The sequence below is a fragment of the Lissotriton helveticus genome, chromosome 1_2, assembly GCF_964261635.1.
Source record: "Lissotriton helveticus chromosome 1_2, aLisHel1.1, whole genome shotgun sequence".
NCBI classification, from domain to species: Eukaryota; Metazoa; Chordata; class Amphibia; order Caudata; family Salamandridae; genus Lissotriton; species Lissotriton helveticus.
The window spans coordinates 158,652,521-158,796,699 of NC_136058.1; positions in this window are offsets into that span (position 1 = coordinate 158,652,521).

A 144,179-nucleotide genomic window follows, 5' to 3' on the forward strand; every position below is an offset into this window, starting at 1 on the left:
TATAAGCTCCTGACTCATTGTTTATGTTTTCTGGCTGACTCCAGTGCCAAGACAGCCTAGAGCATTCGCAAGCTATATAAAACTATTCAATATCAATATACATGCTGGGGCAAAAGTGAAGGAAAACATCATCATCGAAGGAGAAAATAAGCACACAGAAGCATAGACATAGTGCCTAAAATAAAAATTAGTTCATCAGCCGTGCTTGATGTACCTTTAGGCAATGGTATGCTCACATCAGATCCAGTGGCACTACCAATGAGAGAGTATCCTCTTCTGAGCTGGTTAGGCTCCCACACATCACTTCCAGTATGAGCAAATGCCTCCATTGTCTCCACGGCTCCCTGGCTCCTGGGGCTGCTGTTGTGTAAGGTGAGACCAATCCTGTGTGGCCCGGCTGTAACATCTGCACCTGCGAGGGTCTTCAATTTAGGGTTTGGCGTGGGCGTGGCCCCCAGAGTCATATGTATCCAGCCACTGCCAAGCATTCTTTGTGGTGCCATCACAGGCTGAGAGGATGCTCCCAGCACTGGATGCTTTGATGGGACCCTATGCCCTCTCAGTGTTTAGACAGGTCCTTAGGTGCAACCACCTCCTGCAGCCAGTCCTCCAAATAAGTGATCATGGATGACCCCTCAACCTGTCCATTCAGGCTGACCACTCTAATACTGTTCCATCTGGCCCTGCCCTCCTGGTGCTCGATGGGAAACTCAAGTACCTTGAGGCTTTCAGTTGGAGCTTCCAGCTCCCCGGCATGTGATCTAGGCTTGGGGGCTCAGCTCCATCAGGTCTGTCTCGACTTGGCAGAGACGACCTGTCATTCTTAGAAGGTCGACCCGTAGGAGCTTCATTTCTACAATGTTGCTCTCTATTGCACCTCGAGTACAGCCAATGGCAGACAATACAGCATCCCATTGGTCCTCGGTTAGAGGAGGGGTGCTCTCCCGAGGAGGTTACAATATTTGCAGTGTCTTCCTTAGAGTGCTGGGACCTCCTCATGGTCAAAGCAAAGAGTGACAGCAGTGCAGCAGGCGTCCAGGCACCCCAGCAGTGATGGTCAGCTATAGCACACAGGGTTCCACTCCACCTGAGCAGTCCAAGTTTCGAAGCAGCAGGGGACTCTCTGCCAGTGGCTGCTGGATCAACTGGGGAGAGTGGGAGGTCTCCATCCCAGCAGTATGGTGTTCAATAAGAGCAGTGGAAGGGGAAACCCTGCGATTTACTCACTTTGGGACCCCTCCTATCTTATGAGAGAAGGGAGTCTGAGCCCCGAGGGCCAGGCAACAGGCATGGGGACCAAGTATCCTAGAGTGCCTATTCCTTGGACTCCACCTCAAACTGGAGTTCTCAGTGTAATAGGCGTCATGCAGGAGGGCCAGTCCAGCATGTCAACAGAAGTTAGGTAGGGGCAGGACTAGCTGTGAGCAAGTCGCTGCACTGCCCCCACAGACCCAGGGGGAATCCAGTGCCTGCTGTCACAGGTGGTCTCCAGGTCCTACTTTAGATGTCCCACAGGTGGGCTGGTAGGCCAGCTTTAGCTTGTCGCTTCAAGTCTGTGGCAGTTTCCAATCCCCGCCCATCTAGCCTACAGCCGCCTTCAGCCACGCTTGGTGGCGCAGCAGCACAAAGCGCAAGGGATTGAGGCGCGGCCAGCCGGGTTCCAGTTAAGCTCCAGAGAGTGCTCCAAATTATGTGTTGGTGTCCCTCAATGCAGTATGGTTGCCTGTGCATCCGGATCCATGAGGTTTCCCAGGGCCAGGGAGAGTGTTCCTTCAGCACTACCTGCTCAGCATGGCAGCTAGCCCCGCCCCTATCCCCACGACAAACATGAAGTATTCCCATTATCCAAACAGGAAACATTAGCATACGGTATCAAATGTATTAATAAGCTGTTTAATGTCCATAACCCCATGCATAAAATAGCGATTACCATTGTATGACAGAAATAACAAACCAGATATATTAAATGGCCATGGAAAACCACAGCTCCTCTATGTTATGAAGAACACATAAGCCTTGCAGAAACCTATACGCTACAGTTACAGCAATGATAGAACCATTAAGCATTCATAATTCCCCATTAAGAAAATAGCTAAGGCCATTTTCCTAACAAAACATATTACGTACGTTGCCAAATGTTATGTTATTTCCATTTAACACTCATAATTGGCCATTACAAAAGTTTATATGGGTTGATTGTCATGTAAACTCTAGCATTAGTCTATATTTGTTATCAAAAGAAGTAACATTCAGTGCTAATTACATGTTATTGCAAAACCTCAACCAATAATTCTTCTTACATAAAGTTTGTTATGTGTCTACTACCACTGAAAACAGTCGTCTTGCAGCTCTTTGTGATCCAGCAATGAAGTAGTTAATCTTGCTCATAATTGCCATAAATATACAAAGGAAAAACCATCACATCAATCAAGGTAAAACATTACATTTCATCACATTCATCACACTTCATATATAGGGAAACATATCCTCAAAGGCACACTATGAGACTCTACCAGCAAGGTAATGGCTAATGAAAAGTGTGTTTGTGAGACCATTGGGAGAGGTCATTTCAGCATGTACACCTTTCCTAAGTGTTTTCTTTCTTACATTGGTAAAACAGAATCTTTACTTCATTGTGTGGCGTTGCTACTAGCAATCCAATGGTTCTAAACGTATGTGCTTTTCACACTCTTGTAGTAGAAGAATACAAATATCCTGTTATGTAAAGGATAACAAATGCTAGAAACAGACTGAAATTTCAGAGTGTGCATGCGAGCATTAAACTGCACCGCCATCGATGGACACTGAGGAGAATGTAGACCATTATCCCATGATCTCATCATTCCCAATGATTGTTTTAGCATTTCCCTATTCGACCACTTATCTGCAGTTATTAAGGGTTTCTAGAATTGTCAGCGTTCAGCTTTTCACCTAGTTGCTCGGGTCCATAGTATTCATCTGTAGCCCAACAGCTTCAAATCCCACGAACAAAAAAAGCCACATGGGGAGACAAACGCTTTGTGGTTGCCGCTTCTAAACTGTGGAACCTGCTCCCTCCTTACATTAAACTTAGCCCATCACTGCTAACATTCCGAAAGCATCTTAAAACCTGGCTTTTTAAACAGTAAACTCCCAATAGGAACCCTTTTGCAATCTGTAAGCTCTAGCGCCGAGACACCGGAAGGTATTTGTGCACTATAGAAATGTTTTAAATAAATAAAATAAATAAATAAATAAATATTCAAGGTGCTGTTTATCCCTCGGAGCTCTACAGATACGCAAACAAGAAGTAAACCACAGGTCAGCATGCTTTGATTACTGCATTGATTCAGCCTTACAAATCTGTGTGTAACATTAGAAAACATATTTAAAACCGATTCCCAAAAGTAATTTTATGAATAAGAACGTCTGTATTTACCATCAGTCATGTTTGCTCTTGAATGCTTCTGTTTCAGGTGTCTCTGAAAACGTGGTCTGCTGCTGTGATATTAGAGTCCTGACATAGGAATTTTAGAGATATATCCAGTTTCAAAATCAAAATTGTGCCTCTTTTCTTGTACAGTGCTGTATACCACTGGGCCAATGAACTTTTGCAAATCAATAATATGTTACTGTTGTTAAGAAAGCATGTTTGGCATTGATGCTATAGTATATCAACAGCAAGAAATTAGTCTTAAATTATTTGCTTCTCACTTACAATGTGATATGTAGATTTAAATGTTTTAATGCAAGCTGAAGAACTAGCATTGGCTAATTTTGTATTCCTGCTATGTCCACAACAGATGTGATGTGTAGATGACACGTCAACATGTTACCCTAACATTTTCTTCGAATCCACCCTTGCCTTTCAATCCGCTTTTTTAACTCATCCCTTCCTCACTATGAGAAGGTGTATTGTACTTTGAATTCAATTTCCATAAAGACCAGCCATTACAGTTGTTGGGTACATTCCAACCAGTACTGCAGAGCCAGAAATTCAAGTTTTACTTTCTTATACATGATAAAGAAATGTGAAGAACACTATGGGTCTGATTCACAAAGGTAAACTTACACTTTTGTGTAAGTTTACTCTTTTTCGGTATTCACAAACAAACAATTTATTAGTAACTTTACAACTGCAGAGATTCAACAGACAAGGTTGAAAACTCCACATATAAAAAGATAGGCTTTTCCTATCTTGTAATATAATTTACCATTTACCATTACATTTTGCACACCACCTTTCTGACCAGGCAATGCATGCATCTGCACCTGCATAAGCAAGTCGTGGAGGAAATCCTACTCTTATCAGCAAATATTGTCCCACGTGTACAAGGCCTGCTATCAGGTGCTTTTCACCACACCTACAAGCTTCATCTGGGTAAGGACTCTGGCCCAATGGGCTTTGCTTTCAGAAAAAATATACTCTGTCTCACCTTCTTTCAGCCTTAGCATCCACGAGAACAGATATGAGACATACAACCCCAGACAAGCCAGAAAAAGGCTCAGAAGAACACAAAACATAAGAGGCAATGCATTAGGAAGGAACAAGAAGAGTAACAAGAAAGATGAGCAAGAAATGCAGAAAGGTTCCCACAAGCTGACAATGAAGAAGAAAGCCAGGTTTGATCTCCGTGTGTATCCAAGATTAAGATAGACTACTACGGCAGAAGTTGAAAGCCAAAAAAAGAGTCGCAGCGTGCGATTCAAGCTGTATTTTGCCTCATATCCCAGAAATGTTTCACCAGGTTGCTCTACACAAACATTTATTTTTTCAGAGTTTTTTATTTTTATTGCTAAAAAGTGTTGTCAGGAGTGAATATAAATCAGGCACTAAGTACAGCCCCAGCGATATCAAACTCTGCAACGATGCCTATCTGCGTCTAGCTTATCTGCGTCTAGTTAGCTCTGTGTGTCACAGCTGGAGACACAGAGTTGACTAGACGCGATGCAGGGGGGTTATATTCACTCCTGACGGGTCAGCTTCACAGTTAGATCGTTAAAAGGTAGCGAGTACCCAGTGCTTTATGATAGTTGGATACCTACCATTACTGGAGCTCACTTATGAATATATGACGTTACAACGCATGCAATTACAACACATGCTTTTACAATGCAGTCTTTACATCGCAACTACCATTACATTGCATGATTTTACAACGCATACCATTACAACGTATTTTTAAAAACTACCATTACAACATATTCCATTACAACGCATACCATTACAATGCATTATACTTTTAGGGTAAGTGTTGGATAGTGTAGGGGTAAAAATTACTATTCCGACTCCAGTGAGTTCAAGTGTTGGATAGTATAGGGGTAAAAATTGCTAAGTGTTGGATAGCGTAGAGGTAAAAATTACTACTCCCATGTACCCCAAAACCCATACCCACCGTAATACAAAACAAATATCCATTACTTACCTTATAATGAGTTGTAATAGCATGCGTTGTAATGGTATGCGTTGCAGTGACATGCGTTGTAATGGCATGCATTGTAATGGCATGCGATGTAAAGGCAGTTGCGCTGTAACCGTTGCGTTGCCAAGGTAGGTTGTTGTAATGACTCCGTTTCAATTGATGTTTCCCCTCACTTATACATGGTTACTTAAAATTTTTGGCAGCCTAGTTATTGTTGAAGATTTGGATTTTAGTTCTACTGCCTACCGGCCGGGACGGTGGTACAACCAGCGCAAAGGTTCAGAATGCTTGATAGAGTAAGATGGCCATGAGGAAGTCGTGGATTACTATTCTAGACAACGAAACACGTGTTGGATGGACAACTAACACAAGAAAATAAAGACCAAGAAATAAGACTTGGAACTGTCTTGATGATATGAACGCAATAAGTTGTTGTAATTCATGAGTGTGTGCTCTGGCAGCGTTTTAATACAAGAGTTCCCACCCAAGCGTTTAAGAAATTTGTAAAAGGTGGTATGATATGTACTCCAGGGCAAATAAGAAGGTCATGACTAGGAGGCAGTAGGCTCCTGGCACTCGAGGAGGTCCACTGATGTAGCCGCCATTCACCCTGCTGGAGGAGGCAGTTTAAATCACTCATGCGTCTGAGGCAGTCTCTGGAATAAGTGAAATAGACATCCAATATGTTTACCTAAAAGGAAATTCAACTACTATTGATTGTCATGCATTTACAATTCACTTTTGTACACTTAACAATCATTTTAATGTGTTTACCCCTTGCCCCCTATACAAAGTTTCACAAGTAATTAATGAAAGTGATAATGGAACACTAATGTTGCCAATGACTTAAAGCACTATCCGCAGACACGCTTAGACCATACACATAAATTACAACTATTATACATTTACTTTTACTTAGAAAATGTACCCATGCAGACTGGCAAGCCTAGAGAAGAAGAGAAGCAGATGTTGGAAGAACAGAGTGCACCTGGGTGTGGCGCTACACCGGTCCCTGTTAAAAACAAAACTAATACCCACACAGTAAGACTATGTATTGCAGATATTCATACTTGTATTTGCCATGGACTCACGTGTCAGATATTTTCAGTAACGCCACTCTAAGAGGAGATTATGTTTTCAGGTGGTACATTTACTGCCCTCCATATATGCAGATGACATGTTGCTGTTTGTTCTTGACCAGGTGTGTAATCTCTCACCTTTGAAGCGAGAGGTGGTCTGGTTTGGTGGCTTCTCTGGAATCCTGATTAACTGGAATAAAACAGAGTTTTTCTTTCCCACAGACTTTACAGTGAAGGAGGTTGTGTTGAAATTCCTGATTTAATGGGTGGAAGAATCAGTTGTGACACTACCTCAAGATACGGAGTCCTTGGTGAGGCTCACATATGACCCTGCACTAGAGTGGTTGAAATGCCAGATTAAAGTCTGGCTGTAGGTGCCTCTCTCTGTAGCTGGCCGAGTAGCAATTATAAAGCTGACAGTCTTCCACAAATTCTTTTCATGAACATTCAACATTCAACTCACACTTAATAAATGGTTCTTTCAAACCCCAAAATTGTTGTTGATACAGCTTATCTAGGTCGATAAACAGCCAAAGATACAGTGGGAAATTATGGCGTTCCATTATAAGAGAGGAGGGCTTGAGATGCTCGATCTTGAGCAATATTACTTGGTGGTTCAGTGCCACTATGCTAGACCCTGGTTCCATTCATATAGATGACACCCATACCTCATGCCATACAGGGAGCAGAAAGATGGTACTCCACTTAATTTCTTTCTTCCACATGCACATGCACTACAGAGGCCCAGAAAGAAAATAATCACATTTGTATCTACATGTCCGGCATGGAAACACGGAAACATTAAGCACCTGATCTGGGCTACCTCTGCTATATTGATTAACGCTACTACTGACCCCCAATCTGCCTCTCTCACTCACTATGGAACCTAAGGTGATATAGACTCTGGCTAAAGCAGGGATGACAAATTTTGGACATCTCTATTCTGAAGGGACGTTTCTCACATTAGAGCAATTTAAATGTAAGGGTGATCCTACTCCTTTAGAAATATTCATGTATTTCTGCCTGAGAAACACAGTGTGGGAGAAGATATCTTAATTCCCTGGGGAACTGCCTGGATTCGAGCCCTTAAGCCAACTGATTAAATCTGCTGATCACCTGACCCAGCACAACTGAAGAACTACCGGACCATCTCCCTGCTCTTTTTTACTATGAAGGTTCTCGAAAAGGTAATCAATCAGCAACTCACTGAACACCTGGAATACTACAACCTCTTGGACCCCTCTCTATCCGGATTTCGAGTCAGCCACAGCACCAAGACAGCCCTGAACGACATCATGGCCCACCTGGACTGCGGCAAAACATCTGCTCTCATTATCCTGGACCTGTCAGGTGCCTTCAACACCGTCTTACACCACATCTTTCTCAACAGACTCCACCAAATCAGAATCCAGGGAGACAACCTCAAATGGATTGCCTCATACCTCACTGGAGGTACTCAGAGAATTTGTCTCCCACCATTTACCTCGGAACCCAAGAAGATCATCTGCGATGTCCCACAAGGATAGTCCCTCAGCCCCACTCTCTGCAACACATGAATGACCCCCTGGCCAACATCGTCAGATCGCACAGACTCAACATCATCTCTTATGCCAACGACACCCAGCTCAACCTCTCTCTGTCAGAAGACCCCCTCAACACGCAGAGCCAGCTTCCACAGATGTATGATGAACGTGGCCGACTGGAGGAAGGACAACTGTCTCAAGCTCAACACAGACAAGACCGAAGCCCTCATCTTTGGGAGCAACACCTCGCTGTAGAACAACACTTTGTGGAATGCAGAACTCAGACCTTCCTCCGTCCCGCCAGACAACGCCTGCAACCTCTGCATCATCTTGGACAGCAAGCTATCTTTGTAGAAATATGTAAACAGAGTCTTGTCTGCCTGCTTCCACACCCTATGCATGCTCTGTAAGATTTTCAGGTGGCTAGCAAACAACACTACGGGACCATTCTTTACGTAGGAATCACTGCACGCCCCCTGAAGAGACTACAGACAATACAAAACTCAGCTGCAAGATTAATTCTCGACATCCCCAGATGGACTCACATCACCCAGCACCTCAAGATACTACACTGACTCCCGATCCAAAATAGATGCCAGCTCAAGATGTTGACACAAGCATACAAAGCCCTGCACAACGAAGGGCCAGCATACATCAACAAGTGAATGACCTTCCACTAACCGACCAGACAGCTATGATACACCCCCCTCTTTCTCCTCGCAGACACCCTCCAGATCTGCCGAGCCAACAGGGGAGGACGCTCCTTCTCCCACTTGGCTAATGTACCCAAAACATCTATGTCTACTTTTTCCCACGGTTTGTCAGGCAGATCCGTGCATCCCAAAGGAGGTTGTTTCACAACCTTGGTCTTTTCACTATCAACCGCACACGTAACAATCTCTTAGAACAGCCTCAACAGCATTATCTATTTTGGGCCACCAAAATGACTGCCCAACCCTTCTTTTTGTCACGTTACAACCTGGATGTCCTTTGTGTGCTATCTGGATAGTTGGCTTATGAAGACTCATAGGTGGAATTATCTGACCTCTTCACAACAACTTACCTTCACACAGGCTGAATCCATCTTTTACATAATATGCACATATTTCTGAACTCTGACTCATACTATTGTTTCAGCCCTGCTATACACATTCTACCAACTCCTTAAGCAAAGAATCCTCTTCCATGGCAACTCTCCATGCCCCTTCTTCTCGACCATTTAATACTTTGTCCATATTAAATTCCAGAATCTGTTCCATTTATTTTATAGGCAGCCTTGATAAGCAATCCACCACAACATTCTTTAACCTTGTTACTGAATTCACCTCAAAATTATATTACAGCATCCATCTAGATATTCTACGAGTCACATTTCCTTCTAATCCTTTTCTCCCTTTGAACAAATGTCTCTGTGGTTTGGGATTCATTCTAACCTTGAAGGGAAATCCCCTCACAAAATACTTAAAATGTTTGATACCCCAACAACATGCTAGATCCTTCCTCTCAGTCACTGAATACGAGGCCTATGCCTTTTGAAGACAACTTGACGCAAACTCTACAACACATTCTAGCCCACCTTTTACTTTGCAGCACTGCTCCATCCCCATATTGCTTGCATCTGTTGTTATATATGTTCCAGCAGTCACATCAAAGTGTCCTAGTGTTGGAGCCTGCAATATGCCATCCTACAATCCCCAAAAGCTTTTACATATTCACTATTCCACTCAAAGACGGCATTCTTATTCATTAATACCCTAAGAGATTCCTCAAACCTAGTAAAGGTAGCTACAAATTTTGAAAAATACCCTGCTAGCCCTAGGAATGACTTCAACTGATATTTGTTCTATGGTCTAGGCCCATCTTTCATCGCCATCACACTACTTTTCTTGGGCTTGATGCCTTCCTCTGATATGTCATGCTCCAAATAAATGACTTGCTTCTTCCTCAATTGACATTTCTCCTTTTGTATCATCAAACCATATTTATTCAACTGTTCAGTTACCTTCCTAACTAACTCATCATGCTAAGTTTCATCCTTTACTACAAGAAGAACATAATCTTGAAAGCATAGGGCGTCTGTATGCCCCTCAAAAATGTGCTTCTTCATTCTTTCAGATACTGCTGAAGCTGATGCTAGTCCAAAAGGTATTCACAGATATTGATAAGTCCCCAACGGTATTAGAAGGCCTAGAATCTTCATGCAAATCAATTTGATGATATGCAGCATACATGTCAATTATGCTAAATACAGACACCCCCCATGGCTGTTAACATTTCAGAAATATCTGGTAAGGGTTGCCTATCCACCCATTTGTTTTTGTTCAAATCCCACAAGTCTAAATACAGGCAAATGTTCCCCCCTTCATTTGGTGTCAGCACCACTGGTGCCAACCATTCTGAAGACTCAATTGGCTCAATGATTTTTTGTTTGAGCAGCTTATTCAATTCCTTCTGCAAATGTTCTGATATCCTATATCGATCATTCCAAACCCTGTGAACAACTGGTACAGCATTCTTCTCCAGAACAATTTTATGAGAAAAACCTTTATCTGTGAATACCTCTGTATATTTTTTGATCATCAGTTCTTTATACGACTCTTTGATAGGTGTTTTAATTTCTTCAACTTCAAAAGTCCTATTGACTTTTTGGCATTGAGCATTGAGATTTAAGATTGTCTTTAAGTTCTTCTGATGATCCCAACCTAATAAATCAGAACCATAGCTTGTTATGTAGACTCATCCATATACTGCTTCCTCTTCATATTTAATTGTCATCCATTTGTTCCCCAAAATCTCAATTATTCTTCCTCCATATCCCATAGCCCAAATATCTGTCGCAATCCATTTGCTGTCTTCAACTGCCCACTTCTGGTAGTAAGTAGCTTTGGACAGTAAGGTATAGAGGCTACCAGAATCTGCCAACATTTTTACCAATTGATTGTCAAGACAAACCTTACAGTGAGGTTTCTCCAATTTATCCATGCTCTCTTTTTTATCTCTTTCCTATCAGAGATCAGAGCTATTGTCAGTTTCTCTTCTGAAAGTTCTTTTTCAGTTAATACTAGTCTCTTTATACTTTCACAAAAACCATCAACTTATTTCACGTTAGCTGCCCATTTTTTTGCTCTACAAACTTTGGCAAAATGTTCCCTTTTTCCACAGTTGCGGCATATGAAATTCCTTGCAGAGCACATAGTGCTAGATCCAATGGGACCAGATATACACAATGATAGCAGTTTAGCACCCTACATGCTGTTCTTTTGATTTGCACCTTCTCACTGAAGAATAATCTTCTTAACTTCTTCCACAGGTGGGCTTATTTCTGACACCTTAGACTCTTCGTATACTTTTGCCAATTCACTTACATTGTCTTTACCAGACAAATCCATTTCCTTCAGCCACATTGCCTTATGCCCCATACCTTTGGCAATTTAATAGCCTCCTCAAGTGTAGGATCTTTAGTTAACAGTTTCTCCTCAAGCCTTCTGTTATTTGTACACCTAACAATTTGATCCCTTATGAGAGAATCACACAAGTCCCCAAATAGACACGACAAAGAACACCCTCTTAATGCAGCTACATATGCTGCAATATCTTCATCTAACTTTTGCACACAGTAAAAAAACTTATGACGCTCTAAAACTACTATCACTTTTGTGGTAAAATGTATATCCGACATTTGCGGTGATAGTTCATACACACTGTAAGATTGCCCATGCCCGAGGAAAATTCTGGCAAATCTTCACATAACCTCCTGCCTTCAATCCCTAAATGATGAAGTAGGATTGCCTGTTTTCATACTGGACCATATTTGTCTCCACCAATTGCCAAAATATATGTACAAAATATTTTTCCATTGTTTCCAAGGTATTGACTAGTCACAAGGAGTTGACAGACATGTGGGAGGGGGAGTCATACCTTGGTCAGCCATTCCCTGGACACTAGAATGAAGTCACAACAAATGAACAAAAAATCAAATAACTACAATAAGCTAAAATAATAATAATAATCTTCAAAATGTTAGAGCAATTTGAGGTTTGGTGTCAGCATAGTCCTTCTTCACTGAAGATGAAGCATTACACAGAGCTTTCCTCAAACAACCACACACACAGTCCTTCGATATCGATGGAACGTGGTAGCTAAGGGACTTTCTTCTAGCTTTGAGTGCTCAAAATGGCTGTACAGTAGTTGCACGGCAGCACAGTGGCTGTATATTTGTTAAATGTGTCTTTCCTTCTCCCTCATGCTTGACGGTGTGTGTTCCCCATGCAGGTTGCAGCACAGAGGGAACGCGTGCTCCAAGAGTGTTCTCCCTCATCCTCGCACAGCAGCAGCGGGCAGCACAAGAAAAAATCTATTGACACAGTGCTGGCAGTACAATTAGTCGTTTGAGAGCAATTTTATAAGAACGTGTTAAATATAAGAAACTGCGCTCACCTGTTTATTAATTACAAAAGATGCACAAAGGTTTAGATGGCTGCCGCGCAAGAAGAAAGTTTATGTTTTCTCCTTTAGTAAATATATATATATTTTCTAACCATAATCTCCAACCTTTTTATCCAGTTGAAATAGGCCGAGCACTACAACTTGTTAGTCTTTTCTGTGCAGCAAAGTTAGGATAATATTATCAGGGTGAACTGAGCAGTACATGTGGCCCGCAATGATGCACTCCTGGGCGTCATAAATCTTATATTAATGAGTGTATAAAGCACTTACCATTTCTTATGGGGAGGAATATTGAAGATGCTCATCTTCTTCAAGATTCTTTTCTTCTCCAGAGGTGGAGGAACTCTACACTTACCTAATATGTAACTGTCAACAAATCTCCTCCGGCAAGACAGTTGAAGAATCCAAAGTGGTGTAAAATATAAGAATGGTTGTGTGATAGAGGCACGCATGGCTAAACCACGCATGCCACTACCACGCAGCCCAAACCATGAATGTTTCTTAACCATGCATTCCTTTACCACCTCATTTCATGGTAAAGGCATGAATGTAAAGTGCTATGCTCGGCTAAGGTCATCACTACTTTGACCCCCCTCCTCCCACCTTATACTACAAACACCCTGCCTGCCCACTTCCAGCCCTGAGGCCTAAAACATTCCCACCCTGACCCACTCCTACCCCCCCCGCTGTCCCTAAAATGACCCCAACCCCTTAACTGCCCTTAGGCCTAAAACCCTAAGCCCTAATTTAAAAAAATGACTTGCCCCCCGGCCCTGAAAACTACCCCAACTCCTCAATCCTGAAAAATACCCCCAATCCATACAAACCTTTACCTCACCACATCCTCTGACTCTCTTCCTGGCATCTTCCTGCTTCTGTCAAGCAGCAGCCAGCCGCTAGACCAAGCACTGCCTTACCCACGCATATGCGTGGTTAAGGTAAGCGTCGTAGCGCTTTCGTAGTTGGAACACGCGTGGCTGAGGCTGTGGTGTTCTGACTGTTTCCTATAAAAATCCTGTGCATATCCAGGATATCTAGCCACAAGATCAGAGTTCAGGTTGTGGGAATCCTTGGCAAGATTGCATTAACGCTGTTTCTTCTTGTCCGTACACTTTTCAACTGCCGGCACAGAGCGCTTTACCTAGCAACTGTCACACGCATCTTTATTTATTTATTACTTATGTTTCCGCATGATTGCCGCTTCTGCATGATCTCTGGCAAGTAAACAAGCCAGACCTCCCTTTAAAAAAATGCACTTACTCACACTCGAGCGTGCACGTCTAATTTTGTCTTAAAAGTTGCCTGAATGCGTTATTGATAGTTTACGCAATGCGTCACCCACACCTAAGATTGCAGATGCATTGCAATTGCTGTTTCAGCTTAAGTCAGAGCTGTTCGCTGCATCGCACTACCACAGACCTGTCCCTCACACAAGCAACAGCACACATATCAACTTCTACGTAGTGTTTTTCAAATCTAACACTTATTACAATTCATATGAATGCTACCTCTTCACGTAACTTATTTTACAAATTAAATTAGACCTTTTTAAAAACTTATACTGAAACAATTATAGTGTAATAAAAAAAATATGTTTAAATCAGTATAATAAAACCCCAAACGCATAAATTGGGTTTCAAAATGCATAAAATCTCTATAATTGATAGGTATTATATAATACAAACTATACCAAAGACTTCCAAAATAATATAATATAATAAAATATCCCTTCATGTACAATAAGAATCGGTTCAGAAGCAGCAAACAAAAGAGGAAGAACATGGAGTACAGAGAGATTTATGTGGACCTGAAAGTTACATTGATTTTGAAGTCATTTTGCATTCTGACTCTTGGAACTTTTAAAGGTTGCTGCTCAGAAGAAGTGAATACAAGTTTAATGCATAATGCTCCTGTCTTGTCGCCCTTGACTGGATCCGATCCTTTCTCTCCGGCAGAACCCAGGGGATCCAACTCCCTCCCTTCCTCTCCAAACCCACCGACATCAACTGTGGAGTACCCCAGGGCTCATCACACAGCCCCACGCTCTTCAACGTCTACATGGCCCCCCTCGCCGCCATTGTCAGACAGCATGGGCTGAGCATTGTGTCCAACGCAGACCCCACCCAGCTCATCCTCTCACTCACGAAAGATCCCGACGACACCAGACTCTGCTTCCAGGAGGAAATGAAGAATGTGGCAACCTGGATGAAGGACAGCTGTCTTAAGCTGAACTCAGAGTAGACCGAGGTCCTCATCCTCTGATCCTGCAATTCCGCCTGGGACAACTCCTGGTGGCCCTCCACCCTCAGGAACCCTCCCACTCCTACAGACCACGGATGGAACCTCGGCATCCTCCTCGACTCTTTCTTCTCCATGAAACACCAGGTCAATGCCGTCGCTTCCACTAGCTTCAACTGCCTGTGATCCTCCATCAGACCTTCAAATGGATCCCCTCGACTACAGAAAGACACTAATAACCAGCAGACTGGACTACAGCAACACCCTATATGCTGGAATCAACATGTCTCTCCTTCACAGATTCTAGACCTTCCAGAATGCCGCCGCCAGACTCGTCCTCTGGAATACACACCACAAACACATGACTCAACACCTATGTGACCTCCACTGGCTCCCTGTCGAGAAGAGGGTCACGTTCAAGCTCCTAACTCATGCCTACAAATCCCTCAACAACATTGGACCCAAATACCTCAACACGAGATTATCCTTCCACATACCTAGGAGAAACCTACTCTCCGCCGACCTCGCCCTGGCAGAGGTCCCCCAGATCGGCAAGAACAGAACAGGCGGGAGAGCTTTCTCCTACATCGCAGCAAAGACCTGGAACGAGCTCCCTGTGAACATCAGGCACTCCCAAACCCTGCACACTTTCAGTGAGGACCTTAAGACCTTTCCATGAAATAAATCCTTGCAAACTTAAAGTTTGCTAATATTACTATGCAAGCTTTATGATAACACAACTTAGCAACTTCACATACACAAGCTGTTTCCAAGACTGTTACCTATATTCTATTTTTTTGAAAACTACACACAGATCAGGGAGTTTTATCTCTATGGTGTGCTCCTACTTGCACAGACCTTTAATTCCTCAAATTAAATTCTCATACAAAGCAGATTGCAGTAAATAGGAGGCATTCGAAGCCATGTTGCCCTGATAGATATCCTCCGTTGTAAGCATAGGAGGTGGAAAATGGAGGACATTTGCCCTAGACAACTGTACATGATCTACCCTAAGGGCTATATTCACAAGAACGTGTGACAACTATCGCAAGAGTAGCGTAACGCAACTTTCAACATCGTCGCCTATCACGGGAAAATAACCCTGTGGCAACGTGGAATTCACAATGCGGCGTTAGCATGCGATAGTCTGCCGAAACCACGGACAATGTCCACGATACAATCACCTCGATGGAGACATAAACACAACCACAACACCAAAAAAGCTGCGATGGGCCAAAGCACGATGAGGAAATCAGTGATAAGCAGGGCCAGGCCTGCAACACACACATGGCAGGCGGGTAAAATCACCATAGAAGTAGAAAAAAACACCAAACACAAACTAACCAACACCCAAGCACCATGGAGGCAGCCAGAGCAGGCGCAGTGGACGAGTGCAACCCCACAAGTACCCCGGATGACCAGCCCGGGACCTCGGGGACAGGGAAGGACAAGGACAAAAAGAAGAGGAAGACGAAGTTCAGTCCCTAGACGAACAGCATCATAGTCACGGAGGTGATGGAACACCATCAACAACTGTTCGTCACCTCCAACGTGTCATTGGGCACCAAAAATGGAATCTGGCAGGACCTCGTGGACAAGGTGAATGCCGTCTGGGAGCATAAGAGGACAATGGATGAGGTCAAGAGGCGATGGAATGACATCAAGCCGAGGATCAAGGAGAAACTCTCCGCCAACCAGAAGGCAGCAACACAGACTGGAGTTAGGGGCCCAGTGCCACAGCTCGAGATGGATGACATGGAGGAGCTGGTGTCGACAGTCATCAGTGTGGCGACTGTGGCTGGAGTAGGGGGATCGAACACTGCTCGACAGGACATAAAACAATCGCAACAGGGTGAGTGACCACCAGGTACTGGGGAACGGGTGGAGATGGGCACAATGGCACACATGCACAATCGAGCACAGTGCACACCCACAATGACTCTGGGTCCTCACCCAGATCTACAGACTGTCACAATGTACAATGCATCGCTGTCTGAATGTCAACATGTACCATGTGGCTACATACACATGGACACATTGTAATACACCATCTCCCCTTCACATCGCAGGGGCACCATCAACACCACCTGCAGAGCAGTCCAAGCCACTCTTCACTGATGACGAGGAGGACAACACCAGCATTGACACCCAAACCATCCAAGACATCATTGACCTTATCCGCCACTCACCTCCAGGATCAGGGTAGCCCAGCTACATCGAGGAGACCACACCCACTACCCAAAGCCCAAAGCACCCGGCAGGAGGCACCCGTAGCCCTGGCACTCTCCCAAGACCCCCAGGAACAACACATGGCCTTCCAACGCCATGTGCTGGAGTGCCAGAGGGAGACCACATAACAGGTGCGGTTGGGCTTCGGCATCATGGCAACCAAACTTGATGCCATCCTTGGCTGGAGTCATGACGCGGAGAGAAGAACACCTGTCCGCTCAGAGTGGCTCCAGCGAAACCAGCCCTGAACTGGTACACATGCGGAGGCTCATCGAGGACGTGGTGCGGAAGGAGGTGGAAAGGATGGCAGCCACCGCTGCACATCAGCGGAATGTAGCTGGGATCTACCATGCCCTGCAGATCCTCATCCTGGCATTGCTGCCACAAGTCGTGGCGATGATGAATGCAGCTGCCCCCACACCATCCACTTTTCCGCCCTCTGGTGTGTCTCTGCCTCCCAGTGAGGCAGGCCTATCCACTCCGGCACCTGATGTGTCCGTGGCACACAGTGCCACAGCCGGTACTGCAACACCCCCAGGTGGGGCAGAGCACACATCCGGGGACAAGGACGTGGATGTGCCTGTGATCAGAAGGACTCAGTAGCATTACTTTCCGCCACCTGGCCTGTTTCTGCTTGGGCTGCCACATCCTGTTTCATGACCAATGACACGGCGACCAGACTGCGGACTGCACCCCTCCTCTTACGCAGTACTTGTCATCCCCGGATGGACTCTGGCTGGCCCTCCACACCTCCATATTGTGCAGTGTGTTCGGCATTGCCTTGTACTGCTCCAGCTGCAGACTGCACTGGATGTGCAATGAACATCCAGCCACGCACTGCTGTGTCATGTCTTTCATGGTATTAAGAATAAAATCGGATGGATGCACAGCAATTTGAAGAATAATCACCCTATTTGAGGTGATGTTATGGTAATTTTGTGGTGCTCCGCAAGGTGACGTCGAGTGCCCAACGGCGTCGGTCAATATACGTTTAAGAAGTGAAGCTAGAGGGTCTCTAGTTTCATCCCTTGGCAGGCACACATGTTGTTGTCTTTTCTAGTGATAAAAAGACTTCCACTCAATAAGTTTTCTTTGAATGTCTTTATGTTTCATTACTTTTTTCACTTCAGTATTTCAAAATTCATTCTTATGTCATCAAAATCATTGTAGACAATATTTACTTCAGGCAATGTCTTAAAAACGTGTCCAATGCATTTCGGGCATTAACATCATGCCCTTCATCAGGGAATCGACACTGTGAAACAATAATGTGAATAGCTATTAGTGTGGCTACTATACATGTCAACATATGTGAAAGTAAACAAGCAAACATATTCCTGAACATAATCGTATTCACCCTTATTGCATACTGTGCACATACAGATAAAAATAACGTGATTCAGTGGTGATACTTAATAAATTGGAGCGGTGGGGAGCAAACTAAATGTGAGTATGAGGGCGGCGTGTCACTTACATGCCTGTCTGGGGAAGTTGATCGATTCTGTAAAGAAACGATAGAGACGTGGTCAGCGCCTGATAATTGAGTGCTTCGGTGAGGCGCTCGGGAGATAAATCTGTCAAGTGTCGATGACTAACCTGAAATGTGGTTGAAGAAGTGTTACGGTCCGTTTGTTCGTCTCCAGAAACGCCGGCACAGAGGGTTCTGGCCGCGTTTAGATATTTTGAAATAAGCCGGTCATGTGACACGTCACGTGTCTAACATGGTGAAAAGACTATAGGAGTCTGTCGTGTCATCGAGTGTAATATAGATCGAAGAGGAAGGATAAGATAGCTGGCTAGTCAGTAATGCAGACTGTGTGCAAACTAATAAAATTTAGAAAAATAACGACTAAATGGGATAAACAACGTTGTTGAAATTAAAAGATGTTGTATACATGCGCGGGTCTGGGATCGAACTATGGGTGTGTGGGATGAGAGTGAGTCTGTTGTTGGCGCTGTAGCTAGTGTCGATGGAGTGAAAAAACTGAGTGAAGGATAACGGGTAGGGTGCTGATGGGGAGAGAAAGTGTCAATTGTTAATCAAGGACAAACACAGTGGTCACAAGTTACTGTCGAAAGAGCAAGTATTTACAGGTAACAGGACAGTTCAATTCTTTCATTAATACTTTCATGGTATTAAGACATAATATCGAAGTAAAAATATAGAATGGACATAATATCGTATTAAAAATATAGAATGGACAAAATATCGAATGGACACAATATAATGGTTAAAAATATCGAATTGAAGGTAAGTAATATCGATTGTCAAAATATCGAAGTTTAAAATATCGAAGTTTAAAATATCGAAGTATATAATATAGGCATTAAAATACACCGAATTTTTAATAATATCGAAGTGTTTTGTATGTTAGTATATGTGTGAAAAGTGTATATTATTTTTGTAATGTATGTTTAATTTTTTTTAAGTAATGAATTTTATGTTATTTAATTTTTGCGTAATTTAATTCTGTAGCGGGTTGTGGGTTTATAGGGGAATAGGGTGGGAAGTAATTTAAATATATTAAATTAAATATACATTTTTAACAATTATTAATTATTTTTAATTTAATTTTGCTTTTTAGTTCTGTAGCGGGTTGTGGGTTTATAGGGGAATAGGATGGGAAGTAATTTAATTGTAATTAATTAAATATTTATAATTATTTATTGGTATTTATTTTGAATTTATTGTTATTCACTTTTTAATTGGTAATTAATTTTTATTAATTGGTAATTAATTTTTATTAATTGATTAATTGATAATTATGTCAATTTTATTAATTTGTTTTCCGTAGCGGGTTGTGGGTTTATAGGGGAATAGGGTGGGAAGTAATTTAATTGTAATGAAGTAAATATTTTTTATGTATTTATTGGTATTAATTTTTAATTTAGTGTTAATAAATGTTTAATTGGTTAATTCGTTTTTATTAATTAATTCTTTGATAATTATGATAATTTTATTAATGTATTTTCTGTAGCAGGTTGTTGGTTTATACGGGAATAGGGTGGGAAGTAATGTAATTGTAATTAATTGCATATTAAAAATAATTTTTGTGTATTGATAATTAATTTACTGTTAATTAATTATTACGTGATATTAATAATTAGTTTTTGTCATTAAAATTAATTAGTTGCTAATTCATTATGAATAGGTAATTGATTTTTAATAACTAAAATGTATTTGTATTTCTAATTAACTAATTATTACATAATATTAAATTTGTAATTAATTTTAATTAATGTTTTATTGATATTGATATTTAATTTATTTTTATTAATATATTAAATCATTACTTTCCCTACTGCTAAACTCACTGGAGTGGGAATAGTAATTTTTACTCCTAGGCTATCCAAAACTTTCCCTACTGTTGCACACTCTGGAGTGGGAATAGTAATTTTTACCCTCCCGCTATCCAACGCGTTCCCTACTGTTGCACTCACTGGAGTGGGAATAGTAATTTTTACCCCTATGCTATCCAACACTTTCTCTATTGTTGCAGTCACTGGAGTGGGAATAGTAATTTTTACCCCTACGCTATCCAACGCTTTTCCTACTGTTGCACTCACTGGAGTGGGAATAGTAATTTTTACCCCTACGCTATCCAATGCTTTCCCTACTGTTGCACTCACTGGAGTGGGAATAGTAATTTTTACCCCAACGCTATCAAACACTTTCCCTACTGTTGCACTCTCTGGAGTGGGAATAGTAATTTTTACCCTCCCGCTATCCAACGCTCTTCTTACTGTTGTACTTACTGGAGTGGGAATTGTAATTTTTACCATTACGCTATCCAACGCTTTCCCTACTGTTGTACTCCTTGGAGTGGGAATAGTACATTTTACCCGCCCGCTATCCTACGGTAAAAATATTGTATATTTTTTATTAATATTACGTTCATATATATATAGTATTAAACAATTTAATTGTATGCTTATTTTTTTTAACTTACATTAATTATTTATTAATGTTATGGTTATTTAAGTTTTTTAAGTGTGTTTAAGTTAATTATATTTATTATTTCATTAATTTTCAATTACTTTTAAGACATAAAAAAATTCGATATTTTGACTAACTATATTTTTTCCAACAATATTTTTGATTCGATATTTTTGTACTTACCTGTTTGGAGATAGGAATTCAATAGTTTTGCATTCTATATTTTTTCCTCGATATTTTGGTAGTTCTATATTTGTGTAATCGATATTATGTCAGTTATCCGTCTTTCATCATTCATGTATGTATGTGTGGATGAATGTGTCAGTAATTACACTTGCGTCAGTGATGCTCATCCTGTGTGATGCTAGTCAGAGGGTGCTACATAGCAATTTGTGTTACGGGTCCCTTTGCCACCACAACAGGGACCCACGCAATAACCACTTTCTTGTCCGGACATGGACTGAACCACGCCCAGAGCCCCCGAGTCATTGTTGCAGGCCCTGCGCTGGTACGGAGTACACCTGGCCAGAACACTCCACTTACGCTCTGAGGGGGTCCTCATTGCTACCCGTCGCAGGCGTACTCGCTGGTGTTGTGCATGTCACTGGTCTAGTTGTCAGCATGACACAGCCACTCCCTGAGGGCAGGTTTGCACCCACACCATACCCATCCGGCACAGGCGTCAGAGGCCATGTGATCCCGCAAATATAAGGGGGCGACTGCCGGTGGTGTCTGTATGACAGACCCGAGGCCTTGTGGCCGGCACGGGCCTACCACTACGTGGTGCTGACTGGGGTTGAACAGGCTTTGTGGCACACACTGAATTGCGGACGGAACAGGCACCCCTCCATGGGACGGTGACTGGGGTTGAACAAGGTTTGTAGCAGATGCTGCATTGCGGCCGGCACAGGAACCCCTCCACGGGACGGTGACTGTGGGTGCACTGAGTCATTGGCACCTTAAGCTGCTGAGCGGGTGTGTAGCCTGCGATGATGCCCTGTCCAGGCGGTCCAGACTGCTCAGGATTTGTGTGCCTTGCTGGACTGCAGTGTAGGCTCAGCCAGCGGGCTGCACGGGCCTACCGCCACATGGCCTCGCTTCCGGGATCACAGAGTTAGTGGCACCCATTGGTCTGAGCGGCTGTGCAGGCTGCAATGTTGCCGGGTGCCCTGGTATGTCCTATGCCATGGTGTAATCAAGACCCAGCACCAGACGTGAGACCTGGTGGCCTGCGCAGCTTGGCTGCATGGTGTGGAGGATGCCCTATCTGCGGACCCCAGGCTTGTGGCTTCCAGCGGCACGTGGTGGGACCTGCTGCTACACGCTGGTAGCGGAAGGTGAGCAGTGAGGATCGGGTGTGTATGGGTGGGCATGCTCCGATGGTTGGCAGGAGGGGCTGGGATGCCTCTGCCTGGGTGTGCATGGGTGGACAGACAATGTTGTATTGTGCAAGTGTGTGTACTGTGCCAGTCATGTATCTGGACTCTGTTTCAGATGGCGGCTCTTACTCTGAGCTGTGACCTGGTGTACTGCTATACATACCGGCAAGTGGTTGGAGACACACCGGTGGCAGCAGGTGAGCAGTGTGTCCTGGGTGTGGAGGGGCGGCACTCTCTTTCTCTCTCTCCCCCTCTTGTCTTCTCTCTCTCCCCCTCCCTTCTTCTCTCTCTCACTCTCTCCCTCTCTCCCTCTCTCTTCTTCTCTCTCTCTCACTCTCTCTCCCTCTTCTTCTCTTTCTCCCTCTCACCCCCTCTCTTCTTCTCTCTCTTTCTCCCCCTCTCTTCTTCTCTCTCTCACTCTCTCCCCCTCTTCTTCTCTCTCTCTACCCCTCTCTTCTTCTCTCTCTCTCCCCCTCTCTTCTTCTCTCTCTAACTCTCCCCCTCTCTTCTTCTCTCTCTCCCCCTCTCTTCTTCTCTCTCTCTCTCCCCCTCTCTTCTTCTCTCTCTCTCTCTCTCTCTCTCCCCCTCGCTTCTTCTCTCTCTCACTCTCCCCCTCTCTTCTTCTCTCTCTCACTCTCTCCCCCTCTCTTCTCTCTCTCCCCCTCTCTTCTTCTCTCTCTCTATCCCTCTCGTCTTCTCTCTCTCCCCCTCTCTTCTTCTCTCTTTCTCCCCCTCTCTTCTTCTCTCTCTCCCCCTCTCTTCTTCTCTCCCATACTCTCTCCCCCTCTCTTCTTCTCTCTCTATCTCTCTCCCCCTCTCGTCTTCTCTCTCTCTCCTTCGCTCTCTCTCTGTCCTTTGATGTGCACATGACACACCTGCTCATCATGTTTTTTGTCTTGCAGGCTGTGACCTGCGGATTGTCCCGAGGGGAGCCGCCATGTGTCTTCATTCATTTCTGTGTTAATTTCAATAACGTTTCATAGGTTGCTTCGAAAGTGAATGTGTGATGCTCATTTCTGTGATGACACATGCATGTCACCAATTGTGATTGTACGACAACAGGCAGATTATTACGTACATGTTTAGGTGTAGCTGATGTGGCATGTCTTTGGTCAGGGGGTCTCAGGGAGGGGTGGTCCTGGATGTGGTGTCGGTGGGTGTTGTGGCCCTCTTGGGTGTTTGTGCTGAATGTTCAGTTGCTCCATGGCATCTGTTTGTCTTCAGGTGTGGCTGTGGGCTCAGTTCCCTTTTGTGGTGCAGGCTGGGGTCCGACTTTACACCAGGCCAGAGCAGGTGTTAATTTCCTGCAGCTAACGCGCCTTATCATGTGTTTTGTGTTCATATCGTCGATCTGGCTGGTCGTTGTGAGGGTTGAGCTGTCGTGTTGTCACAGCATTTTGCACGGAAACGCCTACTGTGCATCTCATTAGCAATAGTTGCGATAGTCCTCTGTGGCAATGTTTTTTGCAGCTGCTATCGTGGTAAAACTGGTGCTGTGGGATGTTAGCACCTGCTTGTGTATGGGGGGTACATTTATCACGACTTTGGCTGTGATAAAGTGGCGTTAATTTGGCGATAGCTCCTTGTGAATATGCCCCTAAGTGTTTCTGATTATCAGAACTCTTTTTTTTTAATTAGCTCTGGTCTGATCATGCACACACACAACATATGCATATTTCTGTAAAGGTTTGCCTCGCCCCTCACCCTACGCTACAAAAGGTTAGAGAGACAAGGGCACATACTTTTATTTAAATCTAGTTTTTCTATTGAGAGCCTTTCAGTCTGGGAAACGTGGTATTTCAGTGATGGCTCTCATCAAGAGAAAGACCTCTCATTCTCATAGCTTGGCAAGCAAATTCCTTAAACCAATACAGAATAGTCCATAATAGCCCCCACTAGGACTGGGAGAGCACGCTTAATAATACGAGATTAGCTAGAGAATTAACCAGATGGAAGAGTAGGCACGACATTCAAAGTTATGTATCTGTAATGATTAGGTTCCCATGCAACCTTAAATTCGCCATGGACCTTGCTTAAGACTATGTGCCTCAAAAATAGTCTTGAAAAGAAGAGATACATGTTTTGATTCTTTCTTTTGAAGGCAGATCTAGATTACGTGTGTCTCTTTGCAACTTTCCTTACCTCACTTGCTATAGTATTAATTTACAGATGTTTTCTACGTAGAATGACATTACACACCAGCCAATTCAATTGGAAATTATTCTTAAACAGTAGATGCCATGCATGATTCTAAAATTAGTTTGACTGAAGAATGGGGCAGCTACATTTGCTCCTGCTAGTGTTAATTGTAATGCTTCCTATCACTGTATAGATTAATTGCACTATTAAATCCACAAAGAAAGATATCCCAAGGCAATAGGCCTATACGATAGTTAAACGGAGTTTCTAGCTGAAAACGTGCACGACGTGCCTGGCCGTCAGTGGTTAGTGTGTGACTGGCTCCCTTTGTCACTTGCAATTTATTTCCTGTTGTTTTTCAGTAACTTGCTGTATTGGAAGGTGGTTGCGAAATACAATTCCCAACTCAGGCCGCACACAGAATACTGAGCAAGTTTACTTTAGCATATAAATGAAGTTCTCACCGAGATGGCTGTCGATAGGGAGCAAAGACCAAAACAAGCCATCAATAAGCAGCAGGCAAAGCCACGAACGGAAGTGCTCTAATTCTGCCTCACACTGATAAAATGTGGAAATCTAGAGGCCTTTCATAAGCGGGCACACATCCTTAGACTGAAGGAATGAGAATCAATAGAGCTTTTTCCCTTTTAACGAAATTGTATCAACAGGAAATAACAATGTGCACTTCTAGTTATTTCCTCCTCATTAATATGGACACCCTACTCCAAATACATTCCAAATGAAAGGGTTCTTTCCATCTATCCTTTAGTTCTTCTTTCTACTGGATTGCTTTAAAAAAATGTTTATAATAGAACTATTTTTTTGATTTTTTTGTAAAAAGGGAGCTGGAGATATCCTTGACAGGCTTGACAGGTGAACACGTCATGTCATTATTTTCAGGGTTTTGTTGTCTGTAACTGTGAGCGTTGCTCAGACTTGTACATCACACAGGGGAGTCATTTCACAAGATACCGCTGTACTGATGTAGGGTGCAGCGATGCGTGAAAGGTTTTCCAGCATCGGGACCTGAACGCGTCCATTTCTTGCTGGCACTTTGAAATGTACGGCAGATTTATTTTTATGAATTTGTAGGCAGGGCTTTAGCTATCCAATGTCAAGCCTCTTTAATTTAATTAGATAATGAAAATTGGAAAATCCAAAGGATCTATGCATATCACTCAAAGGACTTATGCAAAATAGTGAGGCTAGATAGAGTATACTCAAGTATGCAGAATGAACGTTGAAGTGTCATCTTCAATAATTGAATCACAATTATCTTGTAATTAAACCACGTGTAAAACTTGAATGATTCACTCGCAATAGTATTGCCATTAAACCAACACGTGTTACACAATATTATCACTTTATCTGGACTATAAAAACATTGCATTTAAAATGAGTTGTTTATCCACCGAAACCTGCCCTCAGGACACCCCCGCGCCGCACGGCCACCAGCTGTAGCGTGTGCGTCCTCCCCGCTGCAGTTCTCAGCCTCGCTGAGCCCGCCCCGACGACCCCGCCCCCCGCCGTAGTATCTAGCGTGTGTTTACTCTTGTGCTTTATTTCGTTTTTTCCTCATTCTGTTCTGTCCCCCATATCGTCTGTTACATTGCCTGTTTGCCATATTGTGTCCCTTATTGTTGTTCTGTGCCGTTCTCTTTGCCCCTGTGCCCCACGCCCCGCTCCCCCGCTTCCCGCCGCCGGCATGCGGCCATGCCCCCTTTCCTTCTGTGCCCTCCCTGCTCCCGCCTCCCAGCTGCTCCTCCCTCCCTCCCACTTCGCCATAAATGGCGACCGTGCGTATGCGCAGCATTGACGTGCAGCGGGCGCGCCGATTGTGCGCCGAAGGCGCGCCAAAGGTAAGCCCGTCTGCGCCTGGACCGCGCCCAGGGCCAGAACCCCTGACCCCTACCGACGCAAGACGACCCGACTGACCTACGACGCCACCGAACTCATCGCACTCAACACCGGCGGAATCCCCGGATGCTACCGTGCCACCCCGAGGCGCACCCACGGACCCTTCAGCTGCCACTCCTGCAAATTCTCCTGCATCTGGACCTGCACCGCACCCGCACCCACCAAGCCTAGAACCAGCAGCAACCACCTGAAGTGCATCCTGCTCAACACCCGGTCCGTCCACAGACACGCCGTAGAGCTCTGGAACCTGCTCGACTCAACATCACCAGACGCCGCCTTCCTCACGGAAACCTGGATGAACCCCTCCTCAGCGCCCGACATCGCCATCGCCATCCCAGACGGCTACAAGATCATCCGAAGGGACCACGGCAACCAGACCGGAGGAGGCATCGCCATCATCCACAGGAACACCATCCGCATCACGAGCAACTCCGACGACACCCTCACAACCGCCGAACACCTGCACTTCCAGATCCACACCGACCCCAAGACCACCCTCAGAGGCACCTCATCTACAGACCCCCGGGACCACAAACACAATTCAGCGAAGACATTGCAGACTTCATCAGCCCGCACGCTCTCCCCTCCGCTGACTACATCCTCCTCGGGGACCTCAACTTCCACCTCGAGAACAACAACGACCACAACACCGCCACCCTGCTGGACAACCTCGCCACCCTCGGTCTCAAGCAGCTGGTGACCACCCCCACCCACTATGCCGGACACACACTCGACCCCGTCTTCTCCTCCAGCAAGGACATCTCCTTCAGCCACGCCACCGGACTCCACTGGACGGACCACAGCTGCGTCCACTTCAGCTACAGAAAGAACACGATACACCACCACCAGCAACAGGTTGCACGCAGAAGATGGAACAAGATCACAGCCGACCAGCTCGCCGCCTCCCTGAGCCAGGACCCCCCCGCCAGCGCAGCGAACCCCAGCCAGGCCGCCAACAACCTCACGAAGTGGATCAGCAACTGCGCAGACGACCTCGCCCCACTAAGGACCCCGCCCAGCAGACCCGGCAGTAAGAAAGCACCATGGTTCACCGACGAACTCAAGAGCTCCAAGAGGAACTGCCGAGCCCTTGAGAGAGCCTGGCGCAGAGACCCAACACCAGACAACATGACCATCCTCAAACTCGCCACTCGAAAACACCACCAACTGATCCACGCCACCAAGAAAACCGCTTTCAAGGAACGACTGGACAACAACGCCCACAACAGCAAGGAACTCTTCAACATCGTCAAAGAGCTCTCCAACCCCAGCGCAGGAAACAACGACATCACCCCATCACAAGACCTCTGCAACTCCCTCGCCTCCTACTTCCACAACAAGATCGCGGACATACACAACAGCTTCAGCACAGAGCCGACGCACCCCACGACAGCACCTGCACCCCCCACCACCACCCTCCGCGCATGGACCCCGATCAACACCGAGGAAACCCTACGCACGATGAACTCCATCCACTCCGGATCTCCAACCGACCCCTGCCCTCACCACGTCTTCAACAAGGCCGACTCCGTCATCGCACCCCACCTGCGGGACATCATCAACACCTCCTTCGACACAGCGACCTTCCCGGAGAGCTGGAAGCATGCCGAACTCAGCGCTCTACTGAAGAAACCATCAGCGGACCCCACCGAACTCAAAAACTACCGCCCCATCTCGCTCCTCCCGTTTCCGGCCAAGGTCATCGAGAAGACCGTCAACAAGCAGCTGGCCACCTTCCTTGAGACAAATGGATCCCTCGACCACTCGCAGTCCGGCTTCCGGGCCAACCACAGCACCGAGACCGCCCTCATTGCTGCCACTGATGACATCCGAGCCCTGCTCGACAACGGGGAAACAGCGGCCCTCATCCTCCTGGACCTTTCCGCGGCTTTCAACACTGTCTGCCACCGCACCCTAGAGCAGCGCCTCTGCAACGTCGGAATCCAAGAGAAGGCACTGGAATGGATCATCTCCTTCCTCGCCGGAAGGACTCAGAGAGTCCGCCTCCCCCCGTTCAGATCAGAAGCCACCGAAGTCATCTGCGGCGTGCCCTAAGGCTCCTCGCTCAGCCCCACCCTCTTCAATGTCTACATGAGCCCCCTTGCGGCCATCGCACGCCAACACAACCTCAACATCATCTCTTATGCCGACGACACCCAGCTGATCCTCTCCCTCACCAACGACCCCGCCACCGCCAGAGCCAGCCTACACAAGGGATGAAAGACGTAGCCGCGTGGATGAAGAACAGCCGCTTGAAACTGAACTCAGACAAGACGGAAGTCCTCATCCTGGGATCTGCTCCCTCCGCCTGGGACGACTCCTGGTGGCCCCCCGCCCTGGGCAGCGCACCCAAACCAACAGACCACGCACGCAACCTGGGCTTCATCCTGGACTCCTCCCTCTCCATGACCAGACAAGTCAACGCCGTCTCCTCGTCATGCTTCAACATCCTGGGCATGCTACGTAAGATCTTCCGGTGGATCCCCACTGAGACCAGGAAGACGGTCACCCAGGCCCTCGTCACCAGCCGACTGGACTACGGCAACTCCCTCTACGCCGGAACCACTGCCAGACTTCAGAAGAGACTCCAGCGAATCCAGAACGCCTCAGCAAGACTCATCCTGGACATCCCCCGACACAGCCACATCTCCGGACACCTGAGAGACCTGCACTGGCTCCCGGTCAACAAGAGAATCACGTTCCGACTCCTCACCCACGCACACAAAGCCCTACACAACCAAGGCCCAAGATACCTCACCAGCCGCATCAACTTCTACACTCCCACACGCCAGCTTCGTTCAACCAACCACGCCCTCGCCGCCGTCCCCCGCATCCGAAGAGCCACCACAGGAGGAAGATCCTTCTCCTACCTCGCTGCCAAGACGTGGAACTCCCTCCCGACCCACCTCCGCCTGACCCTAAACCACCTCGCCTTCAGGAAGCAGCTCAAGACCTGGCTGTTCGAGCAGTAGCGGACCCCCCTCCCCAAGCGCCTTGAGACCCTCCGGGTGAGTAGCGCGCTATATAAATGCTGTGATTGATTGATTGATTGAAACGTCTCAATTGTGCAAATCCATTACTTGTGTTAATAATTTGAGAGCTGATGTACAAATGTTTTGTGATGTAGTAATTAGTTGAAAACTGATTAACAATCGCAAAATGTGAGTTGCAATGTCTGAAATAAGGAATCCAGCCTTTTGTTATAAATTTGCACAGTGCACCATGGGCATGATGTACAAAGCATTTTTCTGCGATTCGGTATTAGGAAGGGTTGCATTTAGGGTATACCTTCCTATTACCGAATAGCACTGGTATGTAGGGATATTTCGTGACCAGATTGTAGCCATTCACAATGGGTCACAAATTGCGACCTGCCTCATGAATATTGATGAGGCAGGTCCATTTATAACCCACTGAGAATCGCTAACAGTGTCAAACACACTGTTGAACGTCGTGGTTGGTGATTTCCTAAAGCGAATCACTAAAATTCGCTATTAGGAAATAGCAAAAATGCGATTTCATACATTTGGCCCCAAATGTATCATGACTCATATTAGACCTTTCAGGTTTATGGGGTCTTCCCCCAAACCTTTTGCCTGCCTCCCTCCGTTTTGCTAAAATGCGATTTTGTTAGCTTTAGGACCCTATACACTTTAGCACTGCTGGCCAGTGCTAAAGTGCTTGTGCTCACTCCTAAAAACATGGTAAAATTGACCTACACCTGATTATTACATTTAACTTACTTACGAGTTCCTAGTAATGTGGTACAGCATCCACAAAGAGCCAGTAATTTAAATTTTGCTAATGGGCCTGCAGTACTTATTGTCCCACCCACTTAAGTAGCCTTTTAAAACATGTCTCAGGCCTGGCATTGAAGTTTTAAATGGCCAATTCGACCTGGCAAAATAAACCTCTTGCCTGGCCTAAACCTCCCCTTTTAATAAATACAAGTCACTCCCATGGTATGCCCTAAACAGCCTATAGAGCAGGCTGCATTGAATTTAAAAGGTTGGACGTGTCCTTTTAAGTTTTACAAGTCCTGGTGGTGTACAACTCCTGAATTCAGATCTACCTCTCCCATAGGATAACATTATGTTACATTGTTATAATTAATAAGTGATAGCATTTATTTGGAATCAGGTAGAAAAGTCATGTTGGTCCCTAGAGAGTTGTAATTTTAAATCCTCTTTAATGGTAAAGTCGTATTTTAAGTCACAATTCTGAAAATGACACTTTTAGAAAGTTACATGAAAGAATTATTCTACTTGTCTGTTTTTGTGCTGTTCTCCACCTAAACAGACTTTGACCAGTTACTCATTTTATTTACCTTTGCATTTATTGACCTTGAGTTTTTTACATTTTAATCAATTACCATTCTCTTTTTTCACCAGAGAAAAGGAGAGAGACCACTATCATTTGTTGCAATATATACATGTACATTTTGTGATGTTCTGATCCAACAACAGTTTAACAAACTAACAATGATAAACAAACTTACGACAAAAAATGAAACAAAGCATAACAATTCATATATCAAATTGGTTGCAGAAATGAAATACAGAAATTGCATGATCTAGAAGCAGTTGCCATAATTTCTTTTAGCAAGGATGGATCCGTTATTCTGCTATTGACTTCTGGGATCTGATATCTTTGTCTATAGGGTTAAGAATTTTTAACCATTCCTCTAGATGTCCCTAATCATGTGCTCATGTGTCCCAAGAGGTCTAAAGATGCCAACGCATTTCATACCCCATTATCATTCATGGGGATCAGGACTATGACTGGGTTTATTCTGCAACTAAAGATGAAAAGGTTATGAATATTTTCTTTGTACTAACCCTCTTAGTTCACTAGAAAGTATAACTACTAAGTAATCAACATGCTCTGTCCTTGTATTCTTATCAGTTATCTAAGTTGTCAAGTAGTTTGTTTCCAGGTTACAGCCCAGTATTTAATCCCTATGTGTCTCGGACTCTTCATATTTCAAATAGACTGTTATGAAAGGAAACAGCAAATGTTTATTTTTATGAAGTTCTACATGATGCTTTGTTGTAGCCTGTTGTGTGAGGGAACATTATGTAGCTCTTTTAGTTAGAAAATGATGTTAATAATCGCAGTTCACGACAGAGTTTCTGTATCGATCGAGAGCAATGTGTGAAGAGGCAGGCGTTCGTGCAGCATACTTTCTGGCAGCGCTGCTCCCGACACTGCTTCTACTAGTCGTCATCTCGACTGGCTGAATCATGAACAACGTCTTTCGATTCACATATATTTTGAGCCTCCCTGATGTCATGTGATCCCTTGCATTCTGTGGCTTGTAGTGCCTGCCAAACAGGACTTGCTCAGCTTGAAAAATATTTTGCGATTAGAATCTGCCTATTTCAGACATCTCCTTCAACCCGCATATCATGCTGTTGAATTTGAGGATTAAATATGCTTCTCTTTGTATAAGGGCTGCCTCTACGTCACCTCCTCTCAGATGAGGCTTAATGACACTTTGTACAGTCCATTTCAACTCTTTTTCTCTGTGGTTCCTTTCCATTTCGTGACTCACCATAGGTGCAGCTGCAATTTTTGTTTTGATTCGTGAATGATGTTGAACTATGCGTTGCTTTACCTCTTGCTTGGTTTTGCCAATATATAATTTTTGGAATTGGTACACAATGGCATACACAACATTTTCTTTTAAAATTTGAAAAATTCTTTATGTTTCCATTGAACATTTTTGTGCAAGAATTCAGAACCTTCAATCGTTAAGTTGCAGACGGAACAAATTCCCACACTTATGGGGTTCTTCTATCGGTTGAAGATTCCGTTGAGATCTTAGATTGGTGGATTTATTAGCAAGGGTATATCGGCCCATACTATTTGTTGACCAATGCTTGCATTTTTCTTTAGTGCAAATAACGGTGCTTCTAAAGGACATTCTGAGTTCTTTATAAGGCGCCAGTTTCTTCGAATGATTTGCAGGAACTTGTGTGTATGTGGGCCATAGGTGGACACACACACCAGTGTATCCATCGGTTGTTTTTCTTTTTTGTTAGAAGATGTTCTCTAGGTGTGTACCAGGCCATTTTCATAGAGTATTTCAATATTTTGATAGGGTATCCTGTCTCTTTTAATTTGTCCTGCATTGACATGCAGTTCACAGTCTTCTTTCCGGTAACAATTGCACCTGATTCCTAAAAATTGTCCTTTCAATTTTGGTGGTGAAAACTCTTGTAGTGGAGTATATTTTTCTTGTCTGTTGGCTTTTTATTTAATGTGGTAGCCAGTTCATTTTCAATAGGTCTAACTTCAACATCTAGAAATGTGAGATTAGTTTTGCTTTTTGTTGAACTGAATTGAACGTTGGGGTGTCTATTCTTCAACCAATTGTGAAATGTGGCTAGGTTTTCTTCAGTCCAACTCCATAAACACCAAATGTCATCGATGTAACAATACCACTGTATCAGATGTTCAGCAAATGGGTTGCCGTTATAAATTAATTTGTCTTCAAATCTTGCCATGAAAAGTATCGCCATTTCTGGCGCAAAGGGACATCCATGGCAGTCCCTTTTGTTTGAAAAAAGAATGTACCCTCAAATTTGAAAAAGTTCTTTACCAATGCTATTGAGGCTAGTTGCAAAATGAAATTAGTGGGAACTCGATGAGGGCAAACTCTGGTTTAAAACAAAATAAAGCCTCGGGGAGGTGGTGGTCCCCAGGGCTGCGGGGGGCCCTCACAGGACCCTGCATGTCTATTTCTTATTGCCCCAGGACCTAGCCCACCCGGAGGCCTAAAGTAAATGAAATGCGGGAGTCCACGCAGCATTCATCCCGAGAATGTAAGCGCTTTGTAAACATTTTTGAGACTTAAAGATGTATACTAAGCTACAACATAAATTTAATTACTACGGTTTCGGTACTGGTAATTAGTCATGATATTTTTAACATACCTCATCTGAGTGGCTGTGTGACTATCTTTATCGGTGTGTGAGGGGATGTCTGAGTGGCTGTAAGGGTGTGTTAGTGGGTATATGAGTAGCTGTATGGATGAGTGAGTGGATGTATGAGTGATGTCACTGACCATGTCATGAGTGATGTAATATGTGAATTCATAACCAGTGCAATGAGGGGGTACAAGTTATTATTACCTCAGGTAACTATATAACTAATGAATGTCTATGGTTTTTGTACGAGTAAAATCTGAGCCTAACTATAATATCCCTGTGACCTTTGTTTTTTCCAGTGAATTTCCATGCTTTTTTAAATTATAACATTAACGTCCCTATAAACTTAGGAAATAAAATGAAAAAAACCTTACAAAGTCACTTAAAAATCCAAACTGTACCACTAACCTTTGACACTGAGGGGCGGATTTACAATTACTGGCGCATCCCTGCAAATTAGCAGGGATGCACCAGTAATTGTGCGCTGCACCTCCGCCACCCATGATGCGCCGCATTGTAAATGCGGCGCACCATGGGGCAAAAACGGCACAGATGTGTCACGCATCTGTGCCGTAAAGGCGGCGCATTGCTGGAGTTGCGTCGCAAATGCGACGCAGCTCCAGCAATGCTCTGGGGGGCCTATTCTTCCAATGCTGAGTCAAGCCTTACGCCTGCTTCAAGCAGGCACAGGGTTTTGACGCAGCATTGGCCTAAAAGTGACTGAGGGAAATCTTGTAGGTTTCACTCAGCCACTTTTAGGAGGCGTTCCTGCGCAGGAACACCCCCCTGCGCCAAACACCTCCTTATGGCACAAGGCTTTACAACGTGACACATCAGCGGCGTAAAAGAGGCGAAAGGGGCTTGTAAATCTGCCCCTAGGTGTGCGAGTGAGTTCATGAGTGTCTCAGTGTGTGTATGAGTAGTTTTTTAAGTGGGTGTGAGAGAGTTTGAGTGGGTCTATAAGTGGGTATATGAGTGTTTGTGTGGTTCTGTGAGTGGGTGTGTGAATCTCTGATAGGGGTGGGCAGTAAACTTCGCTCCGCTCCACTGGCAGAAGTTTGCCACTCTATGCTCCCCTTGGAATGCAGAGTTCAGAAAAAACTCCACCAATGTCCAGCAGAGCAGGGCTTGCTGGCACGCTCACCCCCTAGACTTCATCCCCCAACCAGTAGTGCACCAGGAGTCACCTTTGCGGAGTGGTTGAGACGGTGGGCAGTGCCTACGATGAGGTCTGAGCAAACCAGCTGTGGGGGATTTACTTGTGGCAATAATAGGGGCTCTTGGCCCCCAACAACCCTCAGCAGCCAAGGGGACTTCATCCCCCAACCAGTAGTACGCCCGGAGTCCCCTCTGCAGAGGGGTTGAGCAAGGGGATGGGGCCTCCGATGAGGTCTCAGCAACCCCACTGTGGAGACTTACTTGTGGCAACAGTAGGGGTTCTTGGTCCCCAATGATCCATGAGCAGCCACGGGAACTTCATCCTCCAACCAGTAGTGCACCAGGAGGCACCTTTGCGGAGTGGTTGAGAAAGGGTGCAGGCCTCTGACAAGGATTCAGCAATTCCACTGTGAGAGAATTACTTGTGGCAACATTAGGGGTTCTTGGTCACCAATGACCCTCAACAGTCAAGGGGACTTAATCCCTCAACCAGTAGTGTGCCAGGAGTGCCCTGGGACCCCATGACTAGAGCTAAGGGGTCAGAGAATTACTACTACATCCCCTTTTCATTTTTAAAATTTTTTTTGTGGGACTCGGCCGAAGCCAAGTTCCAAGAAGGCTGCCAACACTTCCTGTTTGCAGTGTTGGCAGTCAATCACATTACAGCATGGGGACTGTTGGATCCTCCAAGGATCTACCTCCGTATATATAATTATTTGGTTATTTTTAAATTTCACAAAAACTACTGAATAGATTTTCATCAGATAGCAAAAAAAGGTTCTTTCTGACCAAGAGCTATCTTTCTGCTAAATTTGGTGCAATTCCGTCCAGCGGTTTGGGTTGTAGTCGCAACTAAAATCTTCATGTGAATCAACATGGGAAACACACTTTTTTGAACCCCCTCATTTTCTCTGCCCCCGTCGAAACTTTCCATATATATATTATTATTTTTTCTGACTGAAAAAACCACAGGTTTCAGGAACGTTATAGTTAGTTGGGCATTTCACTGGTGCAAAACCAGAGAAATTCGACTGTTATGATTAGTTCAGCTAACTATAACTCGCCCCCGCAAAGCACTGCTGATGACATCACATATTACATCATTCATGACATGGTCAGTGACATCACTGATGACATCACTGATGACATCATCCAGTGACTGTGTTTTTCTGTAAAGTTTAAATATGTATTATATATATATACCTCAAAAGTAAATATGCAAGGGAATCACGAACACAAACAAGCAAAACAACTTTAAACATTACCCACTGGAGGGAATAAATGTTTTGGAACTGGGACTGCACTACAATAACCAGAATGCCAAAGTAAAGCCTACGAGAGGGCGAACTTTGAAAATGCATCTAATTGTTTTTTGTTTGGTTCCAGCTCCTGTTGAGAATTCTGGCGCACCCTTTGAGAAAGGTCGGAGACAGACCGAAATGCATCAGGGAGAAAAGACAATGCCAGCGCTTTTGAAAATACAATAAACCTGCCGGTTTTATCGTGATTGTGTGCGGCTCATTCCTTCGTTCAGAGGGGTTGTTTCCATGTTTCATGGCGTGGTCCTGCCGGGAGCAACGCACCACTAGTGTCGAAGTGCGCCATCACTGCCTGAAATCGGACCGCAGATGGAGCTTGCGAAAGCAATTAAGGCAGCGGCGCTACCAAGAACTTGAACTTGGTTCTGGCCCCAGCATACCTCAAAAGTAAATATGCAAGGGAATCACAAACACAAACAAGCAAAACAACTTTAAACATTACCCACTGGAGGGAATAAATGTTTTGGAACTGGGACTGCACTACAATAACCAGAATGCCAAAGTAAAGCCTACGAGAGGGCGAACATTGAAAATGCATCTAATTGGTTTTTGTTTGGTTCCAGCTCCTGTTGAGAATTCTGGCGCACTCTTTGAGAAAGGTCGGAGACAGACCGAAATGCATCAGGGAGAAAAGACAATGCCAGCGCTTTTGAAAATACAATAAACCTGCCGGTTTTATCGTGATTGTGTGCGGCTCATTCCTTCGTTCAGAGGGGTTGTTTCCATGTTTCACGGCGTGGTCCTGCCGGGAGCAACACACCACCAGTGTCGAAGTGCGCCATCACTGTCTGAAATCGGACCGCAGATGGAGCTTGCGAAAGCAATTAAGGCAGCGGCGCTACCAAGAACTTGAACTTGGTTCTGGCCCCAGCATACCTCAAAAGTAAATATGCAAGGGAATCACAAACACAAACAAGCAAAACAACTTTAAACATTACCCACTGGAGGGAATAAATGTTTTGGAACTGGGACTGCACTACAATAACCAGAATGCCAAAGTAAACCCTACGAGAGGGCGAACATTGAAAATGCATTTAATTGTTTTTTGTTTGGTTCCAGCTCCTGTTGAGAATTCTGGTGCACCCTTTGAGAAAGGTCGGAGACAGACCAAAATGCATCAGGGAGAAAAGACAATGCCAGCGCTTTTGAAAATACAATAAACCAGCCGGTTTTATCGTGATTGTGTGCGGCTCATTCCTTCGTTCAGAGGGGTTGTTTCCATGTTTCACGGCGTGGTCCTGCCGGGAGCAACGCACCACTAGTGTCGAAGTGCGCCATCACTGCCTGAAATCGGACCGCAGATGGAGCTTGCGAAAGCAATTAAGGCAGCGGCGCTACCAAGAACTTGAACTTGGTTCTGGCCCCAGCATACCTCAAAAGTAAATATGCAAGGGAATCACAAACACAAACAAGCAAAACAACTTTAAACATTACCCACTGGAGGGAATAAATGTTTTGGAACTGGGACTGCACTACAATAACCAGAATGCCAAAGTAAAGCCTACGAGAGGGCGAACATTGAAAATGCATCTAATTGGTTTTTGTTTGGTTCCAGCTCCTGTTGAGAATTCTGGCGCACTCTTTGAGAAAGGTCGGAGACAGACCGAAATGCATCAGGGAGAAAAGACAATGCCAGCGCTTTTGAAAATACAATAAACCTGCCGGTTTTATCGTGATTGTGTGCGGCTCATTCCTTCGTTCAGAGGGGTTGTTTCCATGTTTCACAGCGTGGTCCTGCCGGGAGCAACACACCACCAGTGTCGAAGTGCGCCATGACTGCCTGAAATCAGACCGTAGATGGAGCTTGCGAAAGCAATTAAGGCAGCGGCGCTACCAAGAACTTGAACTTGATTCTGGCCCCAGCATACCTCAAAAGTAAATATGCAAGGGAATCACGAACACAAACAAGCAAAACAACTTTAAACATTACCCACTGGAGGGAATAAATGTTTTGGAACTGGGACTGCACTACAATAACCAGCATGCCAAAGTAAAGCCTACGAGAGGGCGAACATTGAAAATGCATCTAATTGGTTTTTGTTTGGTTCCAGCTCCTGTTGAGAATTCTGGTGCACCCTTTGAGAAAGGTCGGAGACAGACCGAAATGCATCATGGAGAAAAGACAATGCCAGCGCTTTTGAAAATACAATAAACCTGCCGGTTTTATCGTGATTGTGTGCGGCTCATTCCTTCGTTCAGAGGGGTTGTTTATATATATATATATGTATATATATATATATATTTATAAATAGGCAAAGGGGTATTGAAGAATGAGTGGGTGTATAAGTGTCTGAATGGATGATTAGTAGGTGTGTGACTGACTGTATAAGTGAGTGATTAAATGTGTCTCACTGAATGCATGGGTTAGTGACTGATACAGACATTCACTCAGTTTAGTTTGTGAGTTGGTGTGCAAACAGTTGCATGGGTTGGTGAGTAGCTAAATGAGGGTCTATATGGGTTAATGATTGGTTGTCTGAGTGTCTGTATGGGTGCCTGAGTGTCTGTGTGGGTGGGTGGGGGGTGTGACTCTGTGCATAGATGTGTGAGTGGGTGATTCACTGGGTGTATGGGTTTAAGAGTGTATCTGTGAAGGGCTGTATGGGTGGGTGAATGTATGTATGTGTGTGCTGATGAGTGAATAGATGCCTCAGTGGTACATGTCTGAGTAACTGCATATGTGAAAGGCAGTATATGTGAGTGTTGGAGTATATAAATTGATGGTTGACTGCATGTATGAGTGACTGTATGGGTGAATGAGTGGATGTGTGTGTAGACCTAGGAATTAGTGAGTGGGTATGTAGTAACTGGTATTGGTGTGTCTATGGTTTTAAAAATGGTAGTTTGTATTTTTGAGTGGGTGTTTCAAAGGTTATATTAGGGTTTGAGAAGGTGCATCAGATTATCACGTGGATTATGTCATCAGTAATGTCATTTGAGATGTCATCAGCGAATTCATCAGTGATGTCACTGACCATGTCATGAATGATGTAATCTGTGACGTGATCAGCAGTGCATTTTGGGGGCGAGAGGTATAGTTAGCTGAACTAACTATAACGGCCAAATTTCTCCGGTTTTGCATGAGTGAAATGTCCAACTAACTATAACGTCCCTGAAACCTGTGTTTTTTTCTGTGAATTTCAAAGGCTTTTTAAATGTTAATTTCTAACTATGCCTACACAGGTAGGACATGTGCAGAAAGAGGAAGAAAGGCGCAGAAAGAAGCAGGAGAAATGCAGAAAGAGACAACAGAAGTCCAGAAACACAAAGAAAGAATCAGAAAGAAGCAAGAGATATGCACAAACAACCAAAAGAGGAGTAGAAAGAGGCCTTGTTGCAAAGTCATCGGGTGCCCCCAACGTTTTGCTGACGGGTACTGGTGGTTACTGACTCTGACTAACCAGGCCTGCAGCCAGTGCTATGGTGAAAGACACTTAAAATACCGTGAAAACACTTACGTACACTATGGGTTCGGGTAACCCTGTGATTGGCATCACATCCCCTGTATGGCCCTAGTACATAAGAGGGCAGGGGGATTAACCCCTTTGCTGCGGCGGCTATTCCGCCGCAGCGCTAAGGGGGAGGCGGGGCAGCGCGGCACTCCCGTACTCGTGACGGTGAGCTGTGCTTGTGACGGAACGGTTCCGTCACGGCCCCGCCCACTCTTTAGAACGTCAGCGCAGGCGCGTAATTCGCACCGCGCAGGCGCGGCGAGCGGGCTATGAGAGAACCGTTCCGTCACCAGCACAGCCCACCCGAGGCTCGTGACGGAACGGTTCCGTCACGAGCATGGGAGGGGTTAAAAATACCTCTAACTAAGAGGTGCAGAAGGAGGCAAGAAAAGTGCAGAAAGAAGCAACACAGGTGCTGAAAGTAAAGTGCAGAACGAGTCAAGTGAGGTACAGAAAGAAGCAAGAGCAGTGAAGAAAGAACTAACAGAGGTGTCTATAGAGGAAAAAGGCATGCAGAAAGGGGTAGGAGAGGTGCACAAATAGGCAAGAGAGCTACAGAATGAGGCATGAGAATTGCTGAAAGAAGCAACAGAGGTGTAGAAAGAAGCAACAGAAGTGCAGAAAGAGGCAAGTAAGGTACAGATAGAAGAAAGAGCAGTGCAGAAAGAACCAAAAGAGGTGCAGAAAGATGGAAGAGGGGTAGAGAGAGAGGCTAGAGGGGTGCCGAAAAAGGAAGGATGGGTGAACAAAGAGGCAAGAGAGGTACAGAAGGAGGCAGGAGGGGTGCAGAAAGAAGTAAGACAGGTACAGAAAGAAGCATGGAAAGTGCAGAATGAAGCAACAGGGATGCAGAAAGAAGCAAGAGAAGTGCAGAAAAAGGCAAGAAAGGTACAGAAAGAGGCAAAAGAGTTACATAAAGAGACAACAGGGGTTCAGAAAGAAGCAAGACAGGTGCAGAAAGAAGCTCAGAAAGTGCAAAATGAAGCAACAGGTGTGCAGAAAGAGAAAAGAAGTGTAGAAAGGAGCAAGTGAGGTGCAGAAAGAGCCAACAGAGGTGTAAAAAGAGGCAAAAGAGGTGCTGAAACAGGCAAGAGAAGTGCACAAAGATGCAAGAGAATTGCTGAAAGAAGCAACAGAGGTGTAGAAAGAAGCAAGAAAAGTGCAGAAAGAGGCAAGTGAGATGCAAAAACAGGCAGGAAAGTTACAGAAGGAGGGAAGACAAGTACTAAAAGAGATGACAGGAGTGCAGAAATAAGCAAATGAGATGCAGAAAGAGGCAACAGACGTGCAGAAAGAGGGAAGAGAGGTGCAGAAAAAGGCAAAAAAGTGCACAAAGAGGCAAAAGAGGTACATAAGGAGATAACTGGGGTGCAGAAAGAAGCAATACAGGTGCAGAAAAAAGCATGGAAAGTACAGAATTAAGCAACAAGGGTGCAGAAAGGCAAGAGAAGTGTAAAAAAGGAGCAAGTGAGGTGCAGAAAGAGCCAACAGAGGTGCAAAAAGAAGTAAGAGAGGTGCTGAAACAGGCAAGAGAAGTGCACAAAGAGGCAAGAGAATTGCTGAAAGAAGTTACAAAGGTGTAGAAAGAAGCAAGAAAAGTGCAGAAAGAGGGAAGAGAGGTGGTCAAAATTGCAGGAAAGGTACAGAAAGAGGGTAGACGTGTTCAGAAAGAGACATCAGGGGTACAGAAAGAAACGGGATAGGTGCAGAAATAAGCAAATGAGGTGCAGAAAGAGGCAAAAGAGGTACAGAAAGAGACAACAGGGCTACAGAAAGAAACGGGATAGGTGCAGAATGAAGCAACGGGGTGCAGAAAGAGGCAAGAGAAGTGCAGAAACAGGAAAGAGATGTGCAGAAAAAGGCAAGAAAAGTGCAGAAAGGCAAAAGAGGTACATAAAGAGAACAGGGGTGCAGAAAGAAGCAAGACGGGTGCAGAAAGAAGTATGGAAAGTGCAGAATGAAGCAACAGGGGTGCAGAAAGAGACAAGAGAAGTGTAGAAAGAGGAAAGAATGGTGCAGAAAGAAGCCAGGTGAGCGTTGTAGGGCAAGGGAAATCCTTTGAAGAGTGTCCTTTTCTCTCCGGGTTTCCCTTCTGTTTTTGAATTTCAGGAGCAGCAACATCCTTGTGGTGTCACCAGGGCTTTAAGTGGGAGCTTTTTCAATATTGTATACAAGCCATGGTTACTGTTTATTTATCTTCTGCAACTAACTACCATTGACAAAGTCAATAGTCCTGACTTGTTGTAGGTATGATGTTACTTGTTGTATCATATATATGGATTCAATGACAGAAACAGCAAAATATAAGTCAGGGGACACAAAGCTAAGCACAGATTTTTAGCTACATTTCTCCAGGGTTTTGTGAGGTGGAACATAACAAAGTTCGCTGATGGAAGTGCGGAGATGAAGGAGTTCAGGACAAAGGCTGCGAGGTATGTGGAATGCAACTATTTAGCCTGAAAAAGGATGATTGGGAAAGCTGTGAATGGGTTGAGTTATGCCAAGTACTGATGCTCCGGGCCCAAATAGTTAATCAATAGGTGGCAATGGAGTGAAGTCTTTAAATGGGGCATGATTATTCGGTTTTCTGTGGATTGGAGCATGGTTTGTGTACAAAAACAAGAGGGGAGTAATACAGACCCTGACTTGTGCAGCATGTTTTCCGCTATAGGGATCTTTGGCAAAGCTAGTCCATGAGAAGTTTACTGCTTACATGCTAGGACTTCCTACTTGGGTTCAGGCAAGTTTCATATGTGGAAAAAATCTTGGTAAACATTTGCCATAACATAGTGCATTAGATTACATCAGACAAGTTAATCTCAGTAAGGGGTCCTAACCTGGACGGGTGGGGATGCAAAACAGATAGAGCCCCTATCCTGTAGGGGTGCCACTACTGATACCGATAGGAGTCAGAGTAATGGGTTATGGATTACTACTTGTGGGAGTCAGTTTTCATTGGAAGGGTTCTGCAGTGCAGTGTCCAGGACAGTTTATTAGTCCTGCAAAGGCCCTGAGCTGCTGCAAAGGGGGCTGTCATCAGATTTGAAAAATGCAGTTTAGCGGATTTGGCACAACAGGTGGGGCAGGACCATGGCTGACTTCAGCCGATTCAGCATGTCGATACTGGACACATCTTAGGAGGTGATCTGGAAGCAAAGGCGAGCATCTTCCTACAGTAGTGTCCATTTTCAAAATGGGATTGTGTCTGTAGCATTGGGAGATAGGGCTCCCATAGGTCTGAGTCAGCCATGAATAGTTTATGAGTCTACTGGAATCTTGAGTAAATGTATTTTGGTTTGTGTATCTCGTCTTTTTTTTGTACAGTACCATCTGTGTTTGGTCTTCCTTATTTTCTTGCGTTTATATCTGACACTTTATGACTTCCACTTCATTTGCTAATGGTTTTGCTTGAACAAACAGCTACGACATGGTGATACCAGACAATTGGAGTATGTCTCTCACTCATCTTGGGGATGGGATGGTTATGTGGGTAGTTACGTTCTGCGACTTCCACGTTGCACATGGACTAAGAGAGAGGTGAAGCTGGAAGGGAATATAGCAAGGGGGCATGGAAAGGGAAGGAGGACAGGAATAATGGAGAGATGGTTAAATCGAGAAGTCACAAAGAAAGAAAGGGATAATTAGATATGGGGAAGAGAGAACGGATACAAAGGTAACTTTGGAGAGAGATGTGAGAGAATACAGGAACAGAGGAGTTTATCACTGTAATATCCATTCACGCAAAAACTCCTGTTTGTACCTCAATGTGGAGTCTGAGCTTTGTGGTATCTGTCATTACCAAGGCTTTTTCCCCGCAAATTTTCACCAGGTAAAATCAGGAGAAATGCATACAGGCAAAAACCACAACTTTCGAGTTGGTGCACCTCAGAATGGGGTTGTACAGATGGCCCTACTGTGGTTCCATCCTCCCTGAGGCGGCGAACGTGAAATACCACATGGTATACACCATATACCAGTTATCATTCTCCTCGGAGTGAGGTAGAACCGGGAACAAAATGCAAACTCATATTAAGACCTTCGTATGGAAGAGGGGCATCAGTGAAAATAGAATATAGAGAGAAGAGCGAAAAATGTCATTGGCAATGCAGTGAAAATGGGTTGTACTAAAGAGTCGTATGTGTTTACAGATGTGTGTGCCGCCACGTGAATATCGATTCCTTCCAACCGCACGCATTATTTCTAGAGATTTCATTGGCTGCGCCGAAGCATCCCCCTCCAAATGCTTCAATAATCACACATGAAAGGAATCATGGCTGGAGGGAACCTCCCTACTCCCACCTGATTTATATGGTACACATCAGATGAAGAATGACACCAAAATACTCTACCACACAAGCTTCCCTGACAACCTAACAGTATGAGAGAAAAGTAGAAATAGTGCCAACCACACTCCTTAATGTCGAACAGCAGAGAAAGCAGCAATATATGCGTTAATTCGCAATCATTGTCGTGGGTCGGTAACGCACACAGAAATACTTGGAAAAGACACACCCGTTCGGGGTGTCACAGAGACAAAGAATAACGTTCGAAGACTTGTCCCCCTAAATAGCTGTACGTATCCTAGCATAGATGAGACTGTAGAGGTGGATGGGTTTATCCGCCTTTTAGATGCAAAATAAAGGTTTTGGGGCACCCACCCCTCCCCCAAGCCTGCTTACTGACAGACAAAGTCGGGTGGCAAAAGACCTCTGACACAGAAAGACATCTGGAAGAAAGAAAAATCGCTTGTCCGCGGTGCGCACCAATCAAAATTGTGAGAGTCATCCGGACAGAGCACGAGGCAGCCTCCCTGCGACCACATCCAGATTCAATGTCACACCGCATCAGAGCAGACATGTGGAGCGCGATCAGAGCTTCCTTTGTCACAACCCCGCATCGTCATTGTGATCGCTTTTTTCTTCTATTATTTTATATTTGTTCATTATTAGAGAGAGCACACACATACCAGTTCCCATTGCTGCACCCACTGTGCAGGTTTTGTAAAAATGCATGTAACATTGACATACAGAGGAACGGCTGCTACAGCGATATCACCTCTCTTCCTGCAGCCAGCAGGGCCATGACAAGTGCATAATTAGCATAGCCCCGGGAAGGTGGCCTCATTAAAATGAAACGCTTCATTGTTTACATTTTTGGGAGGGATTCACGACCCCAATGTGAATTCCGCCATTTGCTTTATTTAAAAAAATGCATTTTTGGGCCCTGGGGGTCCTTGTGGGACCCCCTGAGCAGGTCTACGGGGTCAGGGTGTTTTAATGTTTTCTTGTGACTCAGTTCTACCGAGTCACAAGATGGCTGCCAACAATTCCTGGTTTGGACTGTTGGCACGAACCCTCCTCGGTGCCCAGATATCGAAACGTTTTCTTTTTCTAATTTCTCTGGAACTACTGAACAGATTTACACCATTTGGAAAAAAGGGCTCTTTCTGAACCAAGACCTACCTTTTTTCCAAATTTGGTGTCATTCTGTTGGGAAAAATGTGTTTTGGGACCTCCCTTTTTTCTCGGCCCCCGCTTGACGACTCACCCCGAAACTTTCAAGACAGGAGCTGACCAGAGCAGGCCGCTAGTTTTGAAAAGTTTGCCAAGATTCATCAACCGGCGCCAAAGTTATTGGGAAAAGAAAAACGCTTTTCCTATGGAAACTAGGTCCTAACTATAACTACCTACTGGTGACCACCAGAAGGTTATATATATATATATATATATATATATATATAAGGGCGGACGCCCGAAACACGTCAAATTTAGCGGCTCCAAAAAATAAAGATCGGGTGCCAGAAGCATTGATTGATTGATTGATTGATTGAATAAAATTTATACCGCGCAGACAATAACCCGAAGGCATCAAGGCGCCTAACAAAACAGATCATAAATGTCATCACTACATAACTACAAATACGCTTGCACAAAGAGATGTGTTTTCAGAGCCCTTCTGAATGCCTGAAGAGTGGGTAGAGATCTTATTTTCAGCGGGAGGGCATTCCACCACTTGGGCGCCAAAGTGGAGAAAGCCCTGCCACCCCATTTCACTCTCCTGAAAGGGGGGCAGATAGAAGAAGTCTGCCAGAGGATCGCAGATCCCTGGAAGGAGTGTAGCGAGACAGGATGGATCCTATACCAGTGGGACTGTTTTTAGCTAAAGCCCTGTATGTCATACATAGGGTCTTAAAGTGAATGCGGTCCTCAACAGGAAGCCAATGCAACAGCTTTCTGGCCGCTGTAGCTGAAGCGCGTTTAGAGAGATCCAGGACAAACCTGGCAGCGGCATTCTGGACTACCTGCAAGCGCTGCAGCAGACTCTTATTCATTCCCGCATACAGCGCATTGCAGTAGTCCAGTCGGGAGCCAATGAGGGCAACAGCAAGCTGTTTCCTTGCTTGTAGGGATAGGTAATGCCTGATCCTCCTCAGGACATGTACAATGCCCCAGCAGGTGGAGATGGTTCTACTGACCTGTTTACCCATGTTAAGGGCAGGATCAATCATGACCCCAAGATTTTTTGCGGAGGAGGTGGGGGTGGGACAGGCTCCCAATGAGTCTGGCCACCAGCTGGATGACCATACGTCATCTTTCCCTCCAAACACCATTACCTCCATCTTCTCTCCATTTAGTTTTAGTGAATTAAGGACCATCCATTGACCGACTGCCTCCATACAAGATCTAAAATTGGAGGCAGTCGGGACGCTAGACTGGGAGAGAGAGACAAGGATCTGGGTGTCATCCGCATAGGACACTATCTCCATCCCAAAAGATCTAATAAGCCTGGCAAGTGGGGTCACATAGATGTTGAATAGGGTCGGGCTAAGAGCCGACCCCTGAGGGACCCCACATTGCACAGGGAGGGATGGAGATAGGTACTCCCCCAACTTCACTCTTTGCACTCGATGATTGAGGAAAGAAGTGAGTAGATCTAGAGCTGCACCCTGCACCCCAATCTCCCTCAGCCGCGATGTTAATACTGAGGGAGAAAGGGTGTCAAAAGCCGCCGTCAGATCCAACAGGATCAGGAGGGTGGTCTGGCCCCCATCAACGCGTGTACGGATATTATCCAACACTATGGTGAGGGCCGACTCAGTACTGTGTTCCCTCCTGAAGCCATGTTGAGAGGAGTCAAGACAGGACGAGCTCTCTACAAAAGCAGCAAGATGCGTGTTAAGATGTACTTCTAACATCTTTGCTGGCGCTGGGAGTAGAGAAATGGGGCGGAAGTTTTTTAAAATCGACGGATCCAGGGAGGTCTTTTTTGAAAGAGGTTTTACAACTGCACTTTTCCATTGGGTGGGGAAAAGGCCGTCTCTCATGGCTCTGTTCATAATATCAACCAGAGGGGGCAGGAGAGTTTCCCTGCATTGTTTAAGGATCCTGAGGGGGCACACATCCAGGGGAGAGCTCGATTTAGTTTTATTAAGGAGGCTGTCCAGATCCTCTAAGGATAGTGGGGGGAAGGAATCTAAAATTCCCAAAGGAATAGTTTCAGCCGGGGCGTGGTCCATATCCCCTAACGCAGGGGGCCCACTCATAAGAGATTTTTGTAGCTCCAAGGCAGAGTGGATATCTAATATTTTTGCCTGGAAGAAAGAGGCAATGTTGTTGCAAAGCTCTTGGGAAGCTACTACAGGGTCTGGGGTTTGGAGGGTTATAAGTGAATCTACAACCCTAAAGAGCTCTGTAGGGGAGGACAATGAAGTTGTCAAGGCCGTGAAATGCTCTTGTTTGGCTTTTATAATTTCAGCCTTATACTTCCTCAACAGGATCTTGTGAGCATCCTTATCTTTCAGATCCCATCCAGAGTGCCAGAGGCGCTCCCGCCTCCTCGGTGAGTGGCCCCTTTTGACCAGCTGGTCAAAGCCACAGGCTGACATGACATCCAACAAGGAGATGGTATCCTTGATGTCGTGCCTCTCTAAATGGAAATTAAAATCTCCTAGAATCATTGGATTCATGTTGTCTTTGTGCTCGCTAGGAAGAAGTGCAGGAGACAGCGTTTGGTGTTTATATATATATATATATTTTTTTTTCACTGAAAAAACCATAGGTTTCAGGCATGTTATAGTTAGAAATGACCATTTAAAAAACCTTAGAAATTCACTGAAAAGCCATAGGTTTTAGGGAAAGTTTACGAAACCAGAGAAATTCCCCCATTATAGTTAGTTCAGCTAACTATAACTCGCGCCCCCGCAACGCACTGCTGATGACGCCACATATCCAATTACCACAGGGGAAACCCATTAAACCAACACGGCATCTGGGAAATACAACTAAATTCAATAGAGTGATGCCTCTGGTATTGTTTTTCAAAATTCCTAATTAAAGACCGATACTACAAATTATCTGTCCACTATTTTTTAATTACTTCTTGACTGAATCTCAATCTTTATTTCTTTTTAATTCATCTAGTAGCTATTTAAACACTTCAGACAAAGAACTGGTTTGCGTAATTTTTTAGTAGTAAAACCAATTGTATTTTTCATAATGGAAAATTAATTTTCTCTTTTTTTCTCTTACTTTTTTCATTTTATACATATATATACACTTTTACCACATTTGGCATGTGTCTTTACACAATATTTACAATATATAAACAAACATAAACGTGAAACTTTCTCCTGAACCATTTTTTTGGTTCAAATGCCCAACATTTTGAATAAGGAAATCTGAGGTACTTTATTATATGACCTTAATTCCTCTATCTGGATCACCACATTCACAAATTCGAAGCCTCGGAAGCTCAAAATCACTTTTTGCCTCTTTTTTCAAGGCTATCATGAAGTCTTTCAAATTCAATTTCAATGTTTTATTATGGTGTCAGATTATATCAACAGTCAACGCGTTTCAGCCTATAACTTATTTTAGGCCTCTTCAGGACTTTGGGCCCCTATAGTTTTGCATTTGATTCTTGATTTATGCTGCAAAATGCGGGTTTTAACTGCCTGAATGGTTTGTCCAATGTAAAATTTCTCACATGGACATTTTATGCAGTAAATAAGATTTTTTGAAATACAATTGGAAAATGATCTTTGTAGGTGAGTTATGCCATTTATATTAATCTCTTTGGAATCCCCAGTAAGGCCACATGCCATACAATTATGGCATTTCAAATGGCGAATAACTGAAGGTAATCCAAGTAGGTTTCTTGTATCTCTTAACGTAACCTTATTTGTGGTGGTTGTAGCTCTTACTAACTGGCTGCATATATTTTGGCCTTTCTTAAACACAAACAGTAGTTTAGGTATCTCAAGTCCATCTAACATTTTACAATTTTTTAAAATTATTTTCTTAACCTTATTTGCACAAAGGTTAACACACATGTAAGTGGAATATTCGATTTGTCCTTCTCTTTCGGTACCAGCAGTGTTTCTCTTGAAGTGTACCAAGCTCCTTTGAGAGCTACTTTGACTAGTTTTTTGGGATAACCTCGTTTCACGAGTTTTTCTTTCAGAATATTTGCATGGGAAAAGTACTGTTCTTTGTTACTACAATTCCTCCTTATTCGGAGGAATTGACCATACGGTAAATTTTCTTTTAATGTCCGAGGGTGGTTACTGGTGAAGTGTAGCAAGGTATTACGGTCTGTAGGTTTTGTATACAGACGTACACACAATTTACCTTCTTCGTGTTCAATATACACATCCAAAAAATGGATTTTATTAGGATCGCTTTAGGATACCGTAAAGTTGAATTCACGTGTTCTACAATTCAACCAACTGTGGAATTCCGTAAGTTGTGCCACATCACCGTTCAAAAAAAATCAAAAAAATATCATCAATGTAGCGACACCAAAACTCCACTTGATGTTTATATGGGTTGGTGTCACTATATATCCATTTTTGTTCAAATTGGGCCATCACAAGATTGTCAATTCCAGGTGAAAAACTACACCCCACAGCTACCCCAGAAATTTGAAGAAACAATGTATCCTTAAAATTAAAAACAATTGTTTTTCAAACATAATTGAGCTAAATTAACAATAGATTCGGTGGGTACTTGATGGGGCGATCTCTTAATTCAAGGTCAAACTTCAGTACACTTAACGCCTCGTCTTGGGGTATGTTTGTGTAAAGTGATTCGATATCGAAGGTAGAGAGTAGCTGTACACCCGGGTCAAAATTTAACCCCTCTACCTTCGATATCAAATCCATGGTGTCGCGTATGTATGCAGGTATTTCCTTAACCAATGGAAGTATAAATACGTCCACATATTGTGCTAGCGGTTCTAAAATAGACCCGCATGCCGCCACAATCGGTCTCCCTGGTGGATTTGAAAGATACTTGTGTACTTTTGGAAGTACATAGATGTTTGGAATTTTTCTTTGGTCACTATTAAGAAAATGAATTCGATTTTCTTAATAGTGACCAAAGAAAAATTCCAAACATCTATGTACTTCCAAGGGGACCGATTGTGGCGGCATGCGGGTCTATTTGATAAGACGTGAGAAACGAACGCTGTAACGCGAGCTTTTACTGTGATTGGTGCCGATAGGAATCTTCTTACTGCGTGATCCTTCTAGTCGTGATTTAAGCATCTACTCAGCACTGACCTGATTTATGCGGAACGTGTAGAGCCCTTTGGAAGAATTTTGATCAACCCGGGACGATTTATATCAGACGGTCCCATTTTCCGGTAAGGGTTGGCGTTATAAAAGAAATGCAGTTTGTTAGCGTTATGGTAGAATTTAGTTCTAATAGGAAGCATAATGCCCCTGTTTGTGTATTAAGTATATTTTAATTATTCTTTACAGAATACCGAGGTTGGGGCTTTGCCCTGTACCGAAAACGCCCATAATTGGGCTGGTGTGGTACCTTTGTTCTACGAATACACTATGAATCAAACTGCAATTATATGTAGGTATTTATTATTCTTTATGGTGCTTTTTGGTGCACTTTGGTAGAGAGGATATATGATTTCTCTCGGACACATTGGGTCTGGAGTTTGATTTATAAACACATAGATTGGTATCACTGTAGAGGGCCGCCTTTTTTTTATGTTTTCACTTTATGTTTTCACTTGAGATCTAGTTCCCTGCACTTTACGTGGTGTCACTTTTATTTAATGTTGCCAATATACCTTTAGGTATCCTTCACCTCTATAGTAGGATGGTCACCCAGGGTTGGGTGTATGTAACCATGACCTGTATAGTCGTTGTTATGTATATAAGTAAATATAATCTTTTTGTGTTCTTTTTTAGGTAATTGTGTATTGTGTTGCCCAAAGTCCTGAAGAGGCCTAAAATAAGTTATAGGCTGAAACGCGTCGACTGTTGATATAATCTGACACCATAATAAAACATTGAAATTGAATTTGAAAGACTTCATTATAGCCTTGAAAAAAGAGGCAAAAAGTGATTTTGAGCTTCCGAGGCTTCGAATTTGTGAATGTGGTGATCCAGATAGAGGAATTAAGGTCATATAATAAAATACCTCAGATTTCCTTATTCAAAATGTTGGGCATTTGAACAAAAAAACGGTTCAGGAGAAAGTTTCACGTTTATGTTTCTTTATATATTGTAAATATTGTGTAAAGATACATGCCAAATGTGGTAAAAGTGTATATATATATATATATATATGTATAAAATGAAAAAAGTAACAGAAAAAAAGTGAAAATTAATTTTCCATTATGAAAAATGCAATTGGTTTTACTACTAAAAAAATTACGCAAACCAGTTCTTTGTCTGTTGTGATTTGTATAAGTGTTTAAATAGCTACTAGATGAATAAAAAAGAAATAAAGATAGAGATTCAGTTAAGAAGTAATTAAAAAATAGTGGACAGATAATTTGTAGTATCGGTCTTTAATTAGGAACTTTGAAAAACAATACCAGCGGCATCACTGTATTGAATTTAGATGATGTCACATACTACATCACTCATAACATGGTCAGTGACATCACTGATGACATCTCAAATGACATCACTGATGACATCACTGATGACATCATCCAGTGACTTTGTGTTTCTGTAAAGTTTAAAGATGTATAAGAGCATAAGAATGTGCTAGTATTTGTATGAGTAATTGAGCTGGTGTGTGTATAACTGTATTGGTGAGTAAATGGCAGTGTGATTAATTATTTGCATGACTGACTAGGTGTGTGAGTGTCTATTTAGGTGTATGAGTGCATATGATAGTCCTGAGTGACCATAAGTATGAGTGACTGAACTGGTGAGTGAGTGGATGTGTGTGTAAACCTAGGAATCAGTGAGTGGATATGTAGTTATTGGTATTGGAGTGTCAATGGTTTTGAGAATGGAAGTCTGTAATTTACAGTGGGTGTATCAAAGGTTATATTAGAGTGTAAGAAGATGAATCAAATTATCACATGGATGATGTCATCAGTGATGTCATTTGAGATGTCATCAGTGATGTCACTGACCATGTCATAAGTGCTGTAATATGTGACGTCATCACCAGTGCATTGCGGGGGCGCAAGTTATAGTTAGCTCAACTAACTCCAACGGGGGAATATCTATGGTTTTGTACGAGTGATATGTCCAACTAACTATAACTTTCCCTAAAACTTATGGTTTTTTCAGTGAATTTCTAAGGTTTTTTAAATGCTCATTTCTAACTATAATGTGCCTGATACCTAGGTTTTTACAGTGAATTTCAAAGGTTGTTTTAAATGCTCATTTCTAACTATAACGTGCCTGAAACATATGTTTTTTAAGTGAATTTCAAAGGTTTTTTAAATGCTAGTATCTAACTATGCCTACAGAGGTAGGACATGTGAAGAAAGAAGAGAAAATGCACGAAAAGTAGCAAAAGAAATGCAGAAAGAAGCAACAGAAGTCCACAAAGACGAAGAAAAGTGCAGGAAGAAGCAAGACATGTGCAGAAAGACCCAACAGAGGAGCAGAAAGAGGCCTTGTTGCAAAATCAACCTGTGCCCACAACTTTTTCAGATGGGTACTGGTGTTAACGGACTCTGACTAACCAGGCCTAGAGCCAGTGCTATGCTAAAAGAAACTTAGAATACAGTGAAAAAACCTACATACACTAGGGAACACTATGCATTGGGGTACCCCTGTGATTAGCATGACCTCCTCTGTAAGGCCCTAGTACATAATAGGGCAGGGGGAGTAACATACCTCTAAGTCAGAGGTGCAGAAATATGCTACTTTAACTAGTAGTCGCATTTGCAGAGTGGTGGAGAAAGGGTGCTGGGCGTCCAACCAACGCTCAGGAATTCCACTGCGTAGGACTTACTGGAGGTACCAGGAGGGATTCTTGGTAGAGAAAGGGGGCCATTGCCTCTGAACATGTTTTAGCAATCCCACAGCGGTAGAGAAAGGGGGGCATGGCCTCCGAAGACGTCTTACCAATATCACTGTGTGGGACTTACTGGAGTTAACAGGAGGGGTAGTTGGTTCCCAAGGACAACCTTGGAGACCAACTACTCCTCCTGTTACCTCCAGTACGTCGCACACAGAAGCATTGGTAAGTTATCAAAGCAGGCCATGCCCCCTTTGCCCACCAGTCTGCAAACGCTCTCCCCGGCGCACCCTTGGCTGGGGAGTGAAGTTTCCTTCGCTGCTGGGGGTCCTTAGGGGCCAACTACCCTACCTGATACCTCCAGTAAGCCCCATATAGTGGGATTGCTGAGAGGTGGACACAGGCCATGCCCCCTTTCTGCACCACTCTGCAAACGCACCTCCAGGCACGCCCTTTGTTGGGGGATGAAGTCCCCTTGCCTCCTGAGGGTCCCTGGGGCCAACTAACCCTCCTGTTATCTGTAGTAAGCCCCACGCAACTGGATTGCTGATAGTGGTCCGAGGCCATGCCCCCTTTTTACACCACTCTGCAAATGCGCCTCCTGGCGCACTCCTGCTCGGGGGATGAAGTCCACTTTAGTCAAGCAGTCCTCAGGATGCAAGAGGACCTCATTGCCCCCAGCAGTGCACCAAGAGGCGCGTTTGCAGAGTGGTGTAAAAAGGGGCGTGGCCTCGGACCACCTCTAAGTAATCCCACTCTGTGGGGCTTACTGGAGGTACCTGGTGGGCTAGTTGGCCCCTAAGGACCTTTAAAATTATAGGGGAATTAATCCCCCAATCCAGAACGTGTCATGAGGTGAGTTTGCAGAGTGGTGCAGGAAGGGGGCGCGGCCTCCGGCATGATGCCGGCTTTTTTTCCATTTTGCTTTGTTAGAAGGGGGGGGCTGTGTGGACCCCCTTACCTTAATATTTTTAGGGTCCCCCAGGGCCTGAACCATTTAAAAAAAATATTAAATTAAACGGTAAGGGGCATGGCCACATATTTTCATTTATATATTTTAAATGATAGGGGGCCCCCCTCCTGGGACCCCATCCACTAGGGCATTGCCTCGTTTTTGTTCTTTTTTTATTCCGGATGGGGGCTGTGTGGCCCCCCTTCCCTTGGCCCCTATTCGGCCTGAGGACCCCATCCCATGGGGATGGCCCTCAGGTTGGGGTCGGCAGAGGGAGCCCCAATGCCCTGGTGGTCCCAGCCGGTTCACCACCTCCTGCGGGAGCCGGAATAGCTCTTGGACAAGAGGAGCTGCTGATATGCAGCTCCCCTTGTCCTAAAGCAATACTGCTTTGCGTCATGGAAGCGAGAGCAGATTTCCTGCTCTCACTTCCACGAAGTAAAGCAGAGTTTGCAATGTCAGGGCAGGAGTCGTGCTCCATCCCTGTCATTGCAAACTACAATGTCCAAGGGAAGAGCACTCTTGAACACTGCTGGAGCCGCGCTGGGGGGTGGCGGTCGCCAGGGCCATAGAGGGCTCCAGGAGAGGAGCCACGCGGTTCCCTCCCTACATGATTTGAGCCCCAGAAAGGTGGTGCTCCCTGGGGCTGTGGGTCCACAACGGACCCCCGTACTTCAATAATTAGTGCCCCGGGGAGGTGGTGGGCTTGAGCCCCCACTCATAGTTTTGTAAAGTAGCCCCGGGGAGGTGGCAGTCCACAGGCTTGAGGGGGCCCGCATGGCCCCCTGCCCATTCATGAAAAAAGTCCCAGGAGATAGTGGTCCCCGGGGCTTTGGGGGGCCCGCGAGGCCCCCGCCCATTAATGAAAACAGCCCAGAGGCGGTGGCGGTGGCGGTTCCCGGGGCTGTGGAGGGCTGCATGCCCCACCGCACATAATGTATAAAGCCCCGGGGAGGTGGCGGGGTCCACCCGGGGGCTCAATCAAACAAAGCACAGGAGCCTGAGCTTCACTTTTAAAAAATATTTCATCACGATTTGTGCACCCGGTGCGAATCTGACTGAAAATATTTTTAAGGTATGTTTTTTTGGCCCTGAGGTCCTTGTGGGACCCTCTGAGCAGGTTAGGGGGTCAGGGTGTTTCTATCATGCCCCCTTTTCTTGTTTTATATCCTTTTTTCACCTTTTTCCTTCTGACTCGGTAATGAGTCACAAGATGGCTGCCAACACTTCTTGATTTGGAGTGTTGGCAGACATTCAAAATGAAGCTCGTGCTCGGGAGGGTTCGCGAATCCCCCTGGGCCACCAGATATCAATTTTTTTAATTTTTTTATTTATATTTCTCAGGAACTGTTGAATGGATTTACACCATTTAAAAAAAAAAAGGTTGCTTTTTGAACCAAGATCTACTTTTTTGCCAAATTTGGTGTGATTCGGTTCAGCAGTTCGGGCTGTAGCTTTGTCTAAAGTTTCCTATGGAAATGAACATGGAGAAAATGCGTTTTGGGACTCCCCCTTTTTTTTCCGGTCCCTGCTCGATGAATCACCTCAAAACTTTCAAGACAAGAGTTGACCTGCGTGAACCATTAATTTTGAAAATTTTGCGAAGATTCGTCATAGGGCGCCAAAGATATTGGCAAAAGAAAAATCGCTTTTTGAATGGAAACGAGGTCCTAACGACAACTACCTACTACAGTAGGTAATGTGTATATATATATCAAGGAATATGTTACTAATTTTGACCGAATTTGCCCACTCTGACAGAGAATTACTGTTAATTGAAATTGAAAAAACGAATGCATTACTGGAGTCATCAGGCGACACTGACCTAATTGCAAATGCCCGGAAGGAAATTGATCTGAGGCTTACAAAGCTGGGGCAAACAATTCAAGAACGGAAAATCAATAAGTTTGCCAGGGACAAAGAGGACTACGAAACAGGTCGCATTTTCACGTTTTCACGAAAATACGATTCTTATAAACGTAAGGCCATGTCCACTGGGCAGCAAACAACCAACACTGCTGATTCTGGGTCAAATATAGACCCTACTTCAACTAATCAAGATAATTTATCAGTAGCGTCCTTTAGTGGCTCTGAAGACAGTCTACCACGATCAGTAGCAAGTTCAATTGACTTAACTAAATTCTCTATAGTTGATGAATTAAATTTTGTCAGCGAGGACCAGAGGTACTCTCTGCGCTCACGGAATATTCCTCCCCAAGCAGACAAAGTGTCAGCCAAAAGCGACGCTGCAGGAAACGTAGCGCCAAAAAGAGGTGGCAGGCGAGGCAAAACTCGCAAGAATTGGAACAACTAACAAGCGAGCATGATAATACGGTGATTAACTTGACTGATTTGACATTGTCTAAAGCGGAGGAAGAACTCCTCTCTCTAGGATTGTCGTACTGTCCATCTAATGACTTTTCTTATGTCCAAGCACGGATTGATGTTTTTAAATTTATTAGGAAGATTAAATTGCAAAAGTATTTTTTGTTACATCCTGATAATGCAATACCACGTGCTATGTCCGATGTGGCGACATCAAATGTCGAGTCTTTTCAAGTGAAACACCTGCATGGTTTACAGTCATTATTGTCTCTTGATCATGAAAACAACACACAGACTGATTTGACAGTAAGCCAAGTTATCAAAGTAAATTGTTCTCCACCCACTACTTTCCGTGGCAAATCTACTTTCCTACCCTTGATGCCTAAAGACGCTATAGATGTCTTTAGTGATAGGATCATAACAGAATTTAAGTCCCTGAACAGAAAGGTGCTGAAAATGAAAAGACTGATTGATTTCAACAACACGCAATACACCAAACTTGTAAAGAGAATACAGGGCAATGACCAAGTTATCGTGAAAAGTTCTGACAAGGGGGGTGACACAGTGTTATGGGCAAAAACAGATTATACTGCTGAAGCAAACAGGCAACTTGGTGATCTTTTATGTTACACTAAATGTACCAAATTTATGATGCTAAAAAGTCATGAAAACACAAGAAAAAAGATCAATCTCTGGTTTAGAAATGGCTTATTAACCAAAGAGGAAACCAAGTTCTTAAATGTTTCACATCCCATTACTCCTTTGTTTTATCTGTTGCCCAAGATTCATAAATGCACCGTTCCTGTCCCAGGCCGTCCTATTATTTCAGCTCAGGGTAGCATGAATGAGAACATCTCCAAATATGTTGATTTTTTTCTGCAATCACATATGTTTTCTCTCCCCTCATTTTTGAAAGACACTACAGATTTTTTGGTTAAGGTCAGTCATATCACTTGGTGCCCTGATTTTTGCTTTCTGGTGATGGATATTGAGGCACTTTATACCAGCATCAACCACGAGCAGGGCCTTGAGGCAGTAAAATATTTTTTGGATGGCCGGGAGGCAGGTTTTAGAAATCACAACCTCATGCTTGAGGAAATGATACGGTTGTGCCTGTTCAACAACTATTTCCAATTTGGTAAAGAATTCTATCATCAGGAACGCGGGGTGGCCATGGGTTCATGCTTCTCCCCCAGCTACTCTTGTCTCCACGTTGGCTGGTGGGAGAGGCATGTTCTCGGGGTCACTCACGCACATTGGCTTCCTCATTTGGTGCATTACTGGCGCTTTATCGATGATATTTTCATCATATGGCGAGGCACTAAAGACCAGGCAGCGTCATTTGTCAGTGACATCAATGTCAATGATAGGAATCTTAAGTTTACGGCCAGCATTTCATCTGATATGGCTGTATTCTTGGATGTCCAGCTTTACATTGACAGGGATACCATACAGACCAAACTTCATAGAAAAAGCACTGCGGGTAATTCCATCTTGCATGCCCGCAGTGCTCATCCACTTCACACCATCAATAGTATACCTTTGGGTGAATTCATCAGGATCAAACGAATCTGCAGTAGCCCTGACAGTTTAGAGCATTGCTTAAATGAATCTAGGATTAGATTCCTTAGCCGGGGTTATAGTAGAGCCATTCTCGATCAGGCTATGTCCAAGGTATGTGCTCGTTCAAGAGAGGACCTTCTCACTCCTAAAAACAAGGAGACCTTGGATCCTACTGAACAGGGCTCTGTTCGGTTTATTACCACTTTTTGTTCTCAGATATCCAAGATCAGTAACATCATCCGATCTGAGTGGCCCATTGTACTAACTGACGTTATTCTAGCTCCATTTCTACCTAAATCACCAGCCATAACTTTTAGGAGGGCCCCTTCTATGAAAGATGCATTAGATAGAACCCAACCGGAATTGCCTCCTAAAACTAATTGGTTAAAAAAATCTGGTTTTTTTCAGATGCACTTCATGCCGTGCTTGCACATTTGCGGTGAATGGAACCCATTATACATCGGCTTTCAATGACAGGTTGATCCCCATAAAAGAACATCTGACATGTCGCAGTGAATATGTAGTATACCAACTTACCTGCACATGTTCTTTGTCATATATTGGGAGCACTAAACTCCCTGCATATCAGCGCATCCTGCAACACATCTGAGCTATTGTTAATTCGGATATGAGTTACCCGGTGGCTCGCCATTTTAAAGCAGTACACAACAAGCAATTAAAAGATTTGAAATATACTTTGTTGTGTTCGGTAGCAAACCCAGGCAGAGGTGGGGATCGTGAGAAATTATTGCGTCAAAAAGAGGCATTTTTCATTTTGTTATGCAATACTCGGGCCCCTAATGGACTTAATGCTTTTGATGAATTACACCATTTTCTATGAGCAATGTATATTCTTTTATCTGACCTTACATTGAATATGCAAACTTTCACTTTTTGGTAGTTTTCCATGAGTTGTAAAGAATTTGTTTGATTATGTTTTTCTCATGTTAATATTTGTAGTTTTCATATCAGCCCTTCCGCAGCCAGTACTATGTATTTCATTGTATCACGCAATGAATTTTAAGCATTTGCACTTTAGCACGTAGGCACTTCTTATCATCACTCAATTGACATGGTATTTATAACAAGGGATTGTCATCAAATTGGTCCAGCAAGAAGATAATCAACACCTTTGTGTCTGAGAATAAATAGAATGTTATGAATGCACTTGCAATTAATTGTTCCAACATACTGATCTTCTGTCATCTTTGAGGTTTCAGTTGCAGTACACACTTTCTTTTTTTCTTTATTGTTCAAGTCCTTAGGCAGACGAGCTGAAATCACAATTGGTTTTGATTCTGTTTGATCATTTGCTATACGGATTTGTACCAATTTTTTACATGATTTTTTGAGCACTATGCTTTTTTTTTGTACTCCCATGTTTCCATTTATGTAAACACATTTTGAGTGATATGATTACTTCAATGATGAATGGTATGCCTATCTGCTTTTTGGATACCCTTGCGTCCTGTTTCTTTAGGCGCTTGGGCTTTTAATTTTAATTTAATGCACGTCCTACTCCTGACGCGTCATGTGATCAAGCTCCGCTTGCGGAGCGAAACGCGTCAGGGAGGGCACTCGCTCTTGCACTTTAACTGCAATTAAAATGGATTGCTGGCACTGACTCTTGTAATGTGGCTTTTGTTTGTGTTTACGATCTAACTAAACACTTTTTGGATTGACAACGAGGTCCGCGCCTGTGGTATCCGTCACGTTTGGCGGTCAGGATTCAGCGTTGAATATATATATATATATATATATATATCCAATACAAGAAAATGAATCGCGGCACACTTCTTGGGTTAACGCAGTTATTTATTCAAAACGTGACACAACACCTCCTACGCGTTTCGAACCGTAGTTCCTGGTCACGGTAGTGATTGTGATTAGTCCCTTTCCGCTTTCCACATTTATTTCATTGCACACCCCTTTGGTTAGCAGGGGCATGATGGTACTTGTAGTTATTCATGTTATCAATATGCATTACATCATGCACACCAAAATGCTGGCCACATCCAACTCCGAGGAATGTTATTGTTACTGCATTAAGAAGCGTGCCTATTTTTAAAGGATCTTTCGCTTCCTAGACGCTCGTGGTGCACACGTGCGTATGAAACCGGCCAACTCGGTACCTGATGGTCGATTAAATGCGTAACTTTAGACATAAGGCCTGGTTCAATTAAGGGCTGAGTGCCCTACGTCCCCGTTGTTGTCATGTGACCAGCATTGTGTGTTTACACATGGTTGTTTTCTGTGAATTACCATATTCAATACATTCGGTCTGTCGCTAACAGCAATTGGTATCTACCTATTCAAAGATTAGGGGAGTTATTATGGCAGGTATGCAGTGTTACAATTATTGTTCATTTTACAAGTGGACATAAAGTTCTTCGTCGCCGTTGAGGCCTCCTGGCTGTTTGGTTTTGAACCTTATGATTAGTTTGGATTCCAAACGTCTCAATTGTTGTTTGCGGTTTCCACCTCTTTCATGTTGTGGAATGCTTGCCAGTCCAAAGAATTTCACATCAAGCCAAGTTTTTGTTTCATGATTGGCCATGTGTTTGGCTATGGCGTATGAGTGGTCTCTGTTTTGGATTGCACGAATGTGTTGCAGTATTCTGATTTTGAGAGGACAAGTCGTGCTTCCTATGTAGGCTTTGCCGCAAAAACATTGTAACATATACACAACGTGCGACGATTCACATGTGATGCTAGTCCTGATTATAACATTTTTCCCATCTGGATCAGTCAAGTTTTTGATGTTTTTTCCTATCTTGCAAGCCTTGCAGGTTGGACATTTGCTAAATCCTTTTTTCCTTTGGTCAAACCAAGACTCTGATTTGTTCATTACGAAGTGACTTTGAGTGAGTTGATCCGCAAGGTTTGGAGCCCTTTTGTATGCTATCAGTGGGTGGTCACCAATAATCATCCCTATGTCAGGATCTTTGCACAAGACATACCAGTATTTATTCAGGGCTTTTTGTATTTTGTGACTCTCCTTGCTGAATGTTATTATCAGCCGTGGCTGTTCCTCCTTTTGATCTGCCCTTCGTTGATTATCATCTGTAGGTCGGTTTCTTTGTTTGTCCTTGTTTACAAGAGTGTCTGCTCTTGTTTTGGTGCGGGCTCTTATTTCGCACACTTCAAGATCTGTATTTTTATATCCTCTTTGTTTGAAGCGTTCCTTTGTCTCTTTAAATTTCTTCTCCATTTCAGAGTCCTCCGAGCAGTTCCTTTTCATCCGTAATAGTTCTCCATACGGAATGCTCTTTTTTAATCTCTGTGGGTGAAAACTCAGACCATGAAGAAGACTGTTTGTCGCTGTTTTCTTTCTATGGACAGTTGTTTGTATTTTCCCATTTGATATATATACTTTTGTGTCCAAGAAGTCTATCTCTTTGGCACTGATGGTATATGTGAATTTTAATCCCACATTGTTATTGTTGAGGACTTCGAAGAAGATGAAGAATTCTGCTTCAGTTCCCTTCCACAAGAGAAAAAGATCGTCAATAAATCGTAGCCATAGGGCTACTTTGGCCATATGCTGGTCGTTTTCCTCTCTCCAAGCCACGCCTCTCTCCCACCACCCCATCATGAGATTGGCGTAGCTTGGAGAGAAGGAAACTCCCATCGCCGTTCCACAGCACTGTTTGTAGAAAGTCTTGTTGAACAAAAAGACATTATTATGCAGGCACATGGAGATCATTTCCATGATCATTTTGGAGTGTTCTCTCTGCATGATAGGTTGTTGATCTAGAAAATAGCTAATTGCTTTTAGTCCGATGTTATGGTCGATGGATGTGTATAGTGATACCACATCGATTATAACCAGTAGGTAATTCGATTGCCACTCAGTGTCCATTAGTATGCGTAAAAAATCGCCCGTGTCCTTGATGTAGGAACTCAATGTGGGTACAATCGGAGAAATGAAGTGATCCACATAGCTGGAAACATTTTCATACAGGCTTCCACAACTGGAGATTATTGGGCGTCCAGGGGGTTTATTGAAAGTCTTGTGCACCTTTGGCAGGAAATAAATTGTCGGGATGATTGGATTTTCGATCATTAAAAATTTCTTTTCTGTTTCAGTTATCAATCCCTTCGAGTGCCAGGTGGTTAATTTTGTTTCGAGTTCCAGTTTCATCTTGTCTGTGGGGTTCTTTGCAAGTGCTTTGTAATTCTGGGTGTTGCTCAGTTGTCTAATTGCTTCCTCCACATAGTGTTCCTTTTCCATTACAACTATGTTGCCGCCTTTGTCAGCCGGTTTGATCTCTATTTTAGTGTTGTTTCTCAGGCTTTGTATTGCCATCCGTTCCCCTTTTGTTAAATTCTCTTTTCTGTTCTTGTTGTAAGTCTTTTGTATTCCTTCAATGTCACTCATTACCAACTCGTGGAAGATGTCAATTTTGTTTCCAGGATGAAGAATCGGACAAAATTTTGATTTAGGTTTAAAGTCTGTGGGGCGATGTTCGTCTGTTATGATGCCCATTTCATCTAACATTTGGGTGTCAGGTATTTGAGTATCTTCAATCTCATTGGCCAACTCATAGGCAATACGTAGTTGTGGCATTTCGGATGTTGAATATCCAGGCATAGGATTTACTGGTATTGATTCCACTTGGGTTTTGTTTGTATTAATCAGTTTTTTGGCAAAGAACTTTTTCAACTTTAGTTTTCTAGTATATTTGTAGAGATCAATTTTGGTCTCTGTTAAGTCAAAGTGGGTTTCAGGGCAAAACGAGAGTCCTTTGTTCAGTAAACTCATTTCATTTGTTGTTAAAGTATGTCTTGACAGGTTGATTACTAGATTGGGAGTTTTACTTTGTATTATTTCCTTGTCACCGTTCCGGCTCTCAAGTTGTATCTGCTCCCTTCTTCGCTTGCTACGTCTTGTTTTGCGCTTTGGTTTCCTTGGGCAGCATAGCCCCTTCCCCTTACTCTCCGTCTGTTTTGTCCTCTGCCTCTGGAGTTGCCTCGTGGTGTTTGTTGCTCCTGATAGAGCAACTTCATTTCGTCTAAAAAAGAGAACCTCCGTAATCCCTGTCTTCTTTGCTCTTCCTCACTGAAATCTGATTCAGAGCCACTTGTTTGCTCACTAGGGGCTAGAGTGTTTGCTCCCCATTGTTGTTTAAAAATATCATATTTTTTAGCGAAGGTCAAGATGGTGCCATATTTGTAATCGTCTTGGTCTCTGCAAAATTTTCTTTCTTTACGATTTTGAACTTCTTCCTCATGTTTATCAAGGTTTTTCTCCATGTCACTTCTTAGTTTTTTGAGGACACTCATTTCCTCATTTGTGGCAGTTATTTTGGTTTCTATTGCAGCTATTTTTTCATGAAGGTCATCCACTTCTATCTTCGCATATTTAATGATTATTAGCATCATATTGTTTGAGCATGCCATGTTATTTTGGCCCCATTCTTCCAGCATTTCGCGCTTTGTGTCAGGGTGATTTGGTAAGGTGAAAATTCGGAGTCCTCTTGGTACCATTTTGCACTCAACATATTTTTCCAAAGTTAGAATCTCCCATTCCCTTGAGATTTCTTTTCGCATGAGTTTTTCTAATTGTGTGAAAAGTATCTTACTTGTGGTTGCAGTCTCTTGTGGTGTCACTGTTGTTTCATTCCTATTTTCAGTGGTAGCACTGCGTTGAAAAATGCTTTCTGCCTTGGTTAATCGTTTGGCCCTTCTTTCTTCCATTACTGTCGTACCATTCGCCGTTTTGTGACACCGTGTGTATTGAAAATATATTGTTCGTTTATGAAGAATGTGAGGAACGTTTCTTCACTCCCACTAATGGTTCTTTGTTTGGGAAAGGGGTAAGTTTGTAGACAACCCCTGGGCACGTCGTTAACTGCTCCCAAGAAAAGTTAGCTTGTAATCCGTGCAAAGTATTTGAGAAAGATCTCTGTTTGACAGCGCATTGCGCGCGTGTTGCACGAAAACTAACTTCACCGCGGCTGGTTTGTTTATGCTGAAGCAAAGTTGTGTCTCTTACCTGGGAGACTCCCGAGGGCGCGCCGGATCCTCCGACTCAGCGCGTCGGCGCTCGACCAGGGCTGGACACTCTGTGATGTTCGATTGCTTGAACTTGCTTGCAGTGTTCTGCCTCGAGTTTCCGGCGGCTGCTTGCGTCGCTCAGGGCTCAAAGGAGAAACGAGGTCTCGAACTGTTGCTCGCCGGGCTCCCCGTTGTAAGTGAATACCAAACAACAAATTGACCTGTCGCAACGGGAGCTCTGTTCCGGTGGGTGCATGCGAAGAGACCAGGGCAGTGTCTCTGATCAATCCAATACAAGAAAATGAATCGCGGCACACTTCTTGGGTTAACGCAGTTATTTATTCAAAACGTGACACAACACCTCCTACGAGTTTCGAACCGTAGTTCCTGGTCACGGTAGTGATTGTGATTAGTCCCTTTCCGCTTTCCACATTTATTTCATTGCACACCCCTTTGGTTAGCAGGGGCATGATGGTACTTGTAGTTATTCATGTTATCAATATGCATTACATCATGCACACCAAAATGCTGGCCAGACCTTATGTCTAAAGTTACGCATTTAATCGACCATCAGGTACCGAGTTGGCCGGTTTCATACGCACGTGTGCACCACGAGCGTCTAGGAAGCGAAAGATCCTTTAAAAATAGGCACGCTTCTTAATGCAGTAACAATAACATTCCTCGGAGTTGGACCAAAAGTTCCGTGATGCCGTGGGACATTTGACCCGCCCATTCTGGGCGTTAAATAGGCATGTTGGGACAGGAACCGGAGAACACCTGCAACCGCGATTGCCTCTGAGGAAGAGGGACACACCCTTGAAACACGTCAGGCTAGGTCGCGTTTGTGACTGTCAGATCGAAATTGCCTGCAGCGTGCCACTTGTACTCCGAAATAAAGGCTTGCCACCTTGGTCCTGTGTTCGAGTGCTGCTCAATTTTTGGTGTCAGGCAAAGGAGCGTGTATATATATATATATATATATTTTTTTTATCCAACTTCAGGATTCCCAGTGTTTCTTGATTATTCCTGTTAGCTTTTTGTTTTGTGCACTGTGCGTTGTTATTAATCTTATTGGTGTTTGTTTAATTTCTGTTGTTTTAGGTGGTTTATGTAAAATATCCTTTCGATTCTGAGTTACCACTTTTTTATATATATATATATATATATGCCTCCCCAACGCGGTTCACCTACCCTGAAGGCTTGCTCACAGGATGTCTCAGTGTTAGTACGGACATCTTTTATTTCTAAAGGCACCATTTCACTTCTTTTTACATTGTGATGCATTGTGGTATGTGTAGTTCCTCATTATATTGCATGTGTGTTTATATTAGTGCTTACTTGTGATTTCATTCCTGTGCTCTTTTAAAAACAACTTTGAAGCTTTATTTACAATGCAGTAAGTTAATTTTGTTTAAATTACTCCCGATGTTTTTGGCTCCCTAGTGAGCTTTATTATATCCACATTTATCATGTCGAAAGATGTCAATTCTTTCTTTGACAACTGCGTCTTTGTGCATTACTTGTTAAGTTACGCAATATTTTTTATTATTTTCACTGGTGAATTATTTTTCATGTATTTCTTATCTCACTGGTGAGTTTTGACTCTCAGTTCAATGGAAATGTGGTTTTATCTTTTCTTTACTTCTTTCAAGGTGTGTATAAAGTTCCTCATTTTGATTTAATCCTCTGGGATCTAGTGTCCTGAATGTCACTATATGGCGTGATTCCTTTTGTCTTAAAGCTCTTATTCGATCACCACCTCTGTCTGATAGGACTATTTGTTCCAATGCACAAAATCTGAATGACTCCCATTTGCCATCATGGTGTGTCTCCATGTGCTTCGCAATGGCGTTCGATCGATCTTTGTGTGTTGTTGCCTGGGTGTGTTCCAGGATTCTCTTTTTTACCTCAAAGATCGTGCTCCCTATGTAATGCTTTTTACAGGGGCATTCCACCATATAAATCACATGGGTGCTTTTCCATTTTGTGCCCCGCTCAGTGTCCACTGATTTGGTTGGTGTTGCAATTTTGCATAATTTACACTGTAGGGCCAGAAACCTTCTCTCTGAAGCCAAGTTGTAATTGGTGCTTCCTGGAAGTGGCTGTGCACAATCTTATTGCCTATATTTCTAGCTCGTCGGTATGTTATGTTTGGATGATCACCAATGGTTTGAGATAGTGTTGGATCCAACTTCAGGATTCCCAGTGTTTCTTGATTATTCCTGTTAGCGTTTTGTTTTGTGCACTGTGCGTTGTTATTAATCTTATTGGTGTTTGTTTAATTTCTGTTGTTTTAGGTGGTTTATGTAAAATATCCTTTCGATTCTGAGTTACCACTTTTTGGAGACTTTTCTCAATTACTTTTTTGGGATATTTCCTATTGAGAAATCTAATTCCAGCCTGTTGGCAGTGTTTTGAAAATTCCGTATCATCTGAGCAGTTTCTTCCGAGTCTTAAGAACTCCCTATGTGGGGGTCCCAAATATCGTGAGGGCGCAAAGTGGGGGTGAGAAGTTCTGCATATGTGTAAGTTTGGTCTTGCCAAAAGAGCATGTGTCTGATCCATTCCTTAAATGTGGGTGCCCTGCCCCCGCCCCATCTGCCTGCTACCCTCCTTCTAGCTAGTGGGAGACAAAATTAGAGAGATTTGCGCTATGTCAATTGGGGAGATAGTTGAAGTTTCAGGGAGGTGAGCACCTGCTGCCAAAAGGCCTGGACAGCGCTGCATTCCCAGCAGAGGTGCAGGAAGTCAGCTACCTCCACCCAGCATCTATCACACTTGTCTGTGTCTCATAGTTTTTATTTGTGTAGTTTAACCGGGGTATAATATGTGCGATGCAGGAACTTATAGTGGGTGATGTGCAAACGACTGCTAGAGGAGGCCTGTTCAGTCTGATTACAGCAATATGTCAACTGTTGATCAGTAATATCCTGCCCGATCTCAGCAGCCCATCTATCACAAGAATTGCCTCATCCGCTAGCTAATGTTGCACTGCTAGTCCCAGAATGCATTGGGTGAAATTAACATGCTGATTGTTGAAATAAAAGAGGGATTTCACTTGCAGCGCTTGCTTGTCGTCATCTTTACTCATGGCCCATGAAGAAGGGCGTTCCTGCCTGAAACGCGTTGGCCGAAGTTAAGAGGTTTTGGCTGGAAACGTACCTGCAAAGAAGGAGCGATCCCAAGTGTGTCCTTCATCGAAGGGGTAACTGTGGAAATAAACTAGTGACCAGCTCTTGGTCACGAAGTGGCACGACCGCCTGTGCCTCAAGGGTCTGTGTGCTGTTGGAATTGACCAGCTGCGCGGATGAGGCAATTCCTGTGTGGCTGCAGCTACATCGGAGTTCCACCCCCGGAGCCACGTGGGTCCACCTGCTGTTTAGATTGTACAGTTTGAGTGGAGCGGGAGATGCCAATTATATTGTGCAGTGGGGTGGACAGCACACTTATCCCAATTTTGATTGTGCAAAGGAGTGACTTTGACGACGCCCATAGGGGTTAGCTAATGTTGCACTGCTAGTCCCAGAATGCATTGGGTGAAATTAACATGCTGATTGTTGAAATAAAAGAGGGATTTCACTTGCAGCGCTTGCTTGTCGTCATCTTCACTCATGGCCCATGAAGAAGGGCGTTCCTGCCTGAAACGCGTTGGCCGAAGTAAAGAGGTTGTGGCTGGAAACCTACCTGCAAAGAAGGAGCGATCCTGAGTGTGTCCTTCATCTGAAGGGGTAACTGTGGAAATATATATATATATATATATATATATATATATATATATATATATATATATATATATAAAACTCCGTCAATCCTGTGCTATGTTCGTCGTCCTCAGCACAAAAGGTACGGATACGGACCAAAGTTTCCAAATGCAATTATTTTATTTGTGCAATTCCTGTCACCATAACGTTTCGGCTCCGAGGAGCCTTGATCACATGACAACGTGTGAACAAAAAACACCCGTATTTAAAGTGCTAGTGCAAACAGATCCCTAGGTCACATGGCATAGACACTGAAAACAGAGTAAGAACTCATCAGCATTAAAGTGCAGTATATGTTTTCAAATAAAACGCTGATGTATATACACATACATATAGATATAAATATACATATCCATATAAAAGCAGGTTATGGTGGTTGGCTAAAAACATCATAATATCACACTTGAATCAGTATTCACAAATATCCTAAGTGCAAAATAAACCAAAAAGAAAAATGAATATTTTTCTCTCTTGTACAAAATAGCATACACTTACATCATGACCATCCATAATAGAATCTCGGGTTAAATCCCGTATGTAATTACTCATTATTGTCGCAGTTGCAATGCATCATGGCCGAATAAAGTGCAACTAGAACCTATAAAGTGCAATAATAAAAGTGCCAAAGGGCAAACTGGTAAAAACACATAATATAATCAAGGCATTCGGTAGTCTGGGCCCAGTCATACCTAACCCAACTCTTGTAGATTGAATAATAAAAACCGAGACTAAGAGAAAACGTCAACACAAAGAATGGGGATCCAGCAATGGGTTACGGGATAATGATCAAATCAGTTCATAATCAGAGACATCTCATAAGCAGATCCACTTCATAAGTAGATCATACACAGGACCAGGGATAACAGTCTTCACAGATTTCAATTATGGTCCATCATTTCAGAAAAGTTCTTTCCATATTCAACAATCCCAAGCAACTACATGAGTATGTCCACAATGAGCAATGTGGCTGAAAACAGTAGGGGAAAAATATGTTTATCAATAAAACCATAAATATTATTAAACGGTTAAAAATACAGATGTACGAAAGAGCCTGATATATAAATACACAGGGATACAAGGTCATCAATGACTTTAACCTAATTTAATACAGGCTAGTGTGTAAATCCTCTGTAAGGTTCAGCCCACCTGGCTGCTTGGTGTTGAGTTGGAGTATGTATTTAGTTTCCAACTTGCGGAGTTTCGACACCCTATTGCCTCCCCGTCTGCTGGCACTGACTGCATCTATAACATAAAACTTAAGGCCTTTGTTGTCACTTTGGTGGTGTTCTCTAAAGTGCCTTGCCAGAGGATATGAATTATCCTGGTTAGCAATTGCCCTAAGATGTTGTAGGATCCGCTTATGAACAGCAAGTTTGGTACTTCCTACATATTTGAGTGAACATGGACACTCCAAAATGTAGACAGCATACTCCATTTTACATGTGAGTACTTTGTCAATCCGATGTACCATGGGGCTAAAACCATCGGTGTAGGATTTTTTATTTATCCCGTGGGTACAAGATTTACAGGTCTTACATTTGAAGAACTCACTATTGGTTTGTAACCAAGTGGTCTTTTCAATAACCTCAGGGTTAGTGTTAACCAGCTTGTCCCTCATAGAGGGGGCCCGGCTAAAAGTAATAGATGCTTTTCTGGGGAGAGTTGCTCCGATAACAGGGTCATTTGAGATGTCATCAGTGATTTCATCAGTGATGTCACTGACCATGTGATGAGTGATGTAATATGTGACATCATCAGCAGTGCATTGCGGGCGCGCGAGTTACAATTAGCTGAACTAACTATAACAGGGGAATTTCAATGGTTTTGTATGAGAGAAATGTCCAGCTAACTATAACATGGGTGAAACCTATGGTTTTTTCAGTGAATTTCTAATGTTTTTTAAATGCTAATTCCTAACTATAACGTGGCTGAAACCTATGGTTTCTTCAGTGAATTTCTAAGGTTTTTTAAATGCTAATTCTTAACTATAACGTGCCTGAAACCTATGTTTTTTTCAGTGAATATATATATGCACTGGAAAACTAAACACCCACTTCCTTTACAAAGAAATGGAAAATTTGCATCTCTGCAACCTCTCTAATTTTTTACCTTAGTCATCTTCCACTCAATGAACACAACAACCTCAAATACACACACCTACTTGCTACCATTCTTGCCTAAGCTTATCAATTATTCTTCTTTAATTCAAATTCAAAGTGCAGGCCCTTTATTCAGCCTTCTTGGTAACTACTACCCGTGAATAGCAGTGGTTAATTTGCACACTTCTGTCCTTTCTTGCGTCTTTTCTACCACACACTGCGACAGGTTTACAAGCCCCTTGCGCCACTTTTGCATCATTTTTCCCACGACCATGTAAATCTGCCCAACTGTGTGTACTTTATGCACTAGCTTTCCTTAGTTGTTGTACTAGTTTCTCTTGCTCCCACTGCGGAATCCAACACCCTATCTGTGTAATGACCTGGAAATCCAAAGATCCACTTCACTGACATTGCAGTGGGTAGTTTGCGTCTCTCCAACCTTTCTTATTTTTCACGTTTTTCATCTATCACTCAATCTACACATCATACACACATCTAATTGCTGCATTCCTTAGCTGTGATTATCAACTATTCTTCTATTTTATATTCATATTCAAAGTGCAAGCCCTTTATCAAGCCTTTTTGTTGTAACTACTGTTCCAGGAATTCTGCTCATACACAGAACTGTGCATAAAGACTTAGGACCTCAGTTAATTACGGTGTTCCAAAACCCACCTTACTACACAAACCCCCTACCAAACCAGCAATCAGTGACTCATTGGTTCTTCGCCCTAGAGCAAAAACACCAATGACTAGTCAACCCAGATCATGCGACTTAGATTACATGAAATAAAGTGGATAACAAAAACACTCTTTCAATATAGTCTTACACCAGTCCAAAACAAGATGTAAATAAAGACACGTGCAACTTTGAGATGTTTATTTCTAACGCCATAATCTCTTGCACAGTACCTTAGAAAATACAACCAAACATATTATCATAAACAAGGTTGTGAGCATTGCTACTATTCTATGAAATACAAACGGAAAAAGCATCCTATAATGCTAAAGGTAAACAAATGTAAAACATACCTACATTTCACCCTCCCTACCTAGCAGATTAGTTTATAACTACAGAAAGTCTCATAGGATTGCATGGGCAGACCCATACCTCTGGTACTCAGCAGTAGTGGATCACATTCAGTGCTCCACAAACTGTCAAGATACGAATGTTCTCCAACTGTGTGTAACTTTGCCTCCACAATGGATTATGAAACGCGCAAGTATCAGAGGTGGCCACAGCTCCATATGTATTATGGCTCGAAGGTGCGAGGATCATTCTGAATAACAGACACAGTATTCAAGAAACCTTTATGTTCCATGCTCTCACTATACAGACAAAACTAGCGAGGCAGTTTACAAATCTAGCATACCAAATTATTCTCATATAAAGCAAAATACCCAGCCTTCTCTAAACAATATCACTAGTACATGTCGTGTGCAAAGCAGGGCAGGAAAGCAAAAATAGCGTAAAAGCTTCTAATAAACCCATGCTAACTTAACAGGGTGTGAGTGCAACGCTCAGCCCAATGGCACACTTTCATGATCAAAGTATGTGATATAAACGTGGGCGAATTAGAAACGCAGATTCCAAGCCTAAAAAGCAGAGTCAAGTTCACATTTCCCCAAAAAAGTTATTCGCTTTTTGATAGAAAGCAGTAAATATATAATAAAGAATACGTAGAAAAATCAAAGAGTCTTAATCCAACAGCGTGTAAGCACAGTATGTAGCAACAGCCTCCAACAGGAAGTCATTGTTCTCATCTGAAAACATTACAGCCATCCAATTCAATAGTGGGAATGAACATACATGTTACTCAACGACCGGAGTCTCTATCACCATCGGAGGAAAACTCGGGTCATCTTCAATGTAACTGCGTGCAAGAACTCAAGCACCGCTGCAAAAACATTCCAACGTCCCATTATTCCATGTGTCGCTGCTAAGGTCATAATCCCGCCACCAGAACAGAGCACGTCATGAACCAGTAAGGGGCTCATCAGCTGGTCATAATCCGGGTTGGGAGACACCGTACTGCAGAGACACAAATCCGAGGCCCAAGCAAAATCGCATGCTCAGGTAATGGAAGACAGGTTGAACGCATGTGAAAAAGGAGAATCGAAACGATAATCCATAAGCTGCACTCAACTTTGCAAGAGGCAGCGCTCCATAGTAACTAATCATTTGGTTGCGAAGCAGCAACAACCGGGACATATTATCGTCTGCTGCAGGATGTGCATCCATATTTATGTAAACAAATTTTAAAAAGCACACGGCAACTAATGCGAGTATTAAGCGCAAACCACCAAAGATGCTGGAAAAAATTGAATCAAAAAATCCCGAAAAGACACCAAATATACTTTCTACAGTAGTCACAAGGCCACTGCTTCTAACTTTAAAAAAGTAAGGTAACCCCGTAGTCAAGGACACATTAAAGATACTCTAAATTAACTTCCCAAAATTCAAGAGCACGTCTGTATTTAATAAAGCATGCACTTCTGCGCGGGTGTTTGCTACATGACGGACAAATGTTTCTGTACCAGATATAAGGGAGACCTCTTTTTGAGACAATAGCGCTCTTATACGACTCATTTGGTTGACTCTGTTCAAGGTCGAAATCGACAGCCAGATGGAAACATCCAGCTTCCCATACAGAGGAGTTAACACAACTTTTTTTTAATCAAACCACACGCTCAGTTACCGTAATCTTGTAAGCGATGCCCGCTAACATTGCACAACAATCTCCATTATTTCAAAGTAAATAACTCCTGTTTCCAGTAAAGTGAACGTTGTTATGATAGCAGGTGTCGGACTACCTTTCAAAACTCAGTCCAAATTAGGCACATCTTGTATACAAGAGCCATGCAACTGTATGTGTCTACAAATTAAGTAGTGATCTGGTACTATTGTGCAATCCTCGCCATTTACGTAGACTTCTTTGCCCTCCCTTAGAAACCTATATGTAAATGGGAATAACCAAGCTTCATGCAGATAAGCGCTCCCTAAACATCCATATCTGCCTATAGCATAGTATTTCATGAAAACCTCAAACTTAACCAGGTTAAAAAATTCACGTTATGATACTCTGGATAAGCCACACACCTGAATTGGATCTCCAATGAGTCAGCACTTCTAACCATTCTCATAGCTCGCCCTGTGCTCTGATTTGACAGTGAGAGAGTGATCACACCATAGTTTGTACTGCTAATCATTCTCAGCATACGCTACGAATACCCTTTGACGTTACACGTTGCATCAAAGCTTCCGTGTGACGTCATGTACGGCGCCCCGTACAAAAAAGACGCAAATGTTTTTAATTGTTTAAAAACATATATTCATGTATTTAATGAACATACCAACAGAAGACTTAATCTAGGATAATTATGGAATCATTTTTTTTTAAGTTTTAAAAATCCTATATTACTTCTATATTGTATGAGTGCAGCTGCGTGCCCCTCCGCCTGGTACCCTAGACTCCACCACACCCATAACCGGTTCATAAGCACGCGTGATCGTCACCACAAAACCATTAGCACGCATATCGCTTTTCCACACATACTTTTACAACTAGTATGCATTTACCACACATGATAAATGCATAATCTTAACAATGTTTTTTTGTTGACCAACATGTGTTGTAATGCCTGTGCCTTACGTCCTTCAAATTAGTTTCTAGCTATACGTGTGACCAAGTCTGATAAGATCGGAGACTAAGGACAAACACTGTGGTATCTTTGGCACGAAATCTCATCGATCACAGAGAAAATATGCACAGGGTAAAATGAAAGTAACAGGTATAATAAAAATAACGGAGAAAAACTACTAAAACGGCGGTTGGACAGAGTATGTAATCAACGTTTGGCGCCTCAACACTACATTTCAAATAAATATACATACAATATGTTTATTAATATATTACAAAAGTACAGCACCGGATGACACACATGACCCAGGAAAAGAAAGCGGCAAATTTAATACCTAAAATCAGGAGAGGTTTTGCTTGGCGAACTTGAAGAAAAAGAAAAAAAAGTGCACTTGCAAACAAGGCTGCGCATGCGTAGAGAGCACAACTGATGTAGAAAAAAAACTGAAAGTTTTACATACTGTCATAGAAATATAGCTCTAAAAATTGCCCCCGTAATTTGCCCCCCCCCCGGGACCTAATAAACAAAACGGACTTCTAGGTTTTTTTCACCTTTTCCACCACGTACAAGTACTGCACAAGTACCCCGCCATTTTTTATTTTATTTAAAATAAAAATTGAGCCTAAAGATCCATGTACCATCCCCCTGACCAAGACTATAGGGTCAGAATGTTTCTCCCCTGCCCCCTTTCCTTATTTCTCAACTTTTTTTTACTGTTTTCGTATTGACAACCAATCAGCATGCAGCTCTTGCTCGTAATTGTACGATTTTCCTTTAAAAAAATAATAATAAAAAATAGAGCCTAAACATCCATGTACGACCCCCTGAGCAAGCCTAGAGGGTCAGAATGTTTGTAGCCTACCCCCTTCCCTTATTTCTCAACTTTGCTTTACTGTTTTCTTGTGACTCGGTTCTACCGAGGCACAAGATGGCCGCCAACACTTCCTGGTTTTGAGTGTTGACAGACAGTTCACAGCCAGTCAGCATGCAGCTCGCGCTCGTAATTGAACAGATTTCCGTACGCATGCTGAACTCCGTCTCTAGATATCGCTATGATTTTACTTGCAATTTTCTCAGAAACTACTGAACGGATTTACACCATTTAACAACAAGCACAATCTGCGAACAGAACTCTACCTCTCCGCCAAATTTTGTGTAATTCCGTTCAGCCGTTCGGGCTGTAGCCCTGGCTAAAGGTCCCTATGGAAAATTGCATAGGGACCTTTTTTCTCAGCCCCCACTTGACGAATCACCCTCAAACTTTCTGGGAAGGAGCAGAACCGAGCAGGCCATTTTCTTGGAGAAATTCACGTAGATTTGTCCACCGGCGCCAAAGTTATTCCAAATAGAATGTTGTGGATTTCCTATGGAAACTAGGTCCTCACTATAACTACCTACTGGCGACCGCCAGTAGGTTATATATATATATATATATATATATATATATATATATATATATATATATATATATATATATACCTCCTGTAAGTCCTACGCAGCGGAATACCAGAGCGTTGGTTGGACGCCCAGCACCCTTTCTCCGCCACTCTGCAAACGCGACTACTAGTTAAAGTAGCATATTTCTGCACCTCTGACTTAGAGGTGGTTTTAATCACCCTGCCCTATTATGTACTAGGACCTTACATTATTATTATCATTATTATTTTTGTAAAGTACCCCGTTTTCCTTAAAGGAAAATGGGCTGCTTGACAAAAAAAAGACCGCTTTATTTAAGCAGGTCTCATCCCTGTGACTTATGCGATTCCTAGGGGATCGCAAATTGCAACCTACCTCATTAATATGCATGAGGTAGGTCATTTGCGATCCCCTATGAATCGCAGAAAGTGTTTAACACACGTTAAACCATGCAGTTTTAGGGCCACTGGCTAACATGAATTAAAACAACTTGTCTGTCTAACACCCATCGTCCATCATACCGCTAATCATTGAATCCCAAGATAAGACAAGAGCACCTCTCTGATCACCCACACATTACAAGAAAACAATACATATAGGGGGATATTCTCAAGAACAGAATTAGCTTAACGCAACTTTGCACATCGCGGTCTATTGTGACAAAATAACACCGTTTTAACGTTGTGTTCCCAACCTGGCGGCACCATGAGATACCATGCAGGATAACGTGCCAAAAAACTGCCTAAAAATCAACCCAACATCGAAAAAATGCAAAACACGAGTGCGAAAAAAGTTGCAATGGCCCAAACCGCGATACAAAAATTACTAACAACCAGCAACAGGCCTGCAATTCCCACGCATCATGCGGGAAAATGCACTATAAAAGCAACAAAAAAACCCACCAAAACCAAATCAAAATGCGTAGCACCATGGATGCACCCGGACCGAATGCAGAGGGCAACCTGAACCCCACAAGCCCCACGGAGGACCAGCCAGGAACCCCTTGTTCGGGGAAGGGCAAGGAGAAGAGGAAGAGGAAGACGGGGTTCAGTCCACAGGAAGACCGGATCATCGTCGCGGAGGTGACAGAATACTACCAACAACTGTTCGTCACCTCCACTGCGTCATTGGCAATACAAACAACAAACAAAAATATGGCAGTCCATCGTCAACAACGTGAATGCAGTTGGAGTGTTGTGGAGGTCAATGGGGGAAGTCAAGAGGCGCTGGCATGATGTGAAAAGCCAAACCAAACAGAAACCAGCTGCCAACAGGAAGGCAGCAAAGGCGACTGGAGGTGGGAGTCCTATGCCACAGGAGGAGCTGGATGAGCTAGAGGAAATGGTGGCCACAGTCATCACTGTGGAGACGGTGCAAGGAGTCGGGAGCCCAGACACAGCACAGCTCGACCTGACGTGACCCATCAGCAACAGGGTGAGTAATGACCAGTGACTGGGGGGATGGAGGGAGATGGCCAGAATGGTACACATGCACAATCAAGTGTTGCACACTGGACACCCACAATGATTGTGGTACATGTCCCTGATACCCTTGGCACACTGCAGCACACATAGAAACACCAAGTAGGCCCCTGTCCACAATGTGCACAAAGGGTCCCCCCTCTCTATCACCAATCCCACAACCTAACCATGCACATGTGCTGAATCTAGCAAAACCACGGCTCTATGAGCCACACTGACAATCAAGTGACACTGCATGACCGATAGCATGGCTGCAGCCAAAATACAGGACATGGTGCACAACACAACACTGTGGTGGCCCAGTGTGGACCACATCATCAAAGTAGCAGGTCACACTCTGACACATCCACGTGCATATACAACCCCTGACGTCAACAACACATTTGCAGACTAACAATGCACAAGCGTACAAAAACCATCCAAGAGCACAAATGACCCAAGTCGTCCACACCTCAGCACCCAAAAAGCACACAAGTCAAAGGCACACCGCCTCAAAGGGATAAGGGGCCGCTAAATACACGTTGCAGGGTGACTCTCCCACAATGCAGCACACACACAGCAATCACAGCACATCAACATTGTCTACAATGTGTTACAAAGTGCAATACTTGCACCAGAGGACACAACTGGTGCCGCTTGTGCGTAGAAACTGGACAATCACATCTGGCTTTGCATGAAACTGTGAGATGATAATGTACCAGTACAATCGCATATTAATCATGTAGTCAAAATATCCACTGTCTCCCATCAAAAAGCCAGCTGCTCCAAAACAGTCACAATGTACATTGTTATGCTGTCTGCCTGGGAACATGTACAATGTGTCAACATACATGGGACACACTGTTTACCTGCATCTCCCATTTACATTGCAGAGGGACAATCAACACCTCCTGCAGAGCAGACCAGACATATCTTCAGTGATGATGAATGATGAATGATGATGATGATGAGGACACCCTGGTCATCTGCACCGACACCCTCCAACGTATCGTAGATAGCCTCCGCACCCCACCTTAATGGAGCAGGGCAGCCAGCTGCATCGAGGTGACCCCACCCCCTGCACAGACCAGACAGCAGGAAGGACACACCACCACGGCTGGCCCGCAGGACCCCACGACCAACACATGGCTTTCCAATGCCTTGTGTTAGGGTGCCAGGAGAGGATGGCTAAGCAGCTGCGGTTGGGGTTCGACATCATGGCAGCCAAACTAGATGCCATACGTGGGTGTCTAAGTCCCATCAGGGACCACTTACAGTCCCTAACGGACACCCAAGTCCGCTCCATACTCTCCAACAACCCTTGGCTGACGTCGCTGGAGCCATTACTCGGATACAAGAACTGTCTAGTCAGACAGGCTCCAGTGATGACAGCACAAAGGTGGCACAGATGCGGAGGACAATGGAGACCAGGGAGCCGATGCAGACTGGAAGTATGGCTGCCACAGCTGAACACCAGCGAGATGTTGTTGGGATCTTCCATGCCCTGCAGTTCCTCATCTTGCCATTGCTGCCACAGAGCCAGTACCAGATAACTGCTGCAGGAACTTTGATACACACATCTCTGCCCTCTGATGTGTCTTTGGCACACAGTGATGTGGCCCTACCACCTTCGCCCCCTGATGTGTCAGTGGCACATTGTAATGCTGCCATAACACCACCACACATACCTGACACACCGGATACAGAAGACGTGTCAGAGGAGTAAGATGTGGATGGTAATGACTGTGTGAGGAAGGAGGTAGTAGCATCCATCCCCGCCATATGGCCTGTCCCTGCCTGGTTCAGCCCTCTGCATCATGCCCTGGAAAAACACCACCCACTGTCCCCCGAAACACTCTGCGTCATTCACCTGGACCCTGACATGGACTGCCATATCTGCTGTGGTTACCAATGACACAGCAATCCGGCTGCGGACTGAACTCTTCCTCTTTCAATTAACTTTTCATTCCCCCAAGGACTCTGGTTTGCCTACCACTGGGCAACCATGTAATGTGGGCTTGGCATGGCCATGTACTGCTCCAGCTCCGATACACCACAGAATGTGAATAAAACATTCCAAATCACACAGATGTGTCATGTCTATGTTCACTTAGGTATAAAAGTATGGATGAATAGAGGGACATTGTTTGCACTAAAAGGTACACCCTGGTAAATGACATCAAGGCGCATGTTTGACCCTAACCCACATGGCCAATTAAATGACTGTGAAGGTGTGAACTAGCTGTGGCCTCATTGCACATGACCAATAATCTTGCAACCGCCAACGTAGCCCCACGTCCATGTATCAAATAGGGCTGTGTGTAGAAATGTCAAAATCTGTAGCAGGCCTGAAGTAGTGTCCTCATCACATGTGGCAACAAAACATCTCTTTGCGTGACCTACTCACACACATCTGTGTGGACACAGCCTGTTTTGATGGTTCACATTGATCAACATTGCAAGAATTTGGACACCATACTCACATTGCTGAACCCACGTAAGAGCACAGGTCTACCAGCAACTATCCCAACACAATGTCTGGCTCACAGAGTTTGAGCTGCCAATAGGGACTCACCCCCGAGGTACATGCGGCTGTCTGTCCTTCCCTGTGTACGGACAATGCTCATTGAGGCACAGGACTTGTCATACTAATCAACACTCATCACAGTTGTACACTGTATTCAACGAATACGAGGGAGAGCCAATCCATTAACTGGTCCGGACAGATGTGCTCCGCCCATGCCGTTTCCCCAATCCGCAACACAGCCCAATAGGGGAGCGCCTCGAAGTGGTCGATGACTTGTGCAATCTCCCATCCACTACTGCCAGCACATACGCCACATATCAAGGCATCCCATTCACGGGTATCCCAGTTGCACTTCTGTTCGTGGGCCAATAGGGTGCGCACATACAAGTCATAATCCAGTTCAGCTACTGTTGTGTTGGATAGGCAGACCTCCAAGGGCCACTCGAATGTGCATGATGGAACCAGGGCTGGACGCAAGTGACGTGCGCAAGATGGAAACTCAGACGGTAACTGATTCGCAACACTGTCATTGGTAGTGGTTCCAACAGATGCAGCATTCATGCATGGTAATGTTCCATGTGATAGGGGTTGTGCATGTGCCCGTGATTGCCTGCTATTGCGTTTGATGGTCTCGTAGCACGGGCAGTCCTCAGACCAGCGGCAGTTCTGTGGACAATATGCCACAGCTCTGAGCAATGAGTCATACGTGTGTGCAACGTTTGGACGTATGGGTTGTTTCTTACCAATGTGTCAAGGACATCCCATGCAGGTGTACCTCAAGCAGGGGCAAGTGTGTGTAGAGTGTGGACACATTGGTCTTTCAATAGCGCAGTTCGTGGTGTGGGAGTCATCGGAGTCTGGTATGGTATCTCATTCAGGGGATGCTAGCCACATTCAAGACCAAGGTCGGAGGTTCGGTTGTCCTACCAAAGACAAAGGAGTTTTCATACCTAATTTTAGTCTGAGTACTGCTTGCATTTCTGAAATGTGATGTGGCCTTCATGCTGAAATTGATGCCAGGCCTTAGATTTAGGGTGCACCAATTGCGAGACACACGCTACAGTTGGCATGTATGAGTCAAGGGCCCGATTGGCCTTGCGCTCTTTGTTCAGTCTCTCTCTTTCCTTTTCTCTTTCTCTCTCTCTCTTTCTCTTTCTCTCTCTGTCCTTTGATGAGTGCCTGACACACCTTCTTATCTTAGATATTGTCTTGCAGGCTATGACTTACAGATTGTCCAGGGATGACCCACCATTACTCTTCCAAATAGTTGTTTGGAGACAAATTTGATTGTGATATAATGTTTGGACTTTCAATTGTGAATGAATGATTCTGCTTTTCTGTACTCACATGAATGTTAATTGTTGTAATTGTGCGACAACAGGCGAATCATTTTGTTCATGATTTCGTGACGTTGATGTTCAATTTCTTGGTCTGGGGGAGGTGCCTGGGGTAGGGCTCGGGGTGTGCTCCTGTGGTGGGGGATGTTCTGGCCCTCTTGGGTGTCCGAGCTGCCTGATCGTTGGCTCCATGGCATCGGTTGTTTTTCATGTGTGGCTCTCGGCTGGGCTCCCTTTTCTGGTGCAGGTCCGACTTTACACCAGGTAAGAGCAGGTGTTAAATTCCTGCTGCTAATGCGCCTTATCGCCTGTTTTGTGATCTTATCTCAGATCTGGCTGGTCGTTGAGAATGTTGTGATGTGGTGTTGTCGCTGCTTTTTACATGGGAACGCCTACTCTGCATCTCATTAGCGTTAGTTGCCGGGTTCATCTGTGGCGATATTTTTTGCAGCTGCTATCACAGGTAAACTGGTGATATGGGCTGTTAGCACCAGCTTGTGAATGTGGAGATAAACTTATCGCGACTCTGACTGCTATAAAGTGCCGATAACTCGGCGATACATCCTTGAGAATATGCCCCATAGGCTTTTAGTACATACTGTAGCCTTCCAGTCATGCATTCCTGTACATGCAGACTCCTGTTAATCTTGACGGGTGCTTCAGCGCCACACATGGTGTATAAAGCGCGGTATAAATGCTGTCAATCACCAGAGGTGCTGAAGTAGGGGTGCAGGAGCTATAGCAGCACCCTCAAAATAACTTTACAGAAGGTCAGGAGAATAAGCCATGAACAGGTGTTTCATTTTTTGTGTTTATCTTGTCACATTTGCTATGAGTTGAAAGACAGAGGTCAAGTCTCATGCAATGTCTTCCGGCAAATTGCTGCTCACTTAACTTGAAGAATAGTATTTACTTTTGGATGTCAAATGGTACATATGCACAGAAATAAGCTTTCCACGTTTTAACGTTCATGTGTCATACAGGTTAAGAACGAAGGGCCATATTTACAAGCCCCTTGCGCCACTTTTACGTCATTTTTAACATGGAAATAATTATGCAAAAGTTGGGCAAGGGGCTTGTAAATAGCCCTAAAATCTATATGTCGGTTGTAAATTTAATGGCTCTTTCAAGGGCCTTTTCATTGGAAAATAGGCTCTCCGTAAGTGGCAGTACACTACTACACCGTGCTTTAGTCCTATATTTGTGTATTAATGTGCCCCACAATGCACCAGTGGACATACACCACGCCCCCACCATCCTCTTGTTTGAATGGTCGTGGCTTATTTGCTACACTTGTTGTTTGTAGAATTCTTGGATTTTTCACAACCCCTATTACTTCAGGGACTTAACGCTGATGACAGCACCCCCACTCGGAAAATTGTTCTAGCGCCCCTGTCAATCATTCAATAAAGGTGCATCCATTTATGGATTAAAATCATTTCGGTAACATGAGGTCATGTCATGAGAGAGTGGAAACACGTCAATTGTATTTTAAATACACTTAAAAGGCCACATACACGCCACATCCATCTAATCATACACTCTCAACAATCAGATTATATAAATGCGCGTAGAAACCACCCAGGAACAACAGTTGCTTCACGACACAGATACATTTTTTGTATTAAAGCCTAAAGACAAGGCCCATCTTAGAAAAATGTTAAAAATAATCATTTGTTGTTATTAAGATCAAATGTATCAGAACATGCACAAAATATTTTGATAGACGAGGTCTCAAGTATTGAACACATCTGAACATGTATATATTCTGATTGTTGAGGGTGTATGATTAGATGGATGTGGCGTGATGTGGGTTGCTTATATTTTAATATTGGAAAAGAGAATATATTATTATCAATAAACAACTATTTTTGTACTTTTCCCTCAAACTTGTCTCTCCTGGTATTTACCAGTTGTTTTTGGATATTGTTGCTGTCGAAGTTGCCCTAGGAATCTACATTATATAAGCAATGATTTGAATGAATTCCTAGGCCAGCTTTCTGAATGTCTCTAAGATGTCTTAAGCAATCAAGATAGACTTCGATCTAAAAACAGGTGCTGTAGCAAAGGTTTCTTCTGCTCCACAAACATGGTAGGATGTTGTTATCTGGTGACAAGTTGGCAGCTATGTGCATTTGTGATGAAAAGGAAACTTTTGGCCTACAGCCGCAAACCGATACAGAATGAAACGACATGCCAACCATCACACCAAACGCCACTAGGAAATTATTGGATTTTTGTCTTTTTGGTCTTATTTTACCCTGATAAATATTCTCTATTTTTCAAAACCTGCGTGGAGTCTTTTTGTGGTGTTTTCATTGTTTTACTGTGTGTGTGTGAATTGTACAAATACTTTACAGATTGCCTCTGAAGTTAAGCCTGCCTGCACAGTGCCAAGCTACCACAGGGTGAGCACAGATTAATATAAAGTGTGTGTCCAGCTTAGCCTGACTAGGACTGTGGGCTCTACTTGGACAGAGTGCAAACCTCTGCCAATTAAAGACTTAATTTCTAACACCCCTGCTGACTCCCAAAGGGGTGGCCCACTCCTGCAGTCTTGGAAATGGGCTGACGGTGCTTTGCCAGGACAGCTGTGGACCCCATTAGAAATGACATGACAGGATGCAAACCCCTGTAACGCCTGTAAAGCAATACAGCTGACAGTCTCATCTGATCTAAGGCTGAGTGATACAAAGCGCCTCAAAGCCACAGTGCACAGCTGGCAGCTCCATCAGAATCGATGCAAAGCGACGCAAAGTTCTCACAAGCTTTGTCGCACAGGTCACTGGAACAGACGCAAAGCCGCACAAAGCCTACCCACACAGGTTCATCTGAACCAACACAGGATGATATGAAGCCTCATAAAGCAACTGACTGAGCACCTGGATTTTAGGTACTTTTTCAGCAGGCTTAACTGGGTCTCTCTATCCAGTCCACGCTTCATCGTGGTCAGCCTGAAGTTTTCACTTCGTCCCTGTCCAGCGTGACCAAATAACCACTGTCGTCATTTTGTGCTTTTTGGAACTTTTTTCATTAGAATCTATAAAACTGCATATCTTTGGTTCTACTGAATGGATTGCTGTTGTTTTGATGACATAGAATTTATTCAATGTTACTCTATTTTTCTAAGTTGATGTGGAATTTTTCTTGTGTGGTCTTTTTGCTTCATGCTGTTTGGAGTGCTGCATAAAAACTTTGCACATTGCCTCTAAGTTAAACCTGACTGCTGTGGGCCAAGCTACCAGAGGGTTAACATCACACTATACAAAAAGTGATGTGGAGGATTGGATACATTTAAAGTAATTATATGATACATCAAATTACTCCTATTTCATGGTAAATAGTCCCATTTCTTTTACTTACATATTAAAAAAGCCACATACCAACTTGTATTCCTGGTTGGAACAATTATTTATTTATTTTTTAATTGCTTTCAAATAAATCAAAATCAAAAAATCAATACACAAAAGTACATAAACCATCACAAATAAACACATAAACAACAATTGTTTCCTACCCCCCAATTTACAATAAAGTGTTTGCTTTCTAATTAACAGCAATCCCCTGAGAGTGAGTCCTCTGCACACTTGAGGTACTGCAACTGCGTTCTAATGTTCTGCTTCCTTAACTTTTTTACCCGTTCACCTTTCTCTGTACTTAAATTACTGGAGGCCAACTGTTCTCCACCCAGTAGAGAAGGGATCTGCAGTAATCTATTAATCTCCTCCTTTGTAAAACACACTAAGAGCCCGATTAGGATGGCGGACGGACCAGCGTCCGTCCGCCACCCCCGAGGTGGAGGGACTGTCCGCAGGGGCTGCGGCGTTCCCTCCCTCGGAATTAGGATGTGACCGCCACCCTGGCGGTCACATCCCCTATATTTAACATTGCGGCGGATGCTGCTTCAAGCAGCACCCGCCGCAAGGTTAAATGTGCATGTTTTCCTTTGCATGCACGAAGCGGCAGGCACCGCGTGGTGCCTGCCGCTTCGTGCATGCAAAGGCAGGGGGGTACCGTAGGTACCCCCCCATGTGCACCCCCCACCCCCCAACACCCCTGGGGGCCCGCAACAGGCCCCCATACTCAAAGTACACATGCTTTTCTACGGCAGAAAACCCGCCGTGGAAAAGCATGTCTCTGCCGGCATCCTAATATGGCTGGCGGTGTCTCGCCACCATATTTGAGCTTTTCCGTCGCGGTCGGAAGGCGACCGCGGCGGGAAAGCGGCAGACGGAAAAATGACCCCCCAGCCATCCTAATCTGGCAGGGGGTCTTTACTGTGTCCGCCGCGGTGAATCCGCATCCTCCAGGCCGGTGGTGGCTTCTGCCGGCCCGGAGGATGCAGATTCACCACGATCCTAATCGGGCCCTATGTGCGGTTCTGTCATATCTTGAATTTATGAAGGTAGTGATAAAATGGAACAAATAATAAATAAACAAAATGAAGGAATAAACAGTACGTGGCAACAACTTCAGATCTATCTCTATCAGACACAAGGTATGGTTATTCTCAGAATCGAAGACCATCACACTTAACGAAGTGTTATTCAACAGAAAAGAAGCACTGGCGTTTGCGCTAATACTCCTCCACCATCTAGGCAAGAAAATATCACACTCTACAAAAAGTAATGTGGAGGAATGGATACATTCAAAGTAATCACAGTATACATCAAATTACCCCTATTTCATGGTACATAGTCCAATTTCTTTTACTTACATATCAAATAAGCCACATATCAACGTTTATTCCTGGTTGGAACAATTATTAAAAAAAAATGTAATTGCTCTCAAATAAATCTAAATCAAAAAACAATACACAAAAGTACATAAACCATCACAGATAAACACATAAACAATAAGTGTTTCCTACCCCCCAATTTACAATATCGTGTTAGCTTTGTATCCACTGCGAGGTAATCCTCTGCACACTTGAGATACCAACTACACCTCTAAAACCTTTTTTAGTAGTGTGAACATCCAACTTTAACACAATGTTTTTAATTTGGTGGATTCCTCCATTATTCAAAAGTCGAAGCGTTTCAGTCATTTCATCTGGGTCTCATCAAGACAAGGGTATAAGGAACAACCTTACGCATAATAATCAAAATCAAATACCACATATAATTCCAAATTTCACATAAAAGTAAAGTAAGTAAAGTCCACATTTGTAAAGCGCACAATCACCCGTAAGGGTCTCTAGGCGCTGGGGGGCCGTCGGAAAGATTAAGCGAGCTATTGCCCAGAGTCACATGGTGCTGGGCTAATCTGCCGCCGGAGCCGGGGATCGAACCGTGGTCCCCAGATTCCAGCGTCAGTCGCCCTGGCCGCGGCGCCACACCTCTTCCCAGATCAGTTGCATACATATATGTACAATGATGTGCTGATCACCGGGACATGCGTGGGTGCCCATAGAAGAAGACTCGAGCCAAATTAATACAGGCTAAACTAACTATTAGTCAGAGTGGACCCCTAATTAAACAAATACCGTTTAAGCACAACAACAACGACCAGAGGGTTAAGCACAAGTTAATTTGCTTGTGTTTCACCATGACAAGATTATGTTTGCTGCTAGGGTAAGGTTTCACCCCCCACAACGAATAACCCAATTTCCTACACTTATGATGAGTTAATGTAGCTTACAAATCAAATCAGGGACTTTGGGAGTCAAAATATACATCTACAGTGTTATACATCATCATCCATATTAGGTAATTGGAGTGCAGCTCTAGGAAAATTAGGGGTGCATGGTGATGGAAGCACAAACTTGGACATACGTGATCTCCTCCCCACCCAACACCCCACTGCGGTGAGGAAGATTGCTATTATCCATGGGTGAGCTCATTCCACAGGCACAAAAGAGATGCCTGGTCATGAAAAAGACTTTAATGTCATTATGGAGAAGCAGGACAGGTCAACAGAGCTAAATCAGTGATGTGAACTGAGCAGAACCCTTCAATGGGTCTGCTCCAAGCATGGGAAGCTTGACATTGTAGGACAAGAGGATTGTACTTTTTTCTCCATGCTGCATGCATCCCTCTCTAGATTGGACCATTTATTTATCCTGGCGACAGACAGACTCTTGATTCGATACAAATGTGCTTGGAGCCCACTCTCCACTTGGGGTAGGAACAGACAAGAGAGACTTTATATGTATGACAGGTACATGTTGGACCCGGGACTTATTAAATATCTGGAACAGATGTCTATGGAATATTTTTCATTTAATAAAGATAGAGTGTCATAAAAACATACCTCTTCAAAATCCTTCAAGGCATCATTAATGGGTCAACTCCTATAAGACACACGGACAAAGAGAATTTGTATGTGATGGAGGGAGTATAGGAATAATATAATTAGATAGAGAATGAGAGAGTAAAATCCCAATATTTGACAGTGTATAGATGAACAAGCAGCAATGACAGAAGCCATTCAGGCAATTACATTGGGGGATTCAAATGGGGAAATTACCCCCAAAGGACCAGGTGGCACAGGGGGCAGATTAGTCAGCAGCTTTGGTGTTGCCATACTCGCAGATTCAAATGCTGTCCCTGTATAGTCCCCCCGAGGTGCTTCAGGGGAGCAGACCTTGCTATGTTCACAGTCAGAAGAAAAGGATTTGGAAGTGTTACTCAGTCCTCACGCTCCTCAGCTCTCACTAAGTTTGGACTATACCCTACATGTGATCTCACCATTTAGACCAGTATCGCCGGCTTCAGCTAGGAGGGGGAGCCCTCCCAGAAATGCCTGAAACATTTAAATGGCAGAATCATGCCATGCTCTCTTTTTGAGAACACCTAGTCTGTCAATCTAGGATCAGGGCACTCTTTCTGCTGGTGAACAGTCAAAATATCGACTTCAAAATATCGACTGGACACAATATCGAGTTTTAAATATCGACTCGACAAAATATCGACTGGACAGAATATAGACATCAAAAATATCGTTTTTAAGGTAAGCAAAGTAATATCGACTGTTAAAAATATAGACAGTTAAAATATCGAAGTTTATAATATAGGTTATTAAAATTATCGAATTTTTAATAATATTGAATTTTTTATAGTGTTTTTTATGTTATTACATGTGTGAAAAGTGTGTATTTATGTTATAAATAATAATAATTAATGACATTTTTTAAAAAATTTTGCGTTATTTAATTCTGTAGCGGGTTGTGGGTTTATAGGGGAATAGGGTGGGAAGTAATTTAATTATAAGTAATTAAATATGTAAATTTATTTATTTTTATTAATTTTTAATTATTTGTTAATTAATTTATATTTGGTAATTAATTAAATTTTAATTGGCAATTAATTTAAATTAATTAATTAATTGTTAATTATGTTAATTTTTCTAATTTATTTTCTGTAGCGGGTTGTGGGTTTATAGGGGAATTGGGTGGGAAGTAATTTATTTATAATTAATTAAATATGCAACCATATTTATTGGTTGTTGTAGAATTAATTTTTAATTAATTTTTTATGGGTAATTAATTAAATTAGAATTGCTAATTAATTTTATTTAATTGATTAATTGCTAATTATGTCAATTTTATAATTTATTTTCTGTAGTGGGTTGTGGGTTTATAGGGAAATAGGATGGGAAGTAATTTATTTATAATTAATGAAATAAATCAATTTCATTTTATTGTATTTAATTTGAATTTATTGTAAATTAATTTTTAAATGTTAAATTATGAATTGTTAATTTGTAATTAATTTGTATTAATAGTTAAATAATTGTAATTAAATTTAATTTGTAATTTTAATTGATTAATTATTATATTATATTAAATTCGTAATTACTTTTAATACATTTTTGATAGATATTAATTTATATTTATTGAAATAATATATGAAGTATTTAATTTCCCTACTGTTGCACTCTCTGGAGTGGGAATAGTCATTTTTACCCCTACGCTATCCAACGCTTTCCCTACTGTTGCACTCTTTGGAGTGGGAATAGTAATTTTTACCCCTACGCTATCCAACGCTTTCCCTACTGTTGCACCCACTGGAGTGGGAATAGTAATTTTTACCCCTACGCTATCCAACACTTTCCCTACTGTTGCACCCACTGGAGTGGGAATAGTAATTTTTACCCCTACGCTATCCAACACTTTCCCTACTGTTACACTCACTGGAGTGGGAATAGTAATTTTTACCCCTACGCTATCCAACACTTTCCCTACTGTTGCACTCACTGGAGTGGAATTAGTAATTTTAACCCCTACGCTATCCAATGCTTTCCCTACTGTTGCACCCACTGGAGTGGGAATAGTAGTTTTTACCCCTACGCTATCCAATGTTTTCCTCACTGTTGCACCCACTGGAGTGGGAATAGTAATTTTTACCCCTACGCTATCCAACGCTTTCCCTACTGTTGCACCCACTGGAGTGAGAATAGTAATTTTTACCTCTACGCTATCCAATGCTTTCCCTACTGCTGCACTCTTTGGAGTGGGAATAGTAATTTAAACCCATACGCTATCCAACGCTTTCCCTACTGTTGCACTCTTTGGAGTGGGAATAGTAATTTAAACCTCTACGCTATCCACTGATTTCCCTACTGTTGCACCCACTGGAGTAGGAATAGTAATTTTTACCTCTACGCTATCCATTGCTTTCCCTACTGCTGCACTCTTTGGAGTGGGAATAGTAATTTAAACCCCTACGCTATCCAACGCTTTCCCTACTGTTGCACTCTTTGGAGTGGGAATAGTAATTTAAACCCCTACGCTATCCAACGATTTCCCTACTGTTGCACCCACTGGAGTGGGAATAGTAATTTAAACCCCTACGCTATCCAACGCTTTCCCTACTGTTGCACTCTTTGGAGTGGGAATAGTAATTTAAACCCCTACGCTATCCAACGCTTTCTCTACTGTTGCACTCTTTGGAGTGGTAATAGTAATTTAAACCCCTACGCTATCCAACGCTTTCCCTACTGTTGCACTATTTGGAGTGGGAATAGTAATTTTAACCCCTACGCTATCCAACGCTTTCCCTACTGTTGCACCCACTGGAGTGGGAATAGTAATTTTTACCCCTACACTATCCAACGCTTTCCCTACTGTTGCACCCACTGGAGTGGGAATAGTATTTTTCACCCCTACGCTATCCAACGCTTTCCTCACTGTTGCACCCACTGGAGTGGGAATAGTATTTTTTACACTTTGCTATTGTACGTTAATAATATTGGATATTATGTTAATATATATATATGTTTTAACAAATATGATTGTTACATTTCTTTTATAATTTCATTAAATATTTAATTATTATAATTTAATTTAAGTATTTTTAAGTATATTTTAGTAATTAATTTTAAATTTTAATTTAATTTAACACTGTTTTTAATAAAGTCGATATTTTTTAAAACTATATTTTTGTAAACGATATTTTGTACTCGATATTTTTGTACTTACATGTTTGTACATACAAACTCGATATTTTGTCTGTAGATATTTTTTCCTTGATATTTTTGGTAGTCGATATTTTGTCAGTCGATATTATGTCAGTGATCCCTTTCTGCTACCTCGGACCTAATGCTGAACTCTCCAATGAATATTTCAGCTGATTTATGTATGTTTTTCCAGATCTCTGCAGAGTCTGAAACTCATTTTGGCTTCCATCCTGTCTTTATTGGAAAAGAACACCGACAGCTCTGATCACACGGTGGATTTTCTGCCAGTTATACTGAAGGAACTGCCAGTTTTCCCATGTTGGGAAGAGAGTAAGCTTAACGTAAAGAGCTCCACAATTAGGTTAGAGGATATGAGCACCCAGGCGGGTGATCCTAGGGTCCCTCCTTTTAGTCAGGAAAGCAAATGTGAGCAAACTTAGGCCTTGAGTGATCTCGAAGCTCTCTTTATGGATGAAGGTCTAGTAGCCCCAGATGCCAAAAATAATAGGGTAGTGTCATTGGTGTCTACACAGGCTGCAGGTGCAACAGGGAACGTCTTTCCCATTTTCAACAGAGCCAACAGGATTAAGCTGGAAGTTTGGATCAAAGAGCTAGGCCAGCAGCCGGTTAAGGGAACATATCAGAAAAAAACTGAAAACAAAACATTCTAAACTAAAGGCAAAAAGAAAAGTCAGAAGAATAAGAGAAGGCCATGAAAGGTTACATTTCTGAGTGGAGCTACAATACCAGCGAGTCCCTCAATATTGCATAAACACAGATCTGAAATCACCTCTGCTACTCTGGATTCTCTGGCATCTGCTGATGGCTTGACATCATTGGAAATGGCAGTAATTCCACTTGAGCCAGCAGGGGCAGACATAAGGAGAGTTCCTATACCTGAGTAGGCCAATCCTGTAGTTCACCTGGCCCCTCAGGTAGAGGGGGGTCCAATCCGGGGAGTAGGCGGGGGAACGTTGGAAATGAGATAGATATAAGTAAGGGGTTAAAACTCACACTCAACCTCTACAATTATATTGTCTGGGACCTCTAATTTGTCGATATTTATGTGGGCTTGAAAAGATAACAGACGTTTAATAGATCTAGAATACTAGCCCTTTTTCAATCAATCCCACAGCTGGTGAAGATCTCCACTAAAGATATCATTCTGTTCATCCAGACCCATATTAGTATGTGATCTAAGTCCTGGCTACATGTTGGGGTTCACTTCCTGTGAGAAGTTGGCCTGATGTATGATGTCTCCAGTTCTGGGGGCACCTTATATCAGTCCAAACAATCCCTTATGGTGGTGGTTGTAAGTCAACCTTATAGACAAGCTATCCTAGGGGTAGCATGGACTAAGCAGCCTTAAAGGCTTAACTTCAGAGGGCGAGTGAAGCCAGCTGTTTTACCATATGCAATCCTGTAATACCAAATGAAAGGACACCACACAAGTTATATAATATCAAAATATATGTATTTATTCTTAGAATAATCCCCACTACTCTTTATGAGCAATGAAGCACAAGCGTTTAAATGAAAGCACAGTATAACATACACAAGTTGCACAATTATGGATGAGGCCGGTGGCCACTCAAACCATATATCAAAAAAGTGGTATAACAATCACTAATTGATCAGGGGTAAGGCCTAGGGCCTTGTGAATCGCTTGGACTACACTGGACTAACAGCAGTTAGGACGGGAGTAGCCCGCGGGACTCGGGTGCAGTGCAGAAAGCACAGGCATGCACCAATGCAAAGTCAATGGTGCGTAACATTTATCGAGTTACAGTTTTAAGAGTCTTCCGACTGGACTAGAAGGACAAAACTTTAGACTTAGACACTAGAGGTGTAAAACACTACAGGAGCACCGGCATTCAAGAGTTACCTCACCCACAGGAAGCGGGTGCACAGGTGCAAAGGTGTGTCGGGTTTCGTCACGAAGATCTACGGTGCCTGGAGATGAAGATGCTGCAGGCGTCCTAATGAGAAGTGTCCGGTGCGATCCAAGGGTGGATTGAAGTTGTAGAGTACCTGAAAGCAGAGGGGACAGAGTCTGGGTCACTAGCCAGTGACCAGGAAGGAACCAGGAAGGAACCAGGCAATGCCGGGCGCAATCAGGTCGATGTTGTGTAGCTTCTCTCCGCTGCCACGTGGTCTGTGGGGCACCGAGGATGTCCTGGAGTGAATCACGAGCTGTCCCACAAAGGCTCTCGCTGTCGGCGGTGTCGGCTTCAAGATCGGAGTCAACAGGCCTTGGCAAATACAACCCACGCAGGATTCGAAGTTGGCTTAATACTCGGACCAGAAAGGTCTGAGCGGGTGCTCCTTTTCAGGGGAGCGAGGGCCAGTCTGGAGCAACCAGACTAGCTGAGCAAATTTAAAGGTTCGTCGGTACTGGGGCCGCTAGCCAACGGGCAAGTGACCGGACCAATGCGTCGAGCAGAAAAATGCAAAAGGGCCCCACGCAGCACTCGTCAAGTGTGGAGGGGTGAGCTTCGGTGCACAAGCTGCTCAGGGCTGGAGCTTCTCAGACTCCAATGCACAGCTTCGAGGGGGCCTTGGATACTGCACGGTCAGCGCTTCGTGGTTTCTCCAAGATGGCCGCTCGCACGCTTCAGGTCACCTCCACGGGTCTCAGCTCTGCAGGGACTGTGGATCGGGCTGTTAGAAGGCAGGCACGCTGGGTCTTGTCAATCTCTGTTGCTCGAGTTGTGGCGGGAACTACAACAAAGCAAACGTCGAGGTACTGGATGGTGCCTCTTTGCACAGGGTGGTCACTCCTTGACCACAAGGGAGATTCTTCAGTCTTCCACGAGGAGTGGGATGTCGAAGGGTCCAGAGTTTTGTTTCATAAGTTTCAGTCAGGACAATCTGATGTGCATTGGCACTGCTCCCACCTATATTCCAAATCTGGGGGCTGGATTACCTGCTAGGTCCCTCCTATGGGTGGGACCCAGGAAGGGGGTGGTTACACCCCTTTCCCTTTGTCCAGTTTCGCACCAGGACCGGGGCTGGATGGCCCCAGAACCGGTTTGACTGGAATCTGCCCAGGGACACCTTGTGCGCCCCAGGCAGTGTCTAGTTTCTTTCAACCCTCCCTGCTACAATCCACTATCTCCTGTCTGGGGTGGTGTGACACCTGGCTGTGGCAGGAAACCCTTTGTCAAGGCGTCCTCTGCCAAGTTTCGGTCAGCAGCAGGAGGCCAGACATGTGTCTGTGGCAGCAGCATCCATTTTGTGATGCTGGGGCTCTGGTTGGGATTAACCGCGTTTTCAGTAAAGTAACATGTCTTCTCCCTCTAGAAGGGTGGGATGCTATCCACATCACCAGGACTGGCGAGGGGATAGTATTCCAAAGTGTATGACACCAAACACGACATGTTTTGATAAAGCCAAACCAGAGTTGCAATAACCGCGAGGATTATACTGCACTTAAGAGTATATGGTATGGCAGTATCACTGGAACAGCATTAAGGAATTGTCCCAACACTGCAGACAGGCTCAGCTTATGCTAGAGCACCATCTCACATAAAACCAAGCACTCTGCCTCCAGGATTGTAAAGGCCTGCCATAGGAGTGACTTATAGGTGTCTATGTGTCCAGATATAAGTTTAGACATAGGTATACTATATCTAAGCAAGGGATGAGTACACCACCTTGTCCCAGCTGTGTGAACAGCCAGTTGTGTCGATTTAAGTACCAGCCAGGGGTGGCAAAAGATATGCTGCAGCCCCTGGTAGGCCTTGGATGCACCTATGCCCTGGGCACCTATAGTGCACTGTACAGGGGCAGATAAGGTGTCCAGTACCAAATTGGTTATGTACCTATAGTACATGGAGTCCATTTAAAGAGAGAGCAGATAGCCTGGGGCCCTGATTAGCAGGATCCCAGGCCAACTAAGTCGAAAACCAGCTAAACACAAGGCAAAAAATCTGGGGTAACCCTAGTCAGGTATCCACCTTCCTACACTTCCACTCTAGGGTAGTGGCAGAAGAAGTCTTGAAATCATTGTATGATCTTAGGCAGTCAGGATTTGATATTTATGCTACTCCAAAACAGCAGCAAGATCATTCACAACTGTAACAAGTAGGGAGCTCAGGCAAGATCCTTATCCGTCCTCAACTAATTTTGTGTCCCCACCTGCGGTGGTGGGAGGGCTTTGGGGCCCAGGGCTGGATCAGCTCCTCGTAGGGAAGGCGGACGAGGCAGGCATGTTTTTTCAAACCAGGTGGAGCTGGCAGAGAAGAAAGAAATTAATTCTACTACAGATGGTTGTGTGATATTAAAACTGCTGGCGGAAGATTACACCCTCAAAGTAAAGCAGACACTTTATGTGGTGTACATCAATCTGTCCACAGCATTTGACACCGGAAAAAAGATGGCAAAATGGAAGTGTCCACCAGGTCTTTTGAAATTGATAGTACAACTACATGAGGGATCTTGGACTAGATTGGAACTGGGGCGCAATGGGTGCCCTGTCTAAAAAGATCAGCAGTACACCAAATGGGCTGAGGCAAGGAGGTATTTTGGCTCCGCTGTTGTTTTCAATCTCCGTAGGGAATTCCTTGGGAGCCCTGAATCAGAAGAGGTGCTTTCCATTAAAGTTAGGGATGGAATCTATCTCTGTGTTGTTTTACGCAGACAATACAGTGTTACTAGATCTAGTGCCAATCAGTTTGCAGAGGCAATTGGCTGCTTTCTCATACTCTTGTAAGGAAAATAATTTAAAGATAAATACGGTCAAAGCAAATATAATGGTTTTCTCAAAGGGTAAGAGGCGACCCCGGTTACAGGTAGTGACTCGATTGTGATCAAGTGGAGGTGGTTAGGGAATACAGATATCTAGGCATGTTACTCAGCCACACTTAGGACCAGTGGCGGTTTCTCTTACAGGGCGTCAGGGCTCCGCCCCCTTTACTTTTGTCCCCATCACCATCTCCACAATAAAAAAAAAAGGTTGCTGTTCATGTTTTTAAAAAGTGCAGGCTGCGCTCACCTAAATGTGGTAAATAGTACATCCTTGTTTTCTGTGTTGGGGCCATAAGCAATGCACAATGCCAGCCTGAGTCACTGACCCTGAGTGATGCTGGGAAAACTATTTGCCGGACTGACAAGCTCACCGACCTGAGGTCTTTTGTTTTATACCTCTTTGTAGTTTGTGCATTTCTCACAGTTAATTAGTTAGCGACTGCGTGAGTAATTTAACACAGATGCGCAACTGATGCAGTCGTTGTACTGCCCTATGTCATAGTATGCCAATGGTAATACCCAATAGGCTTGGAGTGACCAGCCACAGTGTGCCCGAGGAGTATGGACGATGTTTGGGTGTCTCACAGACTTGGGACACTGTATGTGCGCGTGAATGCCTGCGTGCGTGTCGGTGGTGTAGTTTGAAGTGTTTTCACTCCGGTGTTTGTTGTTGATTAGGTACGTAAAAATGGCTGAACACAATAATCCTTTGGACTTTTTCTATCTAAACATAGGTAGGATAAAGGGATTTGTTGTGCTCACACTTCCAAGCTCTAGGAGGTGTAAAATAAGTGCACGGAAGCGCTTATAGTGTATGACCGATTCCAATATCCACATAATAATAGCATGCTCGAATCAAGGAGCAGGATGGCAGATTTGCCAGTGGGGTTCCGTCTGTTATTCTATGGCGCGGCCTGTAAATTTGATCATGGTTAGCCACCTGCATGTGGCAGGAGAGACAACCATCCTCCAGGTTCGTAACTGGCAAAAAAAAGAACAGACCTCGAACTAAAGACAGCTACACAGCTAATGGTTTTTGTACAGCTGGCATTCCCGCACCTAATTAAAAGTACAATCAATAATGTTTTTTGAAGAAGTGGCATTCTAAGCACACATATTTTAAAGTAATTTCATCATACGCACAGTAATGGTTTTTGTACTCTGAAGAGTTGTGGTGACATGAAATGAGACTAAAGTTCATTCATTTTAAGTTAGGAAGCCACGATTTATCCACAGGTTTTCAGTTTCACTTTACAAATTACGAGTAATTAAGAGTCTATTAATCTGTATGAAGGCTTTGGTTTTTACCTCTTTGTGCATATTTCCATACTTTTTATGACTCTGACCTGCCCTTAACCTGAAGCCAGCCCTAATGTTTTCTGTACAACTGGCATACTTAAAGCACATATTTGATTGAAAGTGCTTTCATACCTAACAAGCATTTACAATGCAATAGGTCTCGCCTTCGAAAAAGTTAGAGCTATTGGCATTGTAAATGACAAACTTTTTATTTATGTGTTGGTTTTGAAAACGGATAAATAAATGGCATTGTCATTTACAATGCCAATCATGCAAAAACTGAGCAACACACACACACACACACACAGAGCCACACACACACAGAGACACGCACACACACAAACATAGACACACACACACACACACACACACAGAGACACACACACGCACACAGAGAGACACACACACACACAGACACACACACACACAGACACACACACAGAGAGCCACACACACACACAGAGCCACACACACACACACAGAGCCACACACACACACACAGAGCCACACACACACACACACAGCCACACACACACAGAGCCACACACACACACACAGAGCCACACACACACACAAAGAGCCACACACACACACAGCCACACACACACAATAACATGAAAGAAGTCGAACAGAATCAGTTTTTCTTGTCTGCTAAGGACATTAAACTAATCCGACTAATTACAAAAAATTTGCAAAAAATCCAATGAAGCAAGAGGAAATTTCACTGTATAATTTGACACATTAACTAGACCTACAGAACAGTTCAGCACTTCTGAAGTTCTGTTAAAACTTGACTGCATATTTGTCAAACAGGGAGTGACCCCACAACCCAAGAGAAGGGGTACCACAGGTAACTAAAAAATCAAAGTACTCTTGGGATCACCAAAAGGTTCTTAACGTATATTTTACACTTAGAATTATCCTAATCCAATAGGGCAGACTCACACAATCCTCATTTACACCTTTTATAAAGAGGGCCCTTTTAGGCAATTATAGTACAAAGACTAATTACTACCAAGGTGTATGCAAAATATAAATGGATTTATTAAAAACAATGTTAATTCTTTTGTTTAAAAATTAAAACAAACACAAATCACAAATTCATCGGGGTCATAACAATACAATAAAACCACAATAACATAAATGAGAGAGAGAAAAAAGTGCAATATAATGATCATATCATGCTTAGATTGTTCCACATGGAATTCATTTAATGTGTTTGTCCATGTGTCCATCAATGCAATCATCTATTGGACATGAACATATTCCTTGGATACAAACAGGTAAACAGAAAACTGTGTTGACGCGTTTCGGTGGTGTTTTTCTGGAAGCGACCATCTTCTTCAAGACAAGCCAGATACTAGTCTCTCTTGTATATAAAATACACAGTTTAAAAACCTCATGAAGTCAAAAAGTAGGTGAGGTAATAATACCACTAATATACTCTACGCGGGGCACCTTAGGGCTCCACACGGTGTGCACGAAACTTATTTCTGATGGGTGTTCAAGAGCTGCAACTCAAGTGTCTATATTCCAGCAGCCCGTCCAGTCCCTCTATTGTATATTGGTTCCCAGAAGATAATGCCAATAAATGGTTATTCTTCCAAGGCAACAAAAGATTTTTGGCGCCAATATGCCTGTGGGTCCTAACCACTCCGATATGGAGGTGGGAGTCCTCTTACTTTGCCGTGGTTCAAATAAATCTTCCAACTCATATGTTGAAACCTCGGTCCTGGACAGTGCTCTTCTTTCACGGAAAATCGGGTAAACTTGACTGCAACCAGTCGATAAACAGCGTACTCCAGGATGCTTTGTGGGATGCTATAAAAAAGGAACAGCTAAAAGAAAGTGGATCTCAGTGACAATAACTGCTGTTGCTTTAATAAATAACAATTACGCAATTGTCTAGTTAAGGCACGCAGCATGCTTCAACTCGCAAACAGTTTACTTGGTAAGAGAAAAAAACAAGCACCTGCAGGAAGGCCCTTGAAAGCACATGACACGTGGACGAAACATTTACCTGCACTCATGATAAAGGGTCCGTTGGTTACACAGGAGAAAAGCTCATCAGATCCACGCTGCAAAATAAAAAGAAGACGTAAGAGCCTCGCATTGTCTCCATACATGATGCACAACTGACTGCAGCAACTGGCCAATCTAGTACAAAAAAGTGAAAGTAAACCACTGGGTCTGCACGCAGGGGTGGGCAGAGTCCCGGTTCAATTTACAAAGTTACAAGAAAAACCTGACAGATCCCGGAGTTGCGTGGGCAGTAAGTCGACACTGCTGCTGCTTCTCTCCGCTAATGGTCAGGCCATGCTGGACGCCCTCCTAGCGCCAGAAAATGGTACTAGGGTACGACAATTGTCACTCACCAACCAACCGTTGGTGAGCCATGCGAGAGAAACCCCTGCCACAACAGCTGGCCAAACTCCACATTACAAGTATGAAGAGGCGTGGCACAACCTCCTCCGGTGGAGCATAATGTACTCCCCCCAAAAGCAGCCCACAGCAGGAACTGCCTTGGATATGTAACATTTGGGGTAAACCAGCAGACGCCACTAACCAGCAGCTCCCGAGGTTTGCAGCTATGGGTGGCAAGAGCTACCAACCCTTCTTGGCTTCGGCTCTGCCAAGCCATGCAGAGGCGACCATCACTAGTCTACAAGAGCCATGTGTGAATAACGTGACGTGACAAGACAACACCAGAGTGGTTCAAGAAACCTGCGCCAGGTGCAACAGCACACAGGCTGGAAACTTGCCAAGCTGGAGAGAGTTTCTATGACAAAGAAACGCTTGTCAATGCTACACAAATAACGAACGGGTACGACAGGCCGCAGGCTGGGTTGCCATGGAGCGGAGAGACTACCTGGACACTCAACACGCTTAGATAAAAGCCCCCCCGTCTCTTCTATGTGAGGTCTCGCCTTCCCAAGGCAGGGGAGTACTGGCTCAAGGCCGGGTGGGGATCACTTCTGGTAAAGCCCTGGTACGACTCAGTGAGGTACGTCCCCGAGCGAGGACTGGACCTGGCCATGGCGGGGGGTCCAAATTCCAAAGACATTGCGTGCGTCGGGCAGGGGTTACTAGGGAGACGGCTAGAGCCGACGAGCTGCATATTTGTAATTCTAAGCCTAACTGTTGCTAAGCGCGCAGATTCCCACAATCCCACAAAGTTTCCATCTACAAACCTAGATCAGTGAAGCCCGCAAGGTTAAGTACAAGAACTCGCTGCTCTGACATACATGTGACCACTTTAAGGGAGTCTGGTTACTGGGAGAAAACCAAGTGTTTCTGAGGATGAGAACTGTAAGGCATCAGAGCGCCAGAGTGAAATGGAGGCAGGGAGATCTACTAACAGAGAGGAGGAGAGTACGAGCATGGGGCCATATGTTTCGCCCCATACAGTAGATAACAAACCTTTTACGCCAACAGTAAGTCGGGCAGTCCGTCCAAGTGGGACGGCGCTAAAAGAGAAAAGTGTACGTCAGTGGATGCTGTTTTCCAATGGCTGGCCACCGTTTACCCTAAACGGTGATGCCGGCCAATGGAAAAGAGGGGCGGGGCTTAAGCCAGCTAGTGAAATCTACCCTAAAACATAAGATCTCGCAAGCGAGACTGCCCCTGCGCAGCCTACGCTAGCCGAGACCTAAAAATGAAGGAAAAGAGATTTGGTGAGACAAAATGCCTAAGATCGCATACTGTTTGTGGGGAGGCCCTGATTTATCCATGTTTTCTAGTTTCACTTTGTATAAATCAGCTAGTAATTGCGACTGGAAGGTATTTCTAATGTTGCTCACATCTTGCTGTATAATAATCTGGGCCACTTGCAGGGTCTATATGAAACTGTCTTGCCGTGTAGCTGTGTTTTTACATATGAATGTCATTGGGCCTAACGAAACCTAGAAACATTGAATCTTGCTATTCTTTGGGCAGTAGAATAGAGCCATAACTATGGCACAGTTAAAACTACATATTTTTATTGCAATTGCACAGAAAATAGTGATTGGTCTCCCAAAAATGCACTGCTGTGCTGCCATAACGTGCCCCCTACATGCCTCACTCCCCAAGGCCAAGCTCAGCCACACCACTCTCAAACTTCACCAGCCGCCACTGCTTAGGACTTCGAGGCTCATGTCTCGTTGCAAGAATCTAATGGCAAGTTAACTGCTGGTGCAATTCAGAGATTGTATTGGATTTAACCCTGGGCCGCAAGTCTGTTGAAGTGCTGAGAGAGGCGTATAATGTAAAGATAGTTACTCTGTTAGTTGTGAGGTTTTGCTAGAATTTTTTTTTTTTAGAAACAACCATTTGGGAAAAAAGGTTAGGTTTGCCCACAGGTATGGTGAGTAGCGCGCTGAAGCTGGAGTTGCGCCTGACTAACATTGTTTTCAAATCCAGGCAAAGGGTGCCTAATTATTGGACAGGGCTCTTAAAAGCGGAAGAAAGCTCCCTAAGGCATCTCATAAACTTCCACTTACAAGGGAAGCACTTAGGTCAATGGGTAAATAACAAAATAGGTTACCGACGATTCCCTCAATTTACCGGCCAGGTATACTCCTCTTACTATGTGGGTGCCTTAATAGAAATGTGCAATAAAATGCCTAGTAGAAGTGTGCTCGTTAAATAGTGATTTTAAGGATGCTCACAAGAGGACCAACTTGCAGCATCTCCGGAAGACAGATTACAGTGGTCTAATCCAAGCCTATTTAAGAGATATTAAGAGTAGATTTGTTAGTCGGTGGGCCCTGAAGGTCAGGTTGGGCCAAGTCATTAGGTGTTGGGGGGCGGGGAGAGGGCCAGTCAGTCAGCTCGAGTCGGAAAGGGATCCCTCCCCTTTCTGTAAGAGAGATGCAGTGTGACTTTCGCTTATTATCTTTTTTGTGGTTTCTTTGATATATAAAATGCAGTCTGCTATTACCGGTTTTTAGACAGATGCTGGTACCGCGCATTAGAGATCTGGTGAGGTCTGCAGTGTAATAAAACGTTGGTATGATGGGTGCTGTCAAAATGTCTGCCTGTGGTATCTGAATTGTTAGCTACTATGTCTCTGTTTGCAAAATAATGTTATTTGCTCTTTGCACAATACTGTTGATCAGGGACATGTTTCCACTGCATACGATTGACAATTTGTAAAAGTTGTGAATGTGAAGTTTTGAGTGGATTTGCACAATTTGCGTTGCTTCGCCCAATTACTTTTTCTAACCTTACTGTATATAACAGTTACAGTGGCTGGCCTGGTAAATAACAGGTTTCTTTCATGCCATGGGCGGGTTTTCTTCACTGCTATGGGATTATTACCAGGGATTGAGTCGGCACAGCAACGATCTTGAAGTTGCATGTGTGAGCTTTCTATGAACTAGTGGGGAGGTGGGGGGGAGGAAGACTTGTATGGATTATTATCTGTTTTATTGATTTTTTTAATGACTTTTTCAATAACTGCATTGTGTATTTGTTATGAGATGTGTGGTTTGTATGGCCTAATTGGCATGATATCAAACTAGTAAAATACTACTACTACTACCAACTCTGGGCAGAATATGGTGCAAGGAGATTGACTTATTGTCCACCATGCCTTATTTAAATTTAGTATGTTGTAGATTTCAGCTATCAACCAGAACTATCAGCAATCTCATACGGTTCCACAAGTTAGTCAGACATTCAATAAGTGTTCACACATTGTCTTATATTTACAGGGCAAATTTACACGCTCCTTGCGCCGCTGGTGCATCACTTTGCGTGACGCACCTGTGGCGCAGCCTGCTTAGTGATATTTACAAGCACAGGTAAAGTCACCCTGCCTGACTTGTGCTTGTAAATACCGCCTCAGTTCACGCAACACTTTGCATGTTAGGGGTGTGACATGGATGTTGCTGTGGGTGTTCCCATGCAACACCCATGTCCACTGATGCATTTCCAGATTTAATAGGAAATCCTAAATTTGGAAATGCGTCAGAATAGTACGCCACCCTAGGGGTGGCATAGAAAAGTGCAACGAGGAGAAATACTTTTATTTCTCCTCTTTTTTTCCTCTTTCAATGCGTGCTGCATTCTACAGCACACATTGGAAGATGAAATCACCTCAATTGATGTTGCCTCTTCCTGCACAAAAGCAATCTCCCCACGACGCAGGCATCCTTTCACCATGGTGCAAGGGTGCCTGTGCCGGCGCATGGTAGCAGTTTGTGCGCCAGCGCAGGGGAAAGAACAGAGATGCAACATATTGTTGTAAATATGTTGCATCCCGGTGCTTCAAAACTAACGCAACGCGCTGCAGCAAAATGAATTGCGGCACAGTGCTGTGTTTGTTTCTTGTAGATCTGCCCCACAGTTTTCTAAAAGTGGCGTGCATTTTTATGGAAGGCATAGTAAATTATCTATGTACATTCATCCACGATCAATAGTTACTTTGTTTCACTCCCCCAAAAAGTGAAAATAAAAGTTTGTATCATACTGAAGACAGTGGCACCATGTGCAGTGAGAACATTAATGATCCTCTTTGGAGATTTCACAGCTTTCAGCCCTTTCAAAGGGGCAGATTTACAAGCCCCTTGCGCCACCGGTTCATCACTTTTTGCAAGGTACCAGTGACGCACTTAACTGCTCCATATTTACAAAGACAGGAAAAGCTAACCTGCATGACCTTTACTGTCCTTGTAAATATGGCCCCTTTGCACGCAGCACTTTGCATGAAAGGGGTGTTCCAAGGGTGTTGCTGTGGGTGTTCCCACGCAACACCCATGGAACTAGACACATTTCCAGATTTACGAGGAATCATAAATCTGGAAATGCGTGGGAGGTGTCGGGAGGAGCAACAAGGAGAAAAGTATTCATTCCTCCTCATTTTCTTTTCCTCTTTCTATGCGTGCTGCACATTGAAAGAGGAAATCACCTCCAATGATTGCTTTTGTTCAGGAAGGGTTCCTTTCCTGCACATAAACAATCATTGAAACAATGACGTTTTTCAACTTCTATGTGTGCTAATGCAGCACACATAGAAGTTGAAAAACTGCATTTTACAGATTGTTTTCGTCCAGGAAGGGAACCCTCCCTGAACAAAAACAATCTCCTCACGGCGTAGGAATCCTTGCGCCATGGTGCAAGGGTGCCTGCGACGGCGCATGGCAGCAGTTTGTGCACCAGCGCATGCGGAAGCACACAGTGGCGGCTGGTGATATTTTAAAGTGGTGAGGCGTAAACTGATAACCATACTGCACCGTAGCGAGCGAGCGTAGCGAGCGAGCCCGACCCCCCCTAAGGAGGGTTCGAGAAATTTTTGAAAAAATAGTGGAAAAATGGTGCATTTTCAAGCAAATTTGAGAAAGCAGGAAGGTTAATAAAGCAGTTGTGAAAGTGCAGGTATTACATTATTAAAGAGATGTCATATAACATAGGTAGCTGCTTATTCAGTATAACCACAGAGCTTCATAACAGACTTCAAGATACAATGCTGAGAACCTCACAGATTGTGCAAACAACAAAACAAACAACTTTTTTGATTTAAACTGCAAACAATAAAAGAACCAACTAAACAGGTCACAAACTATCACCATTCAAGTTCAACATATTTACTTTTTGTATCTAAATTCAGCACGTCTGTCTTTAAGCGCAGCAGGCACATTAACCTTCTCTGCTACCTTTCCATGAGTCAAAACTTCCATTAGACAAAACTCTGATCTCTCTCTAGGAAAAACATTAACAATATCCTTGGTGCAACAACAAGTGTTGCATGGCTAAACATTTATAAGGTCCCAAAGGCGCGACCTGTAGGCTATGCCAATGAAAATACTGGCTGCTACCCGCTGTTATGGCTGACAAATTCAAATAGCGGCTGCCCAAATCTATTTACAAGCCACAGGTAATAGTGCTGGAAAATTCAAATGCTTTAGACGGTGGACCAAAACATTGTTTATAGGATGTGGCCTTGCCCTAACAATGGACCATACAATTACTACTGACATATAAAAATAACTATAACAATTTACACTGCAGGCAAATTTAAATATTGCAAATCCAAATGTGTTTACACGATACAGTTGATGCGCATTAAAATTCCACGGACCAAAAAGTAACTGTTTACTAGACCTTAAGAAGTCTTGGTCATAACACATTTTAATAATCAGAATTTTGTAGTGTAGAAAACAGTTGCTTTCTGCGCACCTTAAATGACACAGAAAGCATTGTAAATGATAAAAGCTAATTTTTTTTTACTGCTGCTGGCTAGTACTACTGTGTTTTTCTGATTCGAAAGTGCGTCATGGCTTGAAACACCCATCCCTGGGCAGTGCAGTGGGGCACCTCGAGGCGATTTCAGCCTGTTATCACTCCGCATGAGATAGCCTCCCTACCTATCCTCCCCAATCCCCTCCACCGAGATAGAGGAGAGATACGGCAAAGCCTTCTGAGACACCAACAGGCCAAATAAATACTCTAACTATGATGCTAATAAATGAAGAGTCCCCTTTATTAGAACATTCACGAGATGTTTATCATGGCAGACTTCTCACAAGAAACTAACGTATAGCAACACATTCTCAGCCTTAAGTCCACAACTGAGAAAATCTGACATTTAATTAGCTTGTGCCAGCAACAAGAACCCATGTCACCCATACAGCAAAATGAATGAGAATTCGATCCACTGAACCCAATGAAGGAATGGGCCAGACTAGACTTTGGACTGCCAAGAATGACCACAGAACAGCGAGAATCCTAAGCATAATGTTAGAGAGGAATCTAAAACCCTGCATTACTGTACATACTAATGTACCAGCTTTCAGTGAATACTCCCATCATAGGAAATATACCAAAGATTAGAAACTATTGCATAAATAATGTACACTTAACATACCAGGAGTAATTGAATCAACACAATAAATGGAGGGCAGCCACTGGTAACAGCTAGAGATCTGATATTGGTGGGTTGGTTGTATATGGCACTCCACTCACGACTCACCTACTCATAGAGCATAAAATAATTGTTACAGAAGTTAGGATGCCCTTTTTTTGCCGTTTTACACAGAGCGAACTCGACCAGCAGGTATCAGACTCAGAGAGCTTTACATGAGCACCAGTTGCATTACAGACGGTCAGGTTCATATTTTTTTAGGTAGGGGGAGGTTAAGTGATTTGCCCAGAATCACAAAAATTGTTTGAGCCTGTTGACAGACTCGAAGATGGTTCGCCAGCTGCCAAGTCGGCTGCTCTAGCCCTTAAACCACAGGATTGCAAGGCAGTAGTGGCATCACACTGTGGCAAAGGGTGACGACACGTCACACGGGTAGAAGTCAGCAATGGTTGAGATTAGAACATACATCGAGCACAGACCTCCCTGGGCTGAGAAGTGCTGAGGAAGTGGTTAGTGAATCACTAAGTGAAAGCACCCAAGGATGCCAGTGTTTGGCACGTACAATGAGACCTGGTCGTGCAAACAGCTTAACTGGCAGTGTTTTCACCTTGATTAATGGAAGTGTCTGCGTTCCTAAATGGGAAACCAATGAAAAAGAAGCATTGGCAAAATCGTTATATTTGGCTTTCATTGCAGCTTCCACCCATCAAGACATTCATCCGTCCATCCATGTACTTAATCACTAATGATCCATACACTCAATCACTCATACGCATGCATCTATTCATCCTCCGGACTCATTCTTGCATTCACTCACTGACCCATCCACAATAAATGCACAAATTCACAATTCATTCAAGAGGGCCTTGATGTTGTGCTGCTACTTTGTGAGGACTGGTTAGAGTGCTGTTGAGAGTGTCGCGTGGTAATCTGTGAGGGGCGTGAGAGGGTTCCCAGGAGTTTGAGAGGGCAGCCGCCAGCCGGTAGTATGTGACTGACTGCCAGTCTCTGGGGGACTGTTTTTCCATTATTGTGCTACAGCAAGTCTCAGAGTGCGAGAACACTACTCTAAACAGCGGTAGAGTGCGGTTGGTAATCTGAGACTTGTCATTCAAGGACAGCGTTGCTATCAGGAACTAGCGTGGTTGATGTAAATTGGCATGTAGAAATATGCAGACAACGACAGTAGATGAGGAGAGGGTTTATTGTAAATTGAGTGGATACATAAATGACCCCCCAGGAGAAGAAGTAGTTAGATGCTCAGCCCCGGTCTGTCAGACTCACCCGCCCTCCAGGGAACCCACATTATTGGGTAACTTGATTAGCAGGCTACCACCTAGGGCTGCTCCTTGCACCCTAACCTCCTGTGCTTCTCAGCATGAGCCTACTCCACTCTCTGCTATGGTGACCAACCAACACCCACCCACCAGGAGATGGTCAGAGAGCGGGAACCCTTGGAAAGCCTGACAGCAGTTCCTACACAACATCGCAGGAGCGGCAGCTCCCCTTGTGATGTTTAGGATCCTCCTGTGGCAGCTGTTAGTCCCGCGGCACCTTTCATCACAACACTCCCACCTTGGCAGCCATTTTGTGGATCACCAGTAAAAATGCCACACCCTCCCAGCCACAGCACGAACCAATGAAGACCCAGAGACCGGTAGTGAGTAGCAGCACAACCGTGCCCCCCCCAACACAACCTCCAGCACTCTGAACAAGTGTACAAGCACAGTGGAGGGGCGTGGTACCTGTACACGGCATCATTGCCACTTATTGCCGAGTGGCCCGAGTCCAGTGTGCTACCTATATGTAACTTTATTATCTAAGTCAGAGAACACAGGGCTTTACTTGAAAATTTAAACATTTCCCGGCCAAATGAATTTATGCTGCAGGTGACAGTCACTATGCTCAAGTAAACAAGCACCAGATCATAAAAAGACATCAATACATCAGATAATGCCCCTGTTGGTTTCACAGGGTAGCATGTAGCAGATTAGCCAGACAGCACAGGCAACAAGAACTGTCCATGTAATTTCCTGCACGGGGCTCCCTTTCAGCACCCAACGATGCAACTGTCTCAACAGCTGCTGGCATACTGCTGATAAAAAGTGAAAAGAGTGTATTAATCCTCTAGGCTAATATAAAGTTGATTCAGACAAGATTGACACATTAGGTAAAGGGGGTTGGTAGGGGGCGACCAGAGGCTGAAAGGGGCTGTCCCAAAGCCCCTCTTTGTATCTTAGTGCAGCACACCTGAAATTGTCTGTAACCAGACCTAAAATCGATATGATCGATCTGCATTATGCACATATCCTGCATCCCAATGGAATAAGCATTAACATGTGTTTTTTTTAACTTGGCTTTATGTTTTTTTAGGATCGATGTCACTTCATGCCTAGTACTTTTCAGAGAAAACTAGTTTCTGATATTTCTTTTTCAATGCCAGCTACAAATCTCAATGTTTGCACCAACACCAATACAAGACTCTTACATTTAATTAAATAGTATGGAAATACGTCACTTTCAAGAAAGGCAGGCTAATTGCCATTTCTATCCATTACAGCTATCTCCAGACTGTGCATTTTCAGAGCGTTGTCAATCTCAGAATTTAAATGTAAGTTGCAAACAGAGCTCCTCCCGCACATATCCTCCCCATCAAAAAGATCTGCAATCAGTAGCAAATATTTACCTGAAAGAACTGCTTTTTTCCTTCAAAAACGATACTGATGTCATGCAGGTTCAAAAAGGTGACGTCAAGCACACATATTTGTGAGGTTCCCAGCAGCGGTTCTTTGTTTTAATTCCTCCGAGATCGAGAAACCGCATCTCCCCATAACCCATGCTCTAAATAAAGTTAATTGAAAATGGGGAGGTGCTGGGTGCAATTGCATTCCTTTTCTCGGGACGACCAAACCACACCAGAAGTTCAAATCTTCCAATGTGCACGATGCATGAAACAAACCAGAACGAACACAGCAAAAGCAGCCTCTCACCAACCATATTTTTCCAGGAAACAAAGTTGTAGGAAACGAAAACAGCTTTGTTTCCTGGCTTTGCTAAAAATATGTTCTTTACACAGTTCCAGTGGGTGTTGTCTTTGAGTGCAATTACGGGATAAGGTCGGAACTGATTATAAATGGCCAAACACTGAGTCGCGGCTCGCAATAGGCAGAGGGAGGGGGGGGTTGTTCATGTGGGGATTCGCGCGTGGGTTACGGGGGAGGTGAGGGGGCGGTAGAGGACATTAAAATAATGTGAAATTGAAAACTTACATGACAAGGTCGGACGGTCCGCACCACCTTTGCTCCTGGGTCGGGTCCTGGGCTGCTCTTGAACAGGAAGCATTCTGCAAGCAGCTCCCTCTCCTCCTTTAAAACTGTGAGCACCTACCCAGGATCAGGGCCCCTCTGCCATCGCGCCTTCGCAGCCAGGCCACAATTCAGAGACGGAGGAGGGAAGGATGATGGCTGCGTGGTGACGCCGGCTCTCAGCCAATCCTGGCGCTGCATTAGCAGCACCACTGCGCCAGGATTGGCTAAGAGCAGGGTATGTGCCTGCCCATAATGGGACCCGGGGGCCCGGGTCCCTTGCACCCTGACTCGCTGTAGGGGAGGGAGGGGAAGCAACTGTACCGTGTGCACATGCGCGGGATAGTACTAAAAATCACTAGCCCCATAATTGACATGCGCACACTGCAGCTGCGCTGTTTCTGCAGACTGCTGCTGCGCTGTCAATCACTCCCGCAGCCCCGCCCACACACCTTCCCCGATGACGGGCATGTCCCGGTAAACTGACTCGAGCTAGCGTTGCCGACTTGCCGCAGAGAAATTTGCGAGTGAGCTCACGCTCCGTTTATTATTTACATGTGTAATCCTGCCTGTTCAGCGTGACGGTCGTCCATGGCTAGTGGGGCAATGCCCCAACGCCCCCAATGGACGCACCGCCACTGGAAGCACAGAGATACAACATATTGTTGTAAATATGTCGCATCCCTGTGCTTTGAAAGTGACTCAGTGCGGCGCAGCTAAATGGCTTGCGGAATGCACTGAGTCACTTTCTTGAAGATCTGCCCCAAAGTTGTTAAGATTTTGAGTAAATCATATAGTCGGAAAGTAAAACTACAATACCCAGACTACACAGTACAGTCGGCTTAAAATCCACAACAGGCAGAAAGTGTCTCTGGCACCTAGAGCAATAAGGCATATGTGAGATTGTTTGCAAACATATGGATACATGGTGCTGAACCCTAACACAATTTAGCATTTATATTGAAGCATGTGACTTTCAATTATTCCAAATGGCGTCCTCACACGAAAGCAAAATACAGATTTGTACACCTCAGGCTTGTTGGCATTTGTCTACCTTTTAAGTTTCAATAGCGTCTGAATATTTCTACAACCGCTCAGTATCTGTGAGTTTCTTTGCAACATGAATATCTTTTCAATAATAAAGAACATGTAATGTCAGTTTCCAAACCAAATGAGATTTATCATCATTACAGACTCATCTCTTCAGTACAGCAAACGCCTGGTAATATTTAGATTGCATTACTTATGTCAACATTCCCTTGGCATTACTCTACATGATTACAACATTTACATTTACATCTGTGAGGACTTTGGCAAAAAGGAATCAAAGGATGTACACATTCTACTGCTATTGAGTTTTTTTCTAATTTGTGGAAGTTTAAAATATTATAGTGTATGTTTTATTACAAGCTCACGGATGGATTAAGTTAAGTGTTGTGTGGTTTTTATAATGCTTGTATTTATGTATGTCAAATGAAGTCTTTTACAAAGTGGAGTCCCTCAAACAAGTTGGTTTCATAAGCAGTTTATTTATAATAAAACCCCAGAGATACAGCATGATGCAACTGCTCTCTCCAACTACTGACTGCTCACCTAACGTTCTACCAAGATAGAAATATAAACATTCTAAAGAAGTTTAAAGGAACATCACAGAAAACGCATAAGGATGTAACACATCTCCCTTTCTAAAGAAAAAATAAAAACAAAAAACCCAAAAATATTTATATATTAATGATAAAAATGATAAATAAAATACATGCTAAATACATTCAAGAATATAAAATATAGTCATTAAGCTTAATAGGTTTCTCCACAATCCGCCCTGATAACCTTCTTGAATTAGGAACGGTTTTCTCAACAGATACAAGAGATTTAGGATAAATGATGACGGATTTACCTTGAACTTCACCAGATTGAGCTTTTCCAGAAAACACTGTTGATGATTTAGAAGGAACAGAGCCAGAATTTGATTTTACAGATACATCACTGTTCTTGCTCAGCCAGATGTTACGTTCCAAATCATTGCACATGGTAACATTGTTAAGATTCCATTTACGTCCATCATCTAATAACACACAACTCCCTCTTACTTCCAAAATTGTTTGGGGTTGAGACCATTTGGAAGAACCATCCTTTGACAAACCCAATCGAGAATATCTCACCCAATCACCAACACAAAACCTTTGCACACGTTTCTTAATTTTGTTGTTGTGTCTGTCGACATACTTCCCCTGATACACATTCATTCTATCACTAAGACACTCTTTGGAAATATGTCTAGAAGAAGTTTTGAGCATCCATGCAGGAGTTACCTTGTTACATGCAGAACGACCCTTAAGAAGATTGAAAGGAGTCACCAAAGTTGCAGAGTGTGGACTATTGCGATAACTCCAAATCATATCCTTGACAGCAATTTTACAATCTGCACCTTCAACCACTGCCAACTGTATACACTCCTTCAATACACGGTTGAATCTTTCTACCACACCGTTTTCCCTTGGACAATATACCGCAGTAGTAACATGTTTTACACCACACGACCGTAAATAATTTTGAAATTCACCAGCTACAAATTGTGGACCATTATCCGTAGTAATTGTCTCAGGAAATCCCTCTCTATGAAATAGCTCTTCACAAAAACTAATCATATTAGAAGCTTTGATCTCTCTAACAAATGCTACCTCAGGCCATTTACTGTGATAATCCATTAAAACAATGGCAAATTTCCCAGCAATGTTACCAACGCTAAATGGACCACAAATATCCATAGCCAATCTTTGCCACGGTTTGTCCGGAAATGGGACCGGACTAATGTTGGATTCCTGTGAAACATGAGACTTGCCACTACAAGTACACGCTGTACAATTCATAACACACCTTTCAACATCTTTATCCATCCCAGGCCACCAGAAATCACACCTACACCTTCTCTTCATACCAGACATACGTGAATGCCCCTCATGAATAAGATCTAACAACCTATTGCGTAAACCTGACGGTACAACAAGTTTGTCTGCTCTCCTAACTACACCAACAACAGGATCATAAGAAAGTTCTGACCATACCGTTTTATACTCAGATAATTCACAGTCACTCCATGAAAAACGATTGCACACTGAAGCTAACCGGGCAATCACTTGTTTCAACACAACATCCTCCTGTACAGCTTGTTTCCACTCCTCCAAATCAATAGCACCATTGCAAGCTTCATCCACCGTAGCTACCGACCAATCTTCATCCTGATCCATTACAATGTCATCCTCACAGACCGGAAGACGAGATAAACAATCAGCATTGACATTCCTAATGCCGGGTACATATTTCATCTGAAAATCATACTCCTGCAGTTTGTAAATCCACTTTGCAATTCTAGGATTAGCTCTCCCTGCCCCTTTAGTTGAAAATATATCCACAAGGGGTTTATGATCAGTTTTTAATTCAAAATTTGTACCCCAAAAATAATTCCTGAAATAATTTACACCCCAAAAACAAGCTAGCGCCTCTTTTTCTATGACCGAGTTTGAGGGTTCGGCACCTTTTAAAGTACGCGATGCAAACACTACTGCCCATTCAAACTTGTCCTTCCCTTGCATTAAGACAGCCCCCAGTCCATACGCACTCGCGTCCACTACAATGACTGACTTCTTGTTGGAATCAAAAGGTTTACGTGCAACAGCATTTATGATGTCTTTCTTAACATTTTCAAAAACTGATTGGCATTCAGCATTCCACAAAAATGTAGCCCCTTTTTTCATTAATAACCTTAAACAAAAGACCTTTGAGGCAAAATTGGACACAAATTTGGAGTAATACTCCGCTAAACCCAAAAAAGAACGCAGTTGGTCTTTGTCAGATGGTGATGGAGCATTCTTAGATGCATCCAACAAGTTTTTCTTGGGTCTAACACCTTCTGCTGACAAGTTATGTCCAAGATACTCAATTTCATTTGTGGCAAACTTACATTTCTCAGCAGCAACAGTCAAACCAGCACACTGAAGTTTGGACAAGACTTCATTTAAAACTTTGTCATGGTCAACTCTACTTTTCCCCCCACACAAGCACATCATCTTGAAACACTAACATATTGGATATGCCTTCAAGGACTCTGCACAGAACTCTTTGAAAAACAGCTGACGCAGAGGATGAACCGAAAGGCATTCTTAAAAACTGGAAAGCTCCCTCAGGAGTTATAAAAGATGTTAAGTGACGAGATTCGGGGTGCAATTTTATCTGGTGGTACGCATTTGATAGATCAATCGATGAAAAATACACAGCATCCTTAACTGATGCAACCATTTAATTGATTTTGGGTAAAGGGTAGCGATCCACCCAAATATTTTTGTTCAAGTCCCTTAAATCAACGCACATGCGTAATTTGCCATTGGGTTTCCGCGCTAAAACCACTGGACTAAGCCAATCAGACGCCTCTATGGGCTCGATGATGTTTTGTTGACATAATCTATCCAGTTTTATCTTTAGTTGTGATCTTAACACCAAGGGAACATTGCGCACTTTATGAACTACAGGTACACAATCAGGTTTGAGGATTATCCGATGTTCAAATTTTTTAAGACATCCCAATTTTGGACTAAATAACTGTGGACATTTTTTATGCCACTTGAACCCTGCATCACTTTGAGTTAACAACACCTGGTCTGGACCTTTCTTATGCCAGTTAACAGAACTTGATCAGGATGATTTGGATCAAGAATTATCCCCAAATTTTTTTGTTACTTCCACCCTAACAAAGTTCTCCCCTTTTCTACAACATATACTATTCCTTGTGTATTCCTGCCTTTAAATAAAATATCACCAATGAAACATCCAATTATAGGTAATCTGATACCCCAATAACCCACAGGAGTTTTTTCAGGGCCTGTCAGATCACATTTGCCACATGACTCCCACATGTTTCTGTCAATTATGGTATACGGTGAACAAGAGTCAGCCCATAAAAACATGCTGCAATTGTTGATGCAAACCTCACATTTGGGTGGTTGAGTATCTTCAGATATTTCATTCACCTCACTATTCCAGATTGCCATAACCTCAACTTCACTATCACTACTTGCATAAGTAGACTGATTAACTAAATTAACAGAATTTTTCCATGTACTTGGATTGTAAGACCTACACATTTTGGCAAAATGCCCAGTTTTGTTACACTTAAAACATGTGACATTTGACGCAGGACACCAAGAATTTTCAGCAACATGTCTACTATTCCCACACCTAAAACAGAAACGTTTGTTAAACCTTTGTGTTTTGTTCGGAAAGGATTTGTTCTGTGGATTTGTACTTTTGTTGTTAATAGAAAAAGTTCGAGGTTTAACTTTGACAGTATCACGTTTAGCACTTTATTTGTCATCAAAATGTTTAGGTTTGTTATTAACAACAGCACATACATTACATGGATCTTTCCCATCTGTAAGCTTACGATCCTTGCTATGTTCACCACTTAATTCCTTGACATAGCGAGATTTGTTCTCTACCCTTTTAGCCAAACTAATAGTCTTTTGAAGAGACGGATCCTTTAAATCCAACAACTTCTCTTGAATCTTAGCATTGTTAGTTCTGTTAATAAATTGATCTCTTATAATTTCTTCATGCAAATCTCTAAATTTACATGTGGCAGCCAATCTTCTTAACACAGCAACATATTGTTCTACTGTTTCACCCACTAATTGCGCTCTTGAAAAGAACTTGTGCCTCTCCACCACATTGCTTGTTTTCCTTCCAAAGTTTTCTTCTAACGCTCTTAACGCATCAAGATATTCATCGGACATAAATTGCTCAATTTTTGAACTGTCAAACACAACCTCTTCATCACTAGCATCTTCATCTCCACCCTCAGTGACTTTTAAAATGGTACCAGTAGTTCTGGAAACAGGTATAGGTAGAGTTTTTAATACTTTCCTTCCTTCAACGCCAAGACTGTGTTTCAATAATGCTAATTTGCGTGAAGGAAGAAAAACTTCTCCACCAATGGCTTCCAAATATGTTTCAAAAGATTCCTGCCAATCCTCCCATACCATAGGAGGAACGCCAGGATCCTGTAAAAATTTTGGAGGGGCCAAAATGGTATTTGTCTCCATATTAACCCTTGAAAATCAGAATTATTGGCAATAAAAAAAATTATAGACAAAAGTTATTAACATATAAATATACATACAGCAATAAATACATTAATAAACTAACAAAAGAAAAGTATTCACCATTGTCACTTGGTTGAAATAGAAAGTCAATTGTTGTTTTGTTGAAGAAAAAATCAGTGTTCAAATGATGTTAAAATAACCAACACAAAGTTTGAAATGTCAAATAGAAGAAATCAGCTTCAAACGCGATGTTTTGGTTGTTTGTGCTCGGTTGCCTGGAAACGTGCCCCAAAATGCATTGCGCTACCCAAAATTCCTTGCAAAAGATGACGCGCCCAGAATACACCACGCAGCCTGAATTCTTTCCAGACAAGATGACACGGTGTCTTCCGCATACGAATGATGAAGATTCTGCTGCACGAAGATGCCGACGTTTAAAAAAATACAGGTAGGTTCAGAACCGTTTTATCTTCAGCCGGGACTTAATCTCTCCAAACACTTTCTAAAAATAAACTTGACTTGATGCTTGCTTCAATCGGAAACGCAAATAAATGCCAAAGTCTTTAAAGTATTGAATATAATAAAATGAACCAATTTCTTGAAATCCAAATAGAAATTCGGTAACAATAATAAATGTCGCTTCACAATTTATAAATAGTGCTGTTTAAATACCGATAACTCACGATAGACGATGTGTCGTTTGGAAACGGCTGAGCGGCTGTTCTTGTTGTAAGAAGCTGTTTACTTGATAAATATCAAATCTTTTCGGCGATTGCAAAACACATTCACAATCTCGGGGGTCTCCAGAAAAATTTGGGGTTCTCCCTCGTCGCCACTTTTACAAAGTCGAGTCACTCAAACAAGTAGGTTTCATAAGCAGTTTATTCATAATAAAAAACCCGAGATACAGCATGATGCAACTGCTCTCTCCAACCACTGACTGCTCACCTAACGTTCTACCAAGATAGAAATATAAACATTCTAAAGAAGTTTAAAGGAACATCACAGAAAACGCATAAGGATGTAACAAAGTCTATGTAATATTTCTATAAGAATGTATTTCTTAGAAATAAAGGATGTTGACTGACTGACTGACTACTGCTTTACGCCCAGGACTTTGGGGGATTCAAGGGGTGAAATCTCTAAACCACTTTGAAACAAAGCACCAAACGGGTCGACGCCATAGGGTACAGATAACTACAACAGTACGGACACAGTATTTTTTTTATATATGTCCCTTTTAAAGTAGATAGAAGAAATACATTTTAGTAAAAGGTAACCAAGAGTCCTTGCTATACACTTAAGGGGAGAGTAACTAGCTGTGGGGTGTATTCCGAATGACTTGAATATATTTAAAATTTGATGAAGGGTCAGTCTGAAGCTGAGGCAGATTTCAATTCACAAAAAACCCTCTTCAGCTTCATCTTCTCAAACACTAATACATCTGTAAAACCCCGATTTAGGATTAGTTACTGTTTAAGAAAGTTTCTTAGGTAAAGGGTGAGGGCGTCCTTCTGGAGGCGAATGAAAGAGTGTATCCACTATAGCAGTTTTTTCAATATGTCTATGGAGCATGCGCAGTAGATGCATGTAAGGAATTGGGTTATTGATTGAGGGGGGTGAAACCCTACTCAAGCAATAACCACAATCCTTGTCAGGGTAAACCACAAAAGGTCAAATTAACTTGTGCTTAACCCCCTGGTGCCTTGGAGCAAAAACAATCAGGCTTAACTTACAGGCTATGTTTAAAGTATTTATGCGTCACACAAATAGTGATAAAGTCAAAACACACCACAAGAAAAATACCACACCAATTTAGAAACATAGGGGCATATTTACAAGTCCCTTGTGGCCCTTTTACGCCGCCGTTGCGTCACTTTTGTGACGCAGCGGCGACGCTAAAGATGAACCCTGGTGCGGGGTACTTACAACGTGACGCATCTGGGAGATGCATCACATTGTAAGTCCCTGGTCCAGAAGGAGGCATTCCTGTGCAGGGGTGGTCGTTCCGGCGCAGGAACGCCTTCTAAAAGTGGCTGAGTGAAATCTACAACATTTCACTTAGTCACTTTTGGGCCCAAGCTGCGTCAAAACCCTGCGCCTGCTTGAAGCAGGTGTAAGGATTGACGCAGCTTTCTAAGAATAGGCCCAACCAAGCCTTGCTGAAGCTTGCGACGCAACTCCAGCAATGCGCCGCTTTTACGGCACAGATGCGTGACGCATCGGTGCCGTTTTTTCCCCATGGTGCGCCGCATTGTAAATGCGGCGCATCCATGGTGGCGTAGGCATGATGCACAATAGGTGGCGCATCCCTGCTGATATACAGGGATGCGTCACTTATTGTAAATCTGCCCCATAGAGTAAAAAAAATAAAAAACAAAAAAATGGCACCAAAACATCAACAATCCAATCAGTAGAACTGAAGTTATGAAATTTCAAATGTTTAAGTAAGTACAGTGCTTAAGAACCCCAAACACCACTGGTAGTAATCTTGCAATGCTAGACATGGGGAAAATCACAAGTTCAGGACCGCTGGCTGGATACAGGGATCAGGTTAGCCCTGCTGAAAAAGTTACCATCTCAAAGTTCGGAGTGAAGAGTTTAGGTCTCACTGGAGGAGGTCGAGAGAAGCAGGGAGAAGTGTGCAGATGATCATCACTCTAGCGTGAAGAGTAGAATGGGCATTGTGGATGGTGGCCGCAGTAGCTCGGGATACAGTCGAGCATCACAGGCAATCACTGCTGGAGCTTTACATTGGCTTTCACCCCAGACTGTTGTTGCTGTAGACTGAAGTGCAGATCTCGTATTGCTAGTCACCGCTGGTGGTCACTGTTGCGCAGAGTTGGGTTTACCAGATCTTTGCTTTGGCGGTCATCATGCGTGGCAATGTCTCTGTGGTAAGGGGCCCGTTCTCAGTCATAAAGAGCCCAACATGCTAGGATTCCCCCATCAATCTGATGCCAGCCAAGGATCCAGGACCAAGAGAAGCACTGCTTGGAGATCAGGGACTCACGCTAGCAGAGGCAGCCGGGAGCAGTCAGGTCCAGTTGCAGGCCCAGGCAGGTTCAGTGGCTGCTGGCCACCTGGGCAATCGCAGGGAGACTTATGGAGCTTGTTCTGTCATTGTAATTTTGTACAGTAGATCAGCCACTGACCCTCTGAATCACTCAGATAGTCTGGGAGCAAGGAGATGGTTCAGTTCCCCTTCAAGCAGCAGGGCAGTCTACTGGGGTCCAGGTAAGCCTCTAGCAGCAGGGCAGTCCTCTGGTAGTCGCAATACAGTCCTCTGGGGGTCCATGCAAGCCTCTACTAGCAGGGCAGTCCTCTGTGGAACAAGGCAGTCCTTCTGGAGTCTTCCACAGGTCCAGGAAAGTACTGAAGAGGTGGTTCAGGAGGTCCAATATGTATACTTGGTGCCAGGCTTTGAGGCGGAGGTGACATCCTGGCTACCCTCACAACTGGCTCTGGAAGTACCTCCCTTCCCCTGTCAAGGCTCTGCTAGTATCTGCTGAAACCTACCTTTGTGCGTATATTGGCCTACGTCCTAGAAACTATGTTGGTTCAGTATAGTGATGTCTGGGTTTGAAACGCTGATTCCATTTCCTATGGTAGGAGCTTTGAATGGTACCCACACCACCTCTAAAAGCCAGGGGGAAATTTTTGAAATGACATACTCCCGGACTATACAAATGATTTGCAATATGAACAATTGATTACTCATTTCTGTGCTGATTACTCAAGGTTCATTGCAGGATACCTTCATATAACAGCTGTAGGTGAACTCGTTACTTGGTGAGAACATCCCATGAATGGCACTACCTACTGACTTATGTCTGAAAATTATAATAGCTGTTGGAGTGTTATTCTGTTATTTGACACACATATACATACGTGGGTGACAGTGATGTTTGAAGGGGCTGTAAATAAAGGAGAAGCATATGTGTGCAGATAAGTGCGATGTGGTCTGTAAAGCATGTTAATGTATATGTTTCATTATTACTTCAGCAGTTGTTACAGAGCTATATGTCCCTTGTAGGACATAGGGCTTCCCCTTAATGTCCTGGATACCTACACCTATACTTAACCCTAAGAATGTTTCGAAAAGTAATTTTTTATATCTCTAGTGATGGCCACATGTACTCTTCTAATAACAAACGTACCATCCTCATAATATGCTTTTTGCTGCAGTGTAAGATTGTGACACATTAGAGGTACATTAAAAGAGAACTCGAACTCACGTTTCCAGACATCACATTGCAAGTGTATTGAGAATGTCCATCTTGGCTTAATCGTCATCAGAAATTAATAGCATATACATTTTTTTTTATTTGGGACACACATATGCATGATTAGTGACGTTATTTTTCTACATGCGAATTAACATATTTAGTAAAAGTTAATTTATGAATGTATGCAAAGTAATGGTGTGGTAGGACCACAGAAACCTGTGTTTCCAAAAAAAACATTTAAATGAATATAAAGAAACGCATAATGATATGTTGTCAAAGTCGGCAGAGATATTGGGACCGATGGTCCCAATCTATTTTAATTTGACAAAAAATGTTCTACTTTTTGTTAAGAAGCAAAACATTCCTGAATGGTTAACAGTGACCTTCCACTGCAACTGACAGAAAGGAAGGGATGGGGTCATCCCTACTGTGAAGCCAAAGGAGATACAAACAGAGACAGAAGAAACAAGAATTCTCTCCAGGGGGCCTTTTCGCGGAAAGAAATGTAAATGGAGGCCATTGGTTATTCAGTAAAATCCACAAGCTTCATGGGAACCATTATATGACTTCATTTAATGGAATCGCCTGAGGTTTCATCGTGACAAAAATGTATTCTTTTTAAGAGATAATGACTTGGATATTCACAGTGCTTTTAGAAACAGACTAGCCTATAGATTCATCAAACATCCATTCTGCGATTCCTTATTAGCGAAAAATAAGGATTTGCTAATAAGGAATAGCAAAAGGCTATGCATGAAGAACTCGCAAATAAAATAGCGATTTCTTAAGATTCCTTAATTGCGACTCGCAAATTGCGACTCGCAATTATGGAATACCTCCCCATCCATTTCTTTGGGCCTAGAGGCCCATAGGAATGAATGGGAAGACATTCTCAATTTGCGATTCTCAATTAGAGAATCGCAAATTGAGATTGCAATTTCAATGGTGCCAGGGTGTGAAGAGGACACCCTGTTGCACCCCTGAAATCTGCATATGGGTACATCTTGCATACGCACATGCCCTAAGGGCATGTTTGTGTGTAAAATGGAACTTTGAAAAATGCACTTTAGTGCATTTTTCAAAGTTTTTGCAAATCACCAGGAAGTTCAACTTCATGGTAATTTGCTCCCTCTATTAGCGAAATCGCTAATTTTTTTACTTTAATGCATTGCATTTAAGGAATCTCAATTTGAGATTACTTAAATGTAATCATAATTTAAGTAATCGCAATTTTGTGATTTCTTAAATTGCGATTTTTGCATTTGGGATGATGCATCCCAAATGCAAAATTACCAGTCGCAAAGGGGCAGATTCTGAGAATCTGCCCGTTTGCGACCGGTTTTTAGCTTGATACATATATGCCTAAGAACTCCTAGTACTATAAATACACGTCACTATTCCCCACTGCACCAACCAAGATTAATTTCTGCGACTGTCTAGTTACTCACTCAGACATCGGCAGTGGTTGCATTAACCAAATGAGCTCTCACAGCACCAAATAAAGTATATGTGTTATATCTTATAAGTGTTTACCTAAAGGTGAAAGGCGATCAAACAGGTGTGGAATACTGTGTTCTTTTTAGCCACATCTCTGGTTTAGACCCAACACTCACTGACCCCACCCTAGTTGTAACCAGGATAATAGTTCCCATTCCTTTTTATGCACTTGAAACTCAGAAGCTTAAATAATGGTGGTTTGCAATTGAAATACTGAAATGACTAAATTGCTTTCCATTCACTTTCAAACACGAAGTCAGATGTGTTCACTTTTTATACATTAACTTAACCTAAATTTGGCTCTAAAAGATAACTATTACTAAACCTTCTCTTACCATTTCTGTGATTCAGGTATGTGTGAACAACTCATTGGGCCATTCAGTACCATCTCATTTTCTAGACTCCACACTCTCCTTTAAGTCCCCATTCTCCCCAAACAGACCTCCCGACCCCTCTAATTTCATCTGACATCCTGCTCTTTCTGAGGTGAATCTACTGGTCCTTCTGCTCCAAAGACTATTGTTGTTAGAAATGTTGACGTGTGTTATCGTTTTCACCAGAAAACTTTAAACAAACTACTGTAAGTAACTTGTACTTCTAGACTGGAGCCTGCATAAGTCATTGAATCATAAATGTGTTATTATTCGAATTCAACAAATGTACCTTCAAAAAATACAGTCACCTGGCCATTATGAGGTAATAACAGAGGACCCCACAGCTGCTTGGGCCACCACTAAACTGGTTAGTATGTTTGCAGCAAAGATATCAGTAGTCACTTGCTGGCCAATGAGCCAGTAGCAAGGTCTTGATAAGTCTCACCTCATAGTCATTCTCTCAGTCCGAAATGCCTTGCGGGAGAGTAAATGCCTCCTTCATTTTATTGCATATAGGCTGATTTAATTCAGAAGCAGATTTAAACTAAAACAGCCAATCATTTGCTTGACCCAATCACCAAAAAACTGATGTATCTCTTAGGACCAAATCAATACACGCCGATTTCTATATCATTATCTTCTTTACAGCCTCTAAAGAAACCAACTCCCCATTCTTGGCATAAAGACCCCAGAACAAGATCAAATTGCTCAGCCTTCCTGTCCTATCCAGTTCTGTAGATCTCCCATCCCTTCAAAACAGATCTTGACAATGAAACATGGCATCTTTCCCTTTAAACCTCGCAATGAAATTTTCCAGGGAAGTAGAAAACATTTTGTGGGTGATGGTTGACAGGACAGGTTGCCTGACCAGGGAATCTGTTAGCAATCAAAGTGGTTTATCCAGCACTAACTCCTTCATTTTCCACAACTGCTTGGCCACATGGGGTTTTTCATCAAACACACAAAAGGTGATGGGAGGAATGCTTGCAATAAGTCTAACCACTGAAAAGCTCCCAGGCAAAAGTCCAACACATTGTTCTTATGTCCACCATGCCCCCTGTTTTCGGACCCAGCCACATGCAAATCACTCTTGGCCCTGCTCCAATAAGAACAGTCAAACCTGAACTGCAAGGCAAGGTCCTCCCTGAACTGGAGCACAAGCAATCCAGGACCAGTTTTGCCCTGATTGGGGGTCTTCAGTCGGGTGTAGATTGTTTACAGTGGCACAGTGAGCATAGGGCACACGTCTGGGTATACCCTTGGCCAATTAGATCATATATACAAAAATGTGTTTGGTACAGTGGTAAATTCTCCTTGATGCAGATCTAGATCCTGTCTTCATCTCATCTCCATTAAGGGACATGTCCTTACCACCATGTACTGGAACCAAGCTCCACCCAACAGACAAGTCCCACTCAGGGCAAAACCAGTGCTTCTGTCCCAGTTCATGAAGGACATGACACTGCAGTTCAAACTTGACTGTTTTTGCACCAGGCTCATAATTGATTTGCATATGGTTGGTTCCAAACTGAGCTGGCATAGTGGGCAAAAGAATGATAGGTTGGTATTAGACCTTAGGTGAAATTTGAATTAAGCTGGAGTAATCTGAGTAATGTTGGTAATTTTGTGTTACTCTTGTGATTTTATAATTGCAGAAAGTTACATGATTACATCTGCTTGCCTAATTTAGAGTAATTTGGAAGATAAATGCCCACTGCAAGAGGACACTCACAGAGTGTGAGAGGCTGCTGGCTGCTCCCGTTTGTGTTCTGCTGCATTTAATGCTATTTTCTTGCTGCAAATTGCACCCTTTGTTCCATTTTAGACGTGGGCGTACATTTAGTGATAAATGCAGGCTTACATTCCTCCTGTAATTCCACATAATCTTGTGGAATTTTGTTGTCATTTGCTACAGCAAATTACGCAGGTTACATCTACCCCTAGTTGGAATGCTATCCCACACAATTGCCAGTGCTTACACTCACTGCAAACATCCAACCATCAGCTTTTAGGTGTTTAATGTAATGTGCTTCGTTGCTAAGTTAATGCCCACACATAGTTCCCTTGCTTACTGTGCCATTGGAACTGAACTCCACCCAAATAATGAGCCTCAATCAGGGCAAAACTGGTCTTGTGTTGCTTGTGTTCCAGTTCAAGGAGGACAGGCCTCGCAGTTTGGGCTGGACTGTTCCTATAGAAGTAGTTTCATGATTGATTTGCATATGGCTGCACCCTAACTCAGCTGGTGTAATGGGCGAAATAACCCTAGATTGGAACACTACACCAAGAGATTGCCAGTGATTAGACATATTGCAAGTAACCCTGGGCGTAGTGGGCGTAGTGGGGCTTCGCGAAGCTACGCGAAGTGGGCAAAAAACTACGCCCACCCGCGCACTTCGCGTAGCCCCACTACGCGCCACCCGCCTCCCTCCCGCCCTCCCTAAATGCTTTAAAAAAAGTTATAAATGAATTATAAAACCACTTACCTAGTCCGCCGCGTCCCCGGGGCTCCCGCTCGTCATCGCGCCGCCGGCGCGCGCGTCCTGAATTCTAATGCGCATGCGCGGCCGCCCACGCATGCGCATTAGTATCTACGCCGGCGGCAGCCCCGGGGACGCGGTGGACAAGGTAAGTGGTTTTATAATTAATTTATACCTTCTTTTTAAGCATTTAGGGAGGGTGGGAGGGAGGCGGGCGGTGGGCAACTTTGCTACGCCCACGAAGTGGGCGTAGTGTTGCCTGCTTCGCCTACTTCGCAAAGGGCGAAGTACGCAACACTACGCCCACTTCATGGGCGTAGCGAAGTTGCCCGCCCAGGGTTAATTGCAAGCATCCTTCCATCACTTTTGTGCATTTTATGGGACTAAATTCTTCCCAATTGTTGGATTTTGCCCTCTCTGCAGGTCACCCCCAAACCTTTTGCCTTCTCCCTTCCTGTTTTGCTGAATATCTTTTGTTGGCCAAAGGACTCCGTGCACTTTACCACTGCAAACCAGTGCTAAAGTGCTTAAATGTCCTAGTTGTGAACAATTAACAAATTCCCTTTTCACTGATGTGAGGCCTGCCCTCCCATAAGATAACATTGGGCTACCTTAGTGAATGTATTAAGTAATACGTTTTGTTTGGGAGTAGATAGACATATCATATTTTAGAAAGTTGGCATTTTATTGTCCTAAGCAAACACAAGGAGATGATGGACAGAGCGCTGAAACATTTCAGACACTCACCAACAGTCACAGATCTGTGTTGAATCCATCATCGTTCTTTAGCTCACTTCACCACCTCAGTTCAGACCCAGATATATGCAAATGACTCTTGACCCTGTGCCTCATGGGAACAGTCCAGCCCGAACTGCCAAGCCAGGTCTTCCCTCCACCATAAACAAGCATCCTGGGACGGGTTTCAGGGTAACACCCCTTATCAGTCAGGCTAGCTTTAATCCACTGGCAAAGTGAGCAAGGGACCTACGTCTGGGCATACCCTGCCAACTTAGGGTGAACAAAGCGAACACAAGTAGATGATGGACTGAGCGCTGACATTTTTCAGACACTCACCACCAGTCACAGACCTGGGTTGAATCCCTCATCGTTCTTTAGCTCACTTCGCCACCTCAGTTTAGATCCAGCTATATGCATATCCATCTTGATGCTGTGCTTCATGGGAACAGTCCAGCCCAAACTGCCAAGCCAGGTCTTCACTGAACCAGAAATAAGCATCCTAGGACCAGTTTAAGGGTAACACCCCTCATCGGCAAGGCTAGCTTGAAACAAGTGGCAAATTGAGCAAGGGACCCATGTCTGGGCATACCCTGCCAACTAAGAGCGAACTAAGCAAATACATGGAGATGATGGACGGAGCGCTGAAACTTTTCAGGCACTCACCCCCAGTCTCAGAGATGGGTTGAATCTATCATTGTTCTTTAGCTCACTTCACCACCTCAGTTCAGACCCAGCTATATGCAAATCAGGCTTGACCCTGTGCCTCATGGAAACAGTCCAGCCTGAACTGCCAAGCCAGGTCTTCCATGAACCGGAAACAAGCGTCCTGGGACCGGTTTCGGGGTAACACCCTTCATCAGCCAGGCTAGCTTGAATCCAGTGGCAAAGTGAGCCAGGGACCCATGTCTGGGCATACCCTGCCACCTTAGGGCAAACAAAGCAAACACAAGGAGATGATGGATGCAGCGCTGAAACTTTTCAGACACTCACCACCAGTCACAGACCTGGGTTGAATCCATCATCGTTCTTTAGCTCACTTCGCCACCTCAGTTCAGACCCAGCTATATGGAAATCAGTCTTGACCCTGTGCTTCATGGGAACAGTCCAGCCCGAACTGCCATGCCAGGTCTTCCTTATACTGCAAGCAAGCATTCTGGGACCGGTTTCGGGGTAAAACTTCTCATCAGCAAGGCTAGCTTGAATCCAGTGGCAAAGTGAGCAGGGGACCCCCGTCTGGGCATACCCTGGCAACTTAGGGCGAACAATGCAAACACAAGGAGTTGATGGTCGGAGCTCTGAAAGTTTTAAGACACTCACCCCCAGTCACAGATTTGGGTTGCATCCATCATTGTTCTTTAGCTCACTTCACCACCTCAGTTCAGACCCAGTTATATGCAAATCAGTCTTGACCCTGTTCCTCATGGGAACAGTCCAGCCCGAACTGCCAAGCCAGGTCTTCCCTGAACCGCAAACAAGCATCCTGGGACCGGTTTCAGGGTAACACCCCTCATCAGCCAGACTAGCTGGAGTCTAGTGGCAAAGTGAGCAAGGGACCCACGTCTGGGCATCCTGCCAACTTAGGGCGAAAAAAGTAAACACAAGATGATGGACAGAGTGCTGAAACTTTTCAGACACTCACTCCCAGGCACAGATCTGGGTTGAATCCATCATCGTTCCTTAGCTCACTTCTCCACCTCAGTTCAGACGCAGCTATTTGTAAATCAGTCTTGACCCTGTGCCTTATGGGAACAGTCCAGCTTGAACTGCCAAGCCAGGTCTTCCCTGAACCGGAAACAAACATCCTGAGACTGGATTCGGGGTAACACCCCTCATCAGCCAGGCTAGCTTGAATTCAGTGGCAAAGTGAGCAAGGGACCCACATTTGGGCATACCCTGCCAACTTAGGCCGAACAAAGCAAACACGGAGGACCTGGCCTAGCAGTTTGGGCTGGACTGTTCCCATTGGGCACAGGGTCAAGACTGATTTGCATATGGCTGGGTTCAAACTGGAATGGCATAGAGAGCAAAACAATGATGGATTTAGGCCCAGATCTCTGTACTTGGGTGAATGTATGACATTGTTCTGTATTCTGCCCATCAATTGTTGTTTTTGCATTCTCTTGTCTTAACCATTTGGTGCCTGCAGCCTGTTGTCTGGGTCACATGGCTAGGCGTAGTTGGCAGTTGACCTTTGTGTATTCCTTCCAGACAAGCACACAGCAGGGGAACTGGGTGTTGGCAGGATGGGAGGGGTAAAGCTGTTTAAACCTCACTTGAACTTCAAAGACCCTGCCTCAGCTCACACACAAAGAACTTCACACTAGCCTTTTGTGTTGTCATGAATCCCTGGACCAGGGCAAGGAGGCAGGAATTTCCATACACTTCTGTCAGGTTCTCCAGAAGTTTTTTCCACTGCAAAGCTGGCACTAGGTATAAAATTAGGACTCTCTAACCCACTGTTCAGTTCACTTATAGACATGAGGAGGACTCTCAGAGGACTGTCCATCTGCCTGTGGCCTGCTGTGTACTTCAGAGGATTGCCCTGCTGCACCAAGAGGACTCCCCCTATTGATGAAGCCTGCTCTGTACCCTCATTTGACTGCCTTGGTGCTTGAAACCTACTTTTACTCTTGTAACCAGGCCTACCAGAGTGACTGAAAGGGTTAGTTGGCTGGCCTCTTGAACAGAACCTTGGGGACAGAACAGGCGACAACCATCTTGATTTCACACCTGGACCTGACCTGAGGGACTCCTGACCCTCCAAGTTGTGCCCCTCCAGTCCTGGATCTTTGGAAGTGGTGCTAAATGTGCCCAGTCAAAAATAACAACCTAGAAATTAGAAAATTCCACCTAAAAAGTGCCCTCAAAACTGAGAGGAGATAGAAACCTCCCTTTTTGCTGATCTGCCCAAGTGCATTACCAGTCATCCTGACTTCGTGGTAGCTCCTGCTATGTTCTTCCTAGCAGCAGCAAATCCTGTTCAGCGGCCCCTTGCAGGGATTTTCGGCTTTATCGGCTACAGCCTGCAACTACATTCCTCAGGAGATCTTCGATTTCCAACTAAAAAGACTAAGTCCTAAAGAAGAAATCTTCACCAAGACCTCGTCCAGTGATTCCCCAATGATGAAGTTTGATCCTCAGACACGGCAGGTTGCCTTGCCCTCTAAATGTTACCTTCTCAGACACTTTTCTTCAGAAATTCTTCTAAGTATTATTGTAAGCTACAACTGGGCACAATCCACTCAATGAAGCCGAACCATGCTCCATCATTTCGACTTCGACCTGGTCTTGCGTGACCAGATACCAGTGGTTGCCGCTTTGTTCTTTTTGCTGTTGTTTTCCACTTGAAACATTAAAATGTATCACTCCGGTTATACTGATTGGATTTTTGTCATTTTAGGGTCAAATTATTTATTAACATTTACTCTAGTTTTCTAAATTAGTGTGTGGTTTTTTTTAATTGCTGCATATTTTCCACATTGCCTCTAAGTTAAGCCTGGCAGCTTTTGTGCCAAGCTACCAAAGGGTTAATTAAACACAGGTTAATTTAGTGACTTTTTGTGGTTCAACCTGACAAGAAGTGTGGCTGTGGCTTGATAAGCGCTAACATTGCTCCCAACCAACAACCCAATTTATCACACCAGTGCACACATGCTTAAGGAGAATGGAAGGGTGAACAAGAAGAGTTATGATTTGTAGTGATAGAGTCTCTGATATTGATTGTTTAAAAAAATTATTTTAATTTTAATTTTATTTTATAAGGGATTCAGTCTTATTCGCGGATTTGCAATGTGCTTTCCTACTTTTTACACAGGCATCTGGCTTCTTATTTATGTTGCTTTCACCCTATCGGCCTTCTCTAAAGATGCTTGAGTTACTTACACCCACAGCTGTACTACTTTACAACACTCTATGTTGCTCCACACTATTCCACTCCACTACACGCCACACTAAACCACTCCACTCTCTGCCACTGCAAGACATGTTGTATACAATTCGGTGGGCTGTCAACCTGCCCACAGCATACCATTTAGTTGTTTTCGTTGTCATTTTCATGTGCAAACATTCAATTGCTTAGCTCATGTAGTCTTCCCTTCCTTTCTTGTGTTAGTTCCTACGTGGATCATGGATCAAGTATATGTGGTTTCCTATTCTTTTTGAAATGTACTATTTTTATAAGCGTTTTAGTATTATGCCTGGCCGTGCATTGTGCTTTCATATGTTTTATACATGCTTGCAGCTTCTTATTTATTTTGCTTTCACCCTATCCATTCCATGCCAATCTGTGCCACTCCTCTATACTCTATGCCACTCCACTTCACACCCCTCCACTCTATGCCACTGTACTCTATACTAGTCCACTCTACCCCACACTACTCTATGGCACTGTCCTCTATGCCACTCCACTCTAAGCCACTTCACTCTACTATTTGCCATTCTACTCTACTCTATGTACATCTATTCTACTCTACCCCACTCTACTCTATACTTCTACACTTTACTCTACTCCACTCCACACAATACCACTCTATGCCATTCTAAGCCACTCCACTCTGTCCCTTTCTGTCCCTCTCCTCTGTCCCACTCCAATCTATGGCACTCTACTCTACACCACTCCATTCCCTTCTACACCACTCTATGTTGTTCTAGCCCACACCTCTACACCACTCTACACCACTGTACTCTATGCCTCTGTAATCCACTCTACACAATGCCACTCTATGATACTATATGCCATTCCATTCTGAGCCATGTTACTCCATGACACTCTATGCCACTGCAGGGCATTCTACTCCACTCTACTGTATGCCACTCTAAGTCACTCCACTCCATGCCACTCTAATCCGTGCCACTCTTTCCCATGCCACTCTACTCTGTGCTGTTCCACTCTAGTCCACGTCACTCTATTCTAAAGTCTACTTTACACCACTCCACTCTATGCCACTCTACTCCATGCCACTCTACATCACACTGTCCACTCTATGATCTTCTACTCTACGACACTACAGTGTAAGCCACTCTACTCTACGCTACTCCATTCCACTCTACACCCCTCCATTCCACTCAAGTTCACTCTAGGCCAGTCTACTCCACTCTGTGCAACACTACTCCCCTCCAGTTCACACAATGCCACTCTATGGAACACTACTCCATTCCACTCTATGGCAAGCTACTCTACGCAACTCTAACCGCCCTACTCTATGCCACTCTACTCTATTCCACTCCACTTTATGCCACTCTTCTCTACACCCCTCCACACCACTCTACGCCACTCTACTCTCTTCCAATCTATGCCACTCCACTCTATGCCACTCTGCTCTACATCACTCTATGCTATTTCTCTCCACTCTACTCTATGTCACTCTATCCACTTAACTGTATGCCACTCTACTCAATGCAACTCTACTTTACTCCACTCTACTCTACACCACTCCATCCTACTCTTCGTCACTCCACTCCACTCCACTCCTCACAATGCTACTCTGTGGCACTCCACTCTACAGCACTCTATGCCACTCTATCCACTCAACTGTATGCCACTCTACTCAATGCAAATGCACTTTATGCCACTCTACTCTACAACACTCCATCCTACTCTATGTCACTCCACTCCACTTTACTCCACACAATGCCACTATGTGGCACTCCACTCTATAGCACTCTATGCCACTCTACTCTACTATACGCCACTCTTCTCTACATCACTCCATGCAATTTTGCTCCACTCTATGCCACTCTACACCACTCCACTCGACACCACTCTACTCTACACCAGACCACTCTACTGCACTCTACACCGCTCTATGCCATTCTATTCTACGCCACTTTAATCAATGCCACTTCACTCTACTCAATTCTGTGCCGCTCCGCTCTACTCTACGCCACTTCACTCTATTCTATGCAACTCTATGCCACTCCACTCTACTCTAGGCCACTCTACTCTATGCAACTCCATTCCTCAACACTCCACTCTGTGCCATTCTACTCTAATCCACGTCACTGTACTCTACAACACTCCATCCTTCTCAATGCTACTCTGCATCACTCCACTTTATGGCATTCTACTCTACTACACACCACTCTGCTCCATGCTGCTGCACTTTATTACACTCTACTCCATATGATTTCATGCCACTCCATGCCTCTCGACTCTACGCCACTCTACACCACTCCACTCTACTCTATGTCAGTCCATTCTACACTACTCTACACTGCTCTACACCACTCTAATCCATGCCCTCCATTCTAGTTAACTGTGTGCCACTACACTCTACTCTATGACACTCGATGCACCTCAACGCTAGCCTAATATGTTTTTTATTGTTTACATGGTGGTTCCTGTGACCAGAGTGTGTTGGCACCCTTGGTGGTAGGGTGCTGGGAATCTAGATTTAGAACTAAAATAATAGTGTTTGATGACTTGTCAGAAAATATTTTCCACATAAATTGTTCTAAGAAGTTTGATCATTACCAACCACTACTACCAACCTTTCTGTAACCACTCTAGCCTATGTCACTCCACTCCACTCTACCCCACTCCAAGCCACTCCACTCCACATCCCTCTATTCCATTCTATGCCACTCCACTCTACTCCATGCCAGTCCCCACCACTCCATTCTACGCCACTCTACACCACTGCAAGCCACTCTACTCTATGCCATTCTACTCGACCCCATGCCACTGTACTCTACGCAACTCCACTCTATGCCATATGACTCTATACTACCCCACTCTACTGTACGTGTACTCACTCAACACAATGCCACTCTACAACACTCTGCCACTTCACTCCATGCCACACCACTCCACTATATGCAACTCTACTCTATGCTGCTCTTCTCTACACCATTCTACTCTATGCCACTCTACTCTATTCATTTCCACTCGTCTACTCCTCTCTATGCCACTCTACTCTACGCCACTCTACTCTATGCTGATCTACTCTGTCACTCTACTCTATGCCACTCTACACCATGCAACTTACTCCATGCTAGTCCACTGTATGCCAGTTCACTCTACTCCACACCAATCTACTCTACATCATTCTACTTTACCCCACTCCACTCTACTCCACACCACTCTGCTCTATGTCACTCTACGCCAATCTGCTACTCCACTCTATTCTACACCACCCTATGCCACTCTACTGTATGCACTCTACCCCATGCAATTCTACTCTACACCACTCCCTCCTACTCTATGCCCCTCTACTCCACACAATGCCACTCTGCTCCACTCTACTCTATGCCACTCTATTCTATGCCACTTTTCTCTATTCCACTTCACTCTACCCCACGCCACTCTACTATTTGGCACTCCACACCACTCCACACCACTCCACTCTGTGCCACTCTACGCTATTCTGCTCTACACCACTCTTCTTCATGTCATCCCACTTTATGGCACACTACTCTACACCACTCTATTCTATACCACTCTACTCTATGCCACACTATGCCACTCTACATCACTCTACTCTGTGCCACTCTACACCATTGCACACCACTTCATGACAATCTACGCCACTCCACTTTACACCACTCTACACCATGCCACTTTACACCATGTCATTCCACGCCACTCCACTGTGCTCTACTCCATGTCACTCTACTTGATATCACTCTCTCTACCCCACTCAACTCTACTCTATTGCTGGGCTACTTCACGTCACTCCACTCTACTCTATGTCACTCTACACTATGTCACTCCGCTCTATGCAACTCTACTTCATGCACTCCACTCTATGACTCCATCCTACTCCATGCCTCTCCACTCCACTCAGTGCTACTCTGTGCCACTCTACTGTACAGCACTCCACTGCACTCTGCTCTACACCATTGAACAGCACTTCAGACTACTCCATGACACTCTTTGACACTCTGTGCCATGCCACTCTGCTCCACACCACTCTACTCTATGCCACTCCATTCCCCTCTATGCCTCTCTATTCTATGCCACTCTACTCTACGCTACTCTACTCTACACCACTGCACTTCACGCCACTCCACGCTACGCCACTCCATGCTGCACCACTCCAATCCATGCCTCTCTACTCTGTCACTCTAATCTACGCAACTCTACTTTATGCCACTGTACTGTATGCCATTCCACTATATGCCACTCCAATCTACGCAACTCTACTCTGCTCTACACCATTCTACTCTACACTATTCCACTCTATGCCACTCCACTTTACACCACTCTATCCTAAGTCTCACCATTCTATGTCACTCCACTCTACGCCACTCTCATCTATGCCACTCCACTCAACGCTACTTGATGCCACTTCACATCACTCTATGTCACTCCACTCTATGACCTATGCTCCATTTTCCTCTAGGACACTCTACTCTATGCCAGGCCACTAACTTTTAGCTATGCTGACCAGCAGCCAGGCTGCTGTACAACATGGTTAAAAGACATTGACACAGCCAATACATCTCAAATAGGCAATACCTATTGTCTTTGCCAGTGCATGTTTATCATAAATTCAGCTAAAGCAGTATTTCTAGGCTGTTAAGAAAAACAACTAAGGTTTTCCTGGAATCGATCTTGATAATTCCCATTTCCTCTGGATTACAGATACTGGGGGCATCTGTAAATCTGAGGAGGGGATTTACTGAGTATTAAGAGGAGTACTCTGAGGATACTCTGAGGGTTTCCCCCGAAATGAGCAAATGCCAGGGGAGTACAGAATGTTTCGTCTAATTTCCCAAGTAATTTCTCATTTCGGGTCAGAGTTTATTCTGGACCTTTTCATTTCTTCTCCAAGTTTTATCTGGACATTTTGACTGCTTTCGCGTTGCCGCCAATTTGGAAATAAAGGGGCATATTATCAAGACAGGCGATAAAATTATCGCCATTTTAGCGGCAGAAAACTGCCGCTAAAACGGCGATAATGGGCTTGATAATATGCTCTATGGAATTCCAATTGAAGCCCATGTTAGATGTCCTTCACAATTAACATGGGCTTCAATTGGAATTCCATGGAGCATATTATCAAGCCCATTATCGCCGTTTTAGCTGCAGTTGTCTGACGCTAAAACGGCGATAATTTTATCGCCTGTCTTGATAATATGCCCCACAGTCCCCATCATGATGAGGGCCGTTATCTTGTTCTTCACTCAGAGTTTCCTTACTGTTTCATTGCGCCGTGGCTCTCACTGACATCTTACCTTACTGCCAAGCACTGATACGCTGGGTTTCTTTTTTCTTTTTTTTAAATATATTTTTATTGGTTTTTTTTTCCTTACATAGACAGGCTACACATAAACATACAAGGGAACATATGCTCTTTCTGGCGCATAGATCACTGCGCCTGTACACTATACATCATCGACAACTGGGTAATCTATGCTTTGTTTTACTCTGTTGGGCGGTTAATTCTACGTCCCATTGGGCTAATACTTCGTATTCCATTTAACGGTGGACTTCTTTTGTTGGCTCTTAGCTTTTTCGTGAACATATAACATGCAACATGTAACATATAAGCACACCGGTTGTCCAGCATGGAATGTATTCACCGAAAGCCTAGTACAAATGAAGGGTAGCGTTTAAACACAGACTTGCAATTCTCACCTGAATACATAATATCCTCCCAGTTTTTCTTTCTATTTGAGAGAGAATCAAGAGTCCTTCAGTACCAACATCCTGTCCGGCAAATATTCACATGTACATTATCCCAAGACGCTGCCCTAATGTGATCCCAGGCCATTTCAGGCTCTATCCAGTGAACAAATCATATTTAAACAACTTTACATCTTCATGCCAACACGTTTATTCTGTGACAACCTTCAATGGTATTTAATGTGGCTGTCAGTTTTAGAGTACGTGAAATCACTTTTGTGCTGAATTATAGGCCCAGTAGTCTTGCATAACTCTATATACAACTCTGACGGCCGCCTACAATCGCCCTGTAAGTTTGTCCCCTGTGTGCAGAACCATGCAGCACTTCTGCAGGTCTATGGCTGCTGTGGTAAAATTACATTTATACAGGTATAGTTCATTTTATAGAATCCAGTATCAGCGGTAGTCTGATTTACTCTGCAACCGAGGAGATGAAAAGGTTCCTGTTTTGACTGGACTTACAGAGGCAACAAGACCAGAAACACATATATTTATATATATTGTGAATTCATTAGAAGCTTTAGAACTGCAAGCATCATTCCATTATGGGAGCTAGGTTGAACGGGAACTTAGTACTGTAGTGGGCTGCGTCTTGCTGATTTTTACGCTCTGAGTTGTTTCTTAGTACTCACTGGACATACAGTACCACATTTATCAAAGATAATGTTTTTAATAATACTGTAAAAGCGGCACTTTTAATCAGGGCTTTAAGTGGGATGAAAAAACTAGAGGGTCTCTCAAAGGGGCGTGGCCAATGTAATGAAGGGTGTGGCTTAACACCTGTAAGCGAAAAATCTGTCCTTAGCATAGTGTGATGCAACTGGTATTTTGCTGCTTTTGTCATTGCATCCAGATGTATACAACAAGTAACATTACTCACCCATTTGGGTCTCAGGCTCTGAGGGGTGAGTGTAAGCAGCTCCGTTGGGGGTCTTTCGAAGAGCCAGGTCTTGAGGTCCTTCCTGAATTGGTGTAGTGTCGGGCTTCCCTAAAGGTGAAGGGGGAGATAGTTCCAGGTCTCACATTGAAGGGTGGCACTGCTGCAGGGTTAAGATATTTATTTTCACCCGGAGGGTGATGGCAAAAATGGAGAGCCCGATAGGGACCCGTCTCCACACCTGCTTTTTAGAACAGCTGTTGCTAAGCACCGGCGAGACCCAATCCACTGAAAGCCCTGATTTTAATACAAAGCCTGGGGGAAAATTAAATTACGCTGGAGTAGTTTGAGTAATTATGTAAACAAATTGTGTTCTGCATGTAATGCGAAGTTACCAAAATTATAACAAGAAACTGCTATTGACTGTTGTCTGTGACACTTTTGTTACGTGTCCTTGCACCATAAATGTGAAGATGCATTTTGTGATCAAATATAGTGCAATATAACAGATTTGCATTTCACTTAATTATGCATAAATGTGTCAATCTTTCACTTAGTTACATGAAAGCATATTACACAAATTTCACTCACTCCCAATTAATACCCGTACCGTATGATTTATCTCATTTCCATTGAAGTGAAGGGTGGATTTTAGTCTTGCCTGGACCGTCAAAAGGAAGTGCAGCTGGAGCAAAGAACCTGCACTTCCAGGGGATTGCACTCATGTTACAGCATTTATTTCCATAATAAACAACAGGCCTAAATGGTTACTTCTTAGTGCAGTTAATGTCGTAGCACCACTGCAAATACTGTGGTTTTCTGTTTCCCATCATCTTGTTTCCGAAAATTACACACTGCAACTTGAATGGGAAATCACTTAGGCCCCTGTAAAAATGTTGCCACCCACCAAAGTTTTTTACATGTCTGGTCTGAATATAGCATGTTACACCGCATGCTATTACATTGCGTTCCTTTACAACGCGGTCGTTACACTACAAGTCATTAGATCGACTTACTGTAGGGGGCGCACTGGACTTTGGAATAATATAATTTACTATTCCAACTCCAGCCTGTGCAACAGTAGGGAAGGTGTTGGAAAGGTTAGAGCAACCCCTACAGCAAGTCGATCCAATGACTTGCGTTGTAAAGGCATCGCATTCTAATAACCTGGTTGTTGTAATGACTGCATTGTAAAGGAACTGCGATGTAATGACTGCGTTGTAAACGCTGTCTCCCGTCTGGTCCTGGGGTTGCAAATGTAAGTGCAGGTGGGCTAGATAAATTCCTGAATTGTAGGACATCAAATCTTTTATCATGCTGGTGAAAGCTATGGGCATACAGACAAACCCCTATCGCCACAAGAACGTCACTTTTTGTGATGTTTCTGTGGCGTTAGGGGCTTCACCTTATTTACAACGCAGCGTTAAGCCACTTAACATGGCTTAACGCTGCCTTTTAAATAAGGCCCACTTTCACAATATGCTTAGTGTGAAAGGGGTAGGCAGTGGGCGTTCCACCTATTACAAGGGCAGTGTAAATAAGAGGCAGCGCCAAAATTAAGGCCAGTGAAAACCTGGTCTTAATTTGGCGAAACAAGGAGAGGGACACCTTCCTACACATAAACAATCCTCCCCTGCACGCAGACATCCTTGCATTATGGTGCAAAGGTTGCGGCTACACAGCTAAGTGTTGCGCCAGCTCAGGGGGAAATGCAAGGCTGCACCATATCTTTGTCAATATGGTGTAGCCTTGCGTTTCGGAAGTGGAGGAGAGAGGCGTTAAGCCATGATGGTTAACGCCTCAATCTTCCACTTCTTTGTACATATGCCCCTTAGTCTTCTTGTTAGTCTTAGATAATTAGGGGCAGATTATCTGAAAGTGACGCATCTGTAGAGATACGTCATTTTCCCTGCTGCACCCTGAGAAGCCCTTGCACCATGGCTCAAGGATTGACAGATGCAAAACTAACAGTTGATGGACAGAATGCAGAACAATGTTGTAGGAAGGTGGCTACCTGACTATGGTTACCCCAGATTTTTTGCCTGTGTTTAGCTGGTTTTTTGACTTAGTTGACCTGGTTCCCTGCTAATCAGGGCCCCAGGCCATCTGCTCTCTCTGTAAAATGGATTCCATGTACCCTAGGTACATACCAATTGGAAATGGACTCCTTGTCAGCCCCTGTAGAATGCACTATAGGTGCACAGGGCACAGGAGCCACTAAGGCCTACCAGGGGCTGCAGCATATCTTTTGCCACCCCTGGCTGGTTCTTAAATTGACACAACTGGCTGATCACTCAGCTGGGGTAAGGTGGTGTACACACCCCTTGCTTAGATATAGTATACCTATGTCTAAAACCTATATCTGGACACATGTAAACCTGTGAGCCACTCCTATAGACAGGCCTCACCAATCCTGGAGGCTGGGTGCTTGGTTTTTATGTGAGATGGAGCTCTAGCATGAGCTGAGCCTGTCTGCAGCCGTCGGGAACAAATCCCTAAGCTGTTTCAGGATAATGCCATACCATATACTATTAAGTGCCTTATAATCCTCGCGGTTATTTAGCAACTCTGGTTTGGCTTTATCAAAACATGTCGTGTAAGGTGTCATACGCTTTGGAATACCATCCCCTCGCCAGTTCTGGCGACGGGGATGGCATTCCACCCCTCTAGAGGGGTAAGACATGTTACTTCACTTTAATGCGGTTGATTTCTCCAAAGGCCTTAAGATCCCCAAAATGGATGCCTCTGCCACAGACAAATGTCTGGACCCCTGGAGCTGACCGAAACCCAGTCAAGGGGGTCCTGGACAAAGGGTTTCCTGTCACAGGAGGGTGTCACCGCCCTCCAGACAGGAGATAGTGTATTGTAGCAGGGAGGTTTGAAAGAAACCAGACACTGCCTGGGGCGCACAAGGCTGCCCCTTGCATAATCCGGCCAAACCGGTTCTGGGGCACTCCAGCCCTCGTGCCAGGGCGGCCTGGATCAAAGGAAGGGGGTGTATCCACCCACTTCCTGGGTCCCACCCATAGGAGGGGACCTAGCAGGTAATCACGCCCACCAGATTCGAATAAGAGTGGGAGCAGTGCCAATGCACATCAGATTTCCTGGAAGAAACATTTTGAAACGATATTCTGGACCCTTCGCCCTCCATCTCAACGTGGAAGCCCGAAGAATCTCCCTTGTGGTCAAGGAGTGACCACCCTGCAGCAGCAGGCACCATCCAGCCCTCGACGTCTACTTAGTTGCAGTTCCCGCCGGAACTCGAGCGACTGAGATCGACGAGATCAAGCCTGCCCAGCTTCTAACAGCCCGATCCACAGTCCCTGCAAAGCTGAGACCCGTGGAGGCGACCGGAAGCGTGGGGCACGCCATCTTGAAGTGACCACGAGACGCTGACCGTGCAGCCCACGAGTGACCCTCGAAGCTGTACACCGGGGTTTGAGAAGCCCCCACCCTGAGCTACTCCTGAGCCGAAGTTCAGCCCTCCACACTCGACGAGTGCTGCGTGGGGCCCTTTGGCACGATTTGGCTCAACGCGTTGGCCCGGTCACTTGCCAGCTGGCTTGTGGTCCCTGTGCCGACGAACTACAAAGAAAGACTCGTGATTCTGGTTGCTCCAGATCCACACCAGCTCCCCTGAAAGGGAGCCCCGACTCTGACCTTCCTGGTCCGAGTGAGACGCCATCTTCCAATCCCGCGTGGATTGCTCTTACCAAGGCTTGTTTGCTCCAAACCGGAAGCCGACTGCACCGACGGTGAGAGCCTGCGTGGGACAGATCGTGACCTGCTCCTGGACGTCGCAGATGCCCCAGAGCCCACGTGACAGCGAAGAGAAGCGCCTCGACGACCACCTGATTGCGCCCGACATTGCCTGGTTCCGTCCTGGTTCCACCCTGGTCACTGCTGAGTGACCCAGACTCTGTCCCCTCTGCTTTCAGGTACTCTACAACTTGAGTCCACCCTTGGACTCCACCGGACACTTCGTCTTCACCCTGCCTGCAGCCCTTTCAGCTTCAAGCACCAAGAGCCTGCGTGTCAAAACCCGACGCCACTTCGACCCTGTGCACCCACTTCCTGTGGGTGAGGTAACTTTGCTCCGCCGGTGTTCCCACACTGGTGCACACCTCTAGGGTCTGTGTGTTAAGTTTTGTTCCTCTAGGTTCAGCGGAAGTGTCCTTAAACTTTAACTATTTGACTTTTACGCACCATTGGTTAACATTGGTGCATGCGTGCGCTTTCCGCACATCTCCCGAATCCCGAGGGCCATTCCCGACTTCAGCATTGCTTGTCCTGACTGCTCCCAGCGATTCCCTAGGCCCTAGGCCTAACCACTGCTCGAGTGGCCTTTCTTATACCACTTGTTTAGTATATGGTTTGAGTGGCCCCCTGCCCTCATCCATAATTGTGCAACTTTGTATGTTTAAACAGTGCTTTTGATTTAACGCTTGTGCCCCTTTATTCATAAAGAATACTGGGGATTGTTTTTAGTAATAAACACATATATTTTTATAATATATACTTGTGTGGTGTCCTTTCATTTGGTATTACAGGATTGTATGTGGTAAAACAGCTCGCTTAACACGACCTCTTAAGTTAAGCCTTTAGGCTGCTTAGTCCATGCTACCACTAGGATAGCTTGTCTAATAAGGTTGACTTACAACCAGACACCATAAGGGGATTGTTTGGTCAGGTAGTAGGTGGTTCCAGAATTGGAAACATCCCCTACCAGGCCAACTTCTCACATTGGTGGCAGCGGTGGGATTTGAGCTTGCTGTTGTTTTACCATTGCAATCTTTATATCAAATTGAAAGATCACATCAAGTACCTCTAGGTACATATAAAATCAAAAGCTTAGCATATTAAGTTCTACTGAACTTAGTAGTTGTAGGTTGAAGGGAGTAGCACACCCCTGACTACAACTCACTAGCAAGGTCCAGTAGGAAAACACTTAGTGTAGGTAAGTGCACCACTTACACCTCACTAGTAACCATGTCCGACACAGGAAAGGCCTCAGGGTCTAGTCCTGTGACAGTTGACCCTACCCAGGCAACTTCTGGATATGACAAACTAACCCGCAGAGACTTGATTGTCTTGTGCAAAGCAAGAGGGTTAAAAAGGGGCAGAAGCCCCACCTGCCTAATTCTGGTAGAACTCCTAGAACAGGATGACTTAGAGAAGGCAAAAGCAGCTTCCCTAGATACAGGAACTGGAGGGAACCCCCCTGCAGTTGATCCCCCTGAAGAGGAGGATGATGATGACTTGGATGAGGACTCAGATGCTGGGGACTTAGAAGTACAGGATCAGGGTAGCCAGGTTCCAGTTGGTAGGCTTAGCCAGGCCAACTTGGACCTACTGGGAAATGGAGAGGGCCAGCACCTCCCCAGATCCCAACAAATGATTCTCCCAGGCAACAGAAGAGTGAGATCTCCCTCAGGGGACTCTCATCTTTCTAGTGCCTCCAGAGAATCAGAGAGAGGCATGAGTGCTTCTCAGAAAGCTGAGCATAGGGCTAGAACGAGGGCTGTCAGACTCCAGATAGAGAGAGAGGAGGTAGCCCTGAGTCAAGCTAAGCTTACCTTAGCTCAAGCTAAACTTGCCTTGGCAAGAGAGCAGAAATTGTGTGGCTTAGATGCCACTGGTGGCAGCAATATTCCTAAAGAGAAACCCAGGTCCTATGATAGTAGAAACCTGACAAAGATTGTGCCCCCCTTCAAAGAAGGGGATGACATCCACAAATGGATGACTGCTCTTGAGAGAGCCTGCATGGTACAGCAGGTTCCTGAGGAACAGTGGGCAGCAATCTTATGGTACTCCTTTTCAGAGAAAGGGAGGGACAAGCTCCTCACTGTCAGACATGAGGATGCAAACAATTACAAAGTCCTGAAGAGTGTTCTGATAGATGGGTTTGGCTTAACCACTGAACAGTACAGGTTCAAGTTCAGAGACACCCAGAAGACACAGACTCAGGACTGGACTGATTTTGTAGATTGTGCTACTAAGGCTCTGGAGGGTTGGCTACATGGCAGCAAAGTACATGACTTTACAGGGTTGTATAATTTGATTATGAGGGAGCAGATCCTAAGTAATTGTCAGAACCAGCTCTTACACCAGCACCTGGTCGACTCTGATCTGACCTCTCCCCAAGAATTGGGAAAGAAGGCAGACAAATGGGTCAGAACCAGGATTAGGCCTAAGAATCAGGACAGTAACCAGAAGAAGGAGTCTACCAAGCCTCAAGATAAGGGTGGGGATAAAAGTAAAGAAAAGACTTCCCCAGGGCCCCAAAACTCCAAGGATGGGGGTGGGTCCCAAGACACTTCTTCAACTGAGAAAAAACCCTATTGTTATCCCTGTAAACAGGTGGGGCATTACAAAACAGACAGCTGTTGTCCCAAGAATAACAATAAAGAAAATATACCTCCAAAGCCAGCTTCAACACCTCCTGTTACTGTCAGCAGTAATCCCCCAGGAAGTGGAAGCACACCCAGGAATCTGGGTGGGTTTACTTTTGGAAATCAGGTGGACCCTGGCCTATCCAGGTCCCCATCACCCAATGATCTTGTTTATGAGGCTGGCATGGGGTTTGCCAACTTCTCTGCTTGCCCAAATACTTTGAGCAAGTATAGACAAGAACCCGTCATCAATGGTTTAAGAGTTGAAGCTTTTAGAGACACAGGGGCTAGCATCACCATGGTGGCTGATGGCATAGTCCCCTCTAAGCAACTTTTACCTGGTGCCACATACCAGGTAATAAACATTGATGGCATCCAAACGAATCATCCCATGGCAGTAGTAAGTCTCAGCTGGGGAGGTGTCACTGGCCCAAAGAGAGTGGCAGTGTCCCCAAACTTGCCTGTAGACTGTCTACTGGGTAATGATTTAGAAATCTCAGCCTGGGCTGGGGTTGAACAGGAAATCCATTCTAGAATGGTAAATTCCAATGGAAAGGTTAGTGGGGCTGTAATGGCTACAGCCCCAATTCAAGATGTCCTTCCTGAAAAGGTTGGTAGGGCGGAGATACTCCCTGCCCCATCTTTAGCAAAAGCTCTTCCTGAACAGAATAGCAAAGCTGTTATGATAACAGCAGAAACCCAAACTGAGTCTCCTCCTGAAAAGGTTGGTGGGGCTGTGATGGCCACAGCCCAAACTCAAACTGACACGTGTGTTGTGAAACCTGAAATGATGGATAACTCCACACAAACTGAGAGCATGGAGGAGGAAGAGAAATCTCCCCCTCACCAGACTTTAGGACAGGATCAGCCTCCTCAGGGAACTGATCTTACCCCTGATGAAGGAACTGCCCCAGAGGTGGTTGGGCCTAGCCTGACAGAACCTCTGATGTCAGTGGACCCTTCTCAGGTGGGACCCAGTCTGGAGCAGGTAACCTGCCCCTCTCTCCCTTGCCTTAGCCAGCCCAGGGCTGCAGAGGTCAAGAAGGACAGTGAGACCCAGAGGGCCCCCTGTCAAATAAAGCACCCCCATCAAAAGATTAGGTGCACCAAAACTAGTAGCCCTAGTAAGGTGAAAACTTTAAAAACTCCTGAGGGAGCCCCCTTAAAAACAGTTAGGGACCTCCCACAGATGGATTCTGTTGGGCACAGCCAAACCTGGGACCCAAGGGGCCCAAACCTGAACTGTCCCTCCAGCAAGCCAAACAGAGGGACCCAGCCTCCAGCTTTAGGTAGCCAGAGGTTGACCCTGAGAGCACAGTGCAACTCAGTTAAAGAAAGAAAGGCACACCTGGTGGAAGATAATTGGAGGAAGCCAAGCCCTAACTTAGTGGAGCCTAACTTCAATACTCCATATCCAAACCAGCCTTTAACTTTGCATAAACACACCCAAGGTAGTGATTCCCTATGGTGGAGACCCTCTAATACCCAAAGGGTGAGGGACTGCTTAGTGGACCATGAGACAGGGGGTACCCATGCTAGTGCAGGTACTTCCTTATATGGCCACTCAGGCAATATAGGCTTACCTGGCCAAGGATAGCCTTATCTCCTTTCGTTTGGGGGGGGGTTATGTAGGAAGGTGGCTACCTGACTATGGTTACCCCAGATTTTTTGCCTGTGTTTAGCTGGTTTTTTGACTTAGTTGACCTGGTTCCCTGCTAATCAGGGCCCCAGGCCATCTGCTCTCTCTGTAAAATGGATTCCATGTACCCTAGGTACATACCAATTGGAAATGGACTCCTTGTCAGCCCCTGTAGAATGCACTATAGGTGCACAGGGCACAGGAGCCACTAAGGCCTACCAGGGGCTGCAGCATATCTTTTGCCACCCCTGGCTGGTTCTTAAATTGACACAACTGGCTGATCACTCAGCTGGGGTAAGGTGGTGTACACACCCCTTGCTTAGATATAGTATACCTATGTCTAAAACCTATATCTGGACACATGTAAACCTGTGAGCCACTCCTATAGACAGGCCTCACCAATCCTGGAGGCTGGGTGCTTGGTTTTTATGTGAGATGGAGCTCTAGCATGAGCTGAGCCTGTCTGCAGCCGTCGGGAACAAATCCCTAAGCTGTTTCAGGATAATGCCATACCATATACTATTAAGTGCCTTATAATCCTCGCGGTTATTTAGCAACTCTGGTTTGGCTTTATCAAAACATGTCGTGTAAGGTGTCATACGCTTTGGAATACCATCCCCTCGCCAGTTCTGGCGACGGGGATGGCATTCCACCCCTCTAGAGGGGTAAGACATGTTACTTCACTTTAATGCGGTTGATTTCTCCAAAGGCCTTAAGATCCCCAAAATGGATGCCTCTGCCACAGACAAATGTCTGGACCCCTGGAGCTGACCGAAACCCAGTCAAGGGGGTCCTGGACAAAGGGTTTCCTGTCACAGGAGGGTGTCACCGCCCTCCAGACAGGAGATAGTGTATTGTAGCAGGGAGGTTTGAAAGAAACCAGACACTGCCTGGGGCGCACAAGGCTGCCCCTTGCATAATCCGGCCAAACCGGTTCTGGGGCACTCCAGCCCTCGTGCCAGGGCGGCCTGGATCAAAGGAAGGGGGTGTATCCACCCACTTCCTGGGTCCCACCCATAGGAGGGGACCTAGCAGGTAATCACGCCCACCAGATTCGAATAAGAGTGGGAGCAGTGCCAATGCACATCAGATTTCCTGGAAGAAACATTTTGAAACGATATTCTGGACCCTTCGCCCTCCATCTCAACGTGGAAGCCCGAAGAATCTCCCTTGTGGTCAAGGAGTGACCACCCTGCAGCAGCAGGCACCATCCAGCCCTCGACGTCTACTTAGTTGCAGTTCCCGCCGGAACTCGAGCGACTGAGATCGACGAGATCAAGCCTGCCCAGCTTCTAACAGCCCGATCCACAGTCCCTGCAAAGCTGAGACCCGTGGAGGCGACCGGAAGCGTGGGGCACGCCATCTTGAAGTGACCACGAGACGCTGACCGTGCAGCCCACGAGTGACCCTCGAAGCTGTACACCGGGGTTTGAGAAGCCCCCACCCTGAGCTACTCCTGAGCCGAAGTTCAGCCCTCCACACTCGACGAGTGCTGCGTGGGGCCCTTTGGCACGATTTGGCTCAACGCGTTGGCCCGGTCACTTGCCAGCTGGCTTGTGGTCCCTGTGCCGACGAACTACAAAGAAAGACTCGTGATTCTGGTTGCTCCAGATCCACACCAGCTCCCCTGAAAGGGAGCCCCGACTCTGACCTTCCTGGTCCGAGTGAGACGCCATCTTCCAATCCCGCGTGGATTGCTCTTACCAAGGCTTGTTTGCTCCAAACCGGAAGCCGACTGCACCGACGGTGAGAGCCTGCGTGGGACAGATCGTGACCTGCTCCTGGACGTCGCAGATGCCCCAGAGCCCACGTGACAGCGAAGAGAAGCGCCTCGACGACCACCTGATTGCGCCCGACATTGCCTGGTTCCGTCCTGGTTCCACCCTGGTCACTGCTGAGTGACCCAGACTCTGTCCCCTCTGCTTTCAGGTACTCTACAACTTGAGTCCACCCTTGGACTCCACCGGACACTTCGTCTTCACCCTGCCTGCAGCCCTTTCAGCTTCAAGCACCAAGAGCCTGCGTGTCAAAACCCGACGCCACTTCGACCCTGTGCACCCACTTCCTGTGGGTGAGGTAACTTTGCTCCGCCGGTGTTCCCACACTGGTGCACACCTCTAGGGTCTGTGTGTTAAGTTTTGTTCCTCTAGGTTCAGCGGAAGTGTCCTTAAACTTTAACTATTTGACTTTTACGCACCATTGGTTAACATTGGTGCATGCGTGCGCTTTCCGCACATCTCCCGAATCCCGAGGGCCATTCCCGACTTCAGCATTGCTTGTCCTGACTGCTCCCAGCGATTCCCTAGGCCCTAGGCCTAACCACTGCTCGAGTGGCCTTTCTTATACCACTTGTTTAGTATATGGTTTGAGTGGCCCCCTGCCCTCATCCATAATTGTGCAACTTTGTATGTTTAAACAGTGCTTTTGATTTAACGCTTGTGCCCCTTTATTCATAAAGAATACTGGGGATTGTTTTTAGTAATAAACACATATATTTTTATAATATATACTTGTGTGGTGTCCTTTCATTTGGTATTACAGGATTGTATGTGGTAAAACAGCTCGCTTAACACGACCTCTTAAGTTAAGCCTTTAGGCTGCTTAGTCCATGCTACCACTAGGATAGCTTGTCTAATAAGGTTGACTTACAACCAGACACCATAAGGGGATTGTTTGGTCAGGTAGTAGGTGGTTCCAGAATTGGAAACATCCCCTACCAGGCCAACTTCTCACAAATGTCATACATTCACCCCATTACAGAGATCTGGGCCTAAATCCATCGTTTTTTCGCACTCCACACCACCCCAGTTCAGACATGGCCACATGCAAATCAGCCTAGACCCTGTGCCTCATGGGAACAGTCCAGCCCGAACTGCCAAGCCATGTCTTTCCTGGACCGGAATCAAGCATCCTAGGACCGGTTTCTGGCTATCAGCCGTCTTCAGCCAGGATAGCTTGACTCCAGTGGTGTGGAGAGTATGGGACTCACGTCTGAGCATACCCATCCCACTCGGGGTGACAAATGCAAAACCAACAGTTGATGGACAGAATGCAGAACAATGTCATACATTCACCCCAGTACAGAGATCTGGGCCTAAATCAAGAATTGACAGATGCATCAGAAATTCTGATGCATCTGCTTTCGCAAATGTCAGGCATTGCTGGCGTC